Genomic DNA, 136059 nt, shown 5'->3' on the forward strand with positions numbered 1-136059 from the left:
CAAAACTAAACTTTATCCCGTTAAAAAAAATGAACTCTGAAAACATATATTTACATATATGTTATTTTTGTCTGGAAAAGCCTCCCCTGCTGTCCACTCCAGGGAAGGGAGGAGTAGGGAAGTCCCATGAAGGATGTAGGGAGCCTGCCATCCTGCACCCCTTAAGAGTATTTGAGGGGACCCAGTCAGGAGATGAGGGAAGTGTCAAACTGCAAAGGCACGAGGGCAAGGCTGCTCTGATGAGGCAGTTGGAGAGGGCAGAAACATCACTCTTTCATTGGTGGACTAATGAAGAGTTTGAAATATACCATCCTCCCATTGGCCCACCTCTTGATACATGTGCCCTATCATATGCTTCCTGGCGGAGACGCAGGCTCTGGCGGCAGAATTGGCCAATTAGAATTTGTTGGTGGCTTGATGGACAGCTGCGTTTCACGGGGCGGAGCTGAAAGAGGAGAAAGGAGGAGGAGGAGAAAGGGCAAAATAACAACAGTGTAAGTAGTTGTTACTTTAAAAGGCAGTGGAGGATAATAGTTTAGACTGCAGTTTCTAGCGAAGGACCACTTGGGCTTCAAATTCACACTCTGCAGATAATAACAGACATTCTATATGGCTCCATTTGGATGAAGTTCAAAACAGGCAAAATATCTTCAGTGAAAAATCAGAACAGAGTTTAAATTGGGAGAAGGTGTTGACTGAGAGGAGACTCCAGGGAGCCTACTGAGCCCAAAATAAAAAAATGTCCTTATATCGATCACTAGTGTATACATATATTAAATGTTCTCAAGGCATACTCTTAAAATTTGTACACTTTATTTAAATTAAGCTGGAATTTTTAAAATGGTAAACAAATGTAGGCTCTTTCATTCCCTGAATGCTAGTGGGCCAATCTCTGTGAGTCTCAATTCTTCATCTGTGAAGTTGGGGAAATAATACCAGCTACTTACAAAGAATTTACTATGGGCCAGACACTGCTCTGAGGGCTTAAAAACATTAAGTCATTTCCTTGAAACATTGTAGGTAAGGATTATTATTGTGCCCATTTTACACATGAGAAAACAAGAGGATGGAGATGTTTGGTACCTTGTCCATGGTTAAACTGTCAAGGAGTGAATGAGGTAGGGATTTTCTTGTCCCATCATTATTTTCCTATTCCATCAATACATAGAAAATGTATTGGTCCTATAACTTCAGCGGATATAGAAAACTCATAGATTCATTTTTCTACAGGGACTGAAAAGTTAAATAAAGAGAAACATCATTGAAAATAGTCGGTCACATTTTCAGAGCTTATCTCCGTTAATAATTCTTGCTTCCTTAGCTCTTCCATTTTCCCCCCTCTGGATGGTCCTCTGAAAACGATATCAAAGGTTAAAATAAGGTTGTTGAAGATGAGGCCTCTGGTTGCCTAACCAGTATCCAATCTCATCGTCTTGGTTAGTTTGTTGGGGACTAAAATGTGCGTAATTTAAGAGACGATATTTTCCAGCCTCCCTTGCAGTTAGAGGTCTGGCCAATAAGATGTAAGCAGAAGTCATTATGTAGGATTGTGTGGAAAGCTTTTTGAAAGGTAATCAATGCAGTCACAAATAAATATAAGTGGCACTTAACCATATGAAAAGATACTGAACTGAGGTTTGAAACCAGGCATGCTGTCTGGAGTTATCTCTGTTATCTCCCCACCTCCTGTGCGAGCTCATTGAGAGGATTAAATAGAAATGGTGTGTATAAACTCCTTTGCACAGGGTTCCCAGCTTGTTAGCTACTATTATTATGAGCACCTGCAGTATTTGAGGCACTGAAGTACTAAAATGCTTGACCTACATTCTTCCAAATAATCCTCCCATTTGATAGCTGAGAAAACTGAGCCTCAAGGAAGTAAAATGACCTGCCCCAAGTCGCATAGTAAATGGTAAGGCCAGGACTCAGATGAAAATCAACATGACCGATGCCTTCTAAGTTGGAAGAAGAGAGGAGAGGAAGAAAGGGGGAAGCAGAGTGGGAGACATTTTCCTCTCTGATGCTAAAGGACAGTCATTCTCCACTGCATCCATGGCTTACCCTGGAATATAGAAGGAGAAAGGGAAGAATCCTGGGCCATGACCTGGTAAAAGTCAGGCCCCAGTTTCAGTGAAATCTGGACTCTCTCCTATGTTTCCTTCCTTCGTTATTAATTTCTTCTAACAGCCCAAGGCTGCACGGTCTTGTCTGAGAGATGAAGGATCAGGGGGGAAAAAAGAAAAATAGTTGTTTAAAATAATGGCTTTTAACTTTTTTTACAGTAATCCACAAGAGGCACATTTTATTTTCTAACTCAGCACATGCACATACATGCCTGAACTGAATCCAAACTTTCTTAAAATATTTGATACTTACGTGCAGTTCACTGTGGCGTTTAATACTTATTAGTCCTTCTGTGCAGCACACTGTGGTATATTCTATAGCAGCTTAATCTCTCAAAATGCTGATCATGACCCATCAAGTCAATTTCACAACCTATTGTGAGTAATGGCCCAAGTAGGAAATACTTTGGTTTCTCAAGTTTTTATTTTTCGTTAATGCTCTCCTAAGGAGTTTTTTTTTTTTTTTTTTTTTTTTAGATGCGTTGTTTCCTAATGGCCACTCCTTGAGAAATTTTTATGACAGACTGTACATCTATGCTTTATATATCAAAAAGTAAGAATGCTTTGTCCTCCAAGAACCAATATTTGCCCCCTTGGGGGCGATGTTACCCCTGCTGAGAATGCATTAGAGACAAACCAACTCATTTTCTGAGCCTTCACACACCGTCCCAACATCCAATGAGTCTGTATTAATCTCATTCTACAGATGAATAAGCCACGCTGAAAGGTTAACATTAATTATCGAGGATTGAAATGGCTGGTAAATGGATTGGGAATCCAGAAACCTACTGAGATCCTAGCTCAGCTGTTTAATTATCTTTTCCGAAGTTTTGTTTCCTCACGTGGAAAATGGTGGATTGGTCCAAAGAAGTGTTCTCTGCGTGTTGCGGATTTTCCCCTATTTAATCTAATAATAACAAACAATTATTTACTAGATGTCAGTCACAAATTGATGCCTTTTACATATGTTAACTAATGTAATCCTCTCAGTAACCTAAGAGGGAAATGCCATTATTACTTTCCCTTTACAAATGAAAGAACTGAGACACTGAGAGGTTGTGTGACTTGCCCACAAGTGGCAGAGCTGGGATTTGAACCTAGCAGTCTGATTTCCAGAGTAGTTGCCTTTTTTAAAACCATGTACTTTAAAAGGAAACTTTTGATCATTATAGAAACTAGAAAACCATTATCACTTGTAAACAGAGGGTAATCAAAAAATTAATAAGATGAAACAACTTGTTCTAACATTCTGGCTAGATACTATCTATCGCCTGCCCCAAATGCTGAGCTGAAGGCCTGTTCTCTCTTTGTTAAAGAAAAGACAAGATTAAGTATGGATAGAGAAGTGTTAAAGGAGTTCTGGCAGCAAAATGAGACTTTCTCCTGGAATAATCAGAAGTGTTGAAAGAGAATTGGAAAGCATAGCTTTCCTGTGTGCATGCATGCTTTCTTGCTGATCTGTGTACCACCTAAAATAAATCCAAGATAGTGTGCATTCCACACACTGTGGTCCCTTGTCTGGGTGTTCTAGGAGTGCCCAAACATCCCTGGGGGAAGGTAGACAAGGCCGGCTCATTCTGGCACAGGGGCGCAGCACCTCCCCCCACTTCGGAAGGCCGCAGCCGCAGGGGGCAGCGTGAGGTGGCACTCGCTGCCCAGGTCCTGACCCAGGCTTGCCTGGTGCACGGCGTCCCCAGCTCAGGCCCAATCCCACGCTCCCTTAGCCTGGCTCCCCAGGTGGGCCTCTCACGCACAGGCGGTCCTCACATACCTGCCACACGGCTCACCCTGGGCCTGAAGTTTACCATTTCTTGCTACTTCAGGCTTCTCAGTCCAAATGCTGTCTTGTTCATCCTCTTAGATCCTGGGTGCAGCGCTGCCCCAGTCCCGCAGAGGAGTGCAGGTGTGATATCATCAAAGGCTGTGAATAAGTAAACGATAAGGAGCCAGAAGTGGCCTGTTTCCCACATGACACCCAGGGAAGGGTCCAATTCCCCCTACAGTGATCTGGGGACAGTCCTGGCCAGCGGGCCAGAACATTTATTATTTAGTGCTTTAATTGTACTGGTCCCAGGTTAGGTACAGTTCCAAACAAGTTCAGTCCCACCTTTTAGCTGTACAACAGAAAAAGCTAAGGGGCACAACACGTGAGATGTATTCAGAAAACTAAGGGTCTAGGCCTTTTTTTCTCTTATTGTTTTGTGATCTTGGTCAAGTGTCAGAGCTCTCTGAGCTTCGGTTGCATACACAGAAAGTCCCACTGCCCAGGCTCAAATCCTAGTTCTGTCACTCACTAGCCAGGAGAACTTGTGCAAGTGATTTAACAGCTCTGAGCCTTACGGTTCTTATCTGCAGAATGGGGGCAAGATGGAATAAGATGTGTGTGAATACTCATTGCAATATTCATTAAGAGCTGTTATATGTTTTTTTTTTAAAGATTTATTTATTTATTTTTAGAGAGAGGGGAAGGGAAGGAGAAAGGGAGAGAAACAGCAACGTGTGGTTGCCTCTTGCGTGCCCCCTGCTGGAGACCTGGCCTGCAACCCAGGCCTGTGCCCTGACTGGGAATCGAATCAGCGACCATTTGGTTCGCAGGCTGGCACTCCATCCACTGAGCCACACCAGCCAGAGTGTAATGAACCCTTGTTCTATGCCAGATACCCTGCCTTCATTTTCTTTAACCATCACCATAAGCCCTCACAGTCTCTTATGTAATCCCTGCTTTCCAGATGAGGAAGACTGAGGCTTAGTGACCTCAGCTGATTTGCCCAAGGTCACATAGACACACAGTGGCAGAACTGGAATTCAAATCTAGATCTTGCCCAGTTCTAAAATTCCTTTTTAACTGGTTCATAATTCTTTTCCATCTATAAAATGGAAAAAAAAAATGGTTTCTGCCTCTCAGGCCTACTGTTAAGATTAAATAAGAGAAAGTCTGTGGAGAGGCCTCTGCTGATGCTTGCTTTAACTTCTTATTTCCCCAGGGTAATTATCTGAGCACAGGACTTTCATTTTCATAATGAGGAGTCTGCTGAACCTCTTAAACTCTGGGAGGCAATATTGTCTGATGTCCATAGAAGGGGCTGAAAGTGTGAGATCAAATCGGGGCTCCCAGGTTCCCTTCCTGTGACCTAGCCCAGGCCTGCTAAGGCTTCTTTCATCTTCTGGGCTTCCTCTTCGCCTCAGGTCTCCCTCCCACCCCATGATGATTGGGAATACATACCCTTTTCTCTCTTTCCCAGAGGCAGTGCAAAACTACATTTGATATTACCTGACATCTCCAGCTTTGAACTGTAGGTAGGAGACCCGATGGTTATCCAGCTATCATAAAGTCAGTTTCTCCCAGCCTCCACAAATGGTGTGATGTGGGAAGAAGTGGGGCCCTGGCAAAGAGGGATGCATATATCACCCCTCCTATTGGCTTGGCACTGCCCACTCTCCCGCATAATGTATGAGCGCCTCGTAGGAACAGAATACCATCAGTAGTGAGTCTGACCATGGCAGGCCACAGGCGTGATCAGAGGCCTTGCCAAGGCTCACGTCTCTGTGTTGGCAGGAACTGAGAAGAGGGAGGGAGCTGTGTCACCTGAGGCCTTTCCTGGGGCTGGTTTCAACTTGGGCCTTGGATTCTGCAGAGAAGATGGGGGAAGACAAGAAGACAGCCTTAATAAGACAATCTGACCCTACCTCAGAATCAATGATAACATTAGGGAGAGCCAGACTCCTGTTTTCTGAGCTTGAAACCCCCCTTAGGGGGTGGGGGTGGCATCAGAGGTGTCTGGGACCTCTCAATTTGGTTGAAGGTGAGAGGGGAGATTTGGAACCCAAAGCCACAGACCCTGGCAATTTCTGTGACTGCCTCATGGTGTAGGCAATGCCCAGGGGCAGCTGCTGTGGTGAGGCACATCTGCGCAGAGAACATGGGCACAGGTAGGTAGGTAGGTGTACAGTGGCAGAGCTTTTGGGTGAAAATGCAAGCATGCGTGTAGAACCAAAAAGGTCAGGAATAAAAGCAGGTGGTCTGCGTGAGTGCCTTGGCTCCCTGAGAGCCACAGGAACTAGGGCATCTGGATAACAACACTTCATTAGTAGATACAGTTGGATTCAATTCATTCATAGAATCAGTGATTACTTACTGGATGCTCCCAAGGCCAGGCCAAGTGCTAGGGCTTGAGGTATGGAAATGAATCAGACCCAGGTACTCACAGTCTAACTGGGGAACCAGGCATTGAAGTAAAGATCCAAATACCTTGTGGTAAAGTGATAGAACAGCAGTATGTATATGGTGTCCAAAGTGGCCACCTCTGCCTGAGGATGGCAGAAAGAACTCCCTGAGGCAAAACTGAGCAGAGGCTTGAAGGTTGAGGAAGGAGTCTTCAGAAGGGAAACAGGGGAAGGATGTTGTTCTACGCAGAGGGAACAGCATCTGCAAAGGTGTAGAGCTGTGAAACCCTCTGCACTGGTTCAGGAACCTTGAACGGATCCTATGGTGGAGCCTTGAAAGAACTGATGAGGCATAAAACAATCATTTGTTTGCATATTATCTGATTTCCCCTCCCCCCAGTGTAATGTAAGCAACACAAGGGGAGGAAATTTGTCTGCTTTATCCTCTGCTAGAGATCCAGCGCCTAGAGCAGTGCTTGGCCCCCAGTGAGGTATGTTTGGGGATGAATCAACCGAAGACAGGCTGGACCCAAGTGGAAGGTGCTGACAGTCAGCCTAAAGCATTTGGACTTTATCCTGGAGTCAGTGGGGAGCCTTCAGAGGTTTAAAAATAGAAAAGGAACAAGATCTGCTGTGGGAGGGAGGAAATCACTTTGACAATGATGTGGTGGTTTAAGAAATCAGATTATGAAGTTTTTTTGATTGTTTTTATCTATCATTTTTTATTGGTATTCTGTTACAGGTGTCCCAGTTTTCCCCCCTTTGCCATCCTCTGTCCATCACCCCCACGCCCTGCTCCCACAGTCAATGCCCACACTGTTGTCCGTGTCCATGGGTCATTCATACATGTTCTTTGTCTAGTCCCTTCCCTTTCTTTCCACCATTATCCCCCACCTCCCTCCCCTCAGTGTGCTCCATGTTTCCGTGCCTGTGGTTCTATTTTCTTCAGTAATTTATTTTGTTAGATTCCTCTTATAGGTGAGACCATGTGGTATTTGTCTTTCACCAATTAGCTTATTTCATTTAGCATAATCTCCAAAGTTTTTTTAAAATTTACTTACTGATTTTAGAGTGAGAGAGGAAGGGAGAGACATTCATTGGTTGATTCTTATATGCACCTTGACCGAGGAATTTACCCACAAACTTGGTTGTATTGGTGAACGCTCTAACTAACTGAGCTACCCGGCGGGGCCAGATTATGAAGTCTTAAATTACGACGCTGTCAGTAAAAATGAGTGGCGTCGGGTTGAAAAGACGTTGGGAATAATGCCAGACAATTGACGAGAAGCTTTGATTTTTACAGCGTCCCTGTGAGAAAGGTGGCTCCCCTTTTACAGAGGTAGAAATGAATTCAGGGAGGCGCAGTGACTTGGCCGAAGTCACACAGCAAGTTGGTCGTGTAACCCAGGGGTTCAGTCTTCCCTTTGTAGCGTCCCAGGACTCAGCATATGAAGAAGATCCGACCAGGAAGCTGGCAGCAGAAATTTGCCATTTTGGTGCAATAACTGCAAGGAATCGAGCAGACCGTAAAAAGAGCTGGTAGTCACAGGGAACAGGCAATGGAAGAGAGGCGGGGAGAAGGAATTTTGGGTTTCGGCGGCCGCCGTAGGAGCAGCGCTTTGTCTCCATGGCAATAGCAGGAAGCCGCGGGAGGTTTTTGGACTGTGCTGCTTAGGCGGCCGATTGGACCTAATGCTACGCGGCCCCGAGGGTGCAGGTGATGCGGCTGGGTGGGTGGAGGGACGCGGAGTGTGGTCACAGCAAAGGTCTGGGGCCCGCGAGAGAGATGTCGCCCTCGAATCCCTTGATCCTCATTCCCATTGTCTGGATGAGGGGCCCACGCTGGGCCTCAGTTTCCCCAAACGGGAAGCGGATGGAAGGGAGTGGGCAACCCAGTCCAATGGCCCCTCGCAATCTCTGAGGCCCGGACTTCCTCTCCTTTGCAGCTCCTGAACTGACTGGCGCTGTCCTGCCCCATGGACGTGAGTCCTAGTCCCTTTAACCCTCTCCGGCGCGGCCCCCTCAGCGCCCTAAACTCACACCAACTTTGCCTGCCTTCCGGCGGCACTGGAGAAGAGGCTGTTTGCTGAACATAAACCTCTCAGCTGAAGATAAGAGTTTTGAGAAAGAATGCCACGGATGGGGGCTTCCCACGGGAGGGCACTTTCCTGCTCTTCCTCGTGAGATGAAGAGTTTGCCAAGTAACCAACGGGAAAAGGCATTCCAGAGGAAACAGCTTGGGTAGAGAGAGACCTGGGGGGAGGGAGGGAGGAGGAAGAGAGAGAGAAAATAGAGCATTTGGGGGACTGCTAGGACTGAAGTGTGGCTGGATAACCTTCAGGTACAGGGGGAGGGAGGGAGGGAGAAGTAGGTGGGGCTGGACCTGAGCCTTTGTCACTGAGGTAAGTTCAGACTAAGGCACTGAGAGCCATTGATGGATTTGTAAGCAAGGGAGGCATACACAGGGACAGCTGGTATGGAAAGGGACAAAATTGCAGATTGGAAGACAGAGGCAGTAATGTTGGCTGAGGGATGGTAAAGAATCAGAGAGACCATAGGTCCATTTGGAGAGACATTCTGAAAGGAAGTCCATTAAGTCTTGGTAAAGTCTAGAATGACCAACAAGCCCTTTATGGTGCTGAAATGGGGATGACAGGAGAATAGGCAGGTTTGGGGGACAAGAGAGTGTAGTCCTATCGACTGTCTCCCCACCACCTGGTGGCTGTTCTTCCCCTTTTCCCAGCCACCTCAGTGTCCCTCCTGGTGTTTCTGTGTTCCTGTAGCCCCTCCTACCTCCTTGTCACCCCCTCCTCCTGTGCTCATTCAGGCCTCCTCTAGCCCGTGGAATCCCACCCCGGCTCCTGTCAGCAGTCCTTCCCTGCTGCTCCCCATCCCTGCCATCGTCTTCATCGCTGTGGGCGTCTATTTGTTGCTGCTAGGCCTAGTGCTGCTAACTAGGCACTGCCTGCTGGTGAGGAGCTGGTTGGGGTTGGGGGGCGGGGCGCGTTCTGGGGAAGAGGAACCTGGTTAATCTGTGCCCTCCTCTGCAGGCCCTTTAACCTGAGACTCCTTTGCTATTTAGTCCCCCCCATCTATTCTTTTTGTGGCACCAGAGAGTTCCTCCTCTGCTGTTCTCCTGCCTCTCTCGCCAAAATCACGTCTTGGTTACCCCCACCTGCCACCTGGCCCAGATCCTGAGCGCTGCTGTTTCCTAGGCCCAGGGCTGCTGCACCAACTGCAGCTCCCCCTGCAGGAAGCAAGGCGCCTCCAGGCCCCAGGACTGTTGCTGGACCTGTGCAGAAGCCTGCGACTTCCCTCTGCCTAGCCCAGCTCACTACCTGGATGCCTGCTGCCCCCAGCCCACCGAAGCTGTGAGTTCTCACACCGTCCTCTAGCTCCCTGAGCCCTGATCTAGGCACTGTCTGTGCATTCATTTTTGTTGTTGTTATTCAACATTTATTATTCAGCACCTCCTCTAGGCCAGGCACAATTCCAGGTATTGGCTCAGGTGGAGACAGCCCCAAATCACATAAACAACATATAATTTCAAATGATGAAAGAGCTACTTGGAAAAAAGAAAGCAGGGTGTTGGCTGGAGAAAGGTGATGTGTGTAACATGTATGGCATATAATCAGTTCTGAAAATGGTAGTTAAAAGAAAAAGACAGAACCTCTCACAGAGCTCTTTCTGTTCTTTGAGTGAATACTGTGTTCCATTATATCTCCTCAACAACTCTGGGAGCTGGGTATTTTTAAAAACCTGTATATGTTTTTTCTGATCACAAAAAGTATTATTACAAAGTGTGCATGTAGAAATACGTAGAAAACACAAAGCAATTTATAAACGAGCTCTCTGACCAAGGTTGCTATGTTTTGTGTATGACCCTCACATACTAATATACAATTCCATCACTGCTGAATTTTGCTAGTATTTGGTAAAAATGGGTCATACCACATATTCTGTATCATCACAGCTGCTCCTTGCCCTTTTTAACTTGACTTCACACCTTGGTCACCCCTCTAGGCCTGCGCAGGTACATAGGTAAGTATTTGTATCCTCCTTTTGCAGGGGAATAAGTGGGCTTAGGGAAGTTAGTCACTTCTCCAATATTCCACAGTAGAGTCTTACATAGAAAATTGTTCTGTAGTGTGTTGGAACAGAGTCCTCAGGGAGAAGCCTGGCTTTCAGAGGACAGGCCATTTTTGCGTTTGTGGATTTAAAGATGTTCAGTGTAATCAACCACCTACCTAGGCAATAATTATTTGGGACTCAGAGATTTAGACGGTAAAGCTCCTGCCCTTGAAGTGGTAACTAACCTTCCCTGGGGATAAGAGTGAGGCTAGAAGACCAAGCAGATTCCTAACTTGGACTGACGGTTGTTAGTGCATTAGGGTCTCTGTTCTTCAGTTTCCTTAGTAATAAAAACAGTCACAAATATTACTAAGCTCTCTCCTACCTCACAGCTATAGAAACTGAAGCTTACAGAGGCTTGAGTGACTTGCTTGAGGCTTGGGCCATGACAGAAACCCAGGTTTCTCTTCCTCTCTGGGGGAGAAACCTGCCTAATCTGCTTCTTTCACAGAATGTCCCAAGTATCTAATTCACTCATTATTTAATCATTTAACCAAAGATTTATGGAGTCATTGTTGAGGCCCCAGGATGGGCCCTGGGGGCTCAGTGGAAACAAGATAGACATGGTCCGTGCCCTCACAGGGCTTACATTCCAATAAAGAACAGAAAGAAATACCAGTAAGTAGTAACGGTGTATGAGAATGGCCTGACAGAGTGCAGCGGTTGGTTCTCAGCCCTGCGTGTGATCAGAAGCAGGCATCAGGCTTAAACAGAAAGCTAGGCATTCAGGCCCACCACTCACTAGTTCTGAGACTGGCTTGGAGTTGGTGAATTTGTAACAAGTTCCCATGTGATCCTGCCCCACACCAGGGTAAAGAATGACCACTGTGAGGACAAGAATAACTCCCTTTATTGAGAGCTCACTATGTACCAGGCCTTGTGCTTGGTTCTTTCTACTGATTCTTCACAGTGACCTTAAGAAGTGGGTTCAGAGAGAAGGAAACTGAGGCTCAAAACATGAATTAATCAAACCTGGGCCTGAATTGGATTCAAAGCTGGGCCTGAGCTGTAACTAGTAAGGATGGCTAGCCTTCACAAAATCAGAGCAAAAGAAATCAAGTGAAAAACTGCAGAGCCTAGAGAAACACAAGGGTTAACAGTCTTATGGAGTCCTTGTTTAATGTACTTAAACAGCAGATTCCTTCCAGGAGCCACCTGGCTGCCTGAGAGGGTTGAGAAACCCATTAGCCAGTTACTAATGACTAGATCCAATGGACAGAGCCAGGAAATGCTTTTAATACCCACTTCTCTGAGTTGAGGGCAGGGAAACCTCTGTCAGTCACCAATTTTAAGCACAGAATGACAGTGTGGGCCTCCAAAAATTGACAGAGCCAACCTCACCCCCAAACAGGGATTCCCCAGAGATACCCCAAACCACACCCTCATCCAACACAAGGAAACCACTTTGCTCCTCTCTCCCTTCCACCATGACACTCCTAGCCTCCTCCTGAGAGCCACTTCTATTGGCAGTAGCTCCAGCCCAATTCAGACCCCTCTCCCTGGAGACTATGCGTCCTCTCCCCTCACTGGAGCCCCTAGTGATATCTGATCTCTCCAGTCATCTGACACCGCACCCCGAAACCTCAGCTGTTCAAAAGGTCATTCCCCTATTCCTGGCTTGGCCCTGTGTCTGAGCTGTGCAACTGTGACTGTCACTAGCTGTGCCTCAGGACTCAAGGAGCCAACCTTCTGTCACACATCCTGGGCATGTCCCACCCCAGCCATGTGGCCTAACTCCAGTCATGCCTGAAGCAGTCTCAGATCATCTCTGCCCCAGGACGGGAGAGGAATGGGTTGGAATAGGCTATGCTCCCTTCCTGTCTTTGAGGACGTGCTGTTCTTATTTCCCAAGAGACAGACCTGTTTCCCCTGGGAACTGAGAAGACTTATTTCTTCTTTGCCTACAGAGGGAAAAATGACGTGCTTTAGTTTATCCATTCCTTCAGCATTCGTTGCTGAGCATGAGTCCCCGTGCTAGCTCAGTGGAGACAGGAGGTGAACAGCCGCTGCCCTTGCAGACACAGACAGAAGCTGATATTCCTGGCCTTGGGAGGAGTGGGGTCTAGAGGGATCTAAGGACTGCAAGCAGGCAGGCCAGGCCCGTCCCGGCAGCATCCCCGAGTGTATCCCTTTCGGCACTCATCCCCCTCTCTGAGCCTGCACTTCTTTTGTAAAGAGACCCCCTGCTCAAGGTTCTGGTAATTAAGAGAGAGACAACTTTTTAAGACATTAAAATTTTTTGAATATGCACAGTACCAACTTTTAAAGAACACTAGAAAGATTTTCAAAACTCGTTCATGAACGCAGTTCGTGCCTTGCACAGAATAGTTGCTCAGAAATGAACAAGAAGGTTGTGCAGTTTGGTCTCATGCCAAGGAAGAAATCCACAAAACCAACAAGTTATCTTCATCATAGACAGAAAATGTGTGTGTGCTTTCCCTGCCTACTGACTTTCCACACTGCACGTAGCCACAAAAATGTAGTAGAACCATCTTTGAGTTAAACATTGGGACACCCGAATTCTAGCATGGGTCCAGGGCCAGTTACTCCCTGGTCCTCAGTCTCCTCACTTATAAAATGAGAGAAAGAGCCCCCCCCCCCTGAAAAATTTCTTCCAGCTCCTAAACTTAGTTATTTGGAATGTTGCCTCCTTGCTGATTTCTCAACAGCACAGGGAATTGACTTGTTCCCAGGATTAGTGGATGGTACTCTCTGTTCCACTGGGCAAATGGGACTTTCCAGGCATCTCTGTTGCCTTCTCCCCTTGAGAGGCTCTGGTCCCCCTTCTTCCTGCCCATCTCCCTCACTTCTTTCTCTTCTCCCTCAGGGTTGGGCCCCTCATTGCCCTCCTTGCTGCCCACTCTGCGACTGTGCCTGCGCGTGCCAACTTCCTGACTGCCAGAGCCTCAACTGCCTCTGCTTTGAGATCAAGCTCCGATGAGGACCCAAAGTCCCTGCCCTCTGGGGCGCAGCCAGCCCCCGGGGCCCACATGCCCTCTTCCCTGAGGGACCTCAGGACACCTTTCTCCAGGCCACTGGAACCACAAATGGGATGCCTGGCTCCCTGGCCTGAGAACCAGCAGTGGAGGACTTCGTTCTCAGCAGGGTAAGACTCAGAGAGCCCTTGGCCAGCTAGACTACAAGTGCTTCCTAGGGCCCAAAGAAAGAGGGGCTAGTGCTCTGTCTGGCAGACACCCTTGCTCTCCTCTTCCCCTCCTTAAGTAGGCTCATGTTTGAAGGTAAGGGGGGGGGGACTGCTAACCATAGACAGCATTATGGGAGGAACTTGGACCTTAAGTATCAGGATATAAGGGTACTCTAGCATACCCAGTCCATGGGCTTTTGGTTATCTTGAGGTGTGAGCATAATGCCTACATCTGCTCTCCCTCTAAAGAAATGGGTTCCAGCCCTTACCGGTGTGGCTAAGTTGGTTGGGCTGCCTCCTGCAAAGTGAAAGGTCACCGGGGTTCGATTCCCATTCGGGACCCCGTGTCTGGGTTGCAGATTCGATGCCCGAAGGCAACCCATTGACGTTTCTCTCATGAATCGATATTTCTCTCCTTTCTCCCCACCTTCCCATCTTTCTAAAATAAAGTCTTTTTTTAAAAAAAAAGAAAGAAAAGAAAGAAATGGGCTCTAGAGAATCATAACAGCCCCCATGAGAGCCCAGTGAGGAGGGCAGGAAATCAGCAGAAGAGGCAGGGAGGGCCACATGGTGAGTCCCCTTTCCCCTTCTCTCCCCACAGATCCCTGTCCAAAGATTTATTTCCCTTTTGAGGGCCTCAGTCTGGATTTCCCAGGAAGAAATGTCCTCTGAAGTACTGGTGAGTGGGCAGGGGGCCCTCCCCCACCCTCAAAATAGGGCAGGCCCACAGCTCCCTCCCTGCTTTTCTCACTTCGGGCCCCATGCTGGCCTGAATGTCAGGAGCTTCAGGTTTCCCTAAATATAGGTCCCTGCCAGGGAATCCGTGGCAAGGAAAGGGCAGGGGTCACTGGAGAAGGTTGGGGACATAGGCTGGGGGAGGGCAGGAGCTGCCTTTATAACCCAGCCCGGTTCGGCCTGGCTCACTCGCTGCTGACCAGGCTCTGCCCGCCGCTTCGGTCTCCTCCATCCAGGTGGGCCCCAGCCAGGCAGGGCTCGGGTGGGCTAGGGCTGAAGGTGTCCCGATTAGCAGGGGAGAACTAGGATGGGTGGGGTGGCGGAATGTATGTGGGAGGTTGACCAGCACCAGATAGATTTTATTTGTAGTGAGATGTCAGGTCCAAGGGGGAAGTTTCATAAGGGAGAAGTTGCTTGGGCCGAGTGCGGCCGGCCACTTGCTTCATGGTCTGGCTTTGCGTGGTGGCCGGGGTTTCAGGCAGGTCAGCACCGGTCCCTGACGGAGGCCGGACGAGGCTGGCCCAGGCGGGCCGCCCCTGGAACCCTGCAGGCACCAGTAGGGCGCGATTGGGGCGGGTCACCCAGGAGGCTGCCACCAAGCCTCCTGCCAGCCCGGCCAGCTCCTTGTGCTCTCTGTGTGTCCACCCGCAGCCTTTTCCTCGGCCACTTTCTCATGGGCTAGTGACACAGGGAGGGGCGGCCCCGGGTCACAGAGCCGGCCAAGTCCAGCCTGCAGGCAAGGCTGCCACACGCCCTAACTCTGGATTCGGCGACTCTATGACACACGCTGCTTCAGCGTAGGCCGGAAGATGGGGCTGGGCCCGGCCTGGGAGGGGAAGCTGAGCTTCGGTCTTCTCGGGCTCACCCGCGCCCCCGCTCCACCGCCCCACCGCCCCACCAATCCCCATCCCCTCCGGTGCTAAGAACCAGCTGAGTCACGATGCCTCCGAGCACGTCAGGCTGGAAGGAAAGGAAGAGGGGAGTGTCGGGACCGCTCGGGATGTGGCCCCAGTCACGTCCGAGGAGGGTGGGGGAGGGATCTTCTTCTCCCCGCCTAAGAGCCGCCTCTGGGCTTCGCCTTTGGGGGCGGCCGCTCCCACAGTCCCTCGCCTGCAATTGGATGCCGGGGCGCCTTCGGCCCCAGAAAAGGAAAAAAAACAAAAACGGTGGAGGGTGGAGCTGTGCCTTCAGAAAGCCCGGCCCCACCTTCCTCCTCCCCGCCCCTTGCACCGCCCACACGGGAGCTTAATAGGCTGCGTTCCTCTTGGAATGCGCAGCAGAACCAGGGAAGTAGTGACGACTGCGGCGTTCGCTGCCTCAGTCCACTCGCCACTCCGCCGCTCTCCGCCGCTGCACCGCGCAAACCCGCCCCTTTCCTGTGCCAGGTGAGCGCTTTTCGCCACGTGCGAGGGTCAAGGACCATGGAGAAGGATCCTGGGGGCTGTGGCGGGTGGGGCAGAGCCCCCTGCACCCGCTTCTAACATCACCACCCCCGCCTCTATACACACAAGCTCCCAGCCCAGACTCCCCAACCCTCTCTAGCTGGAGCTCACTCGGTTTACTGCGCAATGCTGCGGCTCTGCGCGCTGAGTCATGGCGGGGGAGGAAGCAGGACAAGATGAAAGGCCATCCCCTTTTCTTGCCCGACCCCTGGTGCAAAGGATTATGGCCCCTTTGCCTCTGCAGGGATTTTAAGAGGCACAGAGGGGTGGGGACCAGCTCCTAGACGGCTTCATGGTTCCGAAAGCGGGTGGTTGGGTCCTGCCCTAGGAGGCCGGAGCCTCTGGCGAGGAGGGGACAACCCTCGGCAACGCCTGTTGCCCTATTAACACTTTCCCTGTCTTTTCTTATCGGGTGACCTTGATTCTGAGCCTGGAACAGCTGCAACCCTACGAGCAGACGGGAGCATTTTTCAGGGGGAAGGGGTGGGGCGTTGGCCTCTCCTCCACACTCTTACCTGCATGAGCAGTGAGATCGGCAGACCTCACCCCTTTCCTCATCCTCGGGCTGGGCTTCCTCTGCTGCCCTTTCCTAGGGTTCTGATTTCCTCCTACCGTTTCCTAAGTACCCTTTTCCTAATGCCCTCCCCCACCCTGGGGGCGGGGGAGAAGTCTGACCTTGGGATGTCCTTGATGCCTTGGTGCCTGTTTCAGCTGTGGGATCTAGGGTGGATGAGAAGGAACACTCCTGCGGCAGTCAGAAGATCTGGGTTCTACTCTCAGATCTGGCCCTTGGACTGTTGTGTGACTTTCTCTTCTCAGGGTCCTTTCAGATGAGGCAGTTGGGCTCTCTGCCTTATGCAGGACCTTCATATTCTAAAAGACTTCGGTTCAATTTTGCTCCTAGGCAAAGTGACCCCATGGCAAGGCGCAAGCCAGAAGGGTCCAGCTTCTACATGAGCCACCTTTCCATGGCTCTGGCCTATTCCTTTACCCCAGATGCCAGTATGCAACCCCACCCTCAGCTGGGCAACACCCAGCAACAAACAGAGTTAGGAAAGGTACAGGAGGCAGGCCTAATATAGGGAAGTTGGGTGTAGGGGAGAGCTGGGGACAGGAGATGCCCCAAAACCTGCTGGGTATGGGGCAGGGGAGGTAGGGAACCTTTGCCCTGACCTCCAGACAAAGGACTCTGCTTGTTGGGAGACCATGGAAGGACCCCGCTAACTAGTGCTCCCCATCTTCCTCTGCCCAGGAACTGACTGGCACGATGCCCTACCAATACCCAGCACTGACTCCGGAGCAAAAGAAGGAGCTGTCTGACATTGCTCAGCGCATTGTGGCTCCGGGCAAGGGCATCCTGGCTGCAGATGAGTCCACTGGTACGGGCAGGACACAGTGGGGGAGGGCCTAGAGTTGGGGGCGACAGGCTGATCCCCTTATGACCATGTGCTGCTTCCTTCCAGGGAGCATTGCCAAGCGGTTGCAGTCCATTGGCACTGAGAATACCGAGGAGAACCGACGCTTCTACCGCCAGCTGCTGCTCACTGCCGATGACCGCGTGAATCCCTGCATTGGGGGTGTCATCCTCTTCCATGAGACACTCTATCAGAAGACAGATGATGGGCGTCCCTTCCCCCAAGTTATCAAATCCAAGGGTGGTGTCGTGGGCATCAAGGTGAGGGGGCTGGGCCTCAGGATGTGAGATCTGAGATGAGTCTGGGAAAGAGAAAATCCAGAGTAATAGGCTGGGGGGGTGAACATTGGGCTGGGAGCCTGGAGACCTGGGTGGAATCTACCCCAGATCACATGTAAGGGAAGTTAGAAACTGTGGGCCCTGCTTGGCATTTTTAATCCTTGGAAGTTCTAAGAGCAAGGCATTACCTTCACCGTATAGATGAAAAACCAGAAGCTCAAGGCAGGGAAGTGTTTTGCTCACAGAGTTAGTAAGTAGTAGGAGCACAGGCTCTCCATCAAATCACAGCCCCATGAATCTTGCCTCCTAGGATCAGATACTGTAACTAAGTGAAAACATCTGCGGACCAGGAAGCACCACTTGAAAGATTAAGTTGGGGGCAGAGTAGGGCTCTAGAGCAGAAAAAGGCAGTAGAGATCGCTTACCTGTCTTATGTTGTCCCACCCCAACAGGTAGATAAGGGCGTGGTACCCCTGGCAGGAACAAATGGCGAGACTACTACCCAAGGTGAGAACTGTTTGGCTTCCTGCCCTACCGACCCTCCCACCCAGGTTGGTGTCCTCTGGGTGCCCAGGGTAAGTGGGAGCCACCTGCCTCCCCCTCTGCCATGCTCTGACTTCTGCATCCCCTCTCTAGGGCTGGATGGGCTGTCTGAGCGCTGTGCCCAGTACAAGAAGGATGGAGCTGACTTTGCCAAGTGGCGCTGTGTGCTAAAGATTGGGGAACACACCCCCTCAGCCCTTGCCATCATGGAAAATGCCAACGTTCTGGCCCGTTATGCCAGCATCTGCCAGCAGGTGGGCCTGCATGTCCCCAACAGGCCTACTCCCACCTCGTTTGGTTCCAGAGTGTCAGCTAGCCTGCCACCCATCTGCCAGGATATCTACTTCCCCAAGGCAACTGTTCCGGATCCTTACCAATCGTCAGGCTTGGTCCTGAGGACTCTGTGAGCACAGGGGCAGGACAAGGCTTGTGTAGGTAGATCTGAGGAGATCCTGTCTCCTACAACCCTGCAAAGCTGAGGGCTTTGAGGCCAGGAGTCTCTGTCTTCATCGGGATAAGACCTTGGCTGGTGGTTGTGGAGAGCTACAGGTTGGACTTCAGTTTAGGAGGTCTCATAGCTATTCTGTCCCCTCACCCCACAGAATGGTATTGTGCCCATTGTGGAGCCTGAGATCCTCCCCGATGGGGACCATGACTTGAAGCGCTGTCAGTACGTAACTGAAAAGGTAGGTTTCTTGCCTGCCTGGGCAGTCTGTGGTGGGCTAGGTAGCTGGGCCATGGGCACTGAGGCTGACTCCTGTCCCCCCCACCCCACCCCACCCCACCTTGGTCCTGCCCTACTCTAGGTGCTGGCTGCTGTCTACAAGGCCCTGAGTGACCACCACATCTACCTGGAAGGCACCTTGCTGAAGCCCAATATGGTCACCCCAGGCCATGCCTGTACCCAGAAATTTTCTAACGAGGAGATTGCCATGGCAACTGTTACCGCACTGCGCCGCACAGTGCCCCCTGCTGTCCCTGGTGAGACCCATAACTCTCATTGCCCTCTGGGAGGTAGACGAACTGTACCCACAATCTTTATGCCCATTGGTCTGATTTTCAGGTCAGCTTCTAGGAACTCCTGCCAGTCTCCTGGATCTCTGACTACAATCCCTCCTGTCATTTCACCCTTTGTTTTATAGGGATCACCTTCCTATCTGGAGGTCAGAGTGAGGAGGAGGCGTCCATCAACCTCAATGCAATCAACAAGTGCCCCCTGTTGAAGCCATGGGCCCTGACCTTCTCCTATGGTCGAGCCCTACAGGCCTCTGCCCTGAAGGCCTGGGGTGGAAAGAAGGAGAATCTGAAGGCTGCCCAGGAGGAATATGTCAAACGAGCACTGGTGAGGATGGAACAGGAGGTGGACGGAATGCTGGGGTGGATGAGATTCTGAGAACAGACCTTCTCACTCTGGCTCCTCTCCCCTTTTAGGCCAACAGCCTCGCCTGCCAAGGCAAGTACACTCCAAGCGGTCAGGCCGGGGCTGCAGCCAGCCAGTCCCTCTTCATCTCCAACCATGCCTACTAAACAGAGGTGTTCCAAGGCTGCCCCCTCAACACTCCAGGCCCTGCCCCCTCCCACACTCACTCCTGAAGAGGGGGCCTCATCAGGGGCTGCAGGCTGTTTCCCATCCTTGCCTCCTTTGTGACATTGGTGCGTGGTGTTGTCTGCGTATGCTAACTCCAGTGCTCTTTCCAGCCCACTGCCAATAAACAGCTATTTAAGGGGGAGTTCTTGGCCATGTTTATAGTGTCTGGGTCAGGGGAGGGCCCAGGGAGGTGGCAGAGTCCAGAAGAAAGAACCCTTCTTTTATTTCTTTTTTTCTTAGGCAGGAAAAAGGTGAAGGGGTGGGGTAGGCATTTCCTGCTTTGTTTTATAATTGCGGAGGGCTTGTGGAATATTCTTCCAACTACCAATGTCTCTTATCCCTTCTACCAGCAGCGTCAGATAATAATTGGAGTGTGTATAACTGCTAAGTTGTATGAGGCTGCAGGGTCAGTCTCTCTTCTATATCTAGAACTCACAGGTGCAAGAGGTCCCTGTGACAAAATAACCAGTGACAAAAGTCAAGATTTCCTGAGTCTATGAGCCAGGCAACATAAGTGTTCTATATGGGTATGTGCTGTTATTCCCAATTTACGCTTAAGGCTTTATTGCTGGAGATTGTATTGTTTCTGGATGGAAACAAGATTATTAATCCATATCTCAATCTACACTGTTGAGCTTGTCCATTTTCCCATCTTAATGGAAAATCAGATTAGAACTGGCTTCTTAGTCTTCTTGGGCAGTGGAACCCCTTGAAGAACCTGGAATCCTCTCCAACATCTCAACAATGCAGACACAAACACAGAACTCAGGTTCCAACTTAAGAACTGAGCCTCTAGCCCTGGCTGGTATGGCTCAGTGAATTGAGCACTGTCCTGTGCACCGAAAGTCGCCGGTTCAATCTCCAGTCAGGGTACATGCCTGGGTTGTCCGGCAGATCCCCAATAGGGGGCATAAGAGGCAGCCACACACTGATGTTTCTCTCCCTCTCTTTCTCCCTCCTTTTCCCCGTCTAAAAATAAATAAATGAAAAATCTTTGAAAAAGAAAGAACTGAGCCTCGAGTTGCTGCATTCCATGAAGCCAAAATGAGGGCCATGCACTTACCCCTGTGCCATGCCTTTAACCCTTACCCAACCCAGCGTGGGGTGCAGCAGTATACACCAGAAAGTCTCAGCAGTTATAAGATCCTAGTCATAACCAGGGACCTAGTATTCCTGCCACTTCCCAAATTTCCTGATATGGGCCCTTTTCCATCTGAGCTCCCTTCAGGGGGAGAGAGGAAAAAAAACAATCGACTTCTGATCTCCCAAACCCTACCAAATCCATGTAGTGATAGGCATGAAACCAATTTACCTAGGGCCTTCTAGGAGTTTCTTTGCACATTTGCATTTATTGCGTACATACAAAACCAACCTCTCCTAGTGCCCTTTAAAACTTTGGCCCTCACTTCTGTGCCTACCATCAGCTCTGAAATATCTGAAATAAAGCACATGAAAATTGAAGGTCAATAGAAGACATGAAAAGGACATTCCAAAAGGGAGCAGCGTGTGCAAGACACCATGAAGTTTGCTTAAAGGGACTAGGGAAGCAGAGAAACTCAAATAACACTTCAGGGAGTTCTGAGCTTATGACAAAGTGAGTTCCAGAAAGTGTAAGTGTAACACAGCTTTCCTGGGGTCAAATTTCAGCTTTAATTCAAACCCCAAATTCTTAGTTATGCAAACATGAACAAGTTAGTTAACCTCTCTGAGCCAGTTTCCTCCTCTTTAAAAAAAAAAAAAAAAAGAATAAAACTTGCAGACAACAGAAAGCAATTTAGGGTTATCAAGGGGACCATTCTGCAGTCTTGGAGGCCATGGTGACAGAGGCATAAGCTTGGTGCACTCCTTTCTGCCTCTTAACTTCAGAGGTCCTCCATGGCAGAGATTTCTCTGTGACACTGGAGAGAGAATTAAGCTGATATTCCTACATTCATTGAATAACTACTTATGTATGCCTACTGTGCCAGGTCTTGTTCTAAGCAGTGGGGCTGCAAAGGTGAACCAGGCAATGCTCCGTTCCTCAGAAACTGTAATGGGGGAGGCCGACTAAAATGGGTAAATAAAAACGCGTGGCAGAAAGTTACAAGGCAGAACCCGAGCTAAACTTCAGTCTGGAGGTGACTCGGCTAGGTTATCGCAGACCTCAGATCGACAGGCCGTTTGACCCACAATAACTTGCGCCCGCAAGGGGCCAACATCCGGTTCCTCCGGCTCGTTTCCAGTCCTGGGCCCGAGAGGTGGGGTTAAGAGCGCGGCGTGGGAGGGAGAGGGTATGTATGACGCCACATCCGACGCGCGGCGGAACTGGGTTCCCTTTGCTGCCGCGGCGGGGCCGGAAGTGGAAGTGGCGGTGGCGGCGGCCCAAAGCTGAGGGAAGTACTTCGGAAGGCAGGGAGCCGGAGAGCCGGAGGCAAATTCACAGCGGCGGTAATAGTCGGAGACGCCTCTAGGTCATCGTCCCTAGCGCGGGACCGCGCGGTTCGATGGGAGTTAGCAGGGGGGCGAGCAGGGCCGTGGGACTCTGTGAAGAGAGGTTGGGGGAGGGGGGCGGCCCAGATCCAAAGTAGTTGCCCTCCCCACCCGCTCTAAACCCTGGGACCCCGTAGGGACCCTTATCCCGGCTCGTCGTCGCTTTCCCAGGAGACCCCTGTGCGGTGCGGAGGGGGCGGCGGCCCCGGCTCTGACCCGCGCCGGGGGGTGGGCCATGGCGGAGATCAGCGACTTGGACCGGCAGATTGAGCAGCTGCGGCGCTGCGAGCTCATCAAGGAGAGCGAAGTCAAGGCCCTGTGCGCTAAGGCCAGGTGAGTTCCCTGGCCATGGGGAAGGGGTTCCGCTGCCCAGGGATTCTCGCCTAGGGGGTATCTAGCCAAGAACCTTGGGCCAGACTCATCGTGGAAACATTCCCAGAGAAGAGCAGACTCGGGCCACTTCCCTCGAAGAGCAGCCAGCTTGTTGGGGGAAGATGGACCTGGATAAAGACACTTAAAGTATTAGGTAATGTGTTTTCAGTGGAGTTAGAGAGTTATAGAAAGTAGTTAAGCTCAGGGAAACAACCCTATCTGTTGGGCCAACAGGAAGGGCTTTTTGAAGGAACTGAACTTTGGGGGTAGGCCTTGAGGAATAAGATGAAAAAAGGGATTACCAGCAAGAACAGAAGTCCAAGGCGGAAAAGCTAAAGACTGTGGTTTATAACATTCTTTTAGTTCCTGCAACAACCGTTAAAGTTGGATAGTAGTGTCCCGTTTTACAGCTGAGGACTCTCATGTTCAGAGTCAGCCAGCAAATAAGGGATAGAGTCCAAAGCCAATTCTCCGTGTTCTCTCATTTTCAGGCCATAATGCAAGTTAGTGTTGAATCGGTGTGGGAGCCTAAGACATGGTACCAAAAAAGCCAGAGTAGAATTAAGCATCATATGGACAGAGGACCAATTCAGAGTTCTGTGGGAAGTAGAATGATGTAGTGATTAAGATCCCAGGCTTCGGCCCTTAGAGTATTATTGCCCCGTGCACCAAAAGATTGTGGGTTTGATCCCTGATCAGGACACATATGTAGTTTCAGTCCCCATTCAGGGGGTGTACAGGAGGCAACGGATCCACACATATCTGTCTGTCTGTTTGTCTGTCTGTCTCTCCTCCTCCCTGCATTCTCTGTCTCCCTTCCCTCTCTGCTTTTCCTCTTAACTGTCTGCGTTTCCCCTCCCCTCCTTCCCTCTCTCCCTCCATTCCTCTCTCTCTGAAAAATCAATAAACATATGCTCAGGTGAAGGTTTAAAAAAAAAAAAAGATCTTGGGCTTTGGAATGTCATGGCTGTAGGTCAGAATCTGAGCTCTGCAACTTAGTAGCTGTATTGGTGATCTTGAGGTCTCTGAAACTCAGTTTTTTCATCTGCAAAGTGGGAAGAATAGTACTTAATAAGATAGTTATGAAGAGTCAGTAAGTTAGTGCTTGGGATGGACCTACCATAGTACTTTGGTACAATGTAAGTGCACAACAGCCCTTAGAAGTTGTTATTATTACAATACTGTGTAGAAAGAGTGCAATGCTGATGTGCTGATACGAACTGAAGACAGTGGGGAAGTCTTCTAAGAGAAGATGAAAATAATTTGGATAACTAATGGGAGCAGGGCCAGTGAGGAAGGCATTCCAAGCAGAATGATAGTAGGAGCAGAGGTCGTGAGATACATGGGCAAGAGTGAGGAGACCAATTATCTGCCTCCTCTAAGGCACTGTCTGACTGTTGCTTCCACCAAACTGGAGAATTGTGAGAAAAGAGCCAGCAGAATTACCCGACATTTATCGAACAGTAGGCCCACTACTAGCCTGGCTTTGTCCTGGAAAAGAATTTCTATCCATTTTCTCCCTGCAGCAGTCTTCTGAGGTTGGAATTATTTGCTCCATTTTACAGAATAGGTCATGATTCCTAGAATCCTAGTGACCTAAGGTCACCCAGAGAGAAAGTGACAGAGCTGTGTTCTGAACTTGTGGCCGTCAGGCTCTTCAGTCTCTTTGCTTGGCTTTGCCCCCACCCCCACCGCACCCTGGACCTGTAGCTCCCTGCGTGGGTTTGGTGAACAGGCAAAGCCCCTTTTTAAATACTGGTCTGTGGCTTTTCCATGTTTTGTCTGCTTCCTCGGCCTTGATTGGTATTTTTAGGAACTTAAATCAATTGCTGCCTGGCACCATTCTTTTTTCTTTAAGTCTCATCCCCCGATGTAGGACCTGGATCAGTTTGGTGGTGGTGATAGCTGATGCTTGGATAGCATGGTGGAGTTTCCAGAATAACAGAGAAGTTATATATATAGTCTCCATTGTTCTTTGCAGCAGGCCAGTGAATAGGCAGGGCAGGGGTAAGTATTTCACAGAAAAGAAAACCAGGCCTCAGAGAAGATAATGTCTTGCCCACAGTTTCACAGCTGGTTGGAGGAGGGGGGGTGGTTTTGGATCCAGGTCTTTTACTGCGCACCATGCTCATGGACAGCCAGATGGAGACTTTCAGCCTGTGTGAGAGGTAGCAGGGAGCTTCAAAGAACTGAGGTGAGAAGGTTCTGCACAGTTGAAACTGAGATGGAGCTAGGACTGAACTGAAGCCTGAGTTGGCCACTATCATCCAAGGCCCAGTCTGAAGAAGGGCCAATTCCAGAACCTGGCCGTGGCACTTTCTAGAGACCCACGAGGGACCTAGAGCAAGACTGGTAGTGTCAAGAGCTTCAGCTTGCTCAGGGGGTATACAGATTCAAACGCTGGGACTTAGAGGCCTGAAGTGTGAGAGCCAAAAAGTTCGAAGGGCAGGTTGGTTGGTTGGTTTGCTTTTTGTTTTAATTTTCACCCAGGGATATTTTTATTGATTTAGGGGAGAGAAATATTGACGTGATAGAGCAACATGGATTAGTTGCCTCCCATATGTGCCCCAACTGGGGGTTGAACCCACAGCCTTTTTGATGTATGGGAACAGTGCTCCAACCAACTGAGCAACCTGGCCAGGGCTGAAGGGCAGAGGGTTTTGAATCAAATGGTCCTCAGTATGAATTCCATCTCTGAACAATATGACCCTGGTCAAGTTACTTTATCTCTCCACGTCTTTGAAATCTTTAGGAAACTCAGTGAGATTCTTCATATCCAGGGACAGGCCCTGGCACTTTAGTAAGTGGTTATGAAAGTCATGTTAGTTGTGGAAGTAAAGGTGAGCAGGTATGAGCCTGAGAAGGCTGGCGATGTGCTGCAAGTGACAGAGATAGAGTTGGAGGCTGGTCCTTGTTCCAGACCATGTTGGGGCTTTACTAGCACTAAGGTGGGGTTTTGACTCGGAGTCTGGAAGGGGCTGGCATAAATTCTCAGGGGTTGGGCTCCTAGGTTTCAAATCAGACACTCTCTAACCTTGGGATCTTGATACTGTCCCTTTTTTCTTAAATCCTCAGTTTCTTGTCAGATGAGGATGAAAAGAAGCTTCCCAAGTCAGTTGGAAAGGTCATTATAAACAGTTGATTTGGAAGGTTGTTCAACACAAGGTGTAGTACAGGTGGGAGGGCCTACATTTACTGAACAACGGGCTCACTATTAGCCTGGCTTTGTCCTGGCATGACCCCTGAGGCTACAGCCAGTGGCTTCTCCCATTCCCAGAAAGTCAGAGCACACCTCCCTAGAGCTACATTTGTCATGAAGAGTACCCGGAGCGACCTACAGGAAACCCTGAGTTGAGAGGGGCCTAGTTTAGTGGGAGGAGACAGAAAGAGAGGGCTGAGCAAGTAAGTGCCTGGACCACATCAGAGTGGCTTGGTGAAAGAGCTCCTCATCCTGGAGCCAGGCTGCCTTGGTTCAGGTCCCACCTGTATGACTTCAACCATTTCCTTCATCTGAGAAGTAGGAGTCATCACAGTGCCTGCCTTTGAGGGCGGTGGTTTGATTGCACACATCATTCATGCAAAGCTCTTACTATAGTCCTGGCACGTGGTGTGAACTGGAATGTTCACTGCTGCTAGTATCAAGGATAAAATCTGGAAATAATGGTACTACTTAAATGGGGTGTCTGAACCCGACAGTGGTTTTATGTCATGCTCACTGAAGTAGAAGTAGACTGCACTGCAAGGAGAGATGAAAGAATGAAGTCCTCACTTCCTCTAAATCAATAATGAAAAAGTAGGAACAGCATATCATTTTGAAGATTACTTTGAGGACTGGCCTGCCCAGGACAAACGCCTGTATGCCTTTGGACAGGCCTGGAGCAGATGGGTAGAGAGGGACTGCAAGAGCCCAGCCAAGGGCACAGTGTTGGGCGCTCCAGGCTGAGGGACTTGCGGGAGCAGAGGGCTCTGTGGAGAGGAGGAGATCTGTTTTCTGGGAGTGCTGAACTCATGAAAGGAAGCAGTGAGGTTGGGGTGTGGTCAAGGCTGGGAAAGTCACAGCCTACTCAGAAAGGCTTTGAAAGCTGGAGCAAGTGTTTGGGCTTTGGCCCGTTGACAGTAGGGGAACCACGGAAGCGTGTTGAGAGCAGTCGGGGCTGTGGTCAGCCTATCCTGGAGAAATTGCACACCTCACTCCTGCCCTGTAGAGGTTCAGGGACTGCTCCATATCCTCCCCACCCCCTGTAAAAAAAGGTCAGGGATTGGGCTGGCCTGGCCTGGCTCTGGTGACCCTGGTCTTCTGTCTCCAGAGAGATCTTGGTAGAGGAGAGCAACGTGCAGAGGGTGGATTCGCCAGTCACAGTGAGTATCCTCAGTCCCTCCAGAGCCTAGCTAGGTCTTTTAGGCACAAATACATTCCCTGTAGTCTTGTGGGCCCTCTCATCCTTGGGAGCCCCATCTTCAAGGGAACCTCACTAAACGAAATGGATGTTTTGGGAAGGGTCTTTTGATTTGTTGGAGGGGTACTCTTGGTCAGGGCAGAAGGACTCTTAATGTGGTGAGTGATTCTATGCCATGTGTTTCTATGTGTTCTTTATAATTAGTAACTTTATCGTGAGTACATTAAGGGGAGTAGGAAAAGGAAGGGCCGGGTCCTCCAGGAGAGGAGGTCCCCCTGGAAAGACCTGGCTCTAGCTCTTGCCTGGGGAATAGTTGGCCCTCAGAGTGGGATGGAGGTTGATTCCAGACCAGCCTAACCGGGGTGGGAGAGTAGATTTTGGGCCCTAAAAAGTAGAGGCTTGGCCAAGAGTGATAATTTGAAGATAGCCCCTGAGAGCAGAGGCTTTCAGACCGAGTCCCCATCCACCTTCTCACTTCCCAGGTATGCGGCGACATTCATGGACAATTCTATGACCTCAAGGAGCTGTTCAGAGTGAGTGTGGGTGAACACTGGGGAGGGTGACTGGAAGACCCCTTTGAGAGGGAAAGTTTTGAATTTGGTGAGTGGAGTAGGGGCAAGAGGCCTCTAGTTAGGTGGGCCCTTTTTGAAAGAAGGGCTTCAACTTGACTGAAAATGGGCCACCATAGGGAGTAGGGGACAGTTTAGGACCAAGCAGAACCTTCTCCCTCCCCCCAGGTGGGTGGCGACGTCCCTGAGACCAACTACCTCTTCATGGGGGATTTTGTGGATCGTGGTTTCTACAGCGTTGAAACGTTCCTCCTGCTGCTGGCACTTAAGGTGGGAACTGCTGTCTTCTGGAGCCCAGACCTGGGCCACCTCAGGCCTGACCAGTCTGCGTCCTTTTCGCCCTCCTCTCCTGCTTCATCCACCCCCAACTCTGAGCTGTGCTGCTGGTGATGACAGATTCTGCTTGGCAGGGGTGGTCCTGGAAGTTTTCCTTGACTTGGGGGCATCTGATTGGGCTCCTAGAGGATGAGGTCAGAGGAGTGGCGTTGTAGGGGGAGGGAATAAAGGCTCGGTGTGTTCAGAAAGTGACAAGGGGTTGAGTTCAACTGGGTGCAGACAGCATCCACTGGTGGGAGAGAGGTTGTAAGAAGCCAGATGACAAAGTGCCTTGAATGTCCTGCTAAGGACTTGGTCTCTGTCTTGTAGGTTAAAAAAGGAGCCATTAGGTCTGTAGTTGATATGGGGTCGGGGGTCAGCTTTGTATTCTCTGGAGGAGGGACTGGGAGCCTGTGAGGTGGGTGCAGTAAGATTCATGCAGATGACATAAATCTGGGGCGGGGTGGCAGTGATGAGGATGCAGCGGGGAGCTCTAGGAGGAAGGGGCAGAGCCTAGACCCCAGCCCTGGCTTGGTGATTACCTCCAGGTCCGCTATCCTGACCGAATCACCCTGATCCGGGGCAACCACGAGAGCCGTCAGATCACCCAGGTCTACGGCTTCTATGATGAGTGCCTGCGTAAATATGGCTCGGTGACCGTGTGGCGCTACTGCACTGAGATCTTTGACTACCTCAGCCTGTCAGCCATCATTGATGGCAAGGTAGGCTGGCGACAGCTCCATGCGGATGGGAGGGATGAGAAGAGCCCTGGGCCCCACCCTTCCCACCCTCCTGCCTTGCTCTCCCCTGTAGATCTTCTGTGTGCATGGGGGCCTCTCCCCTTCCATCCAGACCCTTGACCAGATCCGGACAATCGACCGAAAGCAAGAGGTGCCTCACGATGGTCCCATGTGTGACCTGCTCTGGTCTGACCCTGAAGGTGAGTGCAGGTGGGGCAGGTACATCCGGGCTTTACCCTTAGTTTGGCAAGAGACTAAGGGAGCCCCTTGGTTAAAGCAAATACCTTGAAGGGACAGTCAGGCCAGGTATGTTGGGGGAAGAGTAGAGCCAGCTGGTCTTCACTGGTGTCCGTGCTTGGCCTGAGGACTGGCTGGTACTGTCAGAGCGGGAATGTGGGTAGCTGGGTGCTTTGAGCTCTGGCAGAAATAGCGCCTGTATGTCAGAGTTTCATTTTGTTTGTTTGTTTGTTTGTTTTTTAAATATTTTATTCATTTTTAGAGAGAAAAAGGGAAGGCAAAAGAGAGGAAGAAAAACACCAATGTGTGGTTGCCTCTCATGCGCCCCACACTGGGGACCTGGTCTGCAACCCAGGCATGTGCCCTGACTGGGAATCAAACCAGGGCTCAGTCCATTGAGCCACACCAGCCAATGCTCAGAGGCTTAAGACAAAATTTTTGGCTCTCTGTATATAAAGGGGCTTCTGTAGAGGTCGGATACCCCTGAGGAATGATAGACCCCTGAGAACCCCTCATTTTGTGGGGTTCCCCAGCTGGTATGGAGCAGAGCTGAGATTAAACACCAAGTATCCTAGGTACCAGTGCAGGGCTCCTTGTGCTATAACTAGCATGCACCCGCGCACGCGCGCGCGCGCACACACACACACACGCACGCCTCCACTCTCTTACGGCCACGCCCGACTGCCCTCTTACTGCTCCCAGACTAGCTGTGACAACCCCTTGTTCACACTTGCTATATCGGCGTGATTCTTAGGAGCACCTCCTTTTACTCTCCTGTGCCTAGTTGGACAGTAAATTAGTTGCATAGTCATTCTGACTCTATGAGGTGGCGCCAACTATCAGGAAAGTCTTTCCTCATTGGAGCTTAATCTGCTTCAACATTTGCTTCCTGTCCCCTAGGATACTCCCCCAAACCCCCCAAACACATTCAGGCCCTGTCCTGTTGCCCCACAGGCCTGACTGGGGGAGGAGGGCAGGATATTCTTGGAAGGTCAGTGGGCAGTCAGAAAAGCCTTGCAGGACACCTCTCCCCATCTCTACCTTCATTTGCCTCAGACACAACAGGCTGGGGTGTGAGCCCCCGTGGGGCTGGCTACCTATTTGGCAGTGACGTGGTGGCTCAGTTCAATGCAGCCAATGACATTGACATGATCTGCCGTGCCCACCAACTGGTGATGGAAGGTTACAAGTGGCACTTCAATGAGACTGTGCTCACCGTGTGGTCGGCACCCAACTACTGCTACCGGTGAGCTGCCTGGGTCAGGAGGTCACAGTTGGGGGTGGGGACCTAGGCTGACACACACTAACTGCTGCTCTCTGACCTCCAGCTGTGGAAACGTGGCAGCCATCCTGGAGCTGGATGAGCATCTCCAGAAAGATTTCATCATCTTTGAGGCTGCTCCCCAAGAGACACGGGGTATCCCCTCCAAGAAGCCTGTGGCTGACTACTTCCTGTGACCCTTTTGGTCCCTGCCCTCCCCTCTCCAGCCCCTCTGGCCCTTGGACCACTGTGATGCTACCTTCTCCAGATGGAGGCTGGGCATGGAGGGCTGTCCCCAGCTCTGCTCTCCCCACAGAGGGCACTTCGATGGTGAGGACTTTTCTCTGGAGAGGCTCGGAGCCGCCGCTCCATGCTCCTCCTCTCCTTTCTCCCCACCTGAACCATGAAGTTCCCAATAATTTTTTTTCTTTTTTTTCCTTTTTTTTTTTTTTTGTTTGTTTTTAGATAAAAATTTTGAGAAAAAGAAAAAATTCTAATAGAAGGTACAGTCTTTGGATTTGTGTCAGACTTGATTGGGGATGAGTAGTGATGCTGGCCTGGGACCTTGACTGCCCTGGAGCCTTAGTCCCAATGGGAAGGTGAGGCTCAGGCCAGTTCACATGCCCTGAGCCTCCTGGTCCCCATCCACTGATAGTGACCGTTCCTGAGGGCTCTCTTGAGTTCTAGGTAGAGGGCTGGGTTCACAGAAGACAGCCTTATTTGATTCTCAAAACAACGAATGTCTCAGGACGTCGATTCTGCCATTTTCTTGAAGAGGAGCCAGGCCCAGGGCAAGTGGATTTATGTATGTGCACAAGATCAAGCAGCTGGAAATGGCAGGCCTAGAATAGGGTGGGGGTCTCCCCATAAAACCTTTGCTTACCCAGTCCCTCCCAGGACCAAACACCATTAGCCCAATGTTTCCAGAGCACTGATGTCTTTTGAGTTTTATTAACAAAAATACTCTGGTCCTGAGAACAGACTGGTGTGTCTCACACGGGAGCCAGGAGGTAATGACTAGCTGAGCCCAAGGGTGAAACCCAGGAGTTGGTAGTGCTGGCCCGAGGCCCCATTTGGCCAGGCAGAGCCTCCCTCTATTCACACCGAGGTGAAAGTCGGGAAGGGGAAACTGGCCCCAGCTGGACTCCCAGCAGCTTAGCTAGAGCTTTGAAGCCAGAGGGGGGTGGGAATGAAGTCAAAGTGTGAAGTGGGGTGGAGGAGGACCAAGGCAGCCATTTGGTGTGGGGGATGGGGCTAGTGGAAGTGGAGGGGCTACAGGCCTGGGGGAAGGGGACTGGAAATTTGTGATGGCAGACTGCAGGAGGGAGGCAGAGGGGCCTAGCAATGGCTCAGTACATAGGCTTGGAGCCCACATCCAGGTAGGGCCCGGGCCCAGGGTAGGGTAAGGGCAAGGGGCCCCCGTGGAGGAAATGTGATGCAAAGGGTGCTGGGTGTGCAGCTGCTGGGTATCCTGAGCCTCCTGGCCCAGACTGCAGCTCTAGGGATGCAGCGGAGTAGGGGGCTGGGCATCCCGAGTCTGGAGCCTGAGGAAAGCTGGGGTTCCTGAAGTGGAGAAAGGTATCAGAACGGGGAAGAGGGACCCCCAAACTGGAACAACCCAGCCCTGTGCCCTTGTCACACTCACCTGGTTGGAAGGTGACTGGGGGCCCCATGAAAAGCTGCAGGGTGCAGAAGGTAGGCCTCAGCACTGGAGCTCCCACATGGAGGAGCTGGAGCGGCTTCCCTGATTGCTGGAACCTGCTCTGGATCTGACTCACGAATATCTCCACCCAGTGTGGAATCACAGGGACCACCAGGTGCATCTGGGGAGGCAGAAGGAACAGGTTGGGCTAAGGAGGATCAGCATCTCAGGCTTGGCCCCGTCACCGTTGGGACTATACTCACCTCCACTCCCATAGGCCTCTGCGGCTGCTGGCTCTGGGCCCCGCAGTTTTCTCTTAACACGAGCGTCTCGTTCCCTGGGAAATACAATGATAATAGCACCAGGAACCAGGCATTCACTCTCCCAGGGACCCCATCAGGTTTTACTATTATACCTGTTTTACAGATGAAGGAACTGAAGGCCAGAGAACTAAATGACTAGAAAGCAGAGGTGGGACTGACTCCACACTTAGAACTTTCCAGTGGTTTCCTGTTGCATTGAGAATCAGTGGAAACTTCTTCCAAAGCTACTAGGCTCATCCCACCTTGCTCTCTGGCTATATCCACTGCCTGGCAGGTCCCTTTTCTGGCTTCTCTACATCCCCTTAACTCATCCTTGTTGCAGTTCACCCATAATTTCCCCAAGAAGTCCTCTGACCTCCCACAACACCACATACCCTCCCTGATAACATTTGTCAAGTTACATTGTTATATTTGTTGGGTAATCTTCCAATTAATGTCTGTCTCTCCTGCTTTGAGGGCAAGGGCCAGCTCAGGGGGCTGTACTCAGCATAAAAGCCAAGGTCCTAACTAAATTTCACCCCTATGTCACTCCAGCCACAGTGCAGGTATGTTCCCACCTCAGAGCCCTTGAACATGCTGGTTCCACTCCGGCATGCTGTTCCCAAATATCCACATGGCTCCCTTCCATATTTCCTTCAGGTCTTCCCTCAAATGTCTCTTCTCAGTGAGGCCTTTCCAGGTGTCGGCTAATAATCTCATTCCGGTTCTGCCTGCCTTGCTTTATTTCTTTTATCTCTAGAACTTATCCCTAATATAACTTATTTCTCTTGTTTAGCTGTTTACTCTGCCTACCAGAGTATTAGTTCCATGAGAACAGGGCTTTGGTTTGTCCTGTTTACTGATGCATCTGTTGTGCCTAGAACTGTGTTTGGCACATAGTAGGTGCTAAATGTGTGTCAAATCAATGAATGAATAAGTGTTTTTGCTTACCAGTCTGTTCCTGGCATCCAGCACAGTGCCTGGCACATAGTGGACAATTAATAAACATTTGTTGAGTTAATGAGTGAATGAATAAATGATGCCCACCTCTTACAGTTTCTGCCATTCTCCCGGAAACCCTTGGCAAAGGGGTTGGCTGCAATCTTCAGTTGGGTGATCTGGGGGCACACATTCAGAGTCAAAGCTCCTGCAGCCTGGTCAGTGTACCACCACCCACCACCCCTTGTGACATCGGGGTCCTCATTTTCCAGGCTGTACCCGCCCTGCCAGTGACTACAGTGTAACCGTGAGTAAGTCTCTTTGTAAGAGCATGCTATAGAGGCCATCACCAACACGGGACAAGAAACACCCCCTCAAGCAGGGTCACTCACCCGGGGGTTCTGGTAAGCTGTCACAGAGATGAACATGGTCTCAGGGAAGCGGAAGGAGGCCACACCCCCCCAGTGTTGGCTGCAAAGCTGGGCAGCCCGCACTAGGTGTATGCGGGGCTGATACTTGTGCATGGAGTGTAAAATCAGCTGGGAGGGAAGAAACAGGAGTGACCCCTAGCCCTGGGCGCCAGGCCCCCCCCCCAACCCCCCATCCTGCGGTCCCAGCCTGGGCCTCACGTGGCCATGAGGGTCCAGTGTGCTGTTGGTGAGCTTGACACGATGAAAAGACACAGGCTGCCGCATCCAGTGAGCACCAGTGGCAGGGGAGTCGGGGTGAATGTAGACACGGTCAGGCAAGCGGGGCTCTGCCTTGCCGCTGGGCTCCCAACGCCGACCCTGCCAACGATAGCGAGCTCCATCCACTGGCACCACATCCAGAAGGAACAGGTAGCGGGCTTCGGGGTCCAGGCCAGTGACTGATACTCGGCAAGCAGGGAACATACGTCTGGATGGGGGAGAAGATAGGAGAGGCCTGGAGCAACACACCAGCCAGAGGCAGGTACAGCACCAGCAAGGAGGCAGAGCCACCAGCTCACAGAGTTTTGTCAAAGAACATCCAAACTGGAGTTAGAACCAGGGGCAAGTTCTGGAAGCTCATTTCATCCCATTTTATAGACTGGAAACAAAAGAGATGGGTTAGATGAACTGACTAGGGTCAGAGCTTCGACTCCTGACTCCTGGCCCCTCAAAATCCATTTGCAGAAGCAGGGGTGACACATTTTTCTCTTGGAAATCTTGCCAGGAGCCTCCTTACCTGATAACCAGCACCAGAATCTACAGCTGCAGTACAAACTTGCTTCAGAGGGGGAAAAAAAAAAGCCCTGCTCTCAATGGGACAGAAGACACCATGCTAGATAGGGGCTGAGCTCCTGGCCTAAAGACCACCCCCACACACACACCAACCAAGGCCACACACTGACCATATTCCTGCCACTAGGGTGACTGTGGACCTAGTCACATACTGATAAACCCTAACCCTAACCCTGATCCTAGCCAGATTTCCCTGATGCTGGTCACTGGCTGGCCCTTGACCCTAGTCATAGTCTGAACCCCAACTGTAGCCACAGACTAACCATCTAAGTTATAACCCAGCCGGGTTTTCTGACCATGGCGGAGACTGACCTATGACCCTTGCCATAGATTGGTACCTAAGTCAGTCACAGACTAAATATCCTCCGCAACATGACCCCTGATCCAGTCACTGAGTAATCCAGGCCACAATCACATTCTGAACTTAGGCAGAGCTCTAGTCCCCACTAGAAACCCTCAAACCCAGCCCCATCACCAGAAATTCTGCCTTTCCCAAGAGACCCCCACCAGAAATACACTAGGTCCTTTGACCTCACCTCCCAGCTTTGGTGATGATCATCTCTGTTCCCACGGAATTAAACTCTTTCCACAGGTCCTGGTTCTCCAGGCTCAGGCTGACTCCAGGGAGTGAATGAAGGGCCTCTGGGGCTGAGGGGGGTTGCTCAGTGCCCAGGGCTGGGGGCAGAGAGTGCAGCGGTGGGGGAGCAGCGAGGGTGCGGGAAGCAGCCTCAATACCCGAGAGGAAGCAATCCAGTTTGGGAGTGTCCAAATCTGGAGATGGGGGGAGAATGAAGAGCCAGCCCAGGGTCACAGCACCTCCCCCCAATCCCTACATAGGAGCTCGTCCCAAAGCTCACCAGGATAGCGGTAGCCCTCTGCCAGGGCAGGCGGGAAGCTGGAATCAGCCACTGGCTGGGGGGGGCCAAAACGGTAGCCGGTCCCCAGTGAGGGGTACAACTCTCTTGGATGATACATGGAGCCTGGCCTCAGAACACACTGCCTACAGTCCCCTGGTGCTGAGAGATACCCCGCTTTATAGCTCACAGCTCAGCCCCTTCCAGACCCAGAATCACAGCCCCTCCCTCTTTGAGGCCCTGGAGTTGGGCTGGGGTGGAGACCCCTGGGGCCTGGAAGGGGTCCCAGAGGGGGCCGGATACCTGGGTACCTTTTTTTCACCCCTCCCCCCAGGCTTCATTAGCCTCGACCCCCTGCCCCCTCATTACATAATTAACTCCTCGGCCTGATTGATCCCCGGTGCTTGGACAGGGACGCAGTTTGGCGCTTCCGGCCAGCTGGTCCCCGTTCCCACGGGGGGAGCCCCAGCTAGGGATAAGCTACTGGGGGGCGGGGCCTGGACCCTGGGATGGAACCTGGAGTCCTGGGGCAGACGTTGGCGCCTCAGACTTTTCTGGCAGGTGACCCACCTCCTTCCCCACCCCTCTCCTTGCCCCCCATTTCGGGGCTTGGAGGGACAAGCGTGACTGGAGAAAAACAGCAGGGCTGGAGGGACGCAGCCTGAGCATATTGCTTCACAGAGCACTGGAGTCCTCAGCCGAAGGCCGAACCCTTGACGTCTGTCCTTGTTCTCATTCTCCACCTTCATCCAAGTCTCAAAAGTTTAGCAGTCCCCAACAGCTCTAGCCTGACTGGATGGCACCTGGGTTTCCCAGGTCTCGTGCTGGGGAACCCTAGGAACTACACTTCCCAGCAGGCCCAGCGTCCACTTGGGCGCAGAGAAGATCGAGGGATACCGCTGGGGACACTGGAGGTTGTAGTCCGAGAGTTGTCCCTGGGTGGTGGCAAAACAGAGAAGACGCGGACCAGCTGAGGTCAAGGTCTATGGAGCTACAGTGGGCTCGGGAATCACAACCCGTCCTGGGTCCTAGAAAGGATGGCTGAAGCCAGGCCCCAGGGGCGCAGAGGGCCACCTTTGACCACGGTGTCTACCCACTGCCACATTGGGGCTCAGAAGAGAATGGGTCTATAGAGGCAGGAATCTGCACTTGAGATCCCCCTTCCCGATTCCACACGAGCCTCGGGCTGTCTCCACTCCATTGTTTTATTATATACAAACGCTACAGAATAAGGGGAGCAGACACGCGTGCCGTAAGAGGGGCCCAGTGGGAGTTCACAGGGCAGATGGTGCACTGGGCTATGAGGACTGCACACAGGCCGTATCTATAGGATAGGCGGGACAGGAAGAGGTTAAAAAATGAGATCCAAGCCAGCCAGATCGCAGGGAGGTGGGGGGGGGGGGTGTCGTCCACCTTCTGATCTCCCCCCAAGGTCACAGTGCATGCAGTAAAATATAAGTACAGGAGCTGGATCCGTCCTCTGCAGAGGCTCTGAGGGTCCAGAACTCCCTTCTGGCAGCGAAGGGAAGCCAGTGGCGCCCCCTGGCGGCCAGGCCTGGCTGGAGCCACATGCGGAAAGAGCAGGGATCAGTCCCAGCCATTGTCTTTGATCATGTGGTTGAGTTCAATGATGTACTTCCCTTCTTTGTACTTCTGGCTGCTCTCGAAAGCTTGTTCCTGAAAGGAGGGGAGAGGCTGTCATCCTTAGAGCAAGGGCCTTACCCACAGGGATAGGGCTTGGGGCATTGATATGATTGGGCCCATTTCATATATGAGAAAACTGTCACCCACAGAAGCGAAACCGCCTGCCCTCAGACAGAGCTGGTGAGTGACAGGGCCAAGTTTCTCACTAATGGGATAGACAGAACTCTTTGAATCATGGGTACTGTTTAAGTACTACTGTTGGCTCCAACAATGATGATATAGAAGTTTCTACAAGATCCAGGGATTACAAACTGGGAGCCCGAAGGCCACTATTGGCCTACATGTGTGTTTTGTTTGTCCAGCAGAGAGTATAATAAAAATAACTTTGAGCCCTGGCTGGTGTGGCTCAGTGGTTTGAGTGCCAGCCTGCTAAGTGAAAGGTTGCTGGTTTAGGGCACATGCCTGGGTTGCAGATCAGGTCCCAGTTGGGGGTGTGCAAGAGGCAACTGGTGGACATTTCTCTTGCACATCAATGTCTCTCTCCCTCTCTTTCCCCCTATATCCAAAAGTAAATAAAGTCTTTAAAAAAAAAAACAAACCCCAACTTTGAAATACTAGCATATAGGCAGGCCATGCTCACTCCAGCATGGCACAGGCTGATCCTCTCAACTCCCCAATCTGCATCACCGCTTTTGCAGATCCACAGTATCTGCATGGGCCTGAGAGCACTTGAGTTTTTGACCTCTAAACTGGCCACCTCTTTATTTTACAGAGGTCCAGAGAAGCCAAGTCACCTGTACAGGGACACAAAGCAAATCTGTGGCAGGGCCAGCGGTGAACTCAGGTCAGGGCTGTCTCCCTGTCTCTGCCTGGGGCATCCACATCACCAAGGCACCACAGCTCCAAGCAACAGCAGTTTCCCAAGAGCATCTTCTTTTGTTGCATCTAATCTGATCTCCATAACAATCTTAGGTGCCAGGTGGTGGCTTTATCCTCCACTGCCAGATAAGGAAATGAGACTCAGAGTAGTGAAATCAGACCCTGGACAGCAGTAGTGGCAACGAGGGCAGTGGAAAAGGAGGCACATGGACCCAACGGCCGTGCTGCTGTGGGGTCTTGGGCAATGGTTTTGATCTTCGGAATGGTAATGGAAACTGGTTTCAAGGGTTTAGAGTTCAAAACAAAACGAAGTAGGATTCTGGTCCCTATTCTGTTACTTGCTGGATGTGTGACCTTGGGCAAGTTACGTAACATCTCTGGGCCTTCCTTTCTTCTTCTGTAAAGGAAAGATAATAATAGACTCTACCTACAGGATTGTTGTAATGATTGAATGAGATAATGGTATATGCCAAGCACATAATAGTGCACAGCAACGAGCCTTCATTAAATGGTAACTGATTGTATCATCATCTCTAAAATGGGGAGGCTTGCGTCTGTGAGGAGAAGGATCGGTTAAGAAAAGAATTCTAAAAGCCTTTGCAGGATGTGAGAGAAGAAAACATGGTCAGGGGATGAAGACTGTTTGACTTGTGTGACCTGGGCCTATACACTCTGAAAGATTATCAGACGACTGCTTGTGATGTGAGGTCATGTCAAAGGCTAGCCTCGGGTCAGGGTCACTGACTCACATATTTCCAGCCCAAAGTGGTCTTGCAGTTCTCGCAGTGGATGTCAGCGACAGCATGAAGGCCTGTCAGCAGCACCCGCTCCTCGGCTGGCCCGCAGCCCACGTTCACCCTGTGGGGATATGGGGGCAGTCCCAGGGAGGGTCCCATCACAAAGCCCACCTCTAGCTTGTCTCCAGCAGTGTCTGTCCTTAGCTTCTTGCCTGAACCAGGGGATTTGGGGAGTCTCAGCAAGATGCCATGGGTCACAGGTCACAGGAGAGGTCAGGGAAAGAAAAGAAGGGAGGGCACATACTCACACAGAATTGAAGAGGTAGGCACGCCCCTGACTGCCTTGGAAGGACTAAAGGATGGAAGGGAGAGAGGAGGGAGGCAGGGTTACTGTGGAGAGCTGCCATGCAGTCCCTCTAGCCTCCCCTTCCAGCCCCAACGGTGACCTGGTTACCTTGGAGATGAGGTCGTCGTGGTTGGCCAGGTGAGCACGGCAGTGGGCACAGCTATACCTCCGGTGACAATCATCCAAGTAAGCCTGAAATGTCTTGGGCTTCGAAATCCGCACCATGGCGGGGGCTGGAGGCAATGGCCCCACTCGGGGAGCAGCCCACGGGGAGCAGAGAGAGCCCAGTGCCTGTCGAAGAGGGAGTGAGTGGATTGTCAGGACCCCAGCCACACATATGCAGCCCCACCCAGGGCCATGGGGAATCTCTCTCTCTGTCACACTTGGCTGCTGTCTTCTCTCCCCAGAGCCAGCAGCCTCTCCAGGGGCCAGAGCCGTCTCAGTTTTGACTCACTGAGGAGGCCTCAAGTTACATCAGCGGGTAAACTGAGGCTAGGAGGAGCCCCCGATGAGTCACCCACCTGCTTTCGGCCTCACCCCTGCTGACCTGGCAACTGAAACTGGAGGAGGGGGCTTTAGAGTGGATGAGCTGTCAGTTCTCTGTTTAGAGGAGCTTGGAGAGGTTAGGAATTGGATGGCTTTTAGGACCTCATCTGAACTGTGGAGGGCGGAGCTAGGGGGCGACTTCACTTAAGGTGCGGGAGTTCACCTGGGGAGATGGTCCCTCACCTGGAGAGGGCTGGAGGCCTCACTGAAGTTGGAGGGTCCCTGAAGAGGGGAGGGGCTCTTACCTAGGGACGCTGAGGCCTTGTCTATGCCGAGGGACTCTTTAACTGCATCCGCGGAAACTTACCTGAGACCGCGGGGCTCACCTGGGGCGCGGATGTGGGGGACGGCCGCCCGCGAAGGGGGCAGTCCTCGCTGGCGGACGGGGGTGCTGGGCGACGCGCAGCCCTGACGATGCGGTCCTCACCTCGCCTGTGCGGGCGGGAGCCCGGTCCGCCGGGGTGGCTGGCCTGGGAGTAGGGGGCGCTCCTGGTGGGCGCCGTCCCCCCCCCGGCCCGGGTTCCCAGTCGCCGCGACTTGTTTACACCGAGACCAGCTGCTGCCGTCGCAGCGGCGGGAGGGGGAGGGGGCAGGCCCCTGGTCCGGGCAGTCGCCGTGGCCAATCGGTGCGCAGCATGCAAATGAGGGGGCGCGTCACACGACGGCCAGCGCAGGCCTGGACTACCCTTCCCCCTGCTCCGGGCTCGGGCCGGCCCGGAAATGCGGCTGCGGCTCGCGATCCAGCCAGCCGGCCCGCAGGGCCAGAATCCGGTTGTCCCTGTGCCTCGGGCGACTCTTGAAGGCGCACGAATCTGAGGTACCTGACCTGGCGTGGGATTAGGAAGGGGACACAGTAATCATAATTATCTGCGTTACCCACCACCTGTGCCTCACTCTTAATCCCCGCAGCAAATTCTGGAGGCAGCTTCTGCTATTGTTCTCATTTTACAAGGGAACTGAGGTCCAAGGAGGTTTAGCAGCTCTCCCGAGATTATCCAGCTAATAAGACCCAAAGCTGGGATTCTCATTTTGGTCCGAGTCCACGGCTTTGGCCTTGACACCAGGGACAGACTCTTGGAATGGAAGAGCTAAAGGTGTCCCTCGGTGTTAGACCCTGGGAGCCAGAGCCTGGGAACAAGCCAATTCCTACTATTGAGCATCACCTCCTCCAGGTGGTAGTCTCCTCTGATGCCCCTGTTCCCTCCAAGCTGAGTTGGTGTCTGCTGTGGGCTTCCCCCTTTCCCTTTCTCATCTCGGACTGTGTTTAAACATGCCCTCCATACTAAACTTGTTTGGTTCCTTGCAGTGACCCCAGAATCCAGCCTGGCCTAGAGTAGTCAATACACGTTTGTGAAATTTGTGCTTCATTAAGTGAATGGCATACTAGGGCTGGAGAGGGCTGAGGAATTCCAGGAGCTTCTGGAGTAGGAAACAGGAGTGGCAGGTTGGAATGGCTGAGGCAGCAGATGGGGGTGGTGCCATGAACGCAGCTGTCCCAGCCTTGCCCACCCTCTGCAGCCAGGCGAGGAGGTCCACAGGGGCAAGTCAAGCCCCTTGCTGTGTGCCCTGCACTCTTAATGGCCTCAGAATGGAATGGTAATCTGTGGCTCTGAAGGGACATTCCTGATGAGAGTAGAAGCCAGGCTGGCAAAGGGTGTGGTATCACTTTGGGTCTGGAATGCAGTGGAACCGGTGGGTCAGGTTAGTTAGGGCCCCAGACTCTGGCCTTAGGCTGTCCTGGGCCGTCTTGATTGCAGTTCAGTAGTATCTCCCACCACCACCCTCAAAAAAAAAATTTAAAAAAAAGCATGACTGAAAAGAAAATATTTATTGAGGAAGAGAGAGGAGAGGGCAAGGGCCTGCGGCTCAGGAGACTCTGTTGTCCAGGTAGCGCCTCAGGGCCGTGGGATAATCTGTGATGACGCCAGTGGCCCCCAGGTTGTAGGCCGCTTCAAAATCGGACTCTTCATTAAGGCACCAAAATATCACCTGAGTGGGGAGGAAGGCGTTCGTAGTTTCCAGCTTTACCTGGAACTCCCCCTTACATCCACAAGGTCAGAGCTCTCCTCTGTGGATACCACGCAGCAGTGGTGTGCTGGGGTGCTGATTGTTAAATTTCCAGAAATTTTGCAGGCTGTGTTGAACACAGCCATTATTAAATATTAAATAATATAAACTTGCAATTCAATAAGCTATATTAAAAACGAAAGTAATAAAAACTAAAAACTCATCACATCCTAATGATTTTACTATGTTTTGTCATCACCTGTGCTCTGGAGGTTATGTCTGTTGAATGTGCACAATGGAAACACTCTATAAGCATGTGCTACCTCACATCTTTTCCCAACTCTGTGTCATGGGTCAGTGACTTCATGCTGGTAGCCTGAAATTGGCTGAGGTAGAAGTATATACACCAGGGAAATGATCTAATGTTCAAATCAGGGAGCTTTCGCCCTCCTGGAGAGCTGGTTGTGGACTGGTTACCAGCATGGCAGTGCCCCACAGCCTGCCCGCACCTGCCACTGCTCTGCATCTTCCCTGACTCCTGAGTCCTTTTCTGTGGGCACTGACTTAGGTGGGATGGGATTTGTACCCTGGCAAGGCACTGGACCTCTCAGTTTCTTAGTGTGACAACTGAGAGTTACGGTCCAGCCTCCTAGAGTTGTGGCACAGCCCAAAGGAGTGGGAGGGCTGATCTCATTTACCACCCCATCCATGCCTCACTTACCGCCACGTCTAATCAGTGGCTTGTCTGTGAGTTAACTCTCCTACCCATCCCCACTGTTACTACCTCAGTCTCCTCATGAAACTCTCTGCTTCCACAATGGCGCCCACAATCACTTCTCCACATGGTAGCCAGGGGGACTCTCACTCAACAAATCTCATTCGGATCAGGTCTCTCTCCTCAAAAGCTTCTCTTCCCTTTGGGCTGAAGTACAGGCTTCTTACTGAGGTCCTTGGGTTGCCTGCCTCAACCTCTACTGCCTTCTCTAGCTCCCCTTATGCTGCTTCCTCCAGACTGCGGCCTGGTGGAAGCCCTCGCAGTTTCTCAGACTGCCGAGGCCTCTTGCTCCTCTGGGCCTTCCCACATGCTGAGCCTCCTGCCTGAGATGCTCTCCCTTGCCCCTCCCCTTGAGCCAGCTCCTCACTTCTTCCAGAAGGCCTTCTCTGACCCCACAGACCACCTCACTGTTTCCTTTCGGTCCACTACTTGCCCATGGTATGGCCTGCTTTATTCCCTTCCTCTGCCCTTGTGGTAACTCCCTACTCTATTCTCAGTACCATAGTACCTGGAACATATTCGCAACAAAATTTTGCTAATTAAATGATGTGGTCCAAGCTGATGCTCAGGGGAGCCGGAGCAGGTGGGCTTGGCTGGTTTCTGCCTTCTCTCTTCTTTGTCCAGTCCCTCTCAACGGGGATCGGGACAGTTCACTACAGCATCAGAATGGCTAGCATTTATCAAGCCCTTACTAAGTACCAGTTACATATCCAGAAGAATTAAATATATCACTATGCCCATTTACAGAATGCGAAACCAAGGCTCAAGGCGCCCAGCTAGTCAGTAGCAGAACTGTGATTGGAATGCTGTGCTAGGCGCATGCTGTGAACCAAGGGGGTGGTGGTCAAGTCTCACCTGCACTCCTCGTTGCTCCAAGTGTTGGATCAGACTTTTCCTCATAATAAGCCTGGTGGGGAGGAAGACAGCAAAGGCCAGCATGAGGTGGACTGAGGAGCAGGGCAGAAGCAGATCTCATGAGGACACTCCCCCCAGCCTTCTCGCCCACCTCACCATTTAGAAACCGCAGCTGCCAGCTGGTTCAGCACAGGGCTAGAGAATGGAAAGTAGGTCCTGCAGAGAGGTGGTATTGTGGTCAGTCCATGGGTCTCTCTCTGTCACAGGGGTGGGGAGTAGGGGTGGTAGTGATCCTGCCTAGTAAAACCTACTCCCTCTAGAAGAACCTTTCCAGTTGCCCAGATGAACAATTCACCCATTGTTCAGTGAGATCCTACTCCTACATCTTTGACTCCATGCTTTGAGGGTGTGCCCACGTCTCACCATTCTACTGAAGAGGAAACTGAATCCTGGAGAGCTATGTTAACTTGCCTGAGGTCACACAGAAAGTCTGTGATGGGGCCAGGACTGAAACCAGCTCGATTCCCAAGCTGGACACAGAATCTGGAGGTCCTCCTGCTTGGGTCTGACCAACTTCCTGAGACCCGACAGTGTTTAATGGGTCAGCTGCTTGCCCCTGATTGTCCTGTTCCAGAGGTGACTTTAGAGGCTCTTCACAATGTATGACCTCAAGCAAGTTACGGAACTCCTTTGAGCCTCAGACCCTCCATGGGTACTGTGGGGCCATGATTCCTGTACCTCCTGGGGATGCTGCAAAGTAAAGCTCAACTGCTGTACAGGATGTGAAAACAGTTTGTAAATCCTGTATAAAAAGTTATGTACACAACGTGCTGGGGTATAATGCTGTCTTTGTAGCAAAGGATTGTGGGTGCTGGCTGGGAGCTTCCCTCATGACCACAGAGGAGAGCAGAAGTCGCTGGAGCTGCCACAGAGAAGTTCTCTGAAAGCAAAGGGAAGTGCTTGGCATGAGAGCTGGTGAAGTATCCAAATTCCTGACACTTTACCCAGATGTTACTTTGTTAATCCTTGTCTCCCAACAGGAAAACACTTGCTTTTCCCTTTGAGAATCAGAGAGTGATACTATAATTAATTAACGTCCATCCACCTAGCCAGACTATGAGCTGAGGGCCTTACCCCACCCGGATTGGTCTTCACTAGTGTAACTGCACCTGGAAGCATAGCATTCAATAAATATTTGTTGGATGAATGGATGAAAGAATGAACCCATTTGTCCTGAAACTCCATCTATATCAACACATACTTACATTGAATTTCAGGGGGTTTGTGATCCCCTTAGTATTCATGAATGCTAGGTGAGAACCACTGCATTTAGAGCACCCTGGGGGGCATCCTGAGGGGAGCTGGGGAGCTGGGGCCCCTACAAAAATGGAGCTTGAGATCGGGAGGTGTTTTTCTGAAGAGAGAAGCAGCTGGAAGCGTGGGGGAGGAAGAAGAAGGGAGATGGGGACCCTGTGGGTACCTGTTGATGATGGTGGGCAGGAAGCACATGAAGAACTTCTCAGGGATAGGAATGAAGGGCAGTAGCCCCAGGTAATACAGCAGTAACAGCCAGAATCCTCGTTTCATTGTGAAGGAGAATGGCATCTCGGGGTTCTAGGAGGCAAGGGGAGGTGAGAGGGGGATCCGTCTGCTCCTGGGGAAGCTGAGAGGCTTGGGTTGCAGGGGGACAGTTTTTGGACACGCAGGAAGCCCCACCTACCTGCCGGGTCAAAGCCACATTTTGGCTCAGCACTCCAGGCCTAAATGCATCCTTCCGGTTCCCACCAGCATGACTTTACTCACATACTTTCTCTACCACCTCACCTCTCCAAATCCTCCAGAGCCCCCCAAACCCTTCTAGCCTGGGATGAGGGGCCACTAGAGCAGGGAGGGAAAAGGGACTCACGGCAGCCTTGCACTTCTTCATGACTGAGTTCTTCTCTGAGGCCCAGATGGTGATTTCATTGCGGTCATAGTGCCTCACCAGACTGGCTATCTGGAAGGAAGAGAAATGATGAAGGGGAGGTAGGCCTCCCTCGAGGCCCAGGGCCCCCCACCCTGCCTGCAGCACCACCTTCTGAATGAGCTTTTCGTTATCGCCTTTGACCTCCACGCTCATGGGCGTCCGAGGGAACCTCCGGAACACGTCCTCCAGGCTCACCATGCGCCTGTCTGACCCATGGGCAAAGTGGCCTGGGGGGTTGTGGGAAGAGAGATCAAAGAAGGATTGGTTGGGTGGGGTTAAGAACGCGGGGGAAGAGGGACGGGTGCGAGGGGCAAGAGAGGGCCGAGGCAGAGGCCGTGACATGCTCTTACCTGGTGAGAAGTAAATCTCCAGCTCCTTCTTGTAAAGGGGCAGCTCCTGGGGAGAGCAAGCAGCATGTGACCAGGAGGCTCATGTGGAGGCTCGCTGAGTTTGGTGGGGGACTGGGGCAAGGCCCACCTCAAACTCCAGGGTGCCCACATCCCTGTTCACGCCTGACTGGCGGTACAGGTTTTCGTCGTGCGACACCACCACCACACCATCCCGAGTCAGCTGGCAGTCAAGCTCCATGAGGTCTGCTCGCTGGGCCATGGAGCTGTGGGAACAAAGGGCGGCGAGGTGTGGAGCACAGGGACAGGCCAGACTGCAGGGTGGCGGGGGTGGGGGGAGGTTTAGAGGAACACGGGACAGAGTTTAAGGTGGGATATGCAGGCTATGCGATGCCTCCAGGGGGCTCCAGTCACCCCTTGGCACCATGCAGCTCAGCTGGGCAGGTGCACGTACTTTTCCAGGGCCTCCATGGTGTTCTCCAGCCTCTCTCCAGATCCTGTGAGGGGCAGCAGCAGTGGGTCCCTGGGGCCTGGCGCCCCTCCTCCTCCCCTCGCCCCAGCCTCATCACCCGCAGTAAGCTCAGGTTGAATAGCCTCTAATTCCACACCATGCGCTGGCACCCTGCTCTCCTGCCTTGGTCTCTGCCTTCTTTCTAACATTCAGCACCTCAGACCTATTCCTCTCTGTCCAAAATGCTGTCCACTTTGGCACTGTTATCTTTATTCCACCCTCAGTAGCCAGACACCTTCCCCCCCGCCCCCCAGCTCACCTCCACGGTGGGCCCCCAGGCGGGGACGGAAGGCAGGAGCCCGGGGTTTGTGCAGCAGGCGTGGCCGGCGCAGGAAGAAGATGGAGAGCATGACATAGCTGCCCAGGGTGGGCAGGGCATAGTACAACAGCGGGCTCATGGCCGCACTGCCTCTCGGAGCTCCAGCTGCCGCGAGCTCAGCTGTGCCCATGAACTGTGCTCCCTTGTCGATTGCCTGTCTGATGTACGCTGGTTCCACCACTGGTCACCACCACGCCCCTGGGACCTGCTGAGCCTGCTGCTGGCCCAGGGCCAGGCTGCAGAGCTCAGCTGGAGATGGAGTAGAGGCAGGAGGAGGAGCCAGGCAGCTCTGGCCCTCACACCCCCAGACCCTACATACACCCCAGCGCCTCCTTCTCCTTGGCCGTGCTGGGTGGGTCAGGACCCTCTCCCAACCAGCTCTGCCATACCCTTCGTCCTCCCTTACCACTTGTGCGTGTGCCTGAGGGATACAACACATTGCCCCTTGCTGTTTCCAGGAAATCCGGGGTGTGTAGGGTGCCCAAGTCACCTCTGAATCACCCCAACCAGTTAGGAAGACATTAGAGAGGGGAGTAGACAGTGACTAAGGAGAAAACTGACTCCACTCTGTCCAGGAGCCTCCAGCGGCTTCTTGCACTCCCATCCACAACCCTGGCCGGCTGGGGAGCCAAAGGTCACCAGGGTAAAGCCACAGCTGGGAAGCAGCTGGGCTGGTGTGTCAGTCTTCAAAACAGCAATGGTGAGGGACACAGCATCAGCAAACAGACAGAGCCAGGGTCATCATATACACATCTCTATATTTATATATTAGATACAGGCACAGGAGTGGGCAGGGGCACTGGGCTCTGCAGGTACCCCCACCTCCACTTCTGTTCACCCACACACAGAAGCAGCAGGAGCATTACATGTGGCAGCTTAGGGGAGGGAGTTGAGGCAGGGCCCTGCTCCTCAGGTATACTAGCCCTTGAGCCTTAGGAATGTTCCTTCAGGGAAAATAAGTGAGGTTTTAATGAGGCCAGTGGGGCAGGGATGCCCTGGGTCCCTACTGGGTGAACCCTATCCCCCACTGCCCCTCAGCAGGTCACAGGGCAGCCAGAGCCCTTTGATTCCAAAACTACCAGAGACTAGGATAGCTGGGGTAGAGGAAGGCAGAGCCGCTTCGGGGAATTTGCTTTGGGGCCACCTGAGCTCTGCAAGTCTTGGGAAAGGGGGTGGGATGAAGGGAGCCTCGGCCTGTCTAAAGCAGGAGGCTTGAGCAAAGCGAGGGAAGGTGACCAGGCCCACCCTCGGCCCCGACCTGGGCTGCCGGGGCCCGGGCTGGGCAGTATCCATTTTCTAACAGTCCAGCAGGCGAGGGGCAGGCAGAAGACAGGGCCTAAACAAAAAAGCAGGCAGGAAAGGAACCATTAGCATCCATGAGAGCACCTGCCAGAGCCCTGACCTCAACTTCTCTCATTTTATCCTCACAGTTGAGTGAGAGGTGTCTTGGTTTTCTTATCTGTAAATGGGGATAATATTAGTACCTGTCTCATTGGTACTCCTATAGGATTAAATGAGGTCACACACATAAACCTCCTAGAACTAAGTGTTCTGTGCTTGCTCATTATCAGGGCTGTCCCCAGGAAACGGAGGTGTAGAGGTGAAGTGTCTTGCGCAGTATCACGCAGCTCTGACAGGTGTGTCTGCCTTCCTTCTGTCAGTCTACAGCCGGTAGGAAGACAGAAGACTGGAGACTGGGGGAAGAGCAGTGTGGGTCTGAGGCGGCCTTGTAGAGTCCTCCAAAGGTGGGTGGACCGCTGACCTGCGCACCAGGTGTGAGAAAGCTTGGCATCTGGGTCAGGCTGAGTGCTGCTAGCTCCTCCCAAAGCAATTACTGCCCCACCTGTCTCTCTGCCCACACTGAGGCAAAACCTGGCTCCATTCCTCAGGTGGGTGAGAGGGGCCCTCAGTGACCTCCAAAGGCCCGGAATGGCTACTGGGGCTGGAGAATGCAGGGTGTTGACAGGCTGGAGACATCTGCAGCTGGGGGAAAAGGACTGGAGACATGAAGACTGGTGGACCATAGGTTTGTGGCCTGGGCAGGCTCTGGCCCTTCCGTTGCCACCAAACACAGGGATCATGGGCACGAGCAAGCTTTTGACTATATGGTGTATTAGGTACCCTGGTCTCAGGGTGAATTTGCGTGTGCACTCACTAGGCCCCAGGGAGCAGGGGCATCTGTTTCAGGTTAGGTGGCCTCCAGTGCCCCAGGCTGGAAGCGGGCTGTCTCCTGGAATATGAGCTCCTTCAGTCGCTCCTTGGGTAGATCATCCAGCTCCATGTCGAAGGTGAAAGGTTCCTCGGCCACTGGCTGGAGTGGCAAAGAAGTAAGGCTTAGGCCAGATCCTGAGGGATGCCTACCCCACTTACCCACCAGACCTGCTACTGTTGGCTGGCCCACCTCATCTGTTGGGTCGTAGTACTGCTCCAGGTAGGGGTGAGCCAGGGCTTCTTCCACTGTGATCCGTTTATTGGGGTTAAAGGTCAACATCCGGTCCAGCAGGTCAAGGGCTAGGGAAGTGCAGGAATCAGGGGTCAAAAGGCAGGCTAGGGAAGTTCCCACAAGCACTGTTTTGCTCCTGTGTGCTCAGTGGGCCTGTGTACTCAGGCAGCTGCTGGGCTCGTGTACTCAGTTTTTATCCCGTATCAGCCCCCATGTCTCTCTCACCTTTGGAGTCTGACTTGGGAAAAAGCTTGGACCAGGCCACCTTGGTCTTAGAAGGCAGAGACTGTAGGTAGTTTCGGGCCTTCATGTTGATGATGCAATTCAGGTCCTCCTGGGATGGGGAGCCCAGGATACCTGTGGGTAGGGCAGGCGACTTGGTGAGAGATCTTCTCTCCCTTCTGGGCACAGAAGGAAGCAAGAACAAGAGCTCCCGCCAACCCATTCCAAGCCCTGACAGTTATCTCTCAGCCAATACTATGGTGGTGAAACAATACTCTGGATTCAGGCAGCCCTAGGTTGAAATCTCAGCTCCAGCACTTCCTAAATGTGGGGTGTAGCCTTGCTTCTCCCATGTATCAAATGGGATAGTATCTCTATCTCATTGAAATACTGCGAAATGCTATCGGGCTCCAAGTGTGGCTCCGACTCCTGCAGACTCACCGACCCTGACCATAAAGAAATCTCACCTCCAATAAACTAATCTCCCTTCCACTCAGCCGGCCAGATCCCCCTCACCCAGAATGTGGTTGAGCTGGTCCAGGTAGTGCTTGCCAGGGAAGATGGGCCGGTTGGAGAGCATCTCAGCCAGAATGCAGCCCACAGACCAGATGTCGATGGACTTGGTGTAGCCCTGGGGAGGAGGAGAAAGTGGTGGGCTCCTGGGCCAGCCCCAGAAGGTCCCTATTGCCTGGGCCAAGCCACCACCCCAACCTATATGCAATGCTTCAGGGAGGTAGAGAGCAGAGGTCTGGAGAAGCTAATGCCTGGCTTCTTTCCAGATCCCAAGGACCAAAGCAATGTGACACCGCCCCGAAGGTAGACTTCCTGCATCATGGGGGTCACTGCCTGGCTCAGAGGTGACTCCAGGGCTTTCTGGGACATGACGTTTTCCCTTTGGGGGTGGGTGGCCCCCCCTACCTTGGAGTTAAGCATGATCTCTGGGGCCCGGTACCAGCGTGTGGCCACGTATTCTGTCAGGAAGCCAGTGTGGTCGTGCTCAGGGTCAGCGATCCGGGCCAGGCCAAAATCACAGATCTGGAATTCAACCCAGGCTGCTAAGCTTGGTGCTCAAGGTCTCCATCGCCCAAGCAATCATGTTGCCATGCCTCTGCCCATGCTGTTCCCTTTGCTTGTGATGCTCTCCTACTCCAGGGGACTATAAGTCAAATGGAAGCCCTAGACCCACGGGGAGGAGGAAACAGGCACCCAGTCCTCTGACCTTAAGGTCGCAGGTGGTATTGATGAGCAGGTTGGAGGGCTTTAAATCCCGGTGGAGCACATTGGCTGAGTGGATATACTTGAGGCCCCGTAGGATCTGGTAGAGGAAGTAGCAGACGTGGTCGTTGCTCAGCTGCTGGCTTTTGAGCAACTTGTACAGGTCTGTCTCCATCAGGTCCTGCACAATGTAGCTGAGGATGGTATCGGAGACCCCGCAGGTGCGGGTAGCAGGAGGCACTTGGTTAAGAAGAATGGGTTCTTTTGACTAGGCTTCACAGCCCCTCCAACTGGCACCCCTAGGACCCAACAGATCTGCCAACCCATATCACGAGCAGGGCAAGGTCCATACTGAGCAATTGGGTTCAGGGCCTCTGCTGCATGTCAGCTGGTGACCTAAGCGAAAGCATTTCAGTTCTGTGGCCTGCTTCCCTACTGGGAAAAATGGGGACAGTAAATTGAGAGAGGCAGGAGAACTTCACTGTTAAGAGCAGAAGCTCTGGGGTTGACCTGCTAGTGCTGAAACCTCACCCCACTGCTCACTGGTTTTATGACCTCAACCTGTTTGTGCCTCCATTTCCTCATCTGAAAAGTACGGGAAACAGTAGTTCTTTTGAGAGCAGTTTTGACAGTGAGATGAGATGACCCAGGCAAAGCAGCCAGTCCAGTGCCTGGCACTTTTTAAGTGTTCAGCAAGCATGAACTAGTATTGTTATTATAAAAGCCTGAGCCACATGGCTGTTGAGAGGGTTAATTGAGATAATGGGTGAATACCATCTGGTATGCAATAGAATTTTTTTTAGATTTTATTGATTTATTTCCAGAGAGAAGGGAAGGGAGGGAGAGGGAGAGAAACATCGATGTGCAAGAGGAACATCAATTGGCTGCCTCTCACATGCCCCCAACTGGGGACCTAGCCTGCAACCCAGGCATGTGCCCTGACAGGGAATCGAATCAGCGACCTTTTGGTTCGCAGGCCAGCGCTCAATCCACCGAGCCACACCAGCCAGGGCAAATTTTTTTTTAAATTTTTATTTATTGATTTTTAGAGAGAGGAAGGGGGGACAGAGAGAGAAAGAGAAACATTGATTTGTTGTCCCACTTATTTATGCATTCACTGGTTGATTCTTGTATGTGCCCTGACTGGGGATCAAACCTGCAACCTTGGCATACCGAACGACAGTAAAACCAGCTTAAGCTACCTGATCAGGGCCAATAAATGTTTGCTTAAAAATAAATGCCTACCTTACGGGAACAGTTTGTGTAAGACAAATGAGGAGAAACTCCCAACAGCACGCTCCTACTCAAAGAATGCTTTGCCGTGCATGAGAAGATAGAGGAGTAAATGTCCTTTCATATTTTAAGATTAAACATCCATCCATCCATACATACATACATAAATGTCACTTGGCTTGTCTCTGCAAGAATAAGTCAGGACTGTCTTTCAAAATCAGCCTCAAAAGGACCTTCTGAGAGCATATGGACCAACTGTATTGTTTTATAGATGAGGAGGCCCACGCAGTAAGATGTTTAAGGTCACATGGTGAGCTGGGGGTGAGTGTGGAGGCTTCCTGCCCACAGTTTGTGGTGGGGGCTGCAGACACTGCAGTACATATCTCCACGCTTGGGTGGAGAACTGGGACTGACTAGGGGTGGGTGGAGTAGGGGAGAGGTGATGGGTATTACAAGATGCTAACAAGAGCCAGGCAGGAAGTGGACAACTTACCAGGAAAGCAACATGGGGGAAGGGCCACAAAGGCAGGGCTGCCCCTCCCTGGGCAAGGTGCAAGTCCACAGGTGACTGGGGTGGGGCTCTGAGCAGGAAGTCCTAGAGAAAGAACCTGGCTTCTTTTGGGGGAGGGGTGAGGCAGTAACAGAACCACTTCATTTCAGGCTTTCTGAGCCTGAATTTCCTCATCTATGAAATGGAGCTGAGACCCATCTTATAGGGCAGTTGGGAGGCAGAATTACAAATGTCAAAGCTCTGGGCATGCACTACACCTGACTCATAGTAGGCCCTCAGAAAAAGGCAGTTTTCTTCCTGCCTGTTAGCCTTCCAGTCTGAGAACCCAGAGGGGAAAGAATAATCTGTTAAAGAACTGACTGTGGGCAGAGGCTGGATCATGTCACAGAACTGCACGTTAGGAGACAAAGCTCCCATAGAGAACCTCTTGCCCAGCCCTCACCGCACCGCCTGCCCCTCCCCGCCCCCCACCAGCCAGGCACAGCATAGAGAACAGACTTGCCCAAGGCCACACTGCCTGTCTGCAGCAGGCTAGGATTCATCTGAGGCCTCCCAGTCTTCTTACACTGTGGTCTCTTTTCTGCTAGGTTTCTTTTAGTGGGTTTGTTTTGGAGGATGACAGGGAAGAAGGAAGCAGAAAGAGAGCCAGTGTTCTCCCAGCCCAGCTCTGAGGCCGTGCCTGGCCAGCCATCTGGCCAAGGTGAAGGATACACATCCCTCATGGCTTCCAGGGTAGGTGCCCGAAGAATGTCTCGGATGCCGATGACATTCTCATGGCGGAAACGCAGCAAGATCTGGATTTCCCGCAGTGTGCGCTGGCAGTAGGTCTGATGCTCGAAGGGACTGATTTTCTTGATGGCCACGCGTGTCTTGCATATGTGGTCGTAGGCTGAGCTGAGAGGGCCAGAGAGGTGTTGTTGGTGTGGTCTCATAAAGGGGGAGTCCAGGCCTGGTGGCCCCACCCAGGTCATGGCAGGGAAGGGAGGGAGTAAGAGAGGGCTCTGGCCAAGTCATAAACAATGCTGGTTCCTTCCTGCTGTGAAGGCCTGGGATCTCCAGGGAGAAAGCTGGGGACCAGCCAGGCAGCCCTTCAGTGACTTCACAAAGAGAGGAAGAGACTGACCGCTCTTTGACTTCCCCTCTCCTCAACCCTTTCCATTCTAGTTGCCCTGATCCCTCATCCTCCCCTTCCCACGATAAACTCCTTTAACCCAAGACAGGTCCAGGGGCAGGGAGATGAGTGGAGGGCATATAGTAAGGCAAACAGGGAGATGGAGGGAGTCATAGGAGGGACTGGAGGGAAGGGATAAGGCAGGCGCCAGAGTCAGGGCAAGGTACCTGGTCAGCAGAGCTGTTCTCAGAGGAACAAAGGCTCAGAGCACACAGTAGGGATGGGAGTACTCCCAGACCCCTCCTGAAAGTTGCAGGGAGGCACCCCAAGACCCCTCAAGGCTCACTTGGCCCCTGGTCCCCTCACCCTGCCCCGCCCTGAGCTCTGCTCTTTTCTCCCAAACTCCTTGACAGGCCTCACCGAGGGAATCTAAGGCACCATCTCCCCAAAGAAGGGTCTCTCATTCCCTCTTCACTACAGCTAAAACCTCCCTGAGAACACCTATTTTCTTCACCTCGCCCCATGTCGGTCAGGGTCCCCAAGGTCCGCACAGCTCCTGCCATATACTCAGATGCCCCTCCCTTCATTATAGAATGCTCAGTTCAAAGGCTCCAAGCCCCCCTTCTCCTTCGAACGCAAGGGAGCTCTGCCTCCCCCAGAAAGCACTCAAAGGCCCTCTCCCTGGGACGCTCCTCATTCTCGCGAAGCCCCTGCCTCTTCAGGAGGCTCGGACGTTCAAGGCCCAGAGCTCTGCACCCTGTACCCCTCCTGCCCCCCAACCCACCCCTCCCCCGCCTCCTCCCCCTGAGACGCCCCCTGCCCCGCAACGCCCCCTCACCTGACCATGCCATACGCGCCCTCGCCGATGTACTGCAGCTGCGTGTAGCGCGGGCCCACGTCGAACGGCTGTCCCTTCACTATCTCCACTTCCCCGGAGCCCCCCGGGCCGACCCCATCTGCTCCCCGGGGCTCCCCGCCCCCGCCCCCCTGAGCTGCCGCTGCCGCCATCTCCACTCCTCCCCTCCCTCCCGCCCGCCTCTCCCCAGCGGCCCCGCCTGAGGCCCCGCCCCTTCCCGCCCGCCTGGTCACCCGCGGAGCCGCGCGCGCCGGGCCCTGTCCCCGCGCGTCCTCGTGGCCGTCACGTGACCCGCGCTGGCGCGCGCCCGGCTTTCCCACAGCTGGTTCCCTGGCACCTGGCACCCTCAGGCTCGGTCGGCTTCAGTCAACGTAAGGGCTCCCCAGAGCCGTCTTGAAAAGGGCCAGATTCTAGACCTTCTCGTCGAATGCGGAACAGGCCGTAGGGCCGCCTGGTGACCGTACCAGAGCCGCCCAGCAAGTGTGTGCTGGAGCTGGGACCAAGACCATGTTTGTTGCCTGGCACAGCCGCTGCAGCCAAGGAGTGGCCTGAGGCTAGAGATGGAATCTTAAGGGAATCCTCAACAGCCTTCTAGAGTTTGGCTTCCCTGAGCCAGCCTCCGCCCGACCGTAAATGATCTCGTTTGTATTTCACAGTAGCCGTGGGAGATGGCTGTCTCACAGATGAGACCTGCCTCTCACATGTGAGGAAACTGAAGCCTGAGCGGGGTCTGATGAATTGGAGTCATGCAGAGAACGGAGGGCTGGAGAGCCCAAGGGCCTAGACTCCCACACAGAGGCTTTTGGGAGTGGTCTAGGGACCTGGCCTCTGCCAGCAAATGTGCAGTGCCGTTAGGGCAGGGGATACATAACCCCAACCTATCTTTACATGGACCAAAAGAGAAAGGTGAGAAAGCTGCGTGTGGCCTTGGCTGGGTTTGGTTAAAACATGCCATTAGGCTTCTCTCAAAAATAGCAAAATAGGTAACATTTTTGCTGTCACTGGATTTGGCAAAACTGGAATCCTGTGAAGATCATCGTCTTCTGATTCTGTACCAGATTTTATAGTTTACACAATTATTTGACGACTTCAGTTTCTTTCTTCGGACAACCCCACACAACCTAGGTGTCATCGGGTTTTCTTAGTTGGATGAGTGCGGCCATGCCTGTTTTCATTACTGTACAGTGCCTGCCATTTGTACTCTGAAAAATTTTTGAATGGATGAATCACGTTTTACAGATGGGGGATCTGAGAATTGGGGAGCTGAGACTCAAAATGATATTTTCTGACACAGAGGCTCTTTTCAATTCCATTCTGGCTCCCAGAATCATAGATTGTCAAAACTGAAGAAAGGGCCTCAGAAACCATCCAGTCCAGCCTCCTCACCTCACAATGAAGATGTGAGCTGGAAGCTTCAGAAAAACATGTTTGCTAGGCTTCAGTAAGTAATCACATTGTTTTTTTTTTCTCCCTTAGAAGCTGGGAAGAGGTCGTTATATGCATTATAGATCAAGAGACAAAGTGGAACAGTAATTATGATCTGAAATTGCTCATAATTAGATCTATGGCCCCACACTCTAATTCAGATTAATGAGACCAAGCTGCTTGTTCCCAATAGCCCACAAGTCAGTGAAGGTTCAAGAGGTGCTAATTAGATCAATGTTTTAAAAAGTTAATCATTTGATGAGCTGTTGAGTTGCACTGTGTGCAAAGCTCTGAGCTAGGCACTGTGGCTGATGGGAGATTACTGTATAGTGTGAATTAGTGGATAAAAGCAAGAGCTCTCTGGAGCCAGATCGCCCATGTTAGAATTCTGTCTGCCAGTAGTCACTGTGTTACCCTGGGTGGATTACCCATTGGCCTCTCTGCTTGCGGAGTTTCTAATCTATTGAAGAGAAAAGATGCAGATTTATAAATTAATTTAATACAAGACAGATGGATGTAAAATATGGTGTGTGAGTTCAGGGGTGGGTGAGATCACCCTTTCTAGAGAAGTGAGGAGGGAGTAATGGAGGAAGTGGCATTTGTGTCATTGAAAAAGAAGTGGGGTTTCAGAAGGTGGGGATAGAGGAAAGACATCACGAAGAAGGGGCAGCATGAATCCTGGCACAGAAGCAGGAGCATGATCTGTCCAGTGTGGCTGCAGTAAAAAGGATTAAGGGAAGTTCAGGCTGGAGAGGTAGGTTGAGACCAGACGGAGGAAGGCCTTGGATTCTGGCAGGTTTAGATGTTACTTAGTAAGTAGGAAAAGCCTTTGAGGGACTTTTGCCAGACCATTTTGCAACTGTGGGAGAATATAGTGACTCAGAGAAAACACCATGGAGTTCAGCTTGGAGACAGGATTCTTGAGTGGCAGTGTGTTTCCTGGCTTAGGAAAGGCTGGTGTATCCAGACGGGTGCCTGCCACCTCCTGCTGTGTCTTACTCCGTTCGAAGGCACGTAATTGAGTTTCCCCTCTAGTGGCCGAGGTTGGTACTTCCTTGGAGATTAGACTGGGATTTCTCCTATTTCATAGATTCATACTCAACTAATAAGACTGAACATCTCTTCTGTGCCATACACTTTTATGTATTTTATCTCCTACCATTTAAAAGGAAAAAGAAGCAGAAGGTTACTGAATTGTGGAGTTGGAAGAAACTGAATCATTTTCTCCACCAGGGAGCTCATCACCTGACAGCTCACTGTGCCGTTTGAGTTTTTCTAACAGCCACCATTTGGCTTAGCTCTCTCGTTTTAGATCTATCTACCTAGACTAAGTCTTTTTTTTTTTTTTTTTAAGATTTTATATATTTATTTTTAGAGTGAGGGGAAGGAAGGAGAAAGAGAGGGAGAGAAATATTAACGTGTGGTTGCCTCTCACACGGCCCCCACCGGGAACTGGGCTTGCAACCCAGGCATGTGCCCTGATTGGGAATCTAACTGGTGACCCTTTGGTTCGCAGGCCGGCACTCAATCCACCGAGCCACAGCAGCCAGGGCTACCTCGGCTAAGTCTTAAACCAGTTCTTACCCGTTTGTGATGTCAAGGTATCAGGAGAGGCCAGTGGATAATATGTGCAGGGTAACACAAAGGAGTAACATTTGAAGAGTGCCAATGACCATTCCCATTTCAACTCTCTCAGCTAGCTGGCACCTACTGAGAGAGCACAGCAGTGCAGGAATAGAGGCCAGAACACACCTTTTTTTTTGAAATTTAAGAAACCTCTGTTACAGTTTCTTATGACACTTCTTCATATATTAGAGGTTAGCTATGACCAAACATCTCTCCTCTGGTATAAGCATTCTTTAGCTGATACCTTCTCTGAAAGCTTTGTGGTCAGCTCTGCCTGCCCCCATTGGGCTTCTTCACTGGGCTGCCATTCTTAAAAACCTCCTTTCTCCACAGTATCTCCTTTAGTCACATCATATTCCTGTGGTGACAACTTTTTCCTTTATGTAAAATCTCTAACCTTAGCCATTGTCTTTCTCCCTGGTTCCAGCACTAAAGTTTCCTTGCCTGTTGAACAGCTTCACCTGGAGCCTAGCCAATGCATAAAGTTCAGCATGTCCAATGAAGGTCGTCCTTTTCACTCCCAGACCTGTTTCCCTTCTGGACTCTATTTGCTTCAGTACTGACACCATTCTCTTAGAGTTGAACCCTGGCCATTTTTTATTTTCTCATTTCTTTCCATATTTAGCTAACTCCTTGCCATTTTATTACCCTAGTATTTCCCAAAGCCATCCTCTCTACCATTCATCAAGCCCTAATTTAATATTTTAATTTTTTTACTTTTGAAATTTTTAAAATAATTCCAGAACTCACCCAAAGGTTGCAAAAAGAGTTCAAAGAATTTCTGTATTGTACCCTTCATCACTTAGTGATAACATCTCTAAGTGATAACATTTTAAATAGACATAGTACAATTATTAAAATCAAAATGTTAACGTTGATAGAGTTCATCTATAGATCTTTTTCAAATTTTGCCAATTGTTTCACTAGTCTCCATTTTTTTTTGGTTTAGGATCCAATTTAGGATCACATGTTGCATTTAGTTGTTACGACTTCTTAATTTCCTTATATCTGGAATAGTTATTTACTTATTTATTCTTTCATGACCTTGACACTTTAGAAGATTACAGGCTAGTTATTTTGTAGAATGTCGCTCCGTTTGGTTTGTCTGATGTTTCCTTGTTATTCCTCATTTCACTTTGCTTTTACTCTCTTACTGTACTATTTCTACTGTGCTAACTAGTCTCCTTTTCTTCCATCTTCTCAGACAGGCCTAAAATACAGCCTTGATGAGGTCTGTGTTAAGGAGGAATCTTACAGTAACAAGAGGTCAAAGATGCAGTTCAAACGGACTTAAATAGGAAAGGAGATTTACTGGCTTCCTTATAGAAAAACTTAGAGGTAGATGTTAAAGCACAGCTGACTCCAGGAACTCGAAAAATATTGTTAGGACTTTGGTCCCATCTTTGAGTTGTGCTTTCTTCTGAATCAGTTTCATTCTCAGGTGGTTTCTCTCATGGTGGCAAAATCGCTGTCACATTTGCTTTTTTTCTAGTAACTCCAGTTCCAAAGGGAAAAAAGCTCATCTCTGCCTGCCTGTCTCTCTGTATTTCCCTCCCTCCCTCCCTCTCTCTTTCTTTCTCTGCCTCTTTCCCCGCTTATGAGATGTGACTCCCATTGGCTGGTTATTTGTTCTGTTTGGAGCCTGTACAAATCCCTGAGCCAACCAATCAGTGTGGAATTGGGGGTTTAGTTATCTGTACTTGCATGACGTGAACTGGGCTGAGGGAAAGATGCCTTTCTCAGAGAAAACTGGGGTGCTTTTCCCAGAAAGTGTTGAGCAGACAAAAAAGCAGGGCCCGGTTCAAAGTTTCTGTTTCAAAGTTCTAAATTCCTCCTGTTAATTACCAAATGAAGTCCAAATTCCTTTACTAATATCCAAGACCCCACCTACTCTGATCCAAATCTATCTTTTCAGGCTCATTTTCGAAATGAACCTTTTGCTCTATCCAAACTGAATTTCTCCAAGGCTTGCATACCATATACATTCCTGCTGCACCTTTGCTCACGCTGTTTCTGTTATTTGGGATGCCCCTTATGGGGGATGGGTTTTTCAATGAAAGGAATCCTTTCTATATCTAGGATTAGCTCAAATACACCCCTTCATGAGGTGTTTCTGGTATCCTTCAGCTGCATGTGCTATATCTGTATTTCTATGTCTTAGAGCAAATGTCAAATTTGTATTATATTTATTTATGTACTCATCTTGCCCACCCCACTAGATTGTAAAATTTCTGGAAGGCCATAATGCTGGTGTCCTTATTTTTAAACCCTCTTTGGTATCAAGTAGTGTTTATTTGCACTCAATAAATATTTGTTGAGTGAGGGAATTGAATATTTATGGCATGGTCTGCACAGCCTTTATCAGCTGGGATCTGCTTTCCTGGATGAGCTCAGGGTTGAGACTGTTCCTGTTAAAATGCATCATGAAAATAAAATGCCATTTTTTAAAAAGCTTGCTTTATTTATTTATTTATTTATTTATTTATTTATTTTTAGAGAAGGAGAAGGGAGAGAGAGAAAGAGGGAGAGAAACACTGATTGGTTGCCTCTCGCATGCCCCCAAATGGGGACCCGGCCCCCAACCCAGGCATGTGCCCCGAAAGGAAATCAAACCGGCAGCCTTTTGGTTTGTGGCCCAACACACTGAGCCACACCAGTCAGGGCAGAATGCCATTTTCTATATGTTGTCTGACCAGCAGGAGAATAGTAGGAGTATTGCTTCTTTTGTACTGGCCCAATAACCTCTACACAAGATAGATTTGGATCAGAGTAGGTGGGGTCTTGGATATTTGTATAACCTCAAGACTTATCTTGAGCCTCTGATCTAAAATATATGCTGCTCATATGGACTTCTTTTCTTTCATGCCACTGAGCACAATTTGTCATTATAGATTCATTTGTGGGGTAATAGAGTGCTAAGTGTGGGGCCTGCAAGCTTCCTCGTTTTCTGCCTCTGAGAATTCACTTCCCAGAACTGTGGAGACATGAGGTACACTCTATTAACTGCAGAAGCTTGGATTATTTCAACATACATTTATTGAGCACCTTTGTGCCACGTAGGCAAAGGCTAAATTGGAGGGGAAAACTGGGTGTCGCCCAAGTGCTAGATTTTTGGGGGTACGTGATCTCATTTGATTTTCACACTAGCCTAGTAAACTAGATGTCAACCTCTTTCCACACAAGGGGAAGCTGGGTTGGAAAGGATGGGTGACTTGCTTGAAACCACACACTTGGTAAATGTCAGGCCTGGGACTCAAATGCATGCCTATCTGACTCTCGAGTGGAGGCTATATAAGCAGGTGGCTGAAGCCCATGTTCACCCTGCAGAGGCGCTATGTATTGTTTGGCCCATGTCAGTTTGCTTCCCTTTAATTTGAAAAGAAAAAAAAACAAAGGAAAACAAATACAGGCTCTGGAACCAGAATGCCTGTATTTGAATACTTTTTACTTGTTCAACTTCTTCCTAAGTTTTCTCATCTGAAAAAGAAAATGTTGAGATTTAAATGCTTTTATATGTGAAACTGGGCGGGTGGTATAAGTCTTCTAAACTATAGTTTTATTAAATGCAAATTTGTGGTAATAAACCTGATTCTGTCTACTTCACAAAATTGATGTTTTGGAGATTTTTGTATATGCAGGCCTAACTGCAAAAGATACGCAGATATTCCACGTCTACTATTAGAAACACGTCCCTAAGTTGACATCACATTTTGACTGTTTTTAATTTTCAGGTATTAATTACCAATAAAAATCCATCCATTTTAAGTATACAGCTTGATGAATTTTGGTAATTGAATACAATCATGTAACAATTATCTCAGTCATTATATAGGACGATTTCTTTAAACTAAGAAGCCCCCTTCCAGTGACTGTCTTTCAGGTAATGACTGAACTACTTTAGTCACTCTAGTTTTGCTTTTTCTAGGAGTTCATATAACCAAAATGATAGAGTATGTGGTATTAGTGTTTGACTTTGTACACTCGGTATAGTATTTTTGAGATTAATTTGTGTACATTAATACTTCATTCTTTGAAATCAACTTAAAAAATTTTTTTAAAATATTTTTTTATTTGTTTATTTTTAGAAAGACAGGAAGGGAGGAAGAAGGAGAGGGAGAGAAACATCAGTGTGTGGTTGCCTCTCACACGGCTCCTACTGGGGATCTGGCCTGCACCCCAGGCATTTGCCCTAAATGGGAATCAAACTGATGACCCTTTGATTCACAGGCTAGCACTCTATCCACTGAGCCAGCCAGGGCTGAAATCAACCTTTGTTTAAGAAAAAGATATTTATTTACTTATTTTTAGAGAGACGGAAAGGGAGTGAGAAAGAGAGGGAGAGAAACATCAATGTGTGAGAGATACATCGACTGGTTGCCTCTCGCATGCTCCTAACCAGGGACAGATCACAACCCAGGCCTGTGCCCTGACCAGGAATCAAACTGGTGACCCCTTGTTTCACAGGCCAGAGCTCAGTCCACTGAACCACACCAGCCAGGGCTGAGATCAACTCTTTAATTGAGCTATAATTCATATACCATAGAATTCACCATTTTGAAGGGTACAATTCAGTGATTTTTAAAAATATTTTCACAAGGTTGTGCCACCATCACCACTATCTAATTCCAGAAGATTTTCATTACCCCCAAAAGAAATCCCATTCAGTCACTCCCCTTCCCATTCTCCCATCCTTCTCTTCTTGGCAACCATTAATCTGCTTTCTGTCCCTCTAAATTTGCCCATTTTGGATATTCATATAAGTGAAATCACATAATATGTGACCTTTTATGTCAGTCTTCTTTTAGTTAGCATGTTTTCAAGATTTACCCATGTAAATCTTGTAGCATGTGTGAGTATTTCATTCATTTTTATGCCAGAATAATATTTGACTGTATGGAGACACCACATGTATATATCCACTTATCTGTTGGTGGACATTTGGGTTGTTTCCAATTTTTGACTATTATGGATTTTTTACTATTATGCTGCTATGAACTTTCAAATACAAGTTTCTGTGTGAACACATGTCTTCTATTGTCTTGGTTGTATACCTAGAAGTGGAGTTGTTGGGTTTATATGGTAACTCTGTTTACCGTTTGAGGAACTTCCAGACTTTGTCACGGTGGCTGCACCATTTTACATCCCACCAACAGTGTATGAGGGTTCCAATTTCTCTACATCCTCACCAACACTTGTTATTGTCTGTCTTTTTAAAAGAATTATACCCACTCTGGTAGGTGTGTGTGATGTGGTGTCTTGTAGTTTTTATTTGCATTTTCCCGATGGTTATGTGCTTATTGAACATTTGTTTATCTTTTCTGGAGAAATGCCTATTCGAGTTCATTGCCCATGTTAAAATTGGGATTTTAATCTTTTTGTTATTGAGTTATGAAAGTTCTTCATATATTCTGGATATCAGACCCTTATCGAGATCTGATTTGCAAATATTTTCTTCTGTTCAGTGGATTACTTTTTCATTACTTGAAGCACGATGTTTTAATTTTGATGAAGTCCAATTTATTTTTTTTTCATTGCTTGTGCTTAGGTTTCATAGCTGAGAAAAACTGCTGCTTACTCCAATGTCAGGAAGATTTATGCCTATGTTTTCTTTTAAGAGCTGTATAGCTATATTTCTCACATTTGGGTCTTAGATCCATTTTGAGTTACTTTGTATATGGTGTGAGTTAGCATGTGGATATCCAGTTGTTATCCTAATACCATTTCTTGACAGAACTATTCTTTCCCCCATTGAATTGTCTTGCACTGTTGTTGAAAATCAACTGACCATAGATATATGGGTTTATTTTTGGGCTCTCAATATTATTCTATCGATCTAAGTATTGTTTCTTTTTTTCTGCTTGTTTTTGGGTTTAGCTTGCATTTATTTTCCCAGTGTCTTAGGATGGACAATTTGGTTGCTGATTTGAAATCTTTCCTCTTTTCTAATATAAGCATTTCATATAAAGGCTTAAATTTATAGCTATTATAGTTCAAATTTATAGTTGTTATAGCTATAAATTTCCCCTCTAAGCATTGCTCAGCTACATCCCATAGTTTTGGTATGTTGCATCTTCATTTTCATTTACCTCAAAGCACTTTCTAATTTCTCTTGTGATTTCTCCTTTGACTCATTGGTCACTTGAATAGTGTGTTGTTTAACTTCCACATATTTGTGAATTTCCAAAATTTCTTTGTTATTAAATTGTGATTAGAGAACGGATTTTCTATTATTTCAGTCCTTTTAAATGAGGCTTGTTCTGTGGCCTAGCATATGGTATATCCTGGAGAATGTCTCACGTGCACTTGAGAAAAATGTATATCTACTGTTGTTAGGTTGTGCATTCTATAGATGTCTGTTAGGTCTAGTTTGTGTTTACTGTTGTTCAAGTCTTCTGTTTCTTTGTTGCTCTACTGCCTAGTCATTCTATCCATTACTGAAAACGAGGAATGGAAATATCCAACTATTATTGTTAAACTTACTATTTTCCCCATCAATTTTGTCAGCCTTTGCTCCATATATTTTGGGGCTCTGTTGTTAGGTGCATATATGATTACAATTGTTATATATTCCTGGCGGGTTGATCTTTGTATTATAAAATGTCCTTCTTTATCTGCAGTAACATTTTATTTTTTTTGGTTTTGAAGTCTATTTTGTATGATATTAGTATTGCTACTCAAAGTTTCTTAGGGTTGCTTTTTGCATGATATATTTTTTTCCATACTGTTACTTTCAACCTATTTGTATCTTTCATTCTAAAGTGTATCTCCTGTAGATTGTCCAGCCTAATAATCTCTGCCTTTTAAAATTTTATTATTTATTTATTTATTTATTTATTTATTTATTTATTGTGCGCCCTTTCTGGAAGTACTGCAATACTGGGTCGATGCGCAGAGTGGACGAAGCAAGCTCCTATTCCATCTCCTAGCTCTGAAAACCCATTTAATATAATGTCCTCAGGTAGAGGACATATAAGATATTAAACTAAAAAGAACAGATACTACACTTGATCTTAGCCAAAAGGCTGAGAAGCAATTAAAATGTATTTATTTTTAGAGAGAGGAGAAGGGAGGGAGAAAGAAAGTGAGAGAAACATCGATTGGTTCCCTCTCACACATCTGCAACCAGGGACCTGGCCCACAACCTAGACATGTGCTCCAGCTGGGAGTTGAACCAGCAACTTTGCAGTTCACAGTCCAGCTCTTAATCCACTGAGCCACTCCAGCCAGGGTATAATCTCTGCCTTTTTATTGGAATGTTCTATCCATGAACATGTAACATTATTAATATAGTTGGATTTTTATCTACTATTTAAATTTTTATTTTCATATGTGTCCTATATCTTTTTTCTCTCTTCTTCCTTTACTGTTTTCTTTGCATTAAGTAAATATGTTTTGTGCAGTGTTTTCTTTTAATTATTTTTTTAGTGTTTTTGAGCTATTGTCTTAAAGATTGCTCTAGGGTTTATTTACCATATACATATTAACTTAGCAGAATCTACTTCAAATATATACTAATTTAATGCTATTGAGATATAGAATGTTACTCTTATAGCTGTATTAGTTTTTCCCCTTTTTGTGCTATTATTGTCATACGTATTACTACATGTTAAAAACCCAACAATACAGTGTTATCACCTTGTATAATTTTATATCTATTAAAAAAGCTGAGAAAAGACAGGAGAGCAGGTATATATTTTATGGACTTTCTTATATTTATTTCACCTTTTCTGGTTCTCTTCGTTTGTTTCTTTTGGTTCAGGTTATTCAAATCTGGTGTGATATCCTTACACCAGTGCAACATTGGTCCCACCCACTTTCTTTGTGCTGTTGTTGTCAAATATATTACATTCTTATGTGTCATAGGCCCAACAATACAATTGTATACATATTGTTTTATACAGTTTTTTAAAAAATCATTTAAGAGAAAAAAATATACGTATTTATACTGACATAATGATATGTCACCTTTACTGGTGCTTTTGTTTTTCATGTGGACTTGACTTTCCATCTCGGTTTATCCCCATTCAGCTTAGTTTGATACATTTCTTAGTATTTCTTGTAAGGCAGATCTGCTAGCAACAAATTCAGTTTAGTTTATCTGAGAATGCTGAGAATGCCTTTATTTCACTTTCATTTTTGAAAGGTAGTTTTGCTGGACATAAGATTTCCTTGGTTGACAATTTTTTTCTTTCAGTACAGTTGATCTTCATTATTCACAATTTCTGTATTTACAAATTTGCTTAATAGCTAATTTTTATTGATAATACCCAAATCAATACTCATGGTACTTTCACAGTCATTTGCAGACAAATGCAAAGTAGCAGAAATTTAGGTCACTAGATATGCCTGTTTCCAGCTGAAGTTGAACAAGGTGATGCTCTGCCTTCTTCTTTCGACTCTTACACTGTAAACAAGTGTCCTTGTTATGATCTATTTAGTGCCACAGATTTGAATTTTTGTGTTTTTTTGGGGTGCTTTTGCTGTTTAAAATGGCCCCCAAACATTGTGCTGAAGTGCTGTCAAGTTTTCCTAAGAAGGCTGTGATGTGCCTTACAGAGAAAATACATGTTTTAGATAAACTTTGTTTAAGCATGTGTTATAGTGCTGTTGGTTGAAAGTGCAATGTTAATTAATCAATAACATATGTTAAATAAAATATCTTTAGACAGAAACACCATAAAACAAGATTATTTATATATATTTATATTTAAAGATCTTGTTTATTTATGTTTAGAGAGAGGGGAAGGGAAGGGAAAAAGAGGTAGAGAAACCTTAACGTGCAAGAGATATCTTGATTAGTTTCCTCTTGCATGCCCCCAGGTGGGGACCTGGCCTGCAACCCAGGCATGTGCTCTGACTGGGAATTGAACCGATGACCTTTCAGTACACACGCCAGCACCCAATCCACTAATCCACACCAGCCAGGGCAAAACAAGATTATATATTGATTGGTTGACAAAAATATTATGACCAGAGGCTGGCAGAAACTTAATTCTGCATTTACCCCTAGGAGCAATGACTCAGTATTAGCTAATTCAGTGTTTGCAGTGACTTTATAGAATATAACTACCATATATAATGAGAATCCACTGTACTTTGAATATGTCATCCCACTGTCTTCTGGCTTCCATTGTTCTGGATGAGAAATTTGCTGTTAGTCTTATTGTAATTTCCCTTGCATGTGATGAACCTTTTTCCTCTTGCTGCTTCCAAGATTTCTCTTTGTCTTTCAACACTTTTACAATGAATTTGGGTCTGGATCTCTTATAGAGTTTGTTGAGCTTCTTGGATGTATAGATTAACAATTTTCAGCACATTTGGGAAACCTTTAGCCAAGTTTTCTTTTCTTTATTTTTTTTCCTGGTCCCTTCTCTTTCTCCTCTCCTCTCCTCTCATACTCTTATTATAGATATGTTGGTGTGTTTAAAGATGTCCCACTTTCCTCTGAGGCTTTGTTTATTTTTCCTCATTCTATTTTCTCTCTGTTTTTTTGGATTCCATAATCTCTATCTTCAAGTTTGCTGATTCTTTCTTCTGATACTTTCTTCTGTTGAGCCCCTATAATGAATATTTTTTTTGGGTTAATGTACTTTTCAACTCCATAATTTCTATTTGGCCCTTCTTTGTTTTGTTTTGTTTTGTTTTTGTTAAATAATTTTCCACTTTATTGATATTCTCTATTTGATGAGACATTATCGTCATACCTTCCTTTATTTCTTTAAGCAGGATGTTAAACTTGACATCTGCTCCCTCTCACAGGAAGTCTCTGTTGCCTTACATTTCATAATTTTTATTGAAAATTGGATATTTTAGGTAATATTTTGTACTGTAGTAACTGTGGATACCGATTCCCTTTCTTCTTCCCTGGGGGTTGTTTTTGTTGGTGTATGTTTGCTTGTTTCATGCCTTGACTAAGTTATTTTAGTTAATTTTATTTCCTCTCAGTGTGAAATCTTTGGTGTTGCTCTTCGGAGGACAGGGGCAAGGTTTTCTTGAATAAATGTTTCTTCATTGGCTATTTGCCATTAGAACAATTTTCAGAGACTGTAAGTTTTCTTTCTTTCTTTATTTTAATTTCCACCAGCTTTGCTTGTCGTTCTGGGAAGTGGGTAGACAGAGCTCTCACATTATCACCCTAGAGCTTTTATCTCCCCATTTTTCCTTTTAAACTTTTTAGTTAGTCTGTTATTTACTTTAATAGCTATCCAGTACCTCAGGCAGCTGCAAAATTAAAACAGTTTGTAACTACTTTTGACAAATTACCTCAGAAGCTGGCTTTTCACACTTGGTAAGCTCCACGTGAAGCCAAATGCAGACAGCCTTGTAAGCTGGGTCTTTCAAGGAACCACAAGTCAGTGCCAATAACGACAATTTTGGGGAATAAGAGTTGGAAAGAGCTCCGGCTCCATTCTGTTCCCTCCAGTGGCTGCTGGGCTTCAGTGGGAATGTGAGACTATTTCTAGAGTTGCAACAGAGCTGGAGAGTTGGGAACAAGACTAGGGCAAGTTAAAATCACAGAGCTGACTCTTCTCACCAAGATTCAGCCATTTTTCTTGAATAAGCATTCCTCAACTTTTGGCAAGCCTTTGGTTAAGTTACAGAGTTTTTTAAAAAGTTGATTCTGACAATTTTTGCTGGTTTTTAAAAATTGCTTTTATGTAGGAGTGAATTTTCATAAGTACTTCCTTTGCCATTTTTGCTGACATCACCTAAATCAACACTTAATTAATATTAACGTTCAAACATCGGTACACCCACCAAATTTCTACACTGTGCTCAGTTTTCTTTATATGATCTGAAAAGATGTTCTGAAAGACTATGTTTCTCTCTTGAAGTCAAGCAGAAAGCAAGTTCTAAAAGTTCCCCTCTTTAACAGTGTTGTAATTCTATTGTAACACTATGAAAAAGGGAAATGAGGTTTATTTAGCATGAGTAGTTTTCTCTGCTCCCACTACTTGGTGCTCACAAATTATCTGAAGAATATAGAATCCAGAACCTTATCAGGGTGACTAATATCAAAGTCATCGGTGAATAGTTTTCAAAGTTACATTTTCACATTTCTTGAAAGTCAGATGGGATTTTCCTATCCCCAGTATTTTTCCTATTTTCTAAATTTTTTCACAGTTCATCTACCGTAGTTCCAAAACTATCTCTCTAGTTTCTTTCAGCCTCTTGGGGGATGGACTGCATCCAAATCTGGGATCTTAAACCTCTCAATTGAGTTAGTGTTCTCTCATTATTCTTTACTTCTTTGGGGCCTCAATTTCCTCCTAACTGTACCCTTAAATCATTTTAATTTTGAGCATCATTGTTTTTGTAGAAGACAAACCAAATGAAAGTTGAGAGGTTCTCCTTTCTCTTGGTCATCTGTTAATATTACACCATCTATGCTAAGCAATGGGCCTGTTTCTTCCTTCTTCTTCTTGCTCCAAATATAGATATAAAAGCCCTTTTTGTTTATAGCATGTTTCACAATCTCAGTTCCACCCAAGTTACAGCCATTCTGACACTATTCTTATCGGTTTATATCAGTCTTTTGTGTTTATCCCTGAGTAGGTAGCTCTTCTTCTATTCTCTATCATAGAATTTCCTGAGCAGCCGCTTTTGTTCCTTTAAATGTTCTTCCCATTGCTTCTTGGTCAGGATTTAAAACGGACGAAGGCATGACTGGTTTTTGTTTTTGGTTGGATATTCTTGAAATGATAATTTAAACTACACATACTAGTTTAGAATTGGAAAATGAGGAGAAAAATATTTAGTACATGCAGTGACATAATTGTTCATTAATTTAGCATTCAGTAATGAATTTATTCATCAATTTAGCATCCAGTGATTAATTTAGCATTACAATAGTCATAGGCATTGTCTTGTTTACACTGGGTCAGGAATTTGGAAAAGGCTTATCAGGAAAAACTATGCTCTGTTCCACGTCATCCGCTTGGACAACTGAACAGCTGGGGGTGACTCTAATGTCTGAGGTTGGAACAGTAGGAACTGGGAATCCACTTCCAGGGTGTCTTCTTCACCTGTATGACCGTTGTTTGGGCTGGGATGGCTGAAGAACAGGCTCAATCATAGTGTCTACAGGTGTCCTTACCAGCATAGTTGTGGTGGAGTAGTTGGACTTCTTACCTGGGAGCTGCAGATCCAGGAATGAGTGTTCCAGTGAGCAAGGTGAGAATTGCATGGCCTTTAATGACACATCCTAAGAAGTCACATAACATCACTCTCACCACTCTCTCTTTTTTAAAAGATTTCATATATTTATTTATTTTTTTAGAGAGAGGGGAAGGGAGGGAGAAAGAGAAGGAGAGAAACATTGATGTGTGAGAGATACATTGATTGGTTGCCTCTCACACGCCCCCAGCTGGGGACCCAGCCTGCAACCCAGGCCTGTGCCCTGACTGGGAATCAAACCTGCGACCATTTGGTTTGCAGGCCGACACTCAATCCACTGAGCCACACCAGCCAGGGCCTATGACCACTCTCTTTATTGAAGCAGTCACAGCCAGCCCAGATTAAGGGGAATGAACATAGACCCCACCTTTGATGGGGGAGTGTCAAAGAATATATGGCTCAGCCAACCCACAGAATTATAAGATCAATAAAATGCTTATTGCTTTAAGCCATTAAAAAAGAATTTATGATCATATTTTAAAACTGCCTCAGTTTTACAAATAATTACCTATAGAGGTGGAGTATATGTCCTTGGCTGGAAGGTTGCCAAACCACTGACCAGAAATATTTGTTTTCAACCAATTTCTTCTTTTGATCCATTAAAACATCTTTGCATAAAAATAAAATACAGCGTCCAGCAGAAGTAAGGCCTGCTTGAGGGTGGTTGGTAGGGTATCATATGGATGTGATAATTTATAGTTTTAATTTGAACATTTCACCAAAATGTCATATGGCATGCTTGAGTGTGATATTGTTCTGTTACCGAATTACATGTTTATGATTTTGTAGTAAAAAAGGGGCGTTATTTGTGCTGGACTCTGTACATGCTTCTCCTAAAAATGCACGCATACTGAAAGTGGGAAAATTCTCCTCCATCTCAGTTGTGTGTGTTTGTTCATTTATTTATTTCCAAAACTACATATGCACATGTTTAGAAATTCTATGAGACTTATTTTGAAAAGCTGGGGTTCCCTCATCATTTGCTGTTCCCCAGAGGCACTACATTCAACTGCTTTAGCTGATTATCTTATATTCTCCAAATATCTAAATAGCATGCTCATATTACTATTTCTTGATTTTTGGCTTTATGCCTTATCTATTATCATTTTGGAAGTCAAGGCTTTAATTCTTTCATCTTTCATACACTTCCTGCCTTCATTCCCCCCATGTTACTGTATCATACACACTTTTGGTTACGTAGATATTCAGAGTTTACATCACTACACACTAGTCATAGCTTAACAGTGTTGTTACTCTGACTGTTTTTCCTGCACTTTTTGTTTCTGCCCTCTCTCCCACACTGAGTTAATGTTGTGTCTGATTTTGGTTGTTTTGTTTGCTTTGTATGTATAACACAAGTTCAAGCCTAAACTCTGCCTTGAGGTTTAAGTATCTCCATACATTCAAGCACATTAGATTTTCTAATGGCTTAATTTCCTTAGAGACCCCTCTGTGTAGCCTTCTGACCTGCCTGTGTCTGGAGTGGTTATTCCCAGGCCTGCTGCGGAGCTGTCTCCTTGGGAACCCCTTCACCATCTGCTGGGAGGGACTCCCCCCATATCTGTCTTGAATCGGATCCTGAGTCTCCTGGATCCTGTGCCTTCCTCTTTCTTGCTTTATCCCTTGCTTCGGTGGGGGCATTCTCTAGTACCTTGATAAGTAGATACATTTCTGAGACTTTGCTAGGTCTCAAAATGTCTTTATTTTACTTCCACACTTTATAGGTTGGATAGAGAATTCAAGATTGGAAATCATTTGTTCTCATATGTTGCACGCACAGCTGTCTCTCCTGGCTCTCGCAGCACCGAGAAGTCCAGGTCCATTCTGGGTCATGACTGTCAGAAAGCATTTCGTCTCTCTGGAAGCAGGTGGGGATCTTCCCTGGTCCCAGTGATCTAAAATTCTTGGTCTGGGTCTCTTCATTCACTGCATTGGGCCCCATCAATCTGGAAAGTCATTTCCTAAGTGTTTATTTTCTGTTTTATTGTAGAAATGTGTATTCAAAGAACTATCACCTCGGTCGAGGAATCAAAGATTGCCAGCATCCTAGAGCCGACCGCACCTAAGGCTGGTCCCTGCTCGGAGGTGTAATGACCATTTTGACTGCAGTGATCACCATCTTCTTGACGTTTGTTATAGGTTCTCTTGCGTGTATAAATCTCTAAGCAATCTAGTGTAGTTCTGCCTGTTTAGGACTTTATAAACATGCACTACAGGTAACATAACATTTACCATCTTCTCCATTTCTAAGTGTACAATTCAGGAGTGTTAAGTCCATTCACATGCTGTGTAATCGCCTTCAGAGCTCCTTTCATCTTCCCAAACTGAAACTCTGAACCCATTAAACACCAGCTCTCCAACCCTCGCCCCCCGACCCTGGCCCCCACCATTCTCCTTTCTGTCGCTGGGAATTTGACCATTCTAGGCACCTCCACACTAGCCAGGGCCTGTCAGCGCTCTTTATTGAAGCAGCTGTACAGTATTACAGAAGTGGAATCATCCAGTACTTCTTTTTTTGTGACTGAATTATTTTGCTTAGCATAATGTCCTCAAGGTTCATCTACATTGTAGGATTATGTCAGAGTTTCCTTTTTTGCCCTGGCTGGTGTGGCTCATTGGGCAGAACACCAGCCTGTGAACTGGAAGGTCACAGATTTGATTCCCAGTCAGCACACATGCCTGGGTTGGGGGCCAGGTCCCTACTTGGGGGTATGAGAGAGACAACTGATCAATGTTTCTCTCACACATCGATGTTTCTCCCTCTCTTTTTCTTCCTCCCTTCCCCTCTCTCTAAAAGATACATAAATACAATCATAAAAAAGAATTTCTTTTTTAAAGGCAGAATAATAGTCTATTACTTGTGTGTAGCACATTTTATTTTTTTCTTTTTTAATCCTTAGCTGAGGACATGTTTATTGTTTTGAGAGAGAGAGAGACACACACACACATCAATGTGAGAGAGAAACATTGATGGGTTGCCTCCCGTATATGCCCCGACCAGATATCAAACCTGCAACATAGGTATGTGCCCTGACCAGGAATCAAACCTGCAGCCTTTTGGTATATGGGATGATGTTCCAACCAACTGAGTTACCAGGCTAGGGCTGTATCGCTTTTTATTTATCCACTCATGCATCTGTCTTCTGTCTTTTATGTATTAGAGGTTTTCTCCAAATGCCTGGTGAAGCATAGATTTCTGCTCACACCTAAATGTGGACTATTACACAGCTCTTCACTGCAGGGAGAGCCACTTGGCCATCAGGGAGCTCCTTATGCCAGTGTTTTCAGGTCTTCTTTCTTGGGCTGGCCAGATTCTCTACAGAAGGCTCTTCTGATCTCCTGCCTAAAGGTGCCAACTTCTGTGTCTTTTGTGGGTTCTGCGAAGAAAATCTGTTGACTTCTCATTTTTCCCACTGACAGCTTAAGATTCTGCTTTCTCAGTTCTGGTAAATCAGTTACCATGTGTCCGTGTATTACCTGTCTTTGGAAGTTTTCACCCTATTGTCTTCTCTCTCTTCCTTACTGTTCTTGTGGGCTTGTGGCATCAGAAGAATCTTCCTACTGCCATTTTATTATGGTTCTAGCAGGAAGCGAGGTAAATACCTGTGTTTAACCTACCATCTTTAATCTGAAGAGTTCCAATTTTAAAAATTAATCCTTTTCTTGATGTATAACATACAGACATATGATTTGTTTATGACTAAATTTTTTGGTTCCTAATGAATTGTTTAGAAATTCAGAAGAGGAAAAATTAACTTCATGAGAAAAGGGATTTCAGGAATATGGGTTGGGTTTGTTTGGGTAGGTAAAAGGAGTGATAAAAATGCCAAAAGTGGGTGAAAATGAATGAAGGGGTCAAATATAAGAGTTGTGTGGAGATGCATATGAAGGACACATTATAACAAAACCCCAAGGGCTGGGACAAGAAAATTGGATTTTCCGGTAGAGGAAAGTATTTTCCCATGCTTCTCAGCTTTGGAATATTGCCAGAAAACATTTACACATTTGAATGTTGATGAAGACATTTACAAATATAGATAAAATGTGATAATTTGTACTGTTTCTTGGTTGGTGTTAGTGACATAATATGATTCCACCACTTATAGTTTGGGTGAAAAAATAGAAGTTCAGGGTGTCAGGACTGTGTCAGAGGTTTGTGCATTGTAAGTGGATATTAGGGGAAAGAAACTTCCTCTCAAGAGCTCAGCAAATGCTGGAGACATGAATATGAAGCTTAGTTAGCAACACATGCAGCCACCTTCAGTTTACATGATAGATTTGAGACAGTGCTTATCTGGGTTGTCCTTTATTGAAAGGAAAAAATCAGCGAGAGGAAGTATAGAAAACTAAGGATGACACGCAAATTCGTGAAGTGTTCCTTTTTTGTTTTTTTAAAGAAAACTAAATGCTTGTCAGTTCACAGATCATCATTCTGAACCATCTCTGGAAGCTAATGGTGGACACTTGGAACATTTGCCTCTAAATATGTGTGCTTTAATATTATAATGCAATTTTATTTATTTATTTATTTATTTATTTGGAAATTACTGGAATTTTATTTGCCTCAGGCTTATGACTTGCAACCAAAGACATTGTGCAAAGAAAGCAAAGATTAAGTACACTTTCGGGAGAAGGAGACGATACACATCAGTAACAGAGGAGATCAGGGTGACAAAAAAAGCCATCCAATGCACTATATAGACTGCAATATTCAATAGCATTTTCAACAAAACCTTTGTTTAATCAAAAGCAAAAAGAGAATTTAAGCAATGTTTACAGTGGACATAAGTCTTATACAATTCAAAAAGCATATTTTTTTTTCAGATCATAGAGCATAAAATGGAAAAATGTCTATGTAGGTGAAGTCTAACTACTGTACATTAATCACCTATTAAAGTTGCTTATATGTACCACAGTGTAAAAAAAAAATACTGAACAAATAAAAATCTTGAAAATGCCTGATGAAAAATAAAATAACCAGTGACTTTTAATGGCTTCTTCGGGTTATCAGTGCTACAAAAAGACAAAAATCTTCTCATCTGAACAGGTGATAAAACCAGGCACAACCAAACCATTACCAAATTCAACCCACCCATAGAAATATACTATCCACTCACATATTTTCCATCAAAAGCTTTATTTTGTTTGTTTTAATCTTTGAATCTTTGAGGCGCATTTGGTCACAATATGTTACAAATGTGTGTATATGTGTGTGTTTTTTTACACCATGATATCATGTTTGTCTGGCACTATCCTAAAGCTAGTTTATAGATGATGATGATATAGAAACAACCCAGGACCCTTATGACAAATGAACTCACTGGGCAGAAATGAGAGGGGGGGAGGAAGGAGTCCAGCTCTACCAAGGAAAAAGTTCTGCATCGATCACTCATCATCAGTCCCGCTTGCTTCTGACTGTTCATTTTCATCCTGCTCTTCAGTCACTGTCGAAATCGCTCACGACAGGTTTGACTTTTCCTCGATTTGGCCTTTTCTTGCCTTTTCCTTTGTCCCGAACTTTCTCATCTTTTTTATTGAGCTTGATTTTCACCTTAACAGATTTTGCTTCCGACTCTGACTCCTCTTCATCATCTTCTTCCTCCTCTTCATTGCTTTCTTCCTCACTCTCTTCTTCTTTGGCAATTTTCTGCTGTGCGCTCTTAAACACCGACTGTAAGATGATGGAGTCTTCATAGATCTGAGATCCCTCCAAGTTGAACGTCTGCGCGTTATGACAGAGAAGCGTGACATCTTTCTCCAGGTCTCCCAGGCTCCGGTACTTATGATGACGAATTCTTTCCTTGATTTTTTTGAAATCCACCGGTTTCCTAATTAATTAATAGTATTCTGGTAATTCTTTCCTTGAAGGTCACTGAATGAAGACTTCACTGAGCTGTCGCCCTGAACTGTCCTTGTAGTTTATCACAGTATCGATGATAGCGTTCATCTGCTTTGTCAGTTTGGGGGGATTTGGTGATAGTTTCTCCGCTGGAGGGCGGCCTCTTCTCTTCTTAGCTTTTTCCACATCTTCTTTTGCAGGATCTTTATCCACATTTCTTCGTCTTTTTCGCTTCTTAAGCCGTACTTCTTCTTCCATTTCTTCCAAATTGCCGTCTTCAATGCCCACAGCACGCCGCATTTGCCACATTTGCCGCATTTGCCACATTTGCTGCCTCATGGCTTCTCTCAGTCTCACCTGCAGTGCCTTTCCCTGCAATTTTAATTTCAAGTCAAAACACACAATTTTTTTCTACTCATTCAACTTATAAACCTTAATAGGGAAAATCAAGCTGTGACTGAAAAAAAGCATACGCCACCTCTACTTGATGGAATTAAGTGGTTGTGTGCGAACATTTTCTCATTGCTCAACAATAGCACTATCTCTTCAGCTTGGTTTGAGGTGTTTTGCAAACATTGTTAACCCGCCATCCGCCCATCAGAGTTAAAGGTACTAGTTAGAAAGTGTGACATTAGCAATAAATAATTGGAAGTCACAAGAAAATTGTGAATGGTCATGTGCATATGAGATGCACTTTTCCCCAATAGAAATCATTCGGAAGAACAAATATCTAATTATACAAGCTGAAAAAAAGTGTCATTGAGTTAATCATCAAGAGGAGAGGATAACAGGTTGGCAAATGCCTCCCATGTCCACTAGCTTGGTATTAGTTAGGAAAACTTACAGGCTAAGCAAGCTTAGTGAAGGTACTGTGTGAAAACTTTAGTCACCTGGCTCTTGTAATATCACACTGAAGGCCCTTCCAACGCAGACAACATCCAAATGAATAACCAGAAGGCTAGTGTGGACATGGTTATTTGAGAGGAGTTCTCGCTCTTACTGAGATGTGGAGGAAGGGTGGTAGTGTTATAATTTTAAAAAAACCCATTATTTGCAAGGAGGGTAAGAGGAGCTTGTTTTAGGGCTTGAGGACTAACACATAGTCCTGTTTCAGGCCCAACCCCCACTTACTTTCTGACAAATGAGTGGACATGTGAACAGCCCTTCCGGATCTAATCTGTTTTTAGATTAATAAGATTATTTATTAGTTACCAAAACTTCTTCTTCCAAATGGCATATGTAAATAGTATTTATTGAGCATCCACTGGGGAAGCAAAGATGGGTAAGAACTGCTTCTGCCCTCAAGGAAGTTTCAGCCTTAGCAGGGAATACATGCACATGAATGCCATTGTAATACTTTATCATTATAATTCTACATTATATTATTATAATTATACTACTGTATTATAATGATGGAATTATCCAGATGGTGCTATGGAACACAGACGGGAACGTTTTCCTGGAACAGGTGATGTCTGACCTTAGTCCAAAAGAATGAAGAAAGGCATACTAGGGAGAGGAAGGGAGGTGAGAGGCCGCAGGGTGTGCAGGGGGTATGCCGCCCTCTGGCTAATGAGTGAGCCTGGGGGCGGGGCACGGAGGGCTGCACATGCTACGTTAAGAACTTTAGGCTCTATCTGGTTTTAGGCAATAGAAAGTCATTAAAAGGTTTGAAGTGGGTCTGGCATCAGATTTATAGTTAGGTATTGTATTAGTTTTCTGTTGCTGCCCTAACATGTTGCAACGTACCTAGAGACTTAAAACAACACAGGTTTATTAACTCAGAGTTCTGTAGTTCAGAAGTCCAGATTTGCTCAATTGGTTTCCCTGCTCCGAGATTCACCAGGCATCAAGGTGTCAGCTGGCTGGACTTTGACAGGGAGGCTCTGGGAGGAATTTGCTGTTCAGGTTGTTCACAGAAACTAATGCCTTCCGGTTGTAGGTAGGACTGAGGTCCCCATTTCCTTGCTGCTGTCAACTGGAGGCCACCCTGGGCCCCTAGAGGCCTCAGTCCTGTGCTTGCACAAGACCCTTACATCCCGGGGCTAGCAACTATGAATCACTCTCCGACTTCTCCCTCTGCCACATCTCTCCTGCTTCCAGCTGGAGAAAGTTCTCGTATAGGCTTATGTGATTAGGTTGCGCTTACCTGAAGAAGACAGGATGCTCTCTCTATTTTAAGGCCTATAAACTTAATTACACCTGAAAAGTCCTTTCCTCCGTGCAAGGTGACATATTCACAGGTTCCAGGCATTAGGTGTGGACACCCTTGAGGGGGTGTTACTCTGTTTGCCGTGGGTGTCTAGTAGCTTTCACAGAGCAGAGTCCCCCTCTCACAGCTAGGCTCTGCCCCCAGCACCTATTTTCCTTCTAGCTCCCTGACTGATTTTTTTAATGGCTTTATTGAGGTATAATTTACATTCGCTCATATTATATGCACAATTTAATGACTTTTAGTAAATTTAAGGAGTGTGAAACCATTACCACAATCTGGTTTTAGACCATTTACATCACTCCAAAAAGATCTCTCAGGCCTGACTGCAGACCACTGCCTATGCCTTTTTATTCTTGTTTTTAGGCTCATTTCTCTCTCTCTCTTTTTTACTTTATTTATTTATTTTCAGAGAGAATAAGGGACAGAGAAGAGAGGGGGAGAAACATCAATGTGTGGTTGCCTCCTGTGTGACCCCTGCTGGGGTCCTGGCCCGCAACCCGGGCATGTGCGCTAGACTGGGCATCAAACCGGTGACCCTTTGGTTCACAGGCCACACGCAACCCACTGAGCAACACGAGCTAGGGCATCCCTTTTGAAGGCTTACGTTGCCCAGGACTTTCTTTGGCTCTCTGCGAAGTGCCCATATTCAGGATACTCTTTCCAGGTGTGCAGAAATACTCATCAAGTTGTTGACATTTGTTACCTCAGGGCAATGAAATGGAAGGTTAGTGGGGAAATGATTAGCTTTTCTTTATGTATCTTTCAGGATTTAATAGACAATGAACATTTATTACGTTTCAGATTAACATTCTTTACTACTCTGCGGCTGAACAATAAAGGAGATGCTTCAAATGCCAAGGAACAGGAGCACCATCTGGGTGTTTTGTGAAAGACCCTTCAGACCCAGACAGATGCTGAGGCTACCATTCTCCTACTGCTCCAGTCTCGACCTGGCACTGAGGGGGCAGTTCCTGTGTGAGCGGCACATGGTCCTGGTGTCTGTATGGAAGCCAGACTCGGGATGCACTCTGTTTTCTCAGTTGAGTTTTTGAAATAGTCTCACTTGAATTTTCAAGAGAAAACCAGGTTTGGAAATGTTGGCAAGGACAATACAAAATATTGCAATGTAGTAGCTGTGAAATACTAACAAAGTTCCAGAATATTTAGGTCTAGAAACTGCCATAAGTACCGTTTTTGTTGTTTTAGTTGAGGGATGTCCAACCCACGGCCCATGGGCTTTGTGCAGCCCAGGATGGCTATGAATGCGGCCCAACACAAAGTCATAAATCTACTTAAAACATTATGAGGTTTTTTTGTGGTTATATGTTGCAATGTCACATAAAATAAACGTATGTACGCTCTCGCTATTTGTATGCAGGTGTGCACAGTCACGCCTTATTTATGCCATCGCTATTTGGCCTACATTTGTGAGCAACTATTTTAAAGAATGAAACACATTAAGAGTAAAATTTGAACCAAAATATCTGATGAGCACCTTGAGAACCCACTGAGAATTGCAACTACTTCTATCAAACCAGATATTAATGCACTAGTTTCTCAAATACAATGTCAAATATCCCAGTAGTTTGATGCTGCCCTCTTCTTTCCCTTTTATAATAAATTAAAAAAAAATCAATGACATTTTATTACTTAGATATGTACATTTTTTGTATTAGTGATCACAAACTTGGGACCTGCTCAATGATTTTAAAAAGATTATCAAAAGGGCTGCTGCATAAATAGGGTTATTATATGAGGACTTTTTTGCTTATCCGTGGTAACACATATCTTGAAAATTATGTGTGGGCCTTTTTTGTGCTCATCAGTTTTTGTTAGTGTTTGTGTACTTAATGTGTGGCCCAAGGCAACCCTTATTCTTCCAGTGTGGCCCAGAGATGCCAAAAGGTTGGACACCCTGTTTCAGTTTAAGCTTGTTTAACTTCTACAGAAGAGCGATAGGAAAGTATATTGGCTATCTCAAAAACTAAAAGCTATACCACCTTTTTGCAGTTTGAAGGAACAAAAGAGGACTTTTGAATGGGGAATCTCATAGATTTCATTGTAAATCAGGTTCATCTGAGACAAGAAAATTAGTGAAATATTATTAAACTTCTACATTAGTCACAATTAATAATTTCTCATAATTATTAAAATGTATTTCACAGTTGTTGTAAAAACATGTTTATATTTTAGAAGGGTAATAAACTAACTTGACAGCAAGAGAACGAGCCCTTATATTTTTTCATCGAACAGTAGGAAAATACAACATTTAATTCCTTAAAATTAAGATCAACTCTCAGCCAAGATGATACACTTTGCCTTCTCACACAATCAAAAGAAGGACAACAAATTTAAAAACAAAAGGCAACAAGAACTGCCAGAAGATCACACTGTATGGAAGTCCGACACCCAAGGATTTAAAGAAGAAACGTTCATCCAGACTGGTAGAAGGGGTGGAGATGGTCAGCTGGGACAGAGAGGACACACAGCAAGGTGGCAGCTGGAGGACCAGGCAGGCAAGGTGGTGGTTCATGGACTGGGCAGTCCCACATTCACATGTGGATAAACTGGGGAAACAACAGGGGAGCAAGACAGACCGCACAACCTAGGGTTCCAGCGAGGGAAAAAACCCCCTCAAAACCTCTGGCTGTAAAACCTGTGGGGGTTGTGGTGGCGGGAGAAACTACCAGCCTCACAGGAATGTTCATTGAAGAAACCCACAGGATTCTAGAATGTAAACAAACCTACCTGCTCAGGAATCAGCACCAGAAGGGCCCAATTTGCTTGTGGGTAGTGGGGGAAGTGACTAAAAGTGGGGCAAGTGCCGAGCAAGCTGCGTTGTGTCCTCTCTGACCCCTCTCCCATACACAGCACCACAGGGCAGTGACTTGAGTTTCCCTGCCCTGGCGAATACCTAAGCCTCTTCCCCTTACAACATAACAGGTGCACCAAGAAAAAGAAATATGGCCCAAATGAAAGAACAGATCAAAACTCCAAAAAAAGAACTAAGCAATGAAGAGATAGCCAATCGATCACGTGCAGAGTTGAAAACACTGAAATCAGGATGCTCACAGAAATGATTGAGTATGGTTGCAAAACAGAGGAAAAAGTGAAGGCTATACAAAGTGAAATAAAGAAAAATTTACAGGGAATCAACAGTGAAGGGAAGGAAACCAAGACTCACATCAACAATTTGGAACAGAAGGAAGAAATAAACATTCAACCGGAAAAAAATGAGGAAACAAGAATTTTAAAAAATGAGGGGAGGCTTAGGAGCTTCTGGGACAACTTCAAATGTTCCAACATCTGAATCATAGCGGTGCTGGAAGAAGAAGAGGAAGAGCAAGAAATTGAAAACTTATTTTAACAAATGATGGAGAACTTCCTCAATCTGGCAAAGAAAATAGACTTCCAGGAAGTCCAGGAGGCTCAAAGAGTCCCAAAGAAGTTGGACCCAAGGAAACACACATCAAAGCACGTCATAATTACATTACCCAAGATTAAAGATAAGGAGAGAACCTTAAAAACAGCAAGAGAAAAGGAGACAGTTACCTACAAAGGAGTGCCCATAAGATGATTTCTCAAAAGAAACCTTACAGGCAAGAAGAGCTGGGAAGAAGTATTCAAAGTCATGAAAGGCAAGGACCTACATCCAAGATTACTCTATCCAGCAAAGGTATCATTTAGAATGGAAGGGCAGATAAAGTGCTTCCCAGATAAGGTCAAATTAAAGGAATTCATCATCACCAAGCCCTTATTATATGAGATATTAAAAGGACTTATCTAAGAAAAGGAAGATGATCGAAAACATGAAGGGTAAAATGACAACAAACTCACAACTATCAACAACTGAACCTAAGGAAAAAAACAAAAACAAACTAAGCAAACAACTAGAAAAGGAACAGAATCACAGAAATGGAGATCATATAGAGGGTTACCAGTGGGGAGGGAGAGTGGGGAGAATGAGGGAAAAGGTACAGGGAATAAGAAGCAAATGGTGGGTTCAAAATAGACAGAGGGAAGTTAAGAATAGTATGGGAAATGGAGAAGCCAAAGAACTTATATGGAAGACCCAAGGACATGAACTAAGGTCGTAATGCTGGTGGAAGGGAGGGGGAATAAAGGGGAGAAAAAAATGGGACAATTATAATAGCATAATCAATAAAATATACTAAAAAATAAAAATAAGATCAAAGCAAGGCCACATAAAGAACACCAACAGCTTTACTGAAATAAATTACACATGGCATAAAGTTTACCTTTTTAAAAAAAAAGTTTTTATTTTAGAGAGGAAGGGAGGGAGAAAGAGGAAGAGAAACATCCATGTGAGAGAGAAACCTCGTCCATGCCCTGACCAGGGACTGAACCCAAAACCTAGGCATGTGCCCTGACTGGGAATGCAACTGGTAACCTTACACTTCATGGGACAATTCCCAATCAACTGAGCCACACCACTAAGGGCTAAAGTTTACCTTTTAAAAGTGTATAGTTCAGCGGTTTTTGTCTTCGATATGTTCACAAAGGTGCATCAATCACCACAATCTAATTCCAGAGCATTTTCATTACCCCAAGGAAAAAAAAGCCCATACTCATTAGCAGTCACTCCCAGTCCCTCCCGATACCCCAAAACCCTGGGAACCCTAATATAATTTTTGTCTCTATGGACTTGCCTATCTGGTATAGTCCACATGTAAAGTTTTTGTTTAATCTGATTTATTTCTGGGTTCTATTTTACAGGCAGCTTTTCTGGCCAGAAACATTTTTAAAAAAGCAAACATAGTTCCTGACTGCACCGCCCCCTGCCCTGCCAAAAGTTATTTTAGGTTCAAGTGATTTATTTAAGCTTCCATTAATTAAAGCCATTTTTATATTAGATACCCTGGGGACATTATTATCAACCATACAGAAATAAAAAGGAATATGAAAGAATAAAATGAACAACTGTATGTCAGTAAATTAGATAACTTAGATGGAACGGAAACAACCCTAGAAAGACAAAAGCTACAAAATTTTAAGAAGAAATAGAAAATATAAATAGACCTAGAAGAAGTAAAGAAACTGAATTTGTAATAACAAAAACCTTCCACGAAGAAAAGCTCAGGCCCAGATGACTTCACTGCTGAATTTTACCAAATATTTAAAGAAGAATTAATGCCATTCCTTCATGAACTCTTCCAAGAAATAGAAGAGGAGGGAACCCTTGCTAACTCTTTCTATGAGGCCAGCATTACCCTGATACCAAAATTAGACAAAGACATGACAAGGAAAAAAACTATAGGTAAATGTCTCTCATGAATTTAGAGGCAAAAATCCCAACAAATACCAGCAACAGAATCCAGCAACTATAAAAAGAATAATAGATCATGACCAAGTGAGATAATCCAGGAATGCAAGGTTGGTTTAACATCTAAAAAGAAATTAATGTAATCCACCATATTATTTAGAATAAAGGATAAACAATAATAATCTTTACATACGCAAAAAAGTCTTTGAAAAAATCTAACACTCTTTCATTATAAAAACATTCAATAAACTAGAAATATGATGGAACCTCCTCTATCTCATAAAAGGTATCTATGAAAAACCCACAGCTAACATCATACTTAATGGTGAAAGTTCTTACAAGATCAGGAATAAGACAAAGAAGTCTAATCTTGCCATTTCTATTTGACATTGTATGGAGGTTATGGCCAGGAAAATTAGGCAATAAAATGAAATAAAAGGCACCCAGACTGGAAGTAAGAAGTAAAACTATCTCTGTTCACAGATGACATGATCTTTAATATAGAAAATCTTAAGGTATCCACTAAAAAGTTTGAAATATATCACTAATCATCAGGGAAATGCAAATAAAAACCACAATGAGGAATTACCCTATGTCTATTAGAATGGTCATGATTTTTTAAAAAGCAGAAAACAAAGTGTTGGTGAGGATGTGAAGAAATTAGAACACTTGCACACTGTTGGTAGAACATAAAAGAGTACAGCCACTATGAAAATAGTATGGAAGTTCCTCGAGAAATTGGAAGTATGACTTTGCAACGTGACTTCTGGGTATTTATCCAAAAGAATTGAAATCGGGATCTTGAAGAGATATTTGCACATCCATGTGTACTGCAGCATTATTCACAAGAGCCAAGATATGGAAACAACCTGAATGTTCATTGATGGATGAACAAATAAAGAAAATGTGGTATATACACACAATGGAATATTACTCATCCATAAAAAGAAAAAAAATCCTATTATATGTTACAACATGGGTCAAACTTGAGGACAATATACTAAGTAAACCAGTCACAAAGGGAAAAATACTGTATGATACCACTATATCAGACGTCTAAAGTAGTGAATTCATAGAAACAGAAATTAGAATGGTGGTTGGCAAGGGCTTGGGAGAGGAGAAAATGGGGGAGTTGCTATTCAATGGATATACAGTTTCAGTCATGCAAGATGGAAAAGTTCTAGAGATCTGCTGTACAACACAGTGCTTATAGTTAATAATATTGCACTATACACTTAAAATTGTTGAGAGTAAAGCTCATGTGTTTTTACTATAACAAAAAATTGGAACTAATTAATAAGTTCAGCAAAGTTGCAGGATACAAGGTCAATATGCAAATATCAATTATAATATCACTTGCAATGAACAATCCAAAAAAGAAATTAAGAAAACAATTCAATTTATAATAGCATCAAAACGAATAAAACACAAGAGAAAAATTTATTTATTTTGTGCTATCTACGAGAGATTCACTTAATTTTTTAAATTATATTTTACTGATTATTCTATTACAGTTGTTCCAGTTTTTCTCTCTTTGCCCCCTTCACCCAGCAATGCCCACTCAGGCAATCCCCACACTATTGTTCATGTCCATGGGTCATGTGTTTAAGTGCTTTGGCTACTCCATTTCCTATACTGTACTTTACATCCCCGTGGCAATTCTGTAACTACCTATTTGTACTTCTTAATGCCTTCACCTCTTTACCCATTCCCCTACAGCCCCCTCCCATCTGGCAACCATCAAAATACTCTCTGTATCCATGATTCTGGATCTCTTCTCCTTTTTTAAAGATGTATTTTTTTTCTTTTTAGAGAGAGAAGGGAGGGAGGGAGAAAGAGAGGGAGAGAAATATTGATATGTGAGAGAAACATTGACTGGTTGCCAGCTGGGGACCTGGCTTGCAACCCAGGCATGTGCCCTGGCTGGGAATTGAACCAGCAACCTTTCAATTCTCAGGCTGATGCTCAATCCACTGAGCTGCACTATCCAGGGCAGTCTCTGTTCTTCTTGTTTGCTTAGTTTCCTTTTTAGATTCAATTGTTGATAGACATGTATTTATTGCCACTTTTACTGTTCATAGTTTTGATCTTCTTTTTCTTAAATATAAGTCCCTTTAACATTTCATGTAATAATGGTTTGATGATGATGAACTCCTTTAGTTTTACCTTGTCTGGGAAGTTCTTGATCTGTCCTTTGATTCTAAACAATGTCTTTGCTGGGTAGAGCAAGCTTGGCTGTATTCATGAGATTGAATATTTCTTGCCAATCCCTTTTAGCCTGCAAAGTTTCTTTTGAGAAATCAGCTGACAGTCTTATGGGAACTTCTCTGTAGGTAACTAACTGCTTTTAAGATTCTCTCTTTATCTTTAACCTTTAGCATTTTAATTATTATGTGTATTGGAGTGGGCCTCTTTGCATCCATCTTGTTTGGGACTTTTTGTGCTTCCTAGACTTGCATGTCTATTTCTTTCACCAAATTAGAGAAGTTTTCTTTCATTATTTTTTCAAATAGATTTTCAGTTTCTTGCTCTATCTCTTCTTCTTCTTCTACTACCCCTGTGATGTGAATGTTGGAATGCTTGATGTAGTCCCAGAGGCTGCTTATACTGTCCTCCTTTTTTTTGGATTCTTTTTTCTTCTTGTTGTTCTGATTGGTTTTCGTTGTTGTTGTTGTTGCTTCCTTATGTTCCAAATCATTATTTGATTCGGGGTTTCATTCATTCTACTATTGTTTCCCTGCGCACTGTTCTGTATTTCATTTAGTGTTTCCTTCATTGCTGACTGGATCTTTTTAATGCTGTTGAAGTCTTCAAAGTTGCTTGAGCATCCTTATAACCAGTGCTTTGAACTCTGTATCTGATAGGTTGCTTATCTCCCTTTTGTTTAGTTCTTTTCCTGAAGCCTTTATCTGTTCTTTCATGTTGGGCCATCTTTCTTTGTCTCCTCTTTTTGGCAGCTTTCCCGTGTTTGCTTCTATGTATTAGGTAGAGCTGCTATGACTCCCTGTCTTTGTACTGTGACCTAAAGTAGTAGATGTCCTCTATTACCCAAGCTGGGTACTCAAGGTGCACCCTCTGTGTGAGCTGAGTACACCCTCCTCTTGTAGTTGAGCCTCGATTGCTTTTGGCAGGTCATGCCTCTATGAGAGGGATTTACCCAGGCCAATCAGCTGCAGGGACTGGTTGTGACCACTGAACACCAACCTCTGCCCACCATGGGAAATCAGCTGTGCAGGGGTAGGGTGGTGCTCCTACAAGGTCTGTAGCTGTCCACTGGGTGCATAGATTCTGGGGTTTCCTGAATAATGCAGGCCAAGGTCAGCTCCCACCTATGTTCTGTCCAGGGCCACCCTTCATGAACTATAAAGCAATCTGATATGACTGTGACTTGTGCTAGGCTTGGAGATTCCCAGGTGAAGCCAAGCTGTGAACCTAGGCTGGCTGGGTCTGGTGCCAGGCCTGGGGCCACTTAACACAGTGGCTGGGGGACTACTGAGGCTGGCTGTTGCATGTTTGATAGGATTTAAGAAGTTGTGAAGTATGAGCCAAGACCAGCCATTCACATGGAAAAGTCAGGGTTAACAGTTCAGGTGGGCCTGTTAGTTGGGTAGAACAGAGTCTCAGGGGATCTCCAGGGCAGGGCAAACAGTGTTAGCCAGGATGATGGAGTCTCAGATAAGGCACCCACCTGCTGGCTCTGTGGCTCTGTGCGGGGAAGGCTCAGAAAAGGGACAATGGCCTCTGCCCAGATTTCTGTTTGGGAGAAAGCTGCCCCCTAGTTCCTGTCTTGATGCCAGACACTTCAGTTCCTCCCTGTGTGCCACTGGTGACTTTCAAGCTGCTACCCAGGTGCTGGAGCTCAAGGAGAGTGAGTCTGAGTAAGTCCATGTGTGGGTTCTTTAAGAGGAAATGCTTGGGACTCCAGAAGCTTCTTCTACCATCTGAGTCCCTGCTGGTTTTTGCAGCCAGAAGTTATGGGGACTTATCTTCCTGGCACTGGAACACTGGGCTGGGGGTTCTGGTGTGGAGCTGTGTCGCCTCTCTCCCGAGATATCCCTCCTGAATTTTTATCCACCCCACACAAATGTGGGCCCAACCTGTTCCATGTCTCTGCATCTTCTACCAGTCTGGATGGATGTGGTTTCTTTAATTCTGTAATTGTCAGACTTCCATTCACCTCAATTTCTGATGGTTCTGAGTGATGGTTGTTCTATACTTTAGTTGTAATTTTGATGTTGCTGTGTGAGGTGAGCCATGTTTACCATCTTGACTGGAAGTCTTAAGAAAAATTTAACAAAAAATAAAATGCAAAATGTATGCTCTGCAAACTTTAAATAACAGAAGAAGGTAGGAGGAACAATAGGAAACAATGGCAGCTATGGTTGCTGTTTTCCACCATAGAGAGAAAAAAGTTGACATACTTCCTAACAGCTGCTGTTTGCTTCCCAAATCCGAGTACTCGTGTGGTGCTGTGGAGTTGTCCACAATATAGACAGGTAACCAGCATTGAGAACCTATGCATCCCAATGGAAAATCCTTATAAGGAGCCTCTTTTCAAAATGTATCTTGTGTAGAAAACTTGTAGGTTATAAGAACGCATAGCTTTGGTCCCAGTTTATCGCTCCATTTAATGGATGCATTCATGGAAGGCATGTTACAGGTCTTTGTAGGAAGAAACAAGAAATCACAGAAATGATTAAAAGAGCTAAAAAAAAAATGAGGTTTATGCCAGTTACATACAAGGATTCTACATATCTCAAAGATATGGGAGTAACTGACAAAGTTATCAATAAACTTATTTTATAATAAAAAAATAAAGAAGATCTGAAATAGACGGAAAGACACCGCATGTTCATGGATCAGAAGACAGAATATTGTTAAATTGATCTACAGATTAAACACAACTCTGTCAGAATCCCAATGGCTTTTTTTGTAGAAACTGACAAATGTGTCCTAAAATTCATATGGAAATTCAGAGGTGTTGGAATAGGACTTGTGCCTGTCGAGCACAGCTGGTCCAGGGTGGAAGCAGGGCCAATCAGTTTGCTTTTCTGGAGCTATTTCTGTCACTATTTGGGAAAAACCTTTCTGAGAATAAAGTTAACAAATAAAATGAAGTGGGCAGTGAGGAATGGGGAAAAAGAGAGACAGAGATTGAGTTGGTTACCTCATGGAGCCCCTCAATCTAGTTGTGCATGAAGCCAGGTACATTTCAGGCTTTCCCAACTCTCAGAGTCAAGGTGAGATGAACAGCCCACTCAGTAGTCTCTGAGGCTTGGTTTAACTGATCTTAGAAGCAGAACTGATAAGCACATAAAACAAAGGATACAGCAAAGAAGGCCCCAGCTTAATTTATTTCTACCATGCTGCATTTTCCAAACACTACTCGCCAGTGATCAACTTCCATTTTGGAATTGATAAACCAAGCTTACCACGGATGACCCCAGGGATAATTTTATTCCAAAGCCCTGTCAGCCCCAGGTAGGTCTCTCCAAGTAATACAACTCCCATTTCACACTTTCCCATTTCAAAACTTACTACCAAGTTATAGTAATCAAGGCTGTGTGTTCTTGGTATAAGGATAGACATATAGATCAATTGAATAGAATCTAGAGTCCACAAATGAACCCATATATCTCTGGTGAGTTGCTTTATTTATTTTATTTTAGCTCTTTAGGCCATTTAAAAAAAAGATTTTATTTATTTATTTTTAGGGAGAAGGGAAGGGAGGGAGAAAGAGAGGGAGAGAAACATCAGTGTGTGGTTGCCTCTCTCACCACCCAGTGGGGACCTGACCTGCAATACAGGCATGTGCCCTGACTGGGAATTGAACCAGCAACCCCTTGGTTTGCAGGCTGGCACTCAATCCATTGAGCCACACCAGCCGGGTTAGCCATTTCTTTATATTTACAGTTTGTGCTTAACACAAATCAATTCTATAACATGAGAGGTTACTATGAAACAAAGCCTAAATACACAAACACAATATACAATCCAAAATAGGTGTATAGCATTCAGGTGTACAAACAGGATCCACTAATAGAATTCGTGGAGTTTGGATTTTGTTATGAGGAATGAAGGAGGAATCTTGAAATGGGATTGACATGGTCAGATCTGTGCATTAGGGAAGAGTCTGGCTGAGAAACAGGGATTGGGGGCAGTAGAGGAGAATGGACTTGGGGAGACCTGTTAGTAGGCTCTTGGAATCACTCTGGGCAGAAGTGAGGAGGGTTGAACTGGGATAATGGCGGTGGGAACAAAGTATGGACTGGTCAGGAAAGAAAATGGTGATGATATAATGCATCATTGTTGGTGGTTACTTAATGGTGTTTTTGGGAAAGAAAGAAGTACTTATACTTATTGAATTCCAAGTGTTGGACCCTGTGCTGGGGAAATAAAACTCAGACTGGTGGAGGAGCTGGACTGTAAACAATTACTATCCAGTGTACTAATAACCATGAGAGAGGGGTGCAGCAGGGGCCACTAGCACAGGGGAGAAATGAAAGCATTTAAGGACTGGCTGTGTCGGGGAGAGGGTGTCAGGGAAGACTTCACAGAGAAGGAAATTTTGACCTGGATCTTAAAGGATAAATAGGGGATGTAAGAGTTTGGTAACAAAAGGAGTAAGAAATTTTAAGCCATTTCCAAAGGCAAAGAACAGAGTCCAAAAAATTGTTGACAAGAAAAATCACATACAAACCAAAGACATATTTAGTTTTGCTCATATGTAACACTTTCAGAAAAAAATTGTTTTAATCCTTACCAAGGACATGCTTATTGATTGCAGAGAGAGAGGAAGGAAAGGAGAGAGAGAGGGAAAAAAACATTGATGGGAGAGAGGAACATAGATCAGTTGCCTCTCATATGCCCCCGACCAGGGACTGAACCTGCAACCTAGACATATGCCCCAACCGGGAATCGAACCTGTGACTTTTCCTTTTACAGGATGACACTGCAACTGAGATACACTGGCGAGGGCTAGACATTTTTTAATTAGTTGCCAACATTGAAAGACCGTTCAGTGAACTTTCATATAAAAATCCACATTTCTAGCTTGTCTTGAAAAACCAAGTTTAGCTACACAAAACTCACACTCGTGCATGACAAACAAATGCAAGTTCAGCCAAAGTCCCTATTATAATTCATCTGCCCATATCAACTATTCATGTTAAATGCCTAGTCCTCTGAGATAAAGAGATAATGAAGGTGTTGTCCTTTTAATCCACTAAGGTTTGGAGTGGTTTACTCCACAGCAGGTAACTGGAACACCCACCTCGACTCTTTCCCTGTAGACACCTGAGGGTTCAGCCTCTGAACCGGAGAAATGAGGGAGCATGTTGAACTTGGGGGTGATGATGAGCAGCAAGGCCAGAAGGGTGGAGGGGAAAGACCACAAAGGGCTCTGTACACCATGCTGAGGGAGTTGGAACTTTTCCCTAGAGGAGCTGGTAGAGTTTTGTAAGATAGCCATATTCTGACCAGGGAGGTGACTCTGGCAATGCCATAAACAGTGGATGAGAGGGATGTCAGGGAGCCGGCGCCGGGGTCCCAGCAGCACAGCTCAGGCAGTGGTGGTGGGCATGGTGAAAAAGGGAGAGATTCAAGGTCAAGACTTCCTTCTCTGTGAGGCCCTCCCGAGGTGCTTAAGGGACATGCAGGTAAAGCCCTACAGTTTGCAGCCAGAACAAGGGACCAATGGGAGCAGCTTTGGGCCAGAGAGACAGATTGGGGGTTTTCAAAGTGTGTAGTTAAAGCTGGGGATGTGGATGAGATCGTGTGGGGAGATCGAGTCCTGGGGAGCACCCTAAACATACCGTGTTAAGCAAAGGGAGCACACTCTGCAGGGGACTGAGAACGAGAGAGCTGAAGAGCAAAGAAGAGAAACAGGAGAGAGTGGGGCCCAGATGCCAAAGAAAAGAAAGATTCTGGAGGGAGGCAGCAGGCAGTAGCATCTGATAACTACTAAAATGTGCTGGTATGATTGATGATCAGGAGGTTATTGGTGGCTTTGGTGAGGGCAAGTCTGTGTGAAATAGTAGTAGCAGAAGCCAGATTGAGGTAGGTAGAAGACTTAAGGAGGAAATGAGGAAGTGGAGACAGTGAGTGTAAACAGCTCTTTCAAGTAACAATTGTGAACGGTAAGAATGTGATAGGGAAGTGGTTTGAGGTTGCCAAGTTGATGGAGGTTCTCCCAAAGACACAGGGGACTTGAGCTTGTTTTTATATCCAGAAGAGAGGGTCTGTGGAAAGGAGAACTTAGCAGTACAGGAGAAGGGGGTAAGTGGTAGAATGAGCTCGCTGAGGAAATGGGAAGGAGCGTGTCCCAAGGAGGAGGAATCAGCGATGGGCCCAAGGAGAGCACCTCCTCTGTGATAAACGTGTATGTGTATAATAAAAAACAAAACAAAACAGTATGTGTGTCTACAGAAGATGGAGATGCTATTGCTGCTGGGAGCAGAGGAATTGAGAGTTCTCACCTTTTTTCCCCATAAGACAGAGGAATGATGAGGAAAGCAGCCTAAGTTACAAGGCTGGTGAGAAGTAGCTTGCAAGGTTCACTTAGGCCTGAGCTTGCAGACGTGGCAGCCTTCTGTGCCTCCTGCTTAAGGCTGGGATTGGTTCCTGAGTGAGGCCGTGGGTGGATTGGATGGCAGACCAAAGCTGCGGGAGGCCTGTAACCTCTTGCAATGAGACCCTGTCACTTCTTCTTCTTCTTTTTAAATCCTCACTCGAGGATATGTTTATTGATTTTAGAGAGAACAGAAGGGGGTGGGGGAGGGGAGAGAGAGATGTGAGAGATAAACATGAATTGGTTGCCTCCCACATGCTCCCTAAATGGGGATCAAACCTGCAACCTAAGCATGTGCCCTGACTGGGAATCAAACCCACAACCTTTTGGTGTATGGGACAATATTCCAACAAACTGAGCCACCCGGCCAGGGCCTTGTCACATCTTTAAGGAGACTTGTGGGCCTCTCCTTACCTATGGGAGCAAAGTCCTTAAGAAGACACATGTTGAAGTCCTTTGTGATCTGCCTCCTGCTGATCTTCCCAGCTTTATCACTTCCTCCTTCATCCCAAGTACCCGAGGCTCCAGTCTTGGTGAAGACCATGTCATTCCCTTTCCTTGTCTTTATCTGAATTGTTTTGCTCCCTCATCCCTCCCTTCTCTGCTTGGCAAACTCCTATTCAAAACCCAATTTAAGTGTAACATCATCCCCCCATTCCACTCATATCTACGGAGTGCCTGCCATGTTTTAGTCCTGGTCCGCCCTCCTGACTCCACTGCTCTCCACCTCTGTGCACACCTCTGCTTCGAGAGGTCATCTGGACGGTTTGAATGGGCTCATTGGTTTCAGAGTCAGGCAGACTGTATTTGAATCCCATTTTGTATGACCTTGGGTAGGTTGTTTTTCTCCTCTGAGCCTTGACTTTGTCATCTGCAAAAAGGGACGATATACCCCAGGCTCTTAAGACTCTTTAGTGATGGAATGTTAGTGCAGAGCCGAGAAGCAAATGCTACTTGGAGCAGTCAGGGCTCGGTTGTGAGGGTACTTAATTTTAAAAATCTTTTATAGTTCATTTGCTTGAATCAGGATCCAAAAAAGTTCACATATTACAGTCAGTTGATGTATTTCTTAAGACTCTTTGAATGTGTTTCCCTCCCTTTCTTTTAATGCCATTTATTTGTTGAAGCTAGGTCATTTGTCTTAAAAAATTTTCCACATTTTAGATTTAGGTAATTGCTTTTTTGTGGTGTCATGTGACCTGTTCTTATATCTCCTTATTTACTATAAGCTAGTGGTAAGATCTAGAGGTTTGATGATATTTAAGATGATGATTATGATGGTGATTTTGGTAATAATAATACAGAGGTGCTGTTGCATACTTATTGCATCATTTTATTGGAGGCACATAATGTCTGGTTGTCCTACTTTTGGTGGTGTTAAGATTGACGACTGGGTTCTTTTTTTAAACAGTCATGGAAATTTGCACATAACTTGGGTACTAGGTAATGTTAAGAAATCACTGCTAAATTTTTTAGGTGTATTTATTTATTACATAATGGTATTGTGCTTGGGTAAAAGAAAAATCCCTATCTGATGTGCACTATAACATGGATGAATCTTAAAACATTATGCTAGTGAAAAAAGCCAGACTCATTAGGTATTATTTTATTTGTATGGAACATTCTAGAACAGGAAAAGCTAATTCCTACTGACAGAAAGCATGTCAGTGGCTGCTTGGTGCTGAGGATGGGGATTGACTGTAGGAGAGCATGAGAGGACTTTTCTGAGTGATAGAACTATTTCATATCTTGATCATGGTGGTAATTACACAGGTATATACATTTGTCAAAACTAACTGAACCATGTACTTAAAACAAGTGTGTTTTATTGTATGAAAATAAAGATTATTCTATTGTATACAAAGTTAGCTTTAAAAGAAAAGAAGTTTACAAATAAAAAGACTCCATTCAGAACATCTACAAAACTAAAATATGCCTAAGAGGAAAAACACTCAAATGTTATATAACACCTTTGCAGAGAAAATTATAAAATTATGTTAAAGCACATAAGAGAACATATAAATATTGAGAGAAATACACAACATTTATGGATGGAAGTCTTAATGTCCTTCCCAAATTAATCTATAAAGTTAATGCAATGTTATTAAAAACTCTAAGAGTTTTGTAAAAAGTCTTTGTCTATTATAGGTAAATAGTGAAGTATTTAAGTTGAAGTGCTATGATGTTTGGGATTTAATGGATTCCAAGAAAATAATGTGGAAGAAGAAATGAATCACTGTTGGTCATGTGTTCGTAACTATTGCAGCCCGGTGATGGGACCCTATTCTAGAAGTGGAGCAGCTCAGTGCATCTTGTGAGATGAGGAAACAACACCAGGCTGGGGTGGCAGGAGAGAGTGAAGCTACAGTTCCCCAGGTCTGTCTGAACTCCAGCATGCTCAGCCTCTTTAGGGTGGGACAGACAAGAGAACATCTTGCAGGCCTTGCTAAGGATTTTGGATTTTATCCCATGTTGAGCATTTCCGCCCCTCTTTACTGTATAACTATGACATCTTGGGAGGGCCCTGGGTCCTGGCTCTCGCCTTGGAGGGTGTCTTGGAGGGTGTACCAGTCAGAACTTTCAGTTGCAAGTGCCAGAAATCCAACTCAAATTTATCGTCTTATGTGGGAAGAGGAACTTATGCATTACATAACAGGAAAGTTAAGGAGTTCAGGCACAGCTTGATCCAGATTCTCAAATGATGGCATGGCTATGTCTGTCCCCACAGCTCGCCTCTGCAGTCCTCTGTGTGAGCTCATCCTGACTAGCTTTTCCCCCGCGGTGACAAGATGGTCACTACTTTGTGCTGGGCTTACAGCTTATCTGTTTATTAATCCCCAGTGGAAAGAGGGGCTTCTTTTCCTAGCAGCTCCAATCAGTCTGCTTCTCGTTACGTAGACTTGAATCAGATGCTCATCCCTGAACGGATCAATAAAGGCCGCTCTGATCAGGGAGGCACGGGCCATGTGCCTACCCTGAACCTCCTCTTGAACCTCAGCTCAGGGATTGCCAGTGAGGAAAGTTTGGTTCCCCAAAGGAAAATCCAGATGTGGCCCCCAGTAAAGAGGGGATGGTAAGAAGCTGGGTCAGCAGCACACTGAAGGAACACCCTCCCACACCCCTCATTGGCAGGCGTCAGCCTCTTCCTGAGCACACAGAGGGCCTCGTGCAGGGCCTTCACCAGCCCCCACTGAACTAACTCTCACTCTTGTCTTCACTGGACACTGCTTCCACATCATTTCCGCAGCTGGCCTTGCATCTGTCCCCGGCAGCGGCCCCATACCTGTTTGCCCCCCTCCCGCGCTGCAGACCAGCTGGAAGGTGAAGGCACCAGCTGTGCTCCCCCAACATTTTCCTCTCCAGGCCTGTCAGGTTCATTGCCTTTGGACCTGGTTTCCAGGTCCCTCAATGACGTGCTTGTCCTCTTCTTGGAAATGAGATGTCCCAGAGCTCAAGGCAGTGCGTGCCTGAGCTTCCTCTCAGTAAAATGGAGGTGGTATGTGCCCCTAGGGTGTTACGAGGGTTTGAGTGACCATATTTTTAGAATTTAGAACAGTGTCCGACACATAGCAGGCACTCAGTAAACACCAGCTGTGTTTTTTATCACTGCAGCTAGAGACCGTACATCGCAGTCCCTGTGCATCCCTACCCAGTCCAGTTCAGTGACAGGTTCTCGGGTGCCATACAACCCATTGGTTTTTACAACAGAATAATCTGTGGAATACTCACACATGCATTGTCTCACTTAAACCTCATAGCTTTGTCAGGTGAGCAGGACAAATGGTATTTATTCCCCATTACAGATGAAGAAACTGAGGTTCAGAGAGGTTAGACCTCTTGCCCAAGATTACTCAGCCAGTCAGTGGCGGAAGAAGGATTTGAACCAGTCCCTTAAAAAATTACATTTTGGGGCCTTTGCTCAGGCTGCCCCACAGCCTAGATGACTTTTTGTAGTCCGGCCTGTCGGCTCTTTCTCATCCTTTCATGCCCTGGTCAAATACTCTGTAAACAGTAATAATGAGAAGAACTAACATTGATTAAGCACTTGCGCCACTCCAGATGAAGTGCATAAGGCTTTCTTTTCCCCATGATCTTTAAGGTAAGTATTACTGTTACAGAGGGAGAAACTGAGGCTCAGAGAGGTTAAGCAACCTGCCCAGGGTCACTCAGTAGGTGTGACAGCGGGAGTTGAACTCGTGAAGCGCTCTGATTCTGGAGCAGGCCTTTCTTGCCCTCACGATGTGGGTCCTGAACCCAAGGATGGCCACAGACTCCTCCTTCCCCTTGAGTCTGAAATCTGGGCTCCTGCCCCTGCCTGGCTCCCTTGGAGCTATTTGCTCCTCCCCGTCCAGTAAGCAGACAGTAAGCAGAGAGCTCGTTCAGGGCAGGAACCTGACTCCTTTACCTCTGTAGCCCTGCACGAAGATGCTCCACGTGCCAAATTATTTCATTTGTTCCCTGTGAGGCAGGCAGGGCAGAGGTGCTCTTAGATGAAGACAGGACAATTGGGAGATTAAGTGACTCTCTCAAGGCCGCCCATTTGTAAATGTAGGAGCCTAGACAAGAAAGACTGGGATCTCCTGGGTGCAAGCTGGCACAGGGCCCTTCCTCTCCCTCGTCCGGTCCTCCACTCTGTTCCTTGCCTCTGTGGGGAGAAAGGACAGCATAGCCTTAGCTGGGAGTGGGCGTGGGGGCCTGGACAAAGGCCCGATGGGCCCAATGCCAGGGAAAGGATGGCGAGTAGGCCGGCAGTAGACCCAAGAGGGAAAGAAGGAACAGTATTTTTGCATTTCGACATTACAAACTGAAGATTAGATTGTCAGCGACTGGCCAGCAGCATCTGTTTTGGTTCGGAATTGGCAGCGTAGGGCACTCAGCTTCTGGACGGAAGGAGAGGAAGGCGGCTGCGGGCTGGTGGGCGAGGCGGCGCCTCTGCGGAGGGAAGGGCTCTGCCCTTTAAGAGCTCCGCCCAAAGGGGCGCTGCCACGCCTAAGGAGGCGGGTGGCCGAGCTTCTCATTCATTGTCTTGACAAGAGCATCCTCAGCGGGCAGTCTCTGGCTCCTTCAGCGCCTTCCTCCACCTCCTCGTCCTCCTCCACTTGGGGGGGTCTCAGCAGCAGGTAAGCCTGGGGTCCCGGGAGAAGGGACTAGGCATCGCTGTCCTGAGCCACCTGTGGGGCAGGCGTGAGCTTGGTGGGAGCCGACTGTGGGGGTGGACAGGCTGTCAGAGGGCGCCAGTGCTGAGATGAGGACAGAGCCCGCGCATGCCTGCGTGGAGGGGACTCGCCTGGGGTGTGGGTGAGCGTGGGAGGGTCCATCAGTGTGCCTGAGAGCTCCAAGAAGAGGCGAGGGTGAGGGGCCAGGGCAGCCAAGATGTGTGTGTGGGAGGGGGAGACGTTGAGAATACGTGGGGGACCCTGACTCTCCCCGGAATGGGAGTCTTTGGGGTGGGGGTGGGGGACCGGGTGCAGTGAGCTGAGCGGCTGCCCTAAGCTTGGAGACAGGGAGGGGTTGAGAGCAAAACAAGAAAAGACCAAGTTCCCCTTTCCGTGGTTTCCGGGCCTGGTACCTGCGGTGGGGGAGGAGGCAGGGTGGGGTGATGGTTTCCTGTCCCCCAACCTCCGGTTTGGGGCTCTCTGCTTCTCAAACCCAGGCTTCTCACCTGGGACTGACCGCTTGCCCCCAGACTGCTTCTCCTCACACGCTCACGCATGCTCCTCACTGCGAAGCTCCTGGAGACTCATTAGGTGGGCCAGGGGCGGTGGAGCCCCCAGTGAGAGGGACCAGGCCCTAAGGTGGGGCAAATGGGTGAAGCTGAGGAAGTAGAATAGGGGTCCAGAGAGTGTCCACCCAGCGGGCACCCCGATCCTGGTACCTGGGGAGCCAGAGGCTGTCCCCTCTGCCCCACTAGCTCTCTGCCAGGCCAATGGGCGAAAACCATCCCAGCTGGACCTCAGAAGAGCCAGCCCAGCCTCTCCCTTCCTGTGTAGAGTTCCAGTGGGGGTGGAGATGGCACTAGGGCACCTGCCTAGTGGAGGCGAGAGGCGGGAGTGGGGGTGGAAACCCAGACCCAGGCCATCTGCGCATTTGTGGTGCCCAGAGGCCTACTGAGGAAGCCATCCTGACACCGACGGATGTGCCTCCTAGGCAGGCGCACGTGCTGTTTCCCTCCGTGTGCCCAGCACTGTGCCAGAGGCAAGGTGGCCAGCCCTGCCCCTGACTTTAGGAAATTCCCCTGTAGATGTGAGGGAGGTGAGGTCTGGACACTGAGACTGAGAGAAACCCCCTCCATGGAGTGAGCCATCAGAGAGAAAGGCTCTGTGCCTGTCAGCCAGTCAGCTGACGCCAAGTCGCACTAGGTGCTGCCCTACGCCAGGCTCTGCTCCAGAGGCCCAGGGAACAGGAGCTAGGGCTGAGGGGTGTGCGGGGGGGCCCTGCAGGTTAGACGGGAGGGAAGAAGGGTGCGGAAGGTGAGAGGAGCGTGAGGGGAGCAGGACAGCAATTGCAGAGGAGAGTGAGTGGCAGGGAGCCCTGGAAAGATGGTGCTGGGGAAGTTACCTGAGACCTTAAATGCTAGGCTGAGGGGTGTCCTGGGGAAGGCCAGGACCACTGTAAGGTCAGAACTGACCTGAAAGCAGAAAAACTCTCAACCCGTGTGTCCCTCCACTTCCACCCCAGGATGAGCCGGCAGGTAGTGCGCTCCAGCAAGTTCCGGCATGTGTTTGGACAGCCGGCCAAGGCTGACCAGTGCTATGAGGATGTACGCGTCTCACAGACCACCTGGGACAGTGGCTTCTGTGCTGTCAACCCCAAGTTTGTGGCCCTGATCTGTGAGGCCAGCGGGGGAGGGGCCTTCCTGGTGCTGCCCCTGAGCAAGGTGAGCCTCTAGAGCCCTGAGAGCAGCCTCCCACCTAAGGTGGCCTCTGGCCTTCCAATGGCCGCCCAGGGTGCCCGGTTAGGTGACTGATCAAGCCTTCCTGGGCCACAGTGTTGCCATCTATAAAACTGAGCTGGGCCAAATGAGCCGTATGTGGAATCTCAGAGGGGAGATGACACAAGAAGGATCGCACAGTGAGTCCGGAGACCCAGGGTCCCCAAGTCTCAGCCCGGGGCCTTCTCCCCTCGGGAGCACAAAGAAAGGTGCGCTGGGGTCTGGGCAGGCCCAGCGGTGCTCTCAGAATTGGGAGGGACTCCAGGTCTGGGCCCGTCAGAGCCCTGGGGAACCTAGCAAGTCCTAGCGCCCAGCTCACGGGCAGGGGCCACGTAGGAGGGCCTTCTCCTCTGCCCAGGCCTGCCCTCCTGACCCTGCTCCCCTCCCTGGCTGTCTGCCGACCCCTACTCTCAGCAACCTACTGTGCTCTTGGGGGGTGAGACAGGAAGGGAAGATGGGCCCTAAGTTGTTACCTTAAAAGGGCTGATGGAAGCAAAGAGAAGAGGAAGTGGTTGTCAGGGTGAGAGCTGGGCCTGCTCTTCACACAGGAAGCCTTTCTGCAGCAGCTGTCCCCGGAAGTGGCCATTTCCAAACCTCTGCTCCTGTCTGGGGGCCATTTATGACAGATTTCCTGGTCCCTCTCCTTTTGAAAGGACCCATGCCCACATCCCCACCACACACACGCTTCCCTGGGAATGCTTACCCCAATCCTGTTGACTCCCCCTTCCCTACCACCTGTCTTGAGCCTTGGCCTGTGCCATGGAAGCTGGGGTGGGGCTGGGGGCCCTTGGGGCAAAAGTGAGAAACTGAGATAGAAATGGCAGGAACTTGGCAGATGTGACAGTAAGGCAGGGCCAGGACCTGGCATGGCCCTGGTGCCCAGCCCCATGCCCCCAGTCTGCGCTTCTCGTGGCCAGTCTGTCTGAGTCACTCTGACAACTCTGGCCTGGGGCAGAGGCCCAAACCCTCCCACCCTAGGCCCCGCTTGCCCTCCCAGGGACCCTGCAGCCTCACTCCCTTTGCCTCTCTGAAGGGGTGTAGGGAGGTGGGATTGGGTTTGGGGAGCCAAAGCACCTCCCTCAGAGGCCCTGCTGTGCCCTCTAGACTGGACGTGTGGACAAGAACGTGCCCATGGTCTGTGGCCACACAGCCCCCGTGCTGGACATTGCCTGGTGCCCGCACAATGATAATGTCATTGCCAGTGGCTCTGAGGACTGCACAGTCATGGTGAGTGGTGGTGCGGATACAGGGGCAAGGAGGGGGCTCCAGGTCGGGACCTGACATTCGGAACACCCAAGACCCACTTGCCCCTTCTCTGCAGGTGTGGGAGATCCCCGACGGGGGCCTGACACTGCCCCTGCGGGAGCCTGTCGTCACCCTGGAGGGCCACACCAAGCGCGTGGGCATCGTGGCCTGGCACCCCACAGCCCAGAATGTGCTGCTCAGTGCAGGTGCCGGGGGGGGGGGGTGGGGGTGGTGAAGAGGGGTGGGTTGGTCACCTGACAGTGAGGGGGGGGGCTCATGGCTTCTGACACTGAGGGCATTGCCCAGGTTGTGACAACGTGATCCTGGTGTGGGACGTGGGCACTGGGGCGGCTGTGCTGACGCTGGGCACGGATGTACACCCGGACACAATCTACAGCGTGGACTGGAGCCGGGACGGCGGCCTCATCTGCACCTCCTGCCGTGACAAGCGCGTGCGCGTCATTGAGCCCCGTAAAGGCACTGTTGTAGCTGTGAGTTGCCGTGAACCGTAACCCTGGACCCAGAGGCCTTTGTCGCTCCTACCCACCACCAACCATGCCCCTAGATGCCACCTTCTCTTGCCCCTGACTGGGGTCTGGCCCTCAGGGTGCGTGTATGGGCGCCTGACCAACCACCTCCCTTTCCTTCCAGGAGAAGGACCGTCCTCACGAGGGGACCCGGCCGGTGCGGGCTGTGTTTGTGGCTGACGGAAAGATCCTGACCACAGGCTTCAGCCGCATGAGCGAGCGCCAGGTGGCACTGTGGGACATGGTGAGTGCAGTCACAAGGCTGGAGGCTTAGTCCCGGCCCTGCCACCTGCCTGGATGTGTGCTCATGGGCCTTATCTTATCACCATCCACTGGTTGGTCTGTAGGGGGTCCCCCCGCCCCCCAACCCCAGGTCACTGCCCAGTGAAGACCACCACCCTGGGACCTGATGTGGCCCATCTCATTGTTACCTCCTGCCTGTCTCTACAGAAGCACCTGGAGGAGCCACTGTCCCTGCAGGAGCTGGACACAAGCAGTGGTGTCTTGCTGCCCTTCTTTGACCCTGACACCAACATTGTCTACCTCTGTGGCAAGGTGGCCCAGCTGGGCAGGGGGTCAGGGAAGGGAGGTGGGCAGAGGGGCTTGGAGAGGACCACAGCTGCAGGCATCTGTCAGTATTGATCTTCCCTTGCACCCACTACCCACAGGGTGACAGCTCTATCCGGTACTTCGAGATCACTTCTGAGGCCCCGTTCCTGCACTATCTCTCCATGTTCAGTTCCAAGGAGTCCCAGCGTGGCATGGGCTACATGCCCAAACGTGGCCTGGAGGTGAACAAGTGTGAGATTGCCAGGTGACTGATCCCGGACCCGAGCATGCTCTTAGGGCAGTGCTGACCTCATGCTTTCAGTTCCAGCCCCACCGTGCTGTGGACGCTGCTCACTTTTCTGTTTCCACAGATTCTATAAGCTGCACGAGCGGAGGTGTGAGCCCATTGCCATGACAGTGCCTAGAAAGGTGATGCTTCCATGTGCCTCCTTGGGCTCTGGGCTGGGAACTGACCTTGCAGAGCTGCAGGGTGGTGGCGTGGCCTAACCATGCTCTTAACCAGCCTTGGCCTTGCCCACAGTCGGACCTGTTCCAGGAGGACCTGTACCCGCCTACTGCAGGGCCTGATGCTGCCCTCACGGCTGAGGAGTGGCTGGGAGGTCGGGATGCTGGGCCCCTCCTCATTTCCCTCAAGGATGGCTATGTGCCGCCAAAGAGCCGAGAGCTGAGGGTCAACCGGGGCCTGGACACTGGGCGCAGGAGGACGGCACCAGAGACCAGTGGCACTCCCAGCTCGGTGAGAGGCGAACGGGAGGCTGGAAATTAGGATGGGAAGACAGGGTAGAGCAGGGGCTGCTACTGATGTGGCCACTGGCCCAGAGGAAAGAGGCTGGCCTTTGAGGCAGCCCAACCTTACAGTGGGGTGGGAGTGGGTAATCCCGAGGCCTCAGGACACAGGCTTCCAGCTTATAGGCCTGCAGCTCTCTGGGCTGCAACTGGCGGAGAGACAGAAGGGCCCAAGCCCTTGGGTTCTTGGGAGACTTAGTGGATGCCAGGGTTAAGGGGAGCCCAGGATAGAGTGGGGCCTGATGCAGTGCTGGATCCTCCAGGATGTCGTATCCCGGCTGGAGGAGGAGATGAGGAAGCTCCAGGCCACAGTGCAGGAGCTACAGAAGCGCTTGGATAGGCTGGAGGAGACAGTCCAAGCCAAGTAGAAGACTCCAGGGCCTTCAGCTGGGGCGCATGGCATCACCTCCCTCCCCTTCCATTCATACTTCCACTCCTCAGGCCACAATGGCGGATAAAATAAAAACAGCTTTATTTTCTGGTACCCCTCAGACTCTGATGACTGGTCACATGAATTATGGGTCTGCTGAGCAGACAAGACCTTGAGTTTCCCCCTCGGTAGCCTTGCTGTAACTGACCCATGGCAGGGACTGAGGAATGCCTCTGAATGCCCTAGACCACAGGAACAGGTCCTGGTGGCTGGTGGCCACCCCATTCTGGTGTGTTTTGGGGGCCCCACTGTTTTCCAGTGGGCAAGTCTGAGCTATTCAAGGCCCTAGTTTGGAGCCTCAATAGCTCCTATGTTTACCCCAAATCTGCCTTTCTAGTCAATCACTTCAGATTACATGTAACTGTATAGACACTGTTGCTTGTGGGGAAATGAGAAACTAGCACCTACATGACATCTTTCAAACTATAGGCTTCAGGGGTTCTTTTTAAAGGAGCAACAAGCAAAGCAATAGCCCACCCCTAGTTTATAGGTGAGGAGATTGAGGCACTGAATAGCTGAGGGCTTGCTGAAGGGCAGGTCCTGTGCCACGACTTAGTCTCCCCTTCTAGTTTAGAGCCTTCCTGTGCAGTATTGCTGCCTCTTGAGCCCTCACTGTGGGTTCTGCCAGAGCCTGGCCTCTGTGAGAGAGGGACCTGAATAGACCTGTCAGGCCTTATCAAATGGGGATTTGGAAGTGGGTTTCTGATACCCAACTTAGTGGGTGACTTTGAGCTGAGACACAGGGCTATTAAGAATGGGTGTCCTGGCCAGAGTAGGGTTTGGTTCACATAGGGACAGCAAGGACTTAATTCCCCATTTGCTGTCCCCTTCCCCCTCTTCAGCATGCCAGAGAGAACCACCTAGGTAGAGAGCTGAGGCAGCTGTAAGATTGTTTTTGTTTGCTCATTTTGGTTTCTCACCCTTTACACAAGCCATGCTACCCTGGGCAAGACACTCCTTTCCAGGCTTCAGTTGCCCATCTATAAAATGGGGAGTGGACCACCACAACTCAGAATGCAGTGACTGGACCCAGTCAGGGATATGAAGAGAGAATCAGAAAATCTGGAGCCTGGGCCTGTTAAAGAGATGAGATTCCCCCTCTGAATCTCTTCTGTAGAATGGGGATGGGCCCTTATCAATAGACTCAGTCACTAGATCTTCTCCTGGCCCAGAACAGTTGAAGAAAAGTTCAGGGGAGGATCCCTGGAACCCAGAAGGGCTAACCTGTCATCACCATGACTTCCAGCTTTACCAACGCTTTCTCCTTGCAATAGGAACCAGAGAGGCAGATGAGGATGGAGATAATTTAGGGGCCAAAAAACTGGCATTGAAACGGGATGGGTAGGATGGCTGAAACCTGTAATTTGTACTCCCAAGGAGCCCTGGCCCCAACTGGGTCTCAGGGACTGCATCTGTGCAAGGACTTACCAACCCTGGCACTTGTGTTGAAGCTGAAGGTTGGCCTTACTTCCCTATTCCACCCCCTATTCCTATTCTCTGCCACCTTCATTCCTGAAAACCTCATGGTCTTCCCACGGGCCTCTGTGGCCACGCCAAGCCCAGGGCTAAAAGGTCACTGGACCTTCTCCAATGGGCCAAAAAACATCAGCATCCCAGCTGTTGGAGAGCCTCTGCTGGGGTACCATGCCCCTGAGGGAACCTGCAGGAGAAGTATGGAATCCTCTTTATGCTTCTGATATTGGGGTGATGTGGGCAAGAAGGAAAGGTTTGTTAAATTGGCCAGCACCCTGAAACCCTGAGTGCTTTCTCATCTGTGCAACTTGAAGGCTGGCAGAGGGCATTAACACCCAGCAGTGCCCGATAAATGGGTGGGCTTGTTGTGTAGTTGGGGTATGTCTAGGGGTCTACCAAGAATTACAGAAAAGACCTGTGAGGCCTGCCCTAGAAGAGATTTTAAGAATGAAATTCCACTTTATAAATGTGTGTGGAGAGGGACTTGCCCAAAGTATCACAATGGAGAGTGGCAGGGCGGGGAGAAGCCAGGCCCTAGACTGCCTCAGCACCCCTCCCACACACAAGACACCAACGCAGAAGCTGACCCTGATTCGTAATTTAATGGCCGTGCAGGTTCTGGTCCCTTATTTCTGCTGCTCACGGGCCCACTGCTCTGGGGTCAGGGTTTTCTGTTCAAAAGCATGGATATGCAGAAGCTCTTCTTCTAGGCATGCATTCACCAACCTGGGGGAGAGATGGGGTTAGGGAATGGCAGAAGCCTGAGTCACAGTCCCTGACGCTAGTTTGACCCGGGAGACGGAGGCATCCCCAGGACCTGGGAACGAGAGAGACAGAGGACCTAAGTCTCAATACTCGATGAGGGGCCTGCGAAGGCAGGATCCTTGGGGTCGTAAGTCGACGGTGCTGGACCGCACTGGCTGGGGTGAGGGAGTTGGGCTGCGGGGGGCGGCCGGGCTGTGGTCCAGGAGCTGGGACTGCGTTGAGCAGGGTGTTCCCCGGGCCTCACCGGTGTCTCTGAAGCAGCGGCTTCCCTTCGAACTTGGCCGACACCACCAGGACTCGGAAGCTGGACGCGCAACGGTTGGGAGTCGTGTCCTCCACTTCCTATGGGGCGGAATCGTATAGGTGGTGCCAAACCACCCATCTGGAAACCCTTTTCCACTCTCTGGGTGAATCCAGGCCGCTCAACTCACCACGTGATCTGCCTCCAGGTCCCGCTGCAGCTTCTCCCGGAGATACTCGGCGCTGAGTTCCATGGCGGCAGCCCAAGGGGGGCTGCAGCCCAGCGAGGGCAGAACCTCAACACTGACGCAAGTCACGCTACTTCCACTCTTACTCGTGCCACTTCCGCTGAGGCCTCTACTTCCGCCCTTAATAAGGCCTCCGTAAACTCAGCACTTCCGCCCTCACGCACGCCTAGCTTTCCAACCTTACAAGGTTTCCGCGCTTACCGTCAGTCAGCCAATCAGAGTCTGCGCAAGGACCGACTCGACCCCAGCCGAAGTTAATTGGTGTCCACTGCCCGCACAGCTGCCTGGGTTCCGTGGGCGGTTTTGGATCCCCTAACTGCAGCCAGGAAAGGGTGCGCGAACCCTAGTTGCTGCTGCTGCCTCTGGAATACCTCGGAATCGCCCCCAAGCGCTTTTTCCTAGATGAGCATATTGCGGTCCTGGCAACCCAAGCCACTCCGAGGTCAGAGGCAACAACAATCAACCCACAAGCCTTGATGGGCCCCGCGGGAGGCTCGACGAGGCCCCGGCGCTTCTTCGGCGTCTACCTGCTCTATTGCCTGAACCCTCGGCACCGGGGCCGCGTCTACGTGGGGTTCACCGTCAACCCTGTTCGTCGAGTCTTGCAGCACAACGCGGGCCGCAAAAAAGGCGGGGCTTGGCGGACCAGCGGACGTGGGCCCTGGTAAGAGGGGGCGGGTCACTCAGGAGGAGGGCGTCAAAGAGGAGGTGGGGCCAGCAGGGTAGAGGCCAGTGTCAGTGGGCGGGGGCGGAGAGGCGGGCCTGGGGTCGCTAGAGAAGAGGACCGGCCTGTCTCGGGGGGCGGGGGAGTGTGTGGCACGCTTTGAGACTAGGCGGTGGGACTCCAGAGGAGGGTGGAAGGGAAGATAGAGACCGTAAAAGGGAGGTAACTGTGGAGGACAGTTAAGTCCCTGTGATTGGAGGCGGACCCTGGGGTTGGCAAGTGTGAAGGTCGGACCTCTAAGAAGGGGGCAGGGCCTCGTGGACGGGGCTTGACGCCGTTTGTGAGGATTCCTCTCCCTGCTAGGACTGAAGGAGAAACGTGACGAGGGGGTTAGGCACGACACAGGATGGGGCTGGGGGCTCACAGGCCGCGCCCTCATTCTCTTCCCCAGGGAGATGGTGCTCATCGTGCACGGCTTCCCTTCTGCTGTGGCCGCCCTTCGCGTAAGGAAGGAGACTGGGCTGGTGGGAAGATGGGCTTGGGCTTGGGGCCTTCCCTCTACTGTCATGAAGCCCTCATTCCTTCCCGCAGTTTGAGTGGGCCTGGCAACACCCGCATGCCTCGCGCCGCCTGGCACACGTGGCTCCACGCCTGCGCAGCGAGGCAGCTTTCGCTTTCCACCTGCGCGTGCTGGCGCACATGCTGCGCGCGCCGCCCTGGGCGCGCCTCCCGCTCACCCTGCGCTGGCTGCGCGCCGACTTCCGCCAGGACCTCTGCCCACCACCACCGCCGCACGTGCCTATAGCCTTTGGGCCTCTGCCACCCCGAGTGTTGGCCTCCAAGTGTGGGGCCAATCCCTTTGCTGACACCGAGCTCCAGCCAGAGCAGGACGCTGAGGCCCACTGCACTCTTTGCGCCCGTGCGCTCCAGGTGAGAGACTCTACCAGGTCTCCAGATTGGGGCAGGTCTAAGACGATTTAGGATGAGGCTGTTTACTGAGGGATCACACGACCCACTGACAGCGTTTGGCAGCTCTGCTTCCATCGCTAAAACGGGGATGATAGTACTTGTGGTCATTGCTCGACATTGGTACCCTTCAACTTGAGGACTTTACCTTTGCCTTTTCCCTGGGAAGTTCTTCTCTAGACTTTCAGTCCTGATAAAGTGCCACCTCTTTGCCATGAGATCTTCCTTGGCTCTCTAAAATTGCAACTTCTTGGTTCTTACCCGCTTTCCTTTTTTTAAGCCTTACCACTTACTGTCTGACATATCATGTACAGTTAGTTGACTCTTGAACAACATGGAGGCTAGGGGCACTGACCTCGAGAAGTTGAAAAGCCATGTGTAACTTTTTACTCCCCTCTAACAGCCCTCCTTGGGTATCCATAGGGGATTCCTTCCATACCCCTCAATCCCCTTAGATTTTCTAGTCCCTTATAGAAACTGGTATAGACCGGTGCATACAGTCAGCTCTGCATCTGTGGATTCCCAGCCCTGGATCAAAAATAACATTTTTAATCTGCGGTTGGTTTAATCTGCAGATGCTGAACCCCTGGGGGGGGTGGGGGATATGGAGGGTCCATTGTGTATTTATTACAAAAAATATTGTAAGTAGACCCCTGCAGTTCAAACCTGTGTTCTTCAAGGGCCAACTGTATTTTATTTATTTTATTATGGGTCTTCCCCCACCCCCCATACTAAACTCCTCAAGGGCCATTCTTATTCAGTACTGTAAAAGAGGGTCTAGTACAGAGCAGGTGGCAAATGAATATTTAGTATGTTAACTGAGATGATAGGTCTGACTTCCACTCAGAGTAAATCTAAGTAAACATGCTGCTTAACTAGGGGAATACATTCTGAGAAATGTGTCCTTAGGCGATTTTGTTGTGTGAACATCATCGAGTGCACTTGCACATATCTAGCTGATGGTCTAGTCTCTTACACATAGGCTATACGAGATACCTCCGTCATATATGTTCCTCGTTGACTGAAAGGTTGTTATGCAGCATATGAGTATACTTGCCATTCAGAGATTTAGTGACCTTTCTTGCGATCAGGTAGCCTGTAAGGAACTCTAGGTCTAGCTGCAGTGGCCATGCTGTTTTAGAATCACTGCTAATACTCAGAAAATTGGCCAGCTTAGTCTCTATAGGTATTTTAATCCCTTCACGCATGTTTCCTCATCTATAATATACAAATAAGAATGGTATGTGCCTCACAGGGTTGTTTCATGCAAAGCCCTTGGAACGTCTGGTCCATAGAAATTCTTTGAGTTAGCGACATCATGACTCCCCATTCTCTTTTACCTGCCTGCCATCTCTGACAGGATGAAGAAGGGCCCCTGTGTTGCCCTCACCCTGGTTGCTCCCTAAGGGCCCACATGATCTGCCTGGCACAGGAGTTCCTGCAGAAGGAGCCAGGGCAGCTTCTGCCCCTAGAGGGCCAGTGCCCTGGGTGAGTCCAGCATCTTTACCCCACCCTGGTTTACCTCTGGGAAGACAGTGCCTAGTTGTCCAAGTCTAGGCCCAGGGTACCTGAGTCCTCACCTTGGCACCCGGGGCTTAGCCTGGAGGAGGCTTGTGCTCCTGACTCTCTATCTCCTACCGACTGTACCCCTTGGTAGCTGTAAGAACTCACTGCTGTGGGGAGACCTGGTCTGGCTGTGCCAGATGGGCAACGAGGAGGAAGAGCGAGACTTGGAATTAGAAGAGGTAAGAGGTGGTTTTGGACCCTACCTCACTCTATCCCCTTGGCTGCCTTTGACCACCCTTCTTGTCTCCACAGGAACACTGGACGGACATGCTGGAGATCTGATCCTCAGCATCCCTGCCTCTCCACCCATTCCTTTTCTGTGCCACTTCCTTTGGGCCTGGGCAGTTTTCACTTGGGTATAATAAAAAATCAGAGTTAAGGGTACCTTCTGGTGTTTGCCAGGATGTGTGTGGAGCTAGGAGGCAGAGACCCTGCTAGTCACGGGGTCTCTGGAGAATAGATGAGTGGGAGGGCCACTGACCCCCATAAGGACCAGCCTCTTCTCTGCTGGAGGCCCCTCTGCCTCAGCGTTCCCCAGCTTGCTGCTGAGGTTACAGTTCTTAAGGACTTAGGAGACACTCCCTTTTACTCAGAGCTCACCCACCTCCAGTGCCCAGCTTGACTTTGGACTTTAATCCAAGTATATGGACAAAGGCCAAGACTCTTTGAAACTCAGGGAAAGGAAAGCATTTTCTGAGGGGCTGTTCTTCTCTCATCTGAGTGAGGCCACACAGGAACTGTGGACCTGGGCTCACTTTCAGGGTTATGAGACTCCAGCATTCTTGCATCTTCCCATCCTCTGCTGCCTCAAAAAGAGCCTGCTGAGCAGTGCCCTGCCCCCAACCCCATCACTGCCCACCAACATCACTATGGACTGGCTGGGCAGCCTGGGGACTGTGGGTTGCCCAGGGCCTGAACACCTGCTGTCTTCAGACTGGCCTGTAGCCAGCTCTCCCCTCCACTCACTCCTCTGTCCTCTAGACCAGGCATAGTAGAAAAGCTGTTTGACAAAAACAAAACAAAATATAACACTACACCTGTCAGCTTACCTGCAGAGCTGGAGTTTTAGAGTGCAAGTCGGGAGCCAGGATTATAGCCCTTCCCCACTTTTGTCTAGATTCGTTCTTTTATTTTCTGCACACTAAACCCAGACCTTGGGTTTTCAGGCCAGCCTAATGCTGGCTCAAGATGGGGTGACTAAGCATTAACAGGGAGGAGCCTGAACTTCACCCATCCCTTCTTGGAGGACAAGCAAATCCCAGTGCTGGATCCAGATCCCTCCCACTTTGGACCTGTGAACGTCAGCTCTGAGAAGTTCTGCATTTATCATACTTCACGCTAAGCCACAGCAGAAGACAGTTGCAAGGCCAAGGTCCATATCGATCCGGTGAGTGCTAGGATGGGGGTGGAGTGGGCCAGACCTCCTTTACCCTACACTGTTAGCTCCTGTGGCTTGATTGCTCTGTTCCTGGCTCTAACAACTCTGCCCTTTCCCCATGGAAATCTCAGCTTAATCTACCACCAACTCTAACCTGGCCTGAAACCCTGTCCCTCTTCTGTTGAGTTATCAACGAGGTGAGCCTCGGCCACCCCGCAAAGGGAATTTTAATGGGGTCCAGAAATTGGGGTGTCCAAGAAAAATAGAGGATACTCTCCCCCACCCCCTGCCCAAGGCAGGCTGCCATGGGGAATGGGAGGCAGGAAGCAGGGCCAGAGCAAATGGAGCCACCACCCAGCTGGCTTTTGGGAGTCTCCTCTGTGTCACGGGTCTAGGCAGCTCAAAGAGGGAAGGACTGGGGAGAAACCCATGGGGATTAGGCCGGAGTCACAACAGAAAGTAGCCAAACACTTCGCAGGTTCTAGAGTTGTAGTTTTCTCAGGTGCACATTGGAATCTCCTGGTGAGCTTCCAAAAGCTCTAGGTGGGTCCTCTCACCAGCCGATTCAATTGGTTTGGAGTGTGGTCCAGGTACTGGGATTTGTAAAAGCAGTGCAGGTAAATCCAAGGTGCAGTCAGAGTTGTGGTCCGCTGTGTTAGGTCTGGCTGGGAATCCAGCACCAGCACTCACTAGCTCTGTGAGTGGGGGAAAGTTGCTCAGCCTCCCTGAGCCTGTTTCTTTATCTTAAAACAAGAATTCAACAAATGGCATTGTGATGTTGTTAAGGGAGGTGAGCCCCACTCTGGCCCTTGACTCAGCAACATGGAACTGGTCCAGGATACCGTGCGCCAACCTCTGGTTTATGTGAAGGGGGTCCCTCTCATCAAGTGCTTTGCAGACACACTGGGGCCACTGCAGAGCTTTCAAGCGAGGCCCGATGACCTGCTCATCAGCACCTACCCCAAATCTGGTAAGTGCTGGAGAACCTCCCACCCCTCCTTGCCCACCCTGGGCGAGCGGGGGCACACCCTCAGCCCCTGCTCACCTCCCATTTTCCTCTCCAGGCACCACCTGGGTGAGTGAGATCCTGGACATGATATACCAGGGAGGTGACTTGGAGAAGTGTCGCAGGGACCCCATCCTCATCCGGGTGCCCTTCCTTGAGTTCAGCATGCCAGGGTATCCCACAGGTGTGTGGTAGGGTGCCGGGGGCAAGTAAGGTGGAGGGAGGTAGGACCCAGACTCCAGTTGGCTCAAACTTTCCCTACCGTGGCTTAGGTATGGAAGTTCTGAGAAGTACACCAGCCCCACGGCTCCTCAAGACACACTTGCCCCTGGCCCTGCTCCCCCAGTCCCTTCTGGATCAGAAGGTCAAGGTGAGTGGCAGAGCCAGAGGAAAAGCCTTGCTGGGGCCATCCCAGCTTTGGCTCTATCTTCTGGTAAGTTCTCTTTACTTCCTCAAGCCCGGTATCAACTTCAAGAGGGAGAGATCCTCAGCCTCATGCTCTGGTGGAGTCAGATGGCCAGTGAAAGATTCTTTGCAGGGCCTGGGTGCTTGCGGGCCTATGGAGAAGGGGGGCTGGCAGGAACTACACACTGTGTTCCAAATCTGGGTATAGCGGCACTGAGGGGATTGGGTTTGTATAATAGTTCCTGGCACCAGCCAAGACTTAGGCATCAGGGCAGGGTTCACATTCCAGCTCATACAATTGTTAATTCAAACAAGTCGGCCTCTAGGAATGTTTTCCTCTTGGCCAAACCAAGAAAGCCCGTGTTGCAGGAATGCCATGAAGGGTGAAATGTTATGCTTAAAAGAATGTCTAGTGCCTGTGGTGTGCCGTGTGGTGCTGATGTGACATGAGGGTGGGAGTGCATGTCTTCTGCTTCTCCAGGTGGTCTACGTTGCCCGAAACGCAAAGGATGTGGCCGTCTCCTATTACCACTTCTACCGCATGGCCAAGGTGCACCCTGACCCTGGCACCTGGGACAGCTTCCTGGAGAAGTTCATGGCTGGGGAAGGTAGGCTTGACTCTGGAGGAAAGAGCCAGGGAAGCTAAGGAGCAGCCAGCTACAACCAATACCAACCTCTGTCTGTGCCCCCTGCCCTTTTCCACAGTGTCCTATGGGTCCTGGTACCAGCATGTGCGGGAGTGGTGGGAGCTGAGTCGCACCCACCCTGTTCTCTACCTCTTCTACGAGGACATACAAGAGGTGAGACAGCCTGCTACCATTTCCCTCCATGTTGCATGTGGGGTGGCAGGAGCCTCATGGGGATCTGCCAAGATCCCCTAAGCCCCCCTCCGCTATGGTAGCCCTGACACTGGTCCTCCTAGATCCCTATGTCACCTTTTCTGCCCAGAGCTTCAGTGCCACGTGCAGTCATTGATCATCCATTTACTACTATTGCTTCTCCCTGGGGCCACAGTTACGATAGAGACCTGGCCCTGCTTTGGCCTCTAATAAGCTGTACCTGGTTCCTCACCCATAAGGAGCCAGGCACAGCTTAACAGATCAGAGGACAGAAAACAGTTAGTTTTGCCCCAGGGACAGAGTACCAGAGAGTCAAGGAGCAGGGTCGGAAGTGGCCATGAGGTCAGAGAGGGGCTGCCTTTTTGTTCAAGGAACCACCAAACTGCCACTGAAGAGCCCCTCTGCTCCTTCAGAACCCCAAAAGGGAGATTCAGAAGATTCTGAAGTTTGTGGGACGCTCCCTGTCTGAGGAGACAGTGGATCAGATTGTAAAACACACATCGTTCAAAGAGATGAAGAAGAACCCCATGGTTAACTACACCACCATGTCCGCTGATGTCATGGACTGCAGCGTTTCTGAATTCATGAGGAAAGGTGAGTGCCCACTGGGACAGGCGACTGGGGAGGTGAGCATGGGAACAACGGCTCAAGCTGGCCCTGAGCCACTTGGGGCCTCCCCTGCAGCCAAGACCTCAAGCTTCCCTCCCCCCCCACCTCCCCAGGCATCACAGGGGATTGGAAAACCATGTTCACTGTGGCCCAGAATGAACGCTTTGATCCCCACTATGCTGAGAAGATGGCAGGCTGCGACCTCAACTTCTCCTTGGAGCTGTGAGTGGTGGTCACCGGAATACCTCCACAGGGAGTAGAATGAAATTAGCCTGGCAATGGCCTCAAGAATAAAATATAATTTGTGTTGCATGGAGTGCCTCTATTGGAAGCGAAGCAAACCTGAACTAAATGAGGCCCCTTGCAGCCTCCAGTTCCCCAACTTGCCCTAGATGGGGAAGGGTGAGAACAGTCTGGAAAAGTAAAACTCAGGAGACATGGGCAAAAGGGAAGAATATTTATTTGTTTACAATCTTTTGTTGCATCCCCCCTCGAGGATGGCAGGAGACTGAGTCTGCCAGCCTCCTTCACTTTTTCTTGGGCTCCTTACAAGCCACCACGTACCTCTGGGCCACATTGAGGGGAGGGGAATAACCATCTGCATAGGAAGTGTCTTCAAACAGGACTGAATAGTCATCCTGAGGCTGTGGCAGGAAGCAAAGGGTAGGGGGGAGCTAGTCAGAAACTCCCAGGCAAGGCCCCCCATCCCCTGAGCCTAGGCTCATAGGAACCTCTGGTGCATGGGCTCCTAGCCTTTCCTGTCCTCATCTCCACTCAAGTCTAGATGTTTGAACTCAGTCCCTGCTACTACAGAGCTCTTCTTAGCAACAAAGGGCCAAGGACAGGATGAAGAGCCAGGAAAAGGGAACCGCTACCTACACAGGCAGGCCACAACGGAAGGGACTGGTGCTTTTCAGGGACTCTGTGTTAAAGGGAGCGAGGACAACTCAGAGGGCAGCAGGCAGGGATCCTGGAGGAAGGGGGGGAACAGCCTTTAAACTGCTATCTGCGATGGGTGGCTAGGGGCCAGCAACAGCGTCACAAGCTCAAGGAAAAGCAGCCTTGGCCAAAGAAAGGGCAGTGAGGCAGGAGTTGGGGATTGGGAGTCAGGCCCTGGGTGCAGCGCTTCCAACTCGGGGCTCAGACTTCGCATCGCAATGCAAAAGCGAGGTTAGCCTGGAGGGCACATCAGGTCCACTCCACCCAGGGCTTGCTCAGGCCCTGCAGGTCGGCTGGCACTGCCTAGAAGACAAGGCTAGAGGGGAGTTACAGGGCCGACTCCGCACAAGAGAGAGGGCAGCTCACAGGGCGCTCCCAGCTCAAAGGGGCTGCAAGATGAGGGCCAGAGCAGATGGAAATCAAAAGATGACCCCAGGACCAATCCGGTCAGCCTGGTGGTAACTGGTGTCATGGATGATCTCTCCCATGGGGGTTGCCTTACCCGTTGTGGGGGTGTGTGGATCAGGGCCCGGTAGAAGCAGGTGGTCTGGGGATACAAAGCCAGCACAAGCTGCTCCTTCTGGAATAACGCTTCGGGGTCTGTCTCAGGGTTGGCCTTCCACTGGGGCAGTGGGATGATACGCCGCCGGCTCAGGGTGTGTCTCCTGGAGGGGAGCTTAGGTCAGTCCGTGACTAGATAGGGGGCTCCTTCCCAGCAGCATGGCTGTCCCCCAGGCTTCCCTTGCCCCTCCCTGGCCAGCACACTCACTCTTTGCCTTCTTCATCAATGTCGTCTACCTCATACCTGCGGGTGAACGAAAGGAGAACAGTGGATACAGGGCGGTACAGAGTCCAGGCAGGGGACCCAGGAGAGTGGAGAGGGAAAGTGTCCCAAGAAGCCAGCTCTTCACACGTCAGTTCCCACAGGGCTGGGTGTGTCCACTCACTTGTTGGTGGCATGGCTGTAACTGACCACCTCAGCCAGGATCCACTGCTCATCCCCATCCACGGCCTTTACCCGGGCAGCCACCTTGTCTCCGGGCTTGGCCACGTAGTCCCCAGAGGCTGGAATGGCCCCACAGAGTGGGGGCGGCCTGAGAGTGGAACAGAGTATTAGTCAGAGCCGCCACCACCAGTTCCCCCTCCCTGAATCTGCCCTCACTTGTCACCAGGCTTCCCGATCCACAACGGCAGGGTCATGGCTGACTGCTGCAGCAGAGTCATTAGCACCCCCCTGCGCATGGTCTTCCGAGGAGGCTCCGAGTCATTGTATAGGCCTGCAATCTTGGCAGCTGTGGGAAGGAAGTGAGGCCCTGAGGCACCAGGGATATAGGGTGCCTGCCCCCAGGCCCACGCTAGCACTGAGCTGGCGGAGCTCAGCTCTACCTCTCAAGTTAGCACCAAGGATGATCCTTGACCCTTCCACTAGATGGCCACGGTGAAAGGCTGCCAGGCTACAGTAACAGATGGGTGAGAGGGCAGGTTAGTGGATACCCTTTGGGAGAAGGAACTAGAAAGCTCAAAAGGGGACTTCTGAGGTGCTGGGCATGTTCCGTTTCTTGGTCTGAGCGCTGGTTACATCCACTTGTTCAGTTACTGAAAATTTTATTGAGCTGCACGTACCCTTGCATATATTTTCTATTAATATGTTGTAACTAAACAAAAAGTTAAAAGATCTATCAAATGTGGACAGACCCCTTACCTCCTCAGGCATGGCTCAAAACACCCAACTTCAAACCCAGCTGGCAGTGTGACAACATTTTTGATGGGTGAGGAGCCTGCCCACTGTGGGTTCATTGAAAAAGGGCAAGAAAGAGGCGTGAAAGCAGTCTGAAGGGATTTGGAAGCCAGCACCCTGTGTAAACTCCACCTGAAAGGCTGGCTTCAAGACATCCGGGTGTGACTCAAACACAATGATAACCCAGACATACAAATTACACTGAGAATACACTGAAACATACAAACTATACTGAAGGCGGGTGGCAAGTGCTCTAGGCAGTGGAGCGGGGAGACAGACCTGAGGGATTGGGGCAAATCACCTTGCTGTGCAGAGGGAGAACAAGGAGGCCCTGCCTCTGAGCCCTGGGACCCATGTCCCTTCCCTTCCCAATGCCAGGCTGCCCTGGTGTGCCTCTGTCAAAAACCCATGGACTGATCCATCACACTAGGTTGAGGTTACCAGGCTCCCCCACAAGAAGACACGACTGCTGCTCTCAGGAGACTTCACTCTGCCTGGTTGAGGAACCCAAACAAACTTGTCTCTAACTCACCGATCCGCCTCTCTTCCAAAAGAGACTTGATTTCCGCAATCTTATCTAGGGCCTTCCGGAGGATGCTGAGGGTGGGGAGAAGAGAAAGAGGTCTGGATGAAGCACAAAGTGTGGACTTTCTTTTCTGGTTAATAATTCAGATCAACTTTCTTGCCAAAAACGATGAACTCTACAGAGGCTGTTTTTAATTGTAAAAGCATTAAAAAATCCTGATGAGACAGGAGGAAGTTACAGGCCAAAAAACCAAAGAGGTAGGCAAGCAAATCAGAGAGAGTGGCAATTGCCTGAGTGCATTTGACAAATCCCAAAGAAATGTCCCTAAGCGTGGGCAGCCTCGAGCAACCTCTTGAGATTTGGAAGACAGAAGAAAAACTTGGGGCCTGCGCAAGGTGGGTCCCGGGAAAGGAGGCACTGCCGAGGACTGTGGGGACTGCTGGCGGGAACTCACCCCTGGGAGGCTGCAGCCCCAGGAACCTCTGTAGTTAGTTTATGGGGGTTCCAGATTGACTGGAGCCCAAGCAACCCGGCAGGAACAAACACAATTCCTTGCCCGAGGAAGCTTCTTCATTCTAGACCTTGGGGACTCTTCTTCCCTAAAGTATATTTCAACAGCAATAAGCAGCACAGACTCCACATGCTTATTTGGGTCATTCTCCAGTGCATGCCTCAGCAAAGCTTTAGCAAATGCCCATGTGGTTCTGAAGGCCTTCGTTCAGTAGGGGGGAGGCATGAGAACACAGCACAATAGTTTTACAGAAGGTGTCCTAGTGGGTGTCCACAACCTCAGGGTGTGATTTGTGGCGTTCACCACACAGAGGCCAGAGGTGCGGTAGGGAGCAGCAAACACCTTGCCCAGTATGCTCCGAGCATCAGTTAAGTGTGGCTGGTATAGGATGTAGGGACTTGGTCAGAGCAGGTTTGTGAGCACTGGGACACAGGGCAACCAGGCATCCAGGAAAGCAGAGAAGGAGTAAAAGCCCAGAGGCCAAAGCAAACTTTGAAAGTCTGATCACTGCTGCTGGGCCTGTCTGGAGGATATGTGTTTATGTAGCATATCCTAGCTGTATTCTGTGAGATATTAATGGAGTCGCTTTCAACCCGAGCTGGATATTGGACTCCCCTGTGCAGCTTAAAAAATATATATACACCTAATTGTTCTAAGCAAGAATCATAAATAGATGCCAAAACTAGTGCATCTGATGGGAACTGGGATATTTACAGAGTCTCAGAGTACCTCCCGTAAGATACTTATTATTAATTACACAATGGAAAATAGCAGTAATTTGACACAGGAGAAACCTTGGAAGAGACCACCTTAACCGATGGGACAGGGTCTTCTTATATGACGCACTAAGGACATCACTTCCATGTTATTACTGCCCAAAGTGTAAAACCTGAATATAATCCTGAGGAAATGTGAGACAAATCTGCATGGAGGGGCATTCAACAAAATCACTGGCCTATGATCTTCAAAATGTCAAGGTCATGAAGGGCAAAGAGGGCCTGGGAACTGTTTCAGACTGAAGGAGACTAAAGAAACATGATAACTAAATGCAATGGTAATCTATACTAGAAAAAACTTTTGCTACAAAGGACACTAGTGGACAGGGATGAAATCTGAGTAAGATCTGTAGATTAGTTAATATTTTTATATCAATCCTGATTTTGAGAAACGTACCATGGTTATGTAAAAATGCCCTTGGGCACTTTGTAGAACCTCCATCCCTATCACCTACAATTTTTCAGTGACTCAGAACTCTTGACAAATAATGACCACAAAAAAAAGGTCCTAATAGATTAAACAAAAATACTGGCAGAGGTGGAGGAAACCCTAGAGGATACAGGGGCTATTGGAACAACGGTTTTAAGTGCAGACGGCACTGCAATCCAAACCACCTTGGACAACTCAACAATTCAATATGCAGGTTGTCTTCATCAGCTGACAATGAAGGCCAGGAGCAGTCTGTGAAACTGATCCTCAGAATGACCTAACCTTTCTTAGGATCAGGTCAAGACCGTGAAATCACGGTAGCTCCAGGTAAGGACTATCTTCTGATTGTCATTTGGAATCCATGTGAATAGCTTTGCTATGGCCAAGTCCTTCCTGTGACACTGGGTTGAACACAATACTCTTACTGTTTCTTAAAAAAATAAATGTGTTCTTTAAAAAAAAAATTGATTATAAAGAGGAAGGACGAAAGCAGGGGGGAGAAACAGAGACATCAATCCATTTTATGTGCCCTGGCTAGGGACTGAACTCACAGCCTTGGCATATAGGGATGATGGTCTAACCAACGGAGCTACCTGGCCAGGGCGAACGCACTACTCTTTAATGATTACTAAGATTCTATTCCAATGTAACTGATTTTGGCCATTCTTTTCTATTTCTACATTTAAACTATTATACATGTCTCATTTAGTCCCTCTGGAATGTAAAGTTGTGATTTAGCTATATAATAAATTCTGGTATAAAAAAAGGTATGTCCTTATTTTTAGGAAATATTGATATATTTAGAAGTTAAGGGTGTCATATCTGCAATGTAAACAGTTCAGAAAAAAATATATGTGTATATATAGAATGATAAAGAAGATGTGACAAAATTGTACATTTATCTAAGTCTGAAATTCTATACAAATAAAAAGTTAAATCAACATCAGTGTCTGAGCTCCACCCCAAGTAAATCATTCTGTTGAATGCAGTTAAGAGCCCCAAGCCCTAACCTCCCTCCTCCCAACCTCAGCACCCCCTGGCTGCTGAGTAAGGGGCCATTACGGTGTGGGGCCTTTAAAATACTCCAATAATGCTGCATACAAATTCACAGTGTAATTATTTGATTAGGGTGACATTTAAAAAATACGAAAGGGAAAAAATAATTCCTCTTGGGCTTTCTTCTCTTGCTGTGGTAGTTGGAGCTGTACCTGCAAAGGTAGATGCAAAGCAGCTAAGCCCAGGGGCACAATATAGGTGGAACTGATGGGAAGTGCCTACCCACAACCCTCTCCTCGGCCCAGATTGCAGCTGGGGAGGTGTAGCGATAGGATAAAGGTAATAAATGCTATCTTCTCAGGGACATGGCTTCTGCGCCCAACTCTAAGTGGTCTGTGTCCGGGGTAGGGAGGGAGAGCTGAGGCGTCCTGTGATCAAGACTACGGTGCTCCTCCGGTCAGTAACATGGAGCAATATCCACGGTGCAGGTGCCCACCGGCAAGCGGTCTGCTGTCCAGGCCCCAGTGCCTGGCTCAGAAAGGTGGACCAGGCATTCATTCTATTCTCCAGGCACTTGACACTTTGGCCTGTGAGCCCTTCACCCTTGGAAAGCTAAACTGTACCTCTGCCTGCATTGGCTTGACCACTCCTAGAACTATCTTCCCTAGCTGGCACGCTGAGTGACTGAGGCGGAGAACTAACTACCCACTATTTGTAGTCAGTGTTACAGACCATCCCTCATGCTGTTCACTGTGCCCTTACAGACCTGCATCTTGAAAAATGCTTTTTGAACTAAGGTTAGTAAATAACTTGTTCCCACCTGGGAATGGCTACCTGTCTTCCACTGGAATATGGAAAGTGAGATCTTTGACCTTGTTTCCCTGTGACTCCTGCTGCTAGTGTGTTACCTCAAGGCCTTTTTAAAAAAAGAGATGACTGGTAAACGAAGACACAGGGGTTCCTTTCCATTTTCTGTAAAGCAGGAGGAGGAAAACCAGCTGGGAGGCAGCGTGGTGCACACAGCAGAAGGAACAGCAATGCCTCTCAGGACTTGGGCTAGTTCCTGAAGCCAGCACTTGGCACCTCTTCAGTTTCAGATGGTCTTAACTCATCTATTTAGAAAGTGAGCTGATGCTTGTTGTAGGCCCTGGATCAGTGCTTCAGGAACACATGATAATGAGTAGTCCCCAACCAGCCTTAGAGCTCCCTGCAGGCAGTGCTGCCATCTTTGCTGCCTCACCTATTTTCCTGTACCCAGCATGGCTTTTGGTGCTGAGGAGGCCCTGCTCAGGGTTTAGCCAATGAATATATGCACATTTGAGTCTATGAAAGTGAAACAAGCCCTGGCTGGTATGGCTCAATGGACTGAGCGGTGGCTTGCGACCCTCATGGTTGCTTGTTCGATTCCCAGTCAGGGTATATATGTCGGTTGCGGGCCAGGCCTCCCCCACAAAAAAAAAAAAAAAAAAAAAAAAAAAGAAAGAAAGTGAAACAGCAGCAGAAGTGGAACAAGTTGGGACCTCCAGTTATGAAACAAGCTTAACTCTGGTTAAGTCAATGCCAGAGAAGAGCCCACACCAAACTGGTTTCAGCAGCTGTCACCTCACTTCGTTGGCAGTTAGGCTGGGAAGGGACAGTTTGCCTTTTATTCCCAAATAAGCGTGTCTCTCTCTCTGACTTACGCAAGTCAAACTCCAGCCCAGATGACTGGGAAAGGGCCTGACTAATGCCAGGCGAGAAGCCTGCAAATCACGGAGAAGACGGGGGTGGGGACTGGTGGCCTGAAGAGCCAAGAAGGCAATACTTTCGATCAAAATTCACTGTCGCCTCCCCTTAATTCGGCCTGACTATTTTGTTCTGCCCCCCAACCTATCATAGGGAACCCCACCAAATCCATTTGTCCAAGCTGAAAACCTTGGAGTCTTCAACTTCTCCATTCCCAACTGGTCCCCAATTTGATATCAGAAACCGCCCTTGAACCCACTCTTGCTTCTTCATCCCCAGTGCCACCATCTCAACTCAATGCCATCAGGATCTCTTGCCTGGTCTCCTAATTGGCCTTTGACGTCACCCAGTCTACTCTCCGTGTGGCAGCCATGGTTTTTTCTCCTGCTTTACATCTTCATTGGCTCCTTGTCACTCTGGGATAAAGTCCAGGTACTGGAGGCCCTCCATATCCCTGCCCCCCTTCCCTAGCCACTCATAACTAGTTCTTACTCCCCAAATGATACACCCTGCAAACCTTCCTCCACGGCCTTTGCACTGTCTGTCCTGTCTGCCTTGTCTGCCTACTGATCCTTTACTTGAGCCTCTCCTCCTCTCTGAGGCCATCCCGGATCCCCAGGCACGGTGAGCCCCATCTCTGCTGGCCCAACTACACAGTCTGGTAACCTTTCTTTTTTGGACTGCCTGCCCTTGAAGGCAGGACCCTTACTGTCTTTATGTCTCTATATGGGGATTGCCCAGTGCCAGGTGCAGGGTAGCACCAGCAGAGGTTTGCAGAGTGACTGACAGCAGGCAAAGAAGATATGGGCTCACGAGTACAGGGAAGAACCTGGGAAGAACCAGATGGGAGGATGAAGAGCCCTGGAGCCACCATAATGCTCAGTCTGCTGACCCTGAGCATAGCTGTCACCGCCCGGGGCCTGGCATGTCAGCCACCACGCATGCTACAAGGCAGCATTATGTGAACTCTGAGCTATGACTCGTCAGTGAATCATGAAATAATTTCTTGGGTAACATCCAGTATTTAAAAAAATTAAACAGAATAGACTATGCAGCAGTAACTGTAAAAACAGAACATCTTGTTCTAGTTCTCTGATATATGTATGTATAAATTAAGTGTGTGTGCTGTGGAAAGGCATCATTATACTATTCTAGTATGGAATTAAAGAATAGGGACTTTGGGCTTAAAATTGGGCTCCCCCACTTACTAGTTGTGACTTTTGACAGATTACACAAACCCTTGGTGTTTCAGTTTCCTCATCTATTAAATGGGGTAACCCCCATTTTAGGGTTGCTCTGAGGAGTAAATGAGGTAAATAGATAAAGTATTTGGAATAGTACCTGGCACAGGGTATGGCCACAGAGTTGTTATTGTTATTATTATTGCCACAATAAAGAACTTATTTCCTAATGTGAGTTATGGTCAAAATAGTTTGAAAAACACTAGTCTTAGGCACTTTCTATGCATAATCTCATTTTATGTTGACAATTCTACAGGTAACTATTATCCCTATTTTAATGATGGAACAACTGAGTCTCCACTGAAATGACTGCCCAAGGTCACATGACTAGTAAATGGCAGCGCTGGGATCTGACTCCTGCCTTGCTGCCATCTATAAAACAGCAGGGCCAGGGAAGACAGGCCCTAGAAGGGCGCTCCAGGGAAGGCAGGCCCCAAGGGAGAGGCTCACACATAGCATGAACAGCAGTCTGAGGCTGTGGTCCACAGGTTCCCTCAGTCCAGCACCTCGGTGAGGAAGGGGAGGCCATGGTAGGGGGTGGGATGGTACTCACTTGCATTCGGCCTCTGCATCGGCTTTGGCGGTTGTATAAAGGCCACGCAGCTTTGTCCGGTAATAGGGAGAGACTGTAGAGCAAGCACAGGGAGAAAGAGATGTGGGTGAGGGGCAGCTGGCAGGAACGTGGCACTGCTTCCAGTAACCCAGGATCAGACCTTGGGAGGCAACGAGAAGCCATGGGCCGAGACATGAGCTTCACTGGCTCAGAACTGCTCCCTGAGGCACCTGAACCCCAGGTACTACGAGTTCACATTTTCACACAGCACAAATGCCATCACTACATCCAAGGGAGGACTTTCTTACTTTTCCCATTGCATGATACACACAGAAAATATTTCCCCACACAGAGGAAAACAGAGAACAATTCTCAAAGCTGCTCAAGAGTCGGAAAGCACAAGGCCAGGGGCGTAATCTTCTGAGTGCCTCAGGCTCACTGGGAGGAGCTCTCCCTAGAAACACCAGTAACTGGGTGCTTGTGTGCTCTGAGGCGTTTCCCTAGATGCAGCCTCATTTTGCTGTCTTTCCAGTCCCTAGAGCTGGGGGATTTTAGAGTTCCTTACTGCTAGGCACTCTGCTATCTGCCTCCTAGGTCACCTTAGGTCACCCAGCCTAAGGGAAATCTGTCCGTCTGGATTAAGCAGTAGCTCATTCTGGGTTATGCAGATACATGCAAAAGTCCCTTTTGAAAAAGATAGCAGCCATGTTCCCAGTCTTGGCCCAGACCCCCTTCTCATCCTCTTCCTCTCTGAGCCTAGCTACTCACTCTTGTTCTCTGTCTGCATCCGCTCATGGGTCTTCTGGATGTTCACTAAGTTGTGTTCACTCCGCGAACGTTCCTCCTGCAAGGATGAGGTCAACAAGACATGAGGGAGGCCCTTCACCCTGCTGTGGTCCCCTGCACCCCGTAACTATGGCCCTCATCTTCTAGATCCAAACTCAGGACCAGTTCAAAAGGATTTTTTCCCCCTGCCTAATGCAAAATGTTACAAAAGCCATTAAAATTAAATCATAAATTATAGAGTTAATGACTCTCCATCAGAAAAGCCAAACTGATCTACAGATGCAATCAATCCCCATAAAAATTCCAGCTGACTTCTTTGTAGAAATTGACAAGCTTTTTCTAAAATTCATATGGACATTCAAATAATCCAGAATAACCAAAATGATTATGAAAAAGAAAAACAAAAACATGGGAGGACTCACGTTTCCCAATTTCCAAATTTACGACAAAGCTACAGTCGTCAAATGGTGTGATACTGGTATATAGAGAAATATAGAACTAGAATTGAGAGTCCCGAAATTAACACATACACCTATGATCGATTCACCTGTGGAAGAAGGGATGGGGAAGGATGCTGGTACAATCCTTCCCCACATCAGTGGTCCTGGGATCAGGGCTGCAATGGAAGATGCCAGAAGCAGAGACGATTCTTAGTCAGAATTTCTAAGTGGCTGCCAAAATGGAGTCAATGGTGAATGCAGCTATGCTGCCAAGTTATGGAAATAGCTCACTAGTTCTGTACCTATGGAACCCTTTCCTACATGAACGGGAATGCCTGAGGAGGGATGGGGAGGAGACAGGACATGACTCTTGCTAGACTAGTGTCACTGCCTGCAATGTGGCCCAGCACAGTGGCTGCGCATAACGTTCTTTCAAGGGTAGAAAAGTCTGTGTAAAAATTAATGACAAGTGGAGAAAAGATGAACAGTAGCTGAGGGTTAAAGAATGAATAGGGTATGCAATGCTGTAAATTCAGTATTATATTAATACCTCGAGATAGGCTCAGAGTAAGAGAATACTACTGGCTCTTAACTCAGTTATACCAGATACCCTGAAGGGTAAAGCTATACATCTGCTGAGACCACTCCTGCTTTTAGAACCTGACAAAGTCCAATGGGAGCCTGCAACCCTGATGGCATCCCTCTGAGACATGACGGGTATACAGTACGATGATAATCAGGACAAACTGCGGATGACTGAATGGAATTCTAGCAATATGCCAGTATCCTCTTTTTCTTTAGCTTTAAAACTTTATTAATAAACTACTTTTAGAGCAGTTTTAGGTTTACAGAAAAACTGAGCAGATAGTAGAGAGAGGCCCCATGCACCTGTTCTTCCCTTCTGTTTCCCCTTAACATCTTGTGGTGAGTATGGTGCATTTGTTACAATTAACTAACCAGCAGTTCTTGAACTCAAACAAATCGGTTCCCTAACAAGTTGTTCATGGGAAGAATGTCTCCGTTGTTACCAAAGCTTCGGTTCTTGGCCCGATAACCCTTTCATGCCGATACCTGTATGATCAGTCACCTGTATGATTTGGTTTTTGAACAAACTGCTTCTTGAAGAGCTTTCCAGAACAAATTAAGTTCAAGAACCAAGGTTCCCCTGTACTGATAATTATTAACCAAAGCCCACAAATTACATTAAAGTTCCCTTTCTGTGTTGTACACCCCATGGGTTTTGACAAATGCGTAATGTCATGTACCCACCATTGTGGTTATCATACTGAACAGTTTCACCACCCTAAAAATCTTGTGTTCTCTCCATTCACCCCTCCCTCCTTCCAAGCCCCTTATCTTTTCACTCTCTCGTTTTGCCTTTTCCAGAATGTTATGTAGGTGGAATAATACAGTATATAACCTTTCAGACTGGGTCCTATCACTTAGGAACATGTGTTCCAGTCTTTTTTTTTTTTAATCCTTACCTGAGGACATTTTTTCTTTTGCTTTTTAGAGAGAAAGGAGAGAGTGGGGAGAGGGAATAGAGGGAGGAAGGGAGGGAGAGGGAAGGATACGGAAAGAGGGAGAAACATCAGTTGCTTCCTGTACATGCCCTGATGGGGAATCGAACCTGCAACCTTTTGGTACACGGAATGATGTTCCAACCAACTGAGCCACCCGACCAGGGCTGTGTGCCAGTATCTTTTGACTCTTTGTTTTCAGGTTACAGCCCCCCACAAAGGATGTCATTGGGAAGGAATTTCTGGGAACTGCTCCATCCTGGATCACTGAATAGTGCAGTATATGGTTCTCAGCAGACAGACTATTGTGCCACTATCAACTTGGACGATGGAATGCTGAGAAAGGTATAATGGACAAAACAGTGGCAGTGTATTCCTGAGATGCTGCAGCACGCTATGCACAATTACACATTACTGTTGTTTTTGTGAATGAAAAACTATTAAAAAGAAGAGGGGGGAAAATGGGCTTCTGATAGGATTAAAGCACTAGGCACAACATGCTGAGTCCAAATTCAACAGGGGAAGAGCCCCACCCTAAGATGCAGAAGGTTTTGAAAGGCTGAATGATATACTCAGGCTAAGTTACATCCAGGTTCGACTACTACTCTTCTGGTCCTAGTAGAGGGGACCCAACATTTTTGGGTACAAAATATGCATCCTAATTACACCCAGGCCACAAAATGCACAGTGGAGTAAACTACACTAGCTCACAGAAAGGAAAGGGGGTGTGTGTTGTGGGACGAGCTAAATGCATTTTTTCAAAAAGATTTTATTTAATTTTAGAGACAGAGGAAAGGAGGGAGAAAGGGAGTGAGCCAAACATTGATGTGTGAGAGGAACAGAGATCAGTTGCCTCTCACATGCCCCCAACCGGGGACCTGGCCCACAACCCAGGCACACACCCTGACTAGGAATCAAACCAGCAACCTTTTGGCTTGCAGTCCAGGGCTCAACCCACTGAGCCACACCAGCCAGGGCTAAATGCATTTTTCTCATTTTTAATGAGAAGCAGCACTCGGGAGGGAAAGATGTGTTAATCAGAAAAAAGAGACTGGAGTGAGTTCTCTTGCAAGAGCTAGGGAAAGGATAGGAATTAGCCCAGAAAGACAATGAAGCTTTAGTGAAGTAGTTTAGGCCAACTCAAAAAAAAAAAGAAAAGAAAAAAAAAAGATGGATGATTCTAGGATCCATCTGTTACTGGGAAAAGGCTTGCACCCTTACCTACCTGGGCCTCTTGACTATTTTAATACAGATGGAGGCTAAGTAAGCCATAGGGCAATGGTTCTCTATATTATCTGCTAAGCCCCAAGGGGCACAACTAGGGGATGTTATGGGCCTCCAAATCTGTGGAAGCCCTCGAGGGGCCCTTGTAAGTTACATCAATATACCACAACTACCCCGACCCCAAGAACTGTTCAAAATAAGAATACCCTGACGTATAGTTGGCACAGACAGGACTGTTACTCTACCACCTGTCCTCTCCTCTGGAGGGAGGTGGGCCCTCATACACAACAGCACACAATGGAAACCAGTCTCAGTAAAGCCTTTGGGCTCAGAAAGGGTGACTGGCTTTATCCCCAGCTGACTAAGAACCCAGAAATAATTGAATTATGGCCACCTGTAATAAAGCCTATCTGTAACAATAACTGGGAAATGGGCAGTGCTGATTCTGTTGGGAAGACATAACAAACAGCTCTGTAATTCGTACTGATTTGTGAATCGTACCATAATGAAAGTGAATTTTACCATGATCATACTTCAATATGGTATAATACCCTGGCATTATTGGTAAGATTCAACTACCTTATATAAATAAGTGATATGATAACACTGGATATTGATAACCAAATGTATTGGGGGACTGAGTCAAAGCCTTCTCGAAATGTAATACACATTGAAAAATGAGTACGCTGTGGAAGAACTGGGCTTCACTAACCATCGGCAAATTTCTATGCTAGATATTTCTATACAAATTTATCATAATGTACAAGTAGTGAGAGATGAGGGAGGGAAATGAGTAATCAAATTAATTCAACAATATGAATATATATGCAATAGCTCTAAGTACAGATTAGTGGTTTCTTTAAGACGTCTCAACCCCACATTGGCTCCTTCAAATGTTAGGCATATTCATACTGATATTATTGTTGTGTCTGGGATATAAATGCTACATTCAAAGTGGAAACATGGAAATAAAGAACAAACTGACAGTGACCACAGGGGAGTGGGGATGATGGGGAAAAGAAGGGGGAAGGGTCATCAAGGAACATGTATGAAGGACCCGCGGACGAAGACAGTGGCGGGGGGAAGGGACTGAATGTGGGAGGCAGGAGTGGGTAGGGTGGGGGAGACTAATGGGGGGAAAACGGGGACAACTGTAACTGAACAAAAATTAAAAACAAAAGAAAAATCTTAGGTCATAATACTAAAAAAAAAAGTAGATGTTCAAATATGATTGTTTTGCTATAAGAGAGCCTAGGCCAAGGGCCAGGGGGTGGCTTGTGCACTAAAAGGTTAACTCAGCGCCTGCCCAGTGTGGCTCAGTTGGTTGGGGGTTGGGGGTATTCCCACAAAGCAAAAGGTCGCCAGTTCAATTCCTAGTCAGGGCACATGCTTGGGTTGTGGGCTCGGTTCCCGGTCAGGGTGTGTGTCAGAGGCAACTGATTAATGTTTCTCTCCCTCTCTTTCTCCCTTCCTTCTTCTATTTCTAAAAATAAATAAATAAAATCTTAAAAAAAAAAAAAAAAAAAAGGTGACCTCAGCAGGCCCAGGTATTCAAACCCTGCACATTCCAAAAAGGTCTGGCCCTTGACCAACTTTTGAGAGATAATCTCTAAATCCTTGTATTACATTGCCTGATAAGTGCACCTTTGTCTGGGTAAGCGGTGTGAGGAAAAGGAGTAACTATTATTGGGTATAGCGCACTTTTGTCAAGCAATAAATGTTCTGAAATTGATCATGCTGATGTTTGCACAACTCTGAATATACTAAAAACCACTAATTATATACTTTAAATGGGTTAATTGTATAGCTGTTATTAAACAAAGAATCATGAGATCCTCCACATGACAGATAATCCGACAGGAACGGTAGTCATACCCTCCTCCTCTTCTCACCTTCATGACGTCATCTAGGTCCCTTCAGGTCCAATCTCTCTGAACACGGCCCCTGCCCACCTCGCCACATCTCAGCATCACAGCCATGCTCCCCTCTAGAAATGGAGGGCTGTAGCCTTTTACCTGTGTTTGTTTGATCAGCTGATGGAGCTCTGTGAGAAGTTCTGCAATGCGGGAATCAGCAGACACAAGGGCCATCGTACATGGGGTGCCTGGGATGGAGGAGGAACAGAAGAAAACCTTGTTAGTGGCTGTTATGGGTTAAACTGGGTCCTTAAAAAAAGATATGCTTAAGTCTCAACCCCTGGTATCCGTGAATGTGACCATACTAGGTGATAGGGTCTTTGCAGATGTAATTAAGATGTATGTTAAGATCAAGTTATACTAGAGTAGGGGTGGGCCATAACGCAACATGACCGGCATCTTTATAAGAGAAGAAAAGACAGAAACAGACACACAGAGAAGACCAGGTGGGGAGACACAGAGAGAGGGCAGATAGTCATGGGACAGAGGTAGAGATTAGACTTAGGCAGCTGCAAACCAAGAATTGCCGACTTGGCCACCACAAGAAGCTGGGAGAGAGGCATGCAATAGATTCACCTTCTGAGTACCCAAGCAGGAACTCACCCTTGGTTTTGGAAGCAAGCCAACCCCTTGATTTTGGAATTCTAGAGCTGTGAGAGAACACTTTTCTGCTGTTTTAAGCTACCTAGTCTGTGATAATTTGTTACAGGAGCCCTAGAAAACTAATATAGTGGCAGGTAGTCCTGAAATTCTACTCCAATCCAATGATGTTTGTATTCAGTATGTTCAACCAAATCAAGGACTTACTAAGTCACTTACAAAAGCAGCATACCCCAGCCCCATCTCTGTTGACAAATGATTTAAGCATTCTGGTCTCCATTTTTAAAAATCTGTAAAATGGGTATTCAAATAAAATTTTATATAAAGACACTTTCTATATCATAAAACACTTACTTTTTTTATGGTAGAGGGAGGAGAAATTAACCACTAAAAAAAAAATCTGACTTAAGGGAAGATAAATGTATTGATGAAAGTAAAATGCAATAAAAGATAATTAGACAAAGAATAAAAGACAATAAAAGGTAATAAGAGAGTAAGTTACTATAACTAGATAAAAATGGACATATGCCTAAAAATAAAGGTAGGTTGGAAAAAATAAGAGGAAAATTTTTAATGTGCTGAAATTTGGTATGATACCCTATCTTCTAAGACAGGTTATTCAATTAATACATCTTTTTACCCACAAAGATCAGGTTCACACTGAATGCAGTAAGCATCCCCCCAATAATAAATTGTGAACTCCATGTATTTAAATATTCACATCTTCTTAAAATCTCTGCTTCTGTTTACTAAAAAAGTAATATTCATACTAAGAACAGAGGGGGACTTCCTCAATCTGATCGAGGGCAACTATGAACACCCACAACTAACATCATACTTAAAAGTTAAGACTGAAAGCTTCCCCCTCTCCCTGCTAAGATCAGGAACAAGCCAACACTGTTCTGGAGGTTCTAGCGAGGGCAGATATGCAATAAAATGAAATAAAATAGTACATATTGGAAGGGAAGAAGTAAAACTATCTTTAGTTGCAGATGACATGACCTTGTAATAGAAAATACCAACCCACTAAATCCTCTAAACAACTATAATAACTAATAAAAAGGTTAGAATAGCAAGGTTGCAGGACATGTGAAGAGGCTTCCATCGCCATCTCTCCCATGACCCTATCACCTCTCATCATTGTCTGCCTCACATTTTATATTCCAGCAATACTGAACTGTTCTGCTTTTGACCGTACACCATGTAATTTCGTATCTCCATGCATTGTGTTTATGCTGTTCCCTCTATCTGGGATGTCCTTCCCATAACCAGATCACCCCCAGTACTCTGCCTCATTTAATTACTTATTATCTAAGACCTGCCTTACTACCAAGTCACCTACTCCACTAATCCTAATCTGGGTTAAATGACCTTTCTCTGTGTTCCCATAACACCTTGTGCATCTCTCTACCCCTATTCCTACCAAATCACATTAAAATTCTTTGTGTGTATTTGTTTCCTCCCCAACCATGTCCAATCTTTTGAGCGTAAGGATCACTTTATCTTCCGTACCTAGCATAGAGCTGGCACATAGTACCCATCATTCTTCCTTCCACTTCCATTCATTCTTCAACCCATCACAGTCTGGCTCTCCCTCAGTGCCCAGTGATCTGCCAGCTCCTGGAACTTTTCTCTGCACCGAACACCTGCCCGTATGCTGCTTCCCAAAGCTCTGCTCTTTGGGGTTCCAGGTCTTCGATCTCCCTTATTTCTCTAACCACCTGCATAACCTTTCTGCTATCCTCTTTTTCCACCCCCATGGAAAACCACCCCGGGATCCTCTTCTCATTCTCTAAGCACTTCCTGAGCATTCTCCCTGGCATCGGGCCCCCTGTTCTAAAGCATCCAAGCCAATATAATCAGCTCTGTCCTCTCTCAAGGGCTCCAACTCAGAGTTCCAGCTGCTACCTGAAGAGCTCTATGAAGAGGCCCCGAGACATCTCACATTTTCTGTCCCGCACTGCTCTGCCTTCCAGATGTGGGTTAATGGTATCCATCACTGGCAGGCCAGCTTCCCAAGCTGGCAATCCCAGAGTCACTGAATCTTCCTTCTTGCTCATCTCTAACTGCCCATCTCCATGATCAATCTCCGTTCAAATTCTATTGATTTTGCCTCAGAAATTTATCTCAAATCCAGCCCTCTCTCTTCCACCATACCAGCCACTGTCTTAGTTTAGAATCTCATCATATTATCCTGATAATCATCCCATCTGTCTCATTGTGGGCGGACACAAAGCCTATTTCTCTTAAGGGGAAAAAAGAACTTTGAGTAGGTATAGATATACATAGTAAAAAAATATTTAAACAATTCAAGAAGTACAATACCTCCCACCCCTAGAGGCAACCACTGTTGTTTCTTGGGTATTTATTTCTCCAGTGATATCACACGTATATACGAGAAAAAGCTTTTGTCAATGGTAGCTGCAGAGACAGACAGACATATGAGAGTGAGGTTGAAATGTTCAGCAAACCAAAGGGAAAAAGCCACATGTTCTAGAGGGGAAGGAGTAGATCATATACCAAACCATGCAGGGCCTAACCCTGCAACGAGCAGGCAGCAGTGGGAAAGGAGGACCTGGCCCCATTTTTGGAGATGTTTCTGGGCCCTCCAACACTCAGCCCTACACCAATTATCGGGTCCCCCACACATGTAAATGGTGACTTGAGACTTTTAACATGCTTTCATCTCCTCTCATTTCTACCCAACGTGAAATAATTTTGAAGTGCTGAGATGAGTGACAGGATTCTGGAGGATCCCTTGGCCTACTGGGTAGTGCCCTGCCCAGAAGAACCACCTCATTTTATGATTTTACAACAAACTACTAAATTACTGCTATTTCTAGATCCGGTCAGTTATGACATCAATTTTCTCAGAAAACACACTATAAGTAGAAGCAAATGTTTCTCAGGCTCTCTACTCTGACAATGCCATGTCTACTGGTGCAAAACCAAGTAGGAACTAGGTATCAAGTAGGAGCGAGGTACTGGGGACTGGAACTACACCTGACCTGAGGCACACCTAACGGAAAGGCCAAGCAGCTCCCAGCTGGCAAGATGGCTTCCAGCCCAAGTTGTGTATTAGCAGAGACCAAGGTTCCCAGGTTGATCTTATCTCTATTCTTGAACCATAGAAGCTAGGTATTTCCTACAAGATTTCTGGCATTCATATTGAGACAAGTGTTAGTGCTCTAAAGTTTCTGGCTCCTAGCACTCTCTTCTTTCCAGTGACTCAGAAGGCCACACCATCTATTTCTACCCACAGAGGAAACCACTGTCCTGGTATTTCTCACTACAGATTAGTTATGCCTGTTCTAGAACTTCATATAAATGTAATCATGCCATCCAACTATTTAGTGTCTGGATTCTTTCACTTAACATGTTTTTGAGATTCATCTATGTCGTACGCATCAAGAACTGGTTTCTTTCTACTGCTGAGGAGCATTTTATTGTATGAACAAACTAGTTTGTTTAATCAGTCCTCTAAATGGTACCTGGGCTCCTTCCAGTTTTGGGCCATTATAAATAAAATGGTTTTGAGCAGTCATATGAGTCCTTTTTGAGGCAGATGTTCATTTTTCTTGAATAAATACTTAGGTTTGAGGTATATATTTACTTTTATAAGAAACTAAGTAGTTTTACCATTTTCCACTCTCAAGAACAATGTATGAATTTTCAGTTGCTCTATATTCTTGTCAACATAGTGTTGTCATTTTTATTTTATTTAAACAATTTTAGCCATCCTAGCCAGTGTGAAGTAGTATTTCATTGTGGTTTTAATGTATACCTCTCTGAGGGCTAATGATGTTGAGTGCCTTCTCAAGTGCTTATTTGGCTTCCTTTATGGCATATCTGTTCAGGTCTTTTGCCTCCTTTTTCATTAGGTTGTCTTTTTATTATGATTTTTAAGAGTAAGTTATATATTTAGGATGCCTTTGGTCAAATATGAATTTTTAAAATTATTTCCCCTAGTCTGTGTCTTGCCTATTCACCTAAGTGGTGTCTTTTGATTAGCAGAGTTTTATTTATTTTTTTTAGAAACTGGTATTTCTTTAAAAAAAATTTTAGAGAGAGCATGACAGATACAGATATTGATTTGCTGTTCCACTTGCCTATGCATTCAGTGGTTGATTCTTCTATGTGCCCTGATGGGAGATGGAACCTGCAACCCTGGTGTATTAGGATGAGGCTCCAAACAACTGAGCAACCAGGCTAGAGTTAACATCATTCTTGCAAAGGGCTTAATTAAGTGGTTTGTTTGTTTGTTTGAAGTATATTCATAAGACTGTGTAACCACCACCACTGTCTTAGGACATTTTCATCACCCCAAGAAAAAACTGTACCCATCAGCAGTCACTCCCTATTCCCTCCTCCTCTCAATCACTGGCAACCATTATTCTACTTTCTGTCTCTATGGATTTATGCAAACTGTTCTAGACAGTTCATGGAACAAAATCATACAATATGCCGCCTTTTGGGACTGGCTTCTTTTATTTAGCATAATGTTTTCAAGATTCATTCATGCTGTGGAATGCATCAGTACTTCATTGCTTTTATAGATGAATAAAATTCCATTGTATGGATATACACCATTTTGCTTATTCATTCATTAGTGGATGGACATTTGGGCAAAACTACTTTTATACAAAGACTTGGAACTCCTGCTCGGTGGCTATCTTCTTTCCAAGATGCACCTTTGTCATATTGCCCACAAGGCATTAAAACCAACAACAAACAAATAGGAAACTCACCAGTGTCATTCCCTCCTTCTGGGTGTCCTGTTCAGTTACTGCCTGTTTTGGTTAATCTCCAGTAACTTCAAGTAGTGTTTTCCCCAATATTTTGTGCAGAGTTTATAGCCAGTAGTTGCAGGAAGGCTGGCCTGATATCATCACTGGAACAACCTCTGAGTGTCTTGCCTGGCACCTTTTTCCGTTTTGGTAACACTACCATAATTTCCTTTTGGGAAACTGTCCCTTGCCTTGGCTCCAAGGATGGGTATACTAGTAATTTTGGGTTATATTCCGAGCATTGTGAATGATGTGAATATAGACTCTAGATTCTGTTATGTTCTTCTTAAGAGTACTGTTATTATTTCTTTTTCTTGAAGCAAGCAATTGAAAGTATTACAATCACCCCGAACCCCGATCACCATGACTAGTTCAGGAAGAAATATGTGACCCAAGTCTGGCCAAAATCCATTTCAGATCTTTTGCTGGAGCTATCTGCAAAGAGATACCCTCTTTCAGTTTTTGGTTAAGAGTAGCATGAAAGCGTGGAACTGACTGAGGCTTCTGACTGAGAGAGAAACCAACATGGAGGAAAACAGAGTTGAAAGAAAATACTGGTGACCTAGTTTAGTCTTCTGGATATAGCCACGCCCAAAGCTGGTATACCCAGGGCTCTTCAGTTAGAGTCAATACATACTTCCTTTCTGCCTAGGCTGGTCTTTGGGTTAGCTTTTTCTTACGTGCAACGGGGAGTTTAACTACTAAGAGGTAATACTTAGGGACAAAGGTTGCAGAATGAAAGCGTATATTAATTGCTAAACACCCCGCCTAAAAGAGCACTCTGGCCTCTCTACCAGCAGCCTAGGTCTCAAACAAGTCCAAACATCCTATATTTAACACTCTAAAATTAATTCCATAGGGCTTAAGACAACACAAGCTTTGTTCTGAATCAAAGGGAGGCAAGGCATCTAAACCCTATACTCAAATCCTATACCCTCAATCCAGCCACCATCCGTAAGAATCTACATTCATCAATTGTTTTTTTTAAAACGTAAAGGAGAAAATGACATTTGTTTCCCCTGGTACCTACCACACTTCCTACTGGAGCTTACACAAGTGATTCCCATTTAAACCTTATAGCAATGCTGCCCTGGCTGTGTAGCTCAGAGTATTATCCCAATAAGCTAAGGTTGCAGGTTTGATACCCCAGTCAGGGCACACACAAGAATCAACCAATGAATGCATAAAAGGGTGGCACAACAAATCAGTGCCCCTCTCTCTTTCAAATCAATCAATAAAAAAATTTTTTAAAGCTTATAGCAATTCCATATGCACACCCTCTTTGTATCTGGGAAGACTGAAGTTCAGATAGGTGAAGTTATACTAGGTATCTCAGAAAATGCTGGTACTTGAGCTGGGATTCCAAGACTGAAAATTCTAAAATCTACACTCCTTTCAATTTCAAGTTTTGCCACAACTTCACATATTCAATAGCAAATGAGATCATGAGAACAGAAGCTTTTGTCTACAGTAAACTGCCAATCATCCGTTAGGTTATTAGATTACACCGATGGTGATTTATTGTGGCATCTGAAAAACAGAGGTAGAAAAATAAAGATAATAATGGCAACTATTGCTTATTAAATACCTACTATATGCTAAGCACTTTTATGTAGATTATCCTATGTAACCCTCCTAACAATCCTGCAAAGTACTATTCATTTAGTACTATGGAAGCTTGCATCTTAGAGAAATAAATGACTACCAAGGTCGTGCAAGTAAAAAGTGGCAGAAGTGGGATTCAAATCCGGATTTGTCTGACTCTACAACCTAAGCCCCGAGGACTCAAACTGCTCTTATCATCAACACCTAACTGTCCTCATTCATGTTCACCAAACTACCTTCTACTCCATGGATACCGTGAACACAAATCCTGACATAAAATATTTTTTTCCAATGCAGATGATTCATCAAAAAATCTAAACAAGATTCCCTTTTTAAACCTTTGTAAGAATCTTTGTATAAAAATTTGGAAATCAGGAAAAAAAAAAATGGCCTGTAAGTTACCACGTCTCAGTTGTCAGCTCCAGAAAGTTGGTCACTTAAAAAACTATGGACTATAATGGACCTACTCACTGAGAATTGTGTGCTTTGTGGTTGGGCCAGGTATTTATAAAAGAGACACTTTGGTTGATAAAACACTTCCAAAGCATTGCTCCAGATCCTGGACAGCATTTCTCTAACAACCCTCTCTACTGATCCCACCACATAATGCCCATATTGAACAATTCCAGTGCCCCAATCCCAAACAAGCGCAGACTTCCATGCTTCTGTTATGCCTACCCAAACTGTTAATGCCTGAAATGCCCTTTAATCCTTTCTCTTCTTCTCCTCCGGATTTTGCAAATTTACTCATCTTTCAGCATCCAAATCAAATGGCAGCAAATTAACGCTTTTACAGCAGTACTTGCCAATTTTTACTTATGGCACACAGAGAACATGATAATATTTGTACGGCATACTGGGGTACAGAACAAAGCTGCTTACAGCCACCCAGATCCCTCTTATCTGCCCCAATGCCAAGAGCAATCAAAACTTCCAAAGCAGCCCTGGCTGATGTGGCTCAGCAGACTGAATGGTGGCCTGTGAACCAAAGGTCGCCAGTTCGATTCCCATTCAGGGCACATGTCTGGGCTGCAGACCAGGTCCCCAACTGGGGGTGTGCAAGAGGCAACTGATGTATCTCCTACACATCTGATATTTCTCTCCCTCTTTCTCCCTCCCTTCCCCTCTTTCTAAAAATAAATAAATAAAATTGTAAAAGAAAACAAAAACTTCCAGAGCACCATACAAAATTTTCATTCTTGCACTTATCACATATGTACTGAAAGACTATTTCACTTACTTGTCTCTCTTGCCAAGCTGCGAGCTCTCAGCAGAGTGGGATACAGTTTTATTTATTTTCTATTCCCAGTAACTAGCACAGGACCTGGCACCTACTAAGTCCTCAAAACAGAATGCTGAACTGAATCCTGCAAACCTCTTAAAACTGCCTTTCAAATTGTAAACAGAGCAACAATTCTGAAGCTGGGCTATTCAGTATCTTCTCCCTGAATCCAGAAGAAAATTAGTTGTTACCAATATATTCTAAGAGTAATGTCTACTTCTCACCTCTGGAGAAGAGGTACTTCCCCTTTATAAATTCACTGATTTAACAGTATTTATCAAGCACCTATTCTGTGCCAGGCATGCGGGCTATCAGTGAGAGAGACAGTCTCTGCCTTGCTTTTAGGAAACTAGAAAGATACATAGACATTAAAGAGTTCCACACTGTTGGGAACCGTTGTGCCGGGTTTCAGGGACTGCAGCCTTGCTGACAGGTGAGAGGTCCCCAAGGCTGGAGCTGAGCAAGGAGGCCTTGGGCAAATAGGCCACTGAGGAGACAAACCTACCCCCTGGTAGGGGCACAGCCCCTGCCTCCCTCTCATCACCCTGCTTGGAGCTGGAGGATGGCTGGTTAGTCAATGACAGGTAAGACCCCTCGATGGCAGGGGCAGCCTAAGACAGGCACAATCGCATAGGGGCCATCAGGGAAGGACTTCGGGGACACGGAGAAGGGGCAAAAGACCCTCACTCCTCAGCTTTGTCATGGCTAGAGTCCTCATTCTATCTGAAAGAAGCCTTCTCCCTTGCCTGCTCTACTCACCTGACCCAGTCAGTGAAACAATACTAAAGGCAGGTACAGCCTTAAACTGGATTAGGTGGTTCCCCACGGCAATTAGGCCTGGAAAAGGAATGCATTAAACCTTATGAAACTTACATTGCTAAGAATGCCCTCGAGTTAATGAGTACTGATGTTTGGGGGTCCCAGATGAGAATGAGATCAGTTTCCCAGGTTTCAGGGCCAAATGGGCACCACCCTGTCTACCAGACCCTGACCAGAGGCAAATCTCTGTGTTCCTTCAGTTGTTAGCTATGATCTCTGTTTTGTGTAAACACAGCCTTTAGGCATTGATTGATAAGCTTTGCATGCATGTTATATATCCCTGTACATATTCTCAATAAAAGCCACTTCAAGAGAAGGGCTTAGGGCATTCTCCACTAGGGGGAATTGCCATCCCCTTTTCCTGCCAGACGCAGAGTGTCTGGAACGACTTATTTCCTCCTCCGTGGGGCCAGGGG

General features: G+C 47.7%; 12 protein-coding genes, 1 non-coding gene and 2 pseudogenes across 20 annotated transcripts in view; 7 read left to right on the plus strand and 8 right to left on the minus strand.

Moving 5' to 3' along the window:
- Window positions 1-6043: 6043 nt before the first annotated feature.
- LOC129078108 (keratin-associated protein 10-2) lies at window positions 6044-14237 on the plus strand. The gene is made up of 6 exons (XM_054582788.1): window positions 6044-6053; window positions 8234-8269; window positions 9071-9258; window positions 9503-9658; window positions 13246-13524; window positions 14165-14237. The coding sequence occupies exons 1-5, from the start codon at window positions 6044-6046 to the stop codon at window positions 13357-13359; spliced, it is 504 nt and encodes a 167-aa protein (XP_054438763.1). The 3' UTR covers window positions 13360-13524; window positions 14165-14237.
- A 214-nt stretch (window positions 14238-14451) lies between these two features.
- On the plus strand, window positions 14452-20573 carry ALDOA (aldolase, fructose-bisphosphate A). 2 transcript variants are annotated; one of them, XM_054582727.1, is made up of 9 exons: window positions 14452-14534; window positions 16993-17119; window positions 17204-17415; window positions 17886-17940; window positions 18070-18230; window positions 18579-18662; window positions 18783-18957; window positions 19119-19318; window positions 19408-20573. In XM_054582727.1, exons 2-9 carry the CDS (start codon window positions 17008-17010, stop codon window positions 19501-19503), a joined length of 1095 nt encoding a protein of 364 aa, XP_054438702.1. In that variant the 5' UTR covers window positions 14452-14534; window positions 16993-17007; the 3' UTR covers window positions 19504-20573. The 2 variants fall into 2 exon arrangements, with proteins under 2 accessions (XP_054438702.1, XP_054438703.1); XM_054582728.1 differs by lacking the exon at window positions 14452-14534 and adding an exon at window positions 15545-15683.
- Window positions 20574-21888: 1315 nt separating this feature from the next.
- Window positions 21889-30375, plus strand: PPP4C (protein phosphatase 4 catalytic subunit). Of its 2 annotated transcripts, XM_054582731.1 has the most exons (9): window positions 21889-21991; window positions 22205-22366; window positions 26713-26764; window positions 27285-27335; window positions 27540-27641; window positions 28235-28408; window positions 28500-28626; window positions 29720-29909; window positions 29992-30375. In XM_054582731.1, the coding sequence occupies exons 2-9, from the start codon at window positions 22269-22271 to the stop codon at window positions 30119-30121; spliced, it is 924 nt and encodes a 307-aa protein (XP_054438706.1). In that variant the 5' UTR covers window positions 21889-21991; window positions 22205-22268; the 3' UTR covers window positions 30122-30375. The 2 variants fall into 2 exon arrangements, with proteins under 2 accessions (XP_054438706.1, XP_054438707.1); XM_054582732.1 differs by lacking the exon at window positions 27540-27641.
- An 870-nt stretch (window positions 30376-31245) lies between these two features.
- TBX6 (T-box transcription factor 6) lies at window positions 31246-35044 on the minus strand. Its single transcript, XM_054582730.1, has 8 exons — window positions 34927-35044; window positions 34606-34840; window positions 33437-33704; window positions 33200-33346; window positions 32916-32986; window positions 31830-31903; window positions 31570-31747; window positions 31246-31487 (listed from the first exon to the last, which is right to left on the minus strand). The coding sequence occupies exons 1-8, from the start codon at window positions 35042-35044 to the stop codon at window positions 31274-31276; spliced, it is 1305 nt and encodes a 434-aa protein (XP_054438705.1). The 3' UTR covers window positions 31246-31273.
- Window positions 35045-36046: 1002 nt separating this feature from the next.
- YPEL3 (yippee like 3) lies at window positions 36047-39648 on the minus strand. 4 transcript variants are annotated; one of them, XM_054582735.1, is made up of 5 exons: window positions 39503-39640; window positions 38638-38820; window positions 38492-38535; window positions 38196-38304; window positions 36059-36600 (listed from the first exon to the last, which is right to left on the minus strand). In XM_054582735.1, the coding sequence occupies exons 2-5, from the start codon at window positions 38752-38754 to the stop codon at window positions 36511-36513; spliced, it is 360 nt and encodes a 119-aa protein (XP_054438710.1). In that variant the 5' UTR covers window positions 38755-38820; window positions 39503-39640; the 3' UTR covers window positions 36059-36510. The 4 variants fall into 4 exon arrangements, with proteins under 4 accessions (XP_054438708.1, XP_054438710.1, XP_054438711.1 ...); XM_054582736.1 differs by having other exon boundaries at window positions 36060-36600; window positions 39402-39648; XM_054582734.1 differs by having other exon boundaries at window positions 36060-36600; window positions 39383-39544.
- A 1293-nt stretch (window positions 39649-40941) lies between these two features.
- GDPD3 (glycerophosphodiester phosphodiesterase domain containing 3) lies at window positions 40942-46187 on the minus strand. Its single transcript, XM_054582789.1, has 10 exons — window positions 45796-46187; window positions 45480-45522; window positions 45156-45291; window positions 45029-45074; window positions 44787-44905; window positions 44619-44708; window positions 44193-44326; window positions 42869-42928; window positions 42713-42764; window positions 40942-41064 (listed from the first exon to the last, which is right to left on the minus strand). The coding sequence occupies exons 1-10, from the start codon at window positions 45983-45985 to the stop codon at window positions 40942-40944; spliced, it is 993 nt and encodes a 330-aa protein (XP_054438764.1). The 5' UTR covers window positions 45986-46187.
- Window positions 46188-46542: 355 nt separating this feature from the next.
- Window positions 46543-53598, minus strand: MAPK3 (mitogen-activated protein kinase 3). The gene is made up of 9 exons (XM_054582737.1): window positions 53429-53598; window positions 52191-52373; window positions 49740-49929; window positions 49439-49555; window positions 49037-49151; window positions 48524-48655; window positions 48257-48366; window positions 48011-48166; window positions 46543-47191 (listed from the first exon to the last, which is right to left on the minus strand). Exons 1-8 carry the CDS (start codon window positions 53596-53598, stop codon window positions 48044-48046), a joined length of 1140 nt encoding a protein of 379 aa, XP_054438712.1. The 3' UTR covers window positions 46543-47191; window positions 48011-48043.
- A 9742-nt stretch (window positions 53599-63340) lies between these two features.
- On the minus strand, window positions 63341-63531 carry LOC129078145 (U2 spliceosomal RNA). The gene has a single exon (XR_008529933.1). It is a non-coding gene; the product is annotated as a U2 spliceosomal RNA (small nuclear RNA).
- Window positions 63532-73924: 10393 nt separating this feature from the next.
- On the minus strand, window positions 73925-74789 carry LOC129078135 (probable global transcription activator SNF2L2; annotated as a pseudogene).
- Window positions 74790-95619: 20830 nt separating this feature from the next.
- On the plus strand, window positions 95620-101116 carry CORO1A (coronin 1A). Its single transcript, XM_054582738.1, has 11 exons — window positions 95620-95701; window positions 97260-97458; window positions 98617-98739; window positions 98834-98963; window positions 99064-99248; window positions 99409-99528; window positions 99735-99839; window positions 99953-100098; window positions 100205-100262; window positions 100375-100590; window positions 100904-101116. The coding sequence occupies exons 2-11, from the start codon at window positions 97261-97263 to the stop codon at window positions 101006-101008; spliced, it is 1386 nt and encodes a 461-aa protein (XP_054438713.1). The 5' UTR covers window positions 95620-95701; window position 97260; the 3' UTR covers window positions 101009-101116.
- Window positions 101071-104248, minus strand: BOLA2B (bolA family member 2B). The gene is made up of 3 exons (XM_054582742.1): window positions 103740-104248; window positions 103553-103650; window positions 101071-103269 (listed from the first exon to the last, which is right to left on the minus strand). Exons 1-3 carry the CDS (start codon window positions 103800-103802, stop codon window positions 103170-103172), a joined length of 261 nt encoding a protein of 86 aa, XP_054438717.1. The 5' UTR covers window positions 103803-104248; the 3' UTR covers window positions 101071-103169.
- Window positions 104249-104271: 23 nt separating this feature from the next.
- SLX1A (SLX1 homolog A, structure-specific endonuclease subunit) lies at window positions 104272-108254 on the plus strand. Of its 2 annotated transcripts, XR_008529931.1 has the most exons (7): window positions 104272-104460; window positions 104912-104963; window positions 105052-105390; window positions 106787-106914; window positions 107084-107171; window positions 107245-107348; window positions 108159-108254. XR_008529931.1 is itself a non-coding variant. In XM_054582741.1 (6 exons), the coding sequence occupies exons 1-6, from the start codon at window positions 104273-104275 to the stop codon at window positions 107272-107274; spliced, it is 825 nt and encodes a 274-aa protein (XP_054438716.1). In that variant the 5' UTR covers window position 104272; the 3' UTR covers window positions 107275-107679. The 2 variants fall into 2 exon arrangements, 1 of the variants encoding a protein (XP_054438716.1); XM_054582741.1 differs by lacking the exon at window positions 108159-108254 and having other exon boundaries at window positions 107245-107679.
- Window positions 108255-108286: 32 nt separating this feature from the next.
- On the plus strand, window positions 108287-111527 carry LOC129078072 (sulfotransferase 1A1-like). Of its 2 annotated transcripts, XM_054582739.1 has the most exons (8): window positions 108287-108379; window positions 109157-109340; window positions 109435-109560; window positions 109649-109746; window positions 110263-110389; window positions 110487-110581; window positions 111034-111214; window positions 111343-111527. In XM_054582739.1, the coding sequence occupies exons 2-8, from the start codon at window positions 109193-109195 to the stop codon at window positions 111453-111455; spliced, it is 888 nt and encodes a 295-aa protein (XP_054438714.1). In that variant the 5' UTR covers window positions 108287-108379; window positions 109157-109192; the 3' UTR covers window positions 111456-111527. The 2 variants fall into 2 exon arrangements, with proteins under 2 accessions (XP_054438714.1, XP_054438715.1); XM_054582740.1 differs by lacking the exon at window positions 109157-109340 and having other exon boundaries at window positions 108347-108379.
- Window positions 111528-111710: 183 nt separating this feature from the next.
- Window positions 111711-136059, minus strand: part of SGF29 (SAGA complex associated factor 29) — a 25793-nt gene continuing 1444 nt past the window's right edge. Inside the window, exons 2-10 of the mRNA XM_054582743.1 lie at window positions 126650-126738; window positions 121433-121508; window positions 120665-120737; window positions 114439-114503; window positions 113331-113460; window positions 113116-113262; window positions 112938-112973; window positions 112671-112833; window positions 111711-111873 (exon numbers count right to left, since the gene is read on the minus strand). Coding sequence (XP_054438718.1) covers window positions 111757-111873; window positions 112671-112833; window positions 112938-112973; window positions 113116-113262; window positions 113331-113460; window positions 114439-114503; window positions 120665-120737; window positions 121433-121508; window positions 126650-126724 — 882 coding nt within the window. The 5' untranslated portion in view covers window positions 126725-126738 and the 3' untranslated portion in view covers window positions 111711-111756. The remainder of the gene's footprint in view (window positions 111874-112670; window positions 112834-112937; window positions 112974-113115; window positions 113263-113330; window positions 113461-114438; window positions 114504-120664; window positions 120738-121432; window positions 121509-126649; window positions 126739-136059) is intronic.
- Window positions 116246-116520, plus strand: LOC129078097 (dynein light chain roadblock-type 2-like; annotated as a pseudogene).

This window comes from Pteronotus mesoamericanus, unplaced genomic scaffold (assembly GCF_021234165.1).
Source record: "Pteronotus mesoamericanus isolate MK-2021 breed Mesoamerican mustached bat unplaced genomic scaffold, CSHL_Meso_final contig_72, whole genome shotgun sequence".
NCBI classification, from domain to species: domain Eukaryota; kingdom Metazoa; phylum Chordata; class Mammalia; order Chiroptera; family Mormoopidae; genus Pteronotus; species Pteronotus mesoamericanus.

Excerpts from the sequence above, each read along its gene's own strand:
- TBX6 (XM_054582730.1), bottom strand. The coding sequence starts at position 35,044 with ATGTATCATCCAAGAGAGTTGTACCCCTCACTGGGGACCGGCTACCGT. Across the intron at positions 34,841-34,926 it reads AGAGGGCTACCGCTATCCTG|ATTTGGACACTCCCAAACTG; the intron begins GTGAGCTTTGGG and ends CCCCATCTCCAG. Across the intron at positions 32,987-33,199 it reads CAGCTTACCAGAACCCCCGG|ATCACCCAACTGAAGATTGC; the intron begins GTGAGTGACCCT and ends GTGTGCCCCCAG.
- LOC129078108 (XM_054582788.1), top strand. Across the intron at positions 8,270-9,070 it reads CGCTGTCCTGCCCCATGGAC|CCCCTCCTACCTCCTTGTCA; the intron begins GTGAGTCCTAGT and ends GTGTTCCTGTAG. Across the intron at positions 9,259-9,502 it reads TAACTAGGCACTGCCTGCTG|GCCCAGGGCTGCTGCACCAA; the intron begins GTGAGGAGCTGG and ends GCTGTTTCCTAG.
- LOC129078072 (XM_054582739.1), top strand. The coding sequence starts at position 109,193 with ATGGAACTGGTCCAGGATACCGTGCGCCAACCTCTGGTTTATGTGAAG. Across the intron at positions 109,561-109,648 it reads CATGCCAGGGTATCCCACAG|GTATGGAAGTTCTGAGAAGT; the intron begins GTGTGTGGTAGG and ends ACCGTGGCTTAG. Across the intron at positions 109,747-110,262 it reads TTCTGGATCAGAAGGTCAAG|GTGGTCTACGTTGCCCGAAA; the intron begins GTGAGTGGCAGA and ends CTGCTTCTCCAG.
- SLX1A (XM_054582741.1), top strand. The coding sequence starts at position 104,273 with ATGGGCCCCGCGGGAGGCTCGACGAGGCCCCGGCGCTTCTTCGGCGTC. Across the intron at positions 105,391-106,786 it reads TTTGCGCCCGTGCGCTCCAG|GATGAAGAAGGGCCCCTGTG; the intron begins GTGAGAGACTCT and ends CATCTCTGACAG. Across the intron at positions 107,172-107,244 it reads GAGACTTGGAATTAGAAGAG|GAACACTGGACGGACATGCT; the intron begins GTAAGAGGTGGT and ends TTGTCTCCACAG.
- BOLA2B (XM_054582742.1), bottom strand. The coding sequence starts at position 103,802 with ATGGAACTCAGCGCCGAGTATCTCCGGGAGAAGCTGCAGCGGGACCTG. Across the intron at positions 103,651-103,739 it reads ACCTGGAGGCAGATCACGTG|GAAGTGGAGGACACGACTCC; the intron begins GTGAGTTGAGCG and ends TCCGCCCCATAG. Across the intron at positions 103,270-103,552 it reads CCGCTGCTTCAGAGACACCG|GTTGGTGAATGCATGCCTAG; the intron begins GTGAGGCCCGGG and ends TCTCTCCCCCAG.
- MAPK3 (XM_054582737.1), bottom strand. The coding sequence starts at position 53,598 with ATGGCGGCAGCGGCAGCTCAGGGGGGCGGGGGCGGGGAGCCCCGGGGA. Across the intron at positions 49,930-52,190 it reads CTGGAAGCCATGAGGGATGT|CTACATTGTGCAGGACCTGA; the intron begins GTATCCTTCACC and ends TACCATCCTCAG. Across the intron at positions 49,152-49,438 it reads AGATCATGCTTAACTCCAAG|GGCTACACCAAGTCCATCGA; the intron begins GTAGGGGGGGCC and ends CCTCCTCCCCAG.
- GDPD3 (XM_054582789.1), bottom strand. The coding sequence starts at position 45,985 with ATGGGCACAGCTGAGCTCGCGGCAGCTGGAGCTCCGAGAGGCAGTGCG. Across the intron at positions 44,906-45,028 it reads GGAGATTTACTTCTCACCAG|GCCACTTTGCCCATGGGTCA; the intron begins GTAAGAGCATGT and ends ACAACCCCCCAG. Across the intron at positions 41,065-42,712 it reads TGGAGCAACGAGGAGTGCAG|GTGATATTTTGGTGCCTTAA; the intron begins GTGAGACTTGAC and ends CTCCCCACTCAG.
- PPP4C (XM_054582731.1), top strand. The coding sequence starts at position 22,269 with ATGGCGGAGATCAGCGACTTGGACCGGCAGATTGAGCAGCTGCGGCGC. Across the intron at positions 26,765-27,284 it reads GGGTGGATTCGCCAGTCACA|GTATGCGGCGACATTCATGG; the intron begins GTGAGTATCCTC and ends CTCACTTCCCAG. Across the intron at positions 27,642-28,234 it reads TCCTGCTGCTGGCACTTAAG|GTCCGCTATCCTGACCGAAT; the intron begins GTGGGAACTGCT and ends GATTACCTCCAG.
- CORO1A (XM_054582738.1), top strand. The coding sequence starts at position 97,261 with ATGAGCCGGCAGGTAGTGCGCTCCAGCAAGTTCCGGCATGTGTTTGGA. Across the intron at positions 98,964-99,063 it reads GAATGTGCTGCTCAGTGCAG|GTTGTGACAACGTGATCCTG; the intron begins GTGCCGGGGGGG and ends GGCATTGCCCAG. Across the intron at positions 100,591-100,903 it reads CCAGTGGCACTCCCAGCTCG|GATGTCGTATCCCGGCTGGA; the intron begins GTGAGAGGCGAA and ends TGGATCCTCCAG.
- ALDOA (XM_054582727.1), top strand. The coding sequence starts at position 17,008 with ATGCCCTACCAATACCCAGCACTGACTCCGGAGCAAAAGAAGGAGCTG. Across the intron at positions 18,231-18,578 it reads ATGCCAGCATCTGCCAGCAG|AATGGTATTGTGCCCATTGT; the intron begins GTGGGCCTGCAT and ends CTCACCCCACAG. Across the intron at positions 19,319-19,407 it reads AATATGTCAAACGAGCACTG|GCCAACAGCCTCGCCTGCCA; the intron begins GTGAGGATGGAA and ends CTCCCCTTTTAG.
- YPEL3 (XM_054582733.1), bottom strand. The coding sequence starts at position 38,711 with ATGATTGTCACCGGAGGTATAGCTGTGCCCACTGCCGTGCTCACCTGG. Across the intron at positions 38,536-38,637 it reads ACGACGACCTCATCTCCAAG|TCCTTCCAAGGCAGTCAGGG; the intron begins GTAACCAGGTCA and ends TCCATCCTTTAG. Across the intron at positions 38,396-38,491 it reads GCCTACCTCTTCAATTCTGT|GCAAGAAGCTAAGGACAGAC; the intron begins GTGAGTATGTGC and ends CCCCTGGTTCAG.